Source organism: Pholis gunnellus (genome assembly GCF_910591455.1).
Source record: "Pholis gunnellus genome assembly, chromosome: 10".
Classification (NCBI taxonomy): Eukaryota; Metazoa; Chordata; class Actinopteri; order Perciformes; family Pholidae; genus Pholis; species Pholis gunnellus.
In genome coordinates, this window is record NC_136537.1 from 23488712 (window position 1) to 23632890 (window position 144179).

A 144179-nucleotide genomic window follows, 5' to 3' on the forward strand; every position below is an offset into this window, starting at 1 on the left:
CGAGCATTGGACCCATAAAATATCAAAATTTCCCGCAGTCCCGATATGCTCGCCAAATATGGGGAGGTTGGGGACATGTCAGATACCCTTAAACAGTTTTTCATCATAGGGTATAATAATAATTCCTACAGATACAATAGGGACCTCGCGGACCCGACGTTGTCAGTGCTCGGGCCCTAAATAGTGTTCTCATTCAGCAGGTGAAGTAGTTTGACAGAAAATAACAAAACCAAAAGTTGGAAAGGGAAATCTGCATCACAAAAAGTATATTTCAAAGGATGAGGCTGGTGTTATTCGATAGTTTTGTTATTGTCATCAAATCCAAAGAAAACACCCAAAACTGTCTGTTTATCGGTACAGTACTTTTTGACTTCTCTCCCTTTTTTGAGGCAATCAGCCCAAAAAACGCTTTTTTAGATCAAAACTAACGAAGAACACACTCTTGATTGGTTTTGACAGTAAAACAAATACAGAATACTTTTATCTCAAACTGGCTGCTGAGATCACATCCTTCTTTTTTTACAAAGAGTGATCACGAAGGAAAAGGGGACCATGAAATGACATCACCTGTCATTTGTTCAGCTCAGTCGGCTCACATGTCGTCCTCCTCCTCCTCCTCCTCCTCCTCCTCCTCCCCCTCCCTCAACAACTGGAAATGTTCCAGATTTGTCCCTGTATGTTCCTGGATAGCGGCAGCTGATTCCAGCAGCATCTATTGTAATCCTTCCTTACATCCTTTTTAGTCGTGTAACCAGCTCCGCTCCCTGCTGACAGACACACATGTAAACAAAGCCTGAAAAACAAAAGCACTCTGTCCCCAATGCTCCCCTACTCTTCCTACGCCATTGTGTAACTCGGCTTCCTCAGTGAATTTGGACCCCAGACGTACTGTAGCCACAAAGCACACTCAAGTCATTTTTAACTTATAATATGTTTATTTTCGTAGACATGGCGGTTATATTGGCAACGGCACACAAACACCTTCACATTCCGTACAGTAAGTTAAAATAGCTTCATAGATACAAAAAGTGAGAATGACACGAGGAGAGGGGGGGGGGGGGGGGGGGTGTATGAGGAAGAGGTGGTAGGGTCAGTTTGTCCAGGAGAAACCAGGGCCAGCACAGAGCGTCTCAGTCCAACACTGATCCCAGCTCAGCCGGAAGACCCTCCGCCTGCCTCCACAGTCTGTTGCGTAGCTCGAACCATTTCTGCAGGACACAAATAAACAAAGAGAAGCAATTACAATCACGCCCATGGGAGGTATAAGAGAATGTGTCAGAGGAGATTTTGTTCAGAAACAAACTGCTTCGGAGCCTGAAATACGAGAGCGATGAGGTCACCGGTCCGGCTGACAGAATGTACAGTCATGACACAAATATTATATAATACTGAGAAGTTACACAGGTGGAGTTCTTGTATGGAAAAAAAACAACAATTTGAACAAAAACACTCTCTCAAAATTCATTGCTGTACTCTTCTCACCCTCAGGGCCATTAACAAGCTAATATTTAATGATCTAAACATGTAATGTATATTCATAGAATTGGCACGTTAACAAGCTAATATAAAGCCTATAATGATCTAAACTTGGGAAGTTAACATGCTAATGTTTAGCATATTCATACAGTTGTCACGTTAACATGCTAATGTTTAGCATATTCATACAGTTGTCACGTTAACATGCTAATGTTTAGCATATTAATGTCCCTATAGTTGTCACATTAACATGCTAATGTTTAGCATATTCATACAGTTGTCACGTTAACATGCTAATGTTTAGCATATTAATGTCCCTATAGTTGGCAAGTTAACATGCCAATGTTTAGCATATTCATGTGCTTACAGTTGTCACGTTAACATGCTAATGTTTAGCATATTAATGTGTACCTATAGTTGTCACGTTAACATGCTAATGTTTAGCATATTCATGTGCTTATAGTTGTTACATTGACATGCTAATGATTAGCATGTAACAATAGGCTATGTTGCAAAAATTAGTGTTTTTTGTAGAACATGCCTACAATACAAAGCGCACATGAGAGTGGAGCCTATTACAAAAAGATTCACAGAAAGTTTTGTGATAAGGTTGAATAGATTAAAAGGGTTAAGGATGGTCTGAGAAGACTGTCAATATAATTTAAGACCATGGACATGTTTTTATAACTGTCACCATAGTGATATCATCAAAACCCCAAATATGAAATCTCTGAATAAAAGAGTCATTGTGTTCCATTCTGACTTCCATTATCTTCGTAATCACATCACAGTCACATTTCTCGGTGCGTGTAAGTGAGGTCACTGACTCAAACAGACACGGCAGTGACCCTGAGGTTAAGTTGTTTCAGGGAAACCACAAAAAAAGAGGATGTTTCCATCCAATTTCAACAGACTGCTCCACTGAAACTCTGACCAGATGATGACTGCGCTGAGTGCCTCGACACACACACACACACACACACCCACCCTGTGACCCGGCACATTGCTGTGTTGCGGTTCGTGTTGTCAAGGGAATCACAACAATGCTGACATCATCTGGACAACGCCATAGGGCAAAAGAGGGAGGGATTCGGTGCGGCGGCCTTAAGACACGAGACCGTGGCTTGCTTCGTGAGACATGCGCTGAGCAGGAGGGACGGTTTTCACATTTCTTTACTGAAAACACATGAGATTCCCATTTGGAGTCGTCTGGATTTGCACTCAAGACTAAATCACTTTGAGAACTGCTATCTGAACTTTGCTTTTCATCCGTGTCTCGGGATTTCATATTAATATAGCTCAGTTTTATGATGCAGGGTATACATTTTGGACGGAAAGTTAGCGATGAACCTTTAAAAATGCCATTTTCTCGACCAGGTTTTGAATGGAAGTCAGTTGCTTTGTACTTTGTTTTGTTTGTGGTGCAAAAGATCATTGAATGTCTTGTAAAAAACATTAAAAACACACACGCCACTTCAGAACAAAAATAAGATTTATAATGCTAATCCCATATGGTGCTTGTGAAATTTTTTCCAATTCACAAGCACTGGTTTACATAACGGCTTCTTTGAAAACTTGACTCTACCTTTACTGACTGCAGCACTGAACACAAACATAAAAACGGTCTATGAAAGGCGCTCAAACACGCCGCACAGAGCCCGAGGCACCTTGTAAACATTGTTAATGTGAAACAGGGAGTGGTAGCCGGGGTGTGCTTCCTCAGCTAAACCTTCTCCAATGAAAGCTTTGTTAACACTCGACAGGGGGGAGAAAAAGAAAGCTAGAAAAAAAAAAAACCAACACATCAGCTGGAAATGAAGTCAGGTCTTTTGATGAGAGGCCAGGCCTTTACCTCACCCTGAACCAGGCTCCCCCTGTCAGGTTGGCCCGGCGCCTCCCACCTTTGTGTATGGTGAATGGAAACGGTCACCAACACTGGAAGAGGAATTAGGACGCAGCTTAGTGCCGTTTTAGTTTATCTGACATTTTTCGTTGAAGCTCTGCAGGCAGTAAAAGCTGAATTATTAACCTCAGTGGAGGGAGACAAATAATGAAACACCTCTGCTGCTCTAGTAATGAAGATGGGGCTTAGTTAGTCGTTAGCCGGATCAAGTTACCATCTTTTATTGCGCAAAATTCTTTCTTCTTCATTCCACCTCTTTTCAAGGGTCCAACGTCCAACATATATGCAACTATTGTTGAGGAAACTGGCCATTAATCTTCACACAGCTACCAGGATGAAGATCCCCTCTTGGTTTGGTTAACTCCAACTTCTGAAGCCTCATTAGCTAGTTAGCTTCAGCGCAGTCATTTTCAGACAGTAGCCACGTTTCCATTCATTTGTTAAGCTATTTTTAAGCAAACTTTTGAAATGTTGCATAAAAAGATACGCGAATAAGGCACTGCGTTTTCATCAACTGGTCTGGAGCGAATAAACTCGGCTACAGCGCAGTTTGGTTTAGAAGTTGGTGCTAAAGGCTACGTATGGCTGCAACCCGCCTGTAAACAGAGTGGAAAAAGAAGTAGAGGTTCGGAACTGCAAACAAAAAATCTAATTTTTAAGCTTTTTCCGACGCTATACTTCAAAATGTGCATACAAATATGTGAACGCAAAGCTACCAGTAACCCTTTCAACATCCATATGAGCAGCATATGAAGAAAGATTAGAGAAAATCGGACTCTATCCTTTCACTCAAGTCACGAACAATGTTACACACGGATATCAGTTTACATGTCATAAGGAATAGTCAAATGACATCATACTACTGAGTTGCATTATGGGAACAGAGGAATCCAGGGTTTTGGGACTTTGATTTATACTAGGGATTAAAGGTCACGGTATTGCAACTTCTGCTACGTCTATTTCCACCTTTTTGTATTTTATCCATCTCTCTCGTTAACCTTTCTTATGGAAATGCACTACTAATTCATGGAGTACCCCCTTAAGCACTGAGGCTAAAACATGCTTATTTGGGCTGCACATAGATGAATGTGCACTTGGGTTGGAGACGTTTGCATGTTTTCTTTCATAGTTGTACAACTTGAATAATGCTGTGCAACAAGGGTTATGAAAGAGTTGGACCAACAGCTTGTTTGTTTAGGTTTTACAGTCGTTCGTCTTCACATCTGATTTAACAGACGTGATATAAATTGACGAATTTTAAGGCTTCAAGTACACAAGTGTAGACAGGGTGTAAAAGAGGCTACACCTATAATACAAAACACGTCATCTGATGCTGCTGCAGACCTTTTGTGTGCCCGTGTTAACCTCAGCCCCGAGGAATCCAGAGGAGCTGGTTTGCCGTATCCAAATGGAAAAAAAAAAACATTCACACACGCACAGGTGTGACACACACGGGTGATTGACTTGGTGAAGTGTTTGTACTGTATGAGCTAATTATGAACAAAGGGCACGAGATCTAAACCTGTCCGTCAGCCTCAAGAGCACAAACATGAGCAGAAATTTGCCTACGAGATGAACCCGATGCGACGACAACTCAAATGACAGAATTTACATGAAGGTATTTTTCACCTCCTGCTGAATACAGCTAAGCAACAGTCGTGTTGTTTACCTGCCAAACTCCTAAAAGAGAGAAATACCAACTGACCGTTTTCATTAAAAATAAAACGAGACATTCACCATTTAGGCTGTTCCTCAAAAACCTCCTTTTGGATGGCGGCATGACATTCTCAGAGTGCTTTTAAGACGATGTCTCTACCAGAGGAATGCTTCTGAAGGTGCCTTCAGAACTTATCGGCGCTACTGAAGCTTCACATCTGGCTCCTGATGTGACAGACTTTACAGTAAGACATTCCTCAGATAGAGGCATGGTGGGAGTGTTTACATGTGGGAGAGAGAGCGCGTGGGAGAGATTAAATGCCTTAGTAATAATGTGAGGTTTCATTTAATTGTCTTCAATTAATGAAAAATGTTCTTAAATGGACTTTTTGTGCTTCACGATCGCTGTCTGGTAGCTGTTTCCTGCTGGAGTGGATGATGTGTTCATTTATAAACTGTACTTGGGCTCTAGGATAATTGTTTATTAATGTTATATCAACAAAAAGTGTAACTGAGAAAATAATTGAATATAAAATGAAAATAATTGTTATTTGCAGGCCTAATATGGTCTAATTTGGGAATCTCCATGTCCTACAACGAACAACTATAAATAAAACTGATTCTCAAAGCCTGATGTGATGTTGAATGTTGTTACTTGTTGTTTTTTAAGCTTGCATTCTTTCAAAGAAACTGTTTGGAGTCTCAGCAATCTCCTTCCTCTAATGAAGATGTGGTTGAAAGAACATTGAGTTCAGAAAATAGTTTAGAATGTCCCTCACAATGCCCTAAAGCCCAAAGAGACGTCTTCAAATTGTTTGTTTTGTGCGACCAATCGACCGAAACGCAAAGATATTAAGTTTACCATCACATAAGACAAAGAAGTGCAATAAATCCTCAAATTTCAGGAGGCAGAAACCAGTGAATGAGTGCAAGAAACACTTAAACATGTGTTATTTTAGTTATTTTCTCCACTCAATAAAATCAAATTCACCACATCCAACCAAAGGGACGTCACAGTGCTGTCCTCACTGATTGACAGCCGCCTCTTTAAACTTTAAGTCGCCCTGAACAGATGAATCCGTGTCTGTGAGAATGGGCAACAGTTGCTCTCTGAGCAGAAACAGCAGCAGGAAACTGGACTCTGTGACGTGACATCATCGGGGAAAAACAACCAGGAGCTGCTCCGGTGACGACCAGCGGGGCGCTGCTGCCTCTGTGGTCAGTGTTTACACTCGAATGAGGATTATTTCATCAGACCGTGACATTTCAACACAGATATATCAACAAGGATCACACTGATACTGTCCACACAGCTGCTGTCAGTGGAGCAGCTCGTCACATGTTTGAAGTCTTGTTTTGCTTCTTTTTTTTTTAAAACCTTTTCCTGCAGACAAATACACACAGGATGTACATATTGTACATGTTGTGTCTTTAGCAGTGCGTTACTTCCTCAGAGGTCACCTGACTGAGACACTGATAGTGATGCTGACACTCACAGCTTGTAAACTCTCTTGACACTAAGTTGTGACACCATAAAGTCAAGTCGCACGTTGTTGCGTCTGCGCTCATGATTCCAGTAAAACCTCCCAAAACTGCAGAGGCGCAAAGTACTATTACTCAAATACTGTTGTTCAGTACAGATTTCAACATTATACCTGTGCTCCACTATTTTTCATATGGTTACTTTGCTGATTACTGTCATAAAATGTTATTTCTGCTTTAGATTAAACTACCAAATGTATTTTCATTTGTTATTTTAAATGTGTTGCTCACTTAAGTGCACATATATCTATATGGTAATAAATTATATTATCAGAAATAATTTTAAAACTCTTACTTTTAAGCATCAGAAGTCAGTCTCCATGTAATATAACAACGATCTATTTAACTAGTCTGTTCAATTATCTGATTATTTCTTGAAATCATGCAGACTATTTGCTCAGGACAACCATTAAGCAACATAATAAACACATTCCAGTCCAAAAACCTACTTTTAAACACTGTAAAAAACATATATCCACACATTTTCTGTAAGAAGAGAGAGAGAGAGAGAGAGAGAGAGAGAGAGAGAGAGAGAGAGAGAGAGAGAGAGAGAGAGAGAGAGAGAGAGAGAGAGAGAGCATTGACATGTTACTCACTAGTGTTTCCTCCTCTGACAGTCCGCACTCCGCAGCGATCAACATGAGCGTCATCCCTTCCGGATACCGGGTGACTTTCTTGAAACTGTCCTCCAGCACTTTGATCTGTTCCTCCGACAGATTCATACACTCCATCGCCTTAGAAGACATATTCCTGTTTCCCTTCCTCCTTCAATTAAACGCTTCAGCTTTCAGCCCTGGTCGGAGCTCCGGGAGCGAGATGTGCGCACAGCTGGACGCGCAGAGCAGAAGGCACGGTGGCGCGGAGATGGAGAGGCTTGGAGCGGCGGTGGCTCTCTGGCAGCTCGGCGGGAGTGTGTGCGGATGAAGTGGAGGCAGTGTGTGAGTGTGAGTGTGTGTGTGTGTGTATGTGTGGAGGTTTTACTACTGTCAACAGCGGTACGTCATGGGGCCGGTCCCACCGGCAGGGCCCTCCCCCAAACAGCTCAGTGACAGCGCTTAAAGGGATATTATGGGAATATGAAGTATAGGACGATAGCAGATATAACTGCACATCAAAGTTATCAGGAACAAATTAATTTAACTGGTCTGCTGTGTTATCAGAAGGAAATATAAAGTAAAAAAAATGGGAATGCAAACCAGCTACTGATACACTGTTATAGTATAAATAACAATAAAAATGACAGCTACACACTGTATATACGACTATAGGACGATTGGAATTTTAACAATATTTTAAATTATGAGCACAACACTAATAAACTATAACAGCTTACAATCTTACTCAAACTATGTAGAGGAATATTAATACATGTTATATATAATAGGATAAATATACCACAATTCAGACTTAACGTTTCATAAGTCACGTAATAACTTGCTGTTATTAAAAACAAAATACATTGTTTATGTCACAACAGGATTGTCACGGTGACTTTCTTTCATCTTAACCTCGGTGTTCATGAATGTTAACCGCTCGTTACTGAACATGTTGACTGACTCAAGGATACGACGGGAGGCATCTGTTCCACTTCAAAGATAAGACACTCCTTTTTTTAAATCATAAACCTCCTCACTCTCCCTCACACTCCCCTATAATGCCTCTCTCACTAGTGAATGTTATTATGCTGCACTGTAACAACAAGTGAATTATTTACAGGACTCACTCTGATCAGACTGGTGAGTCTGCTGCAAAGGAAACATCCTGAGCAAGCATGTTGGATTTCATGTGGTAGAAACAGTAAATACGGACCTGACACACACACACACACACACACACACACACACACACACACACACACACACACACACACACACACACACACACACACACACACACACACACACACACACACACACACAGTTCCCTTTGATGCTATCTTTGGCTTCTGATTAGACCCGTAATTATGTGGTACTCTCACTGAAAGCTCGACTCAAGTGATTGCAAAGCTCGCTGGGTGATTTTCTCTTGCTTGGATTGTTTATGTTAACTAATATCTCGCCTACACAAACCTCACCGGTGATTACAGGCAGCAAGCTAGGACCAGTCGGACCATATTCAGCTTGTTTATATTAATCCTTTAATGCAGTAATATTCTACTGTATTTGACTTCGGGCATGTTTAACATGCTTGAGACTGTTTGTTTATGATGCAGAGGGTTTTATTTCCTTTGGGAAAAGTGATCTTATTCAATGCTGTGTTCTGTTTCAACAGGATTATAGTGTTTTTTATTTGTATTAAAAAACATAATCTAAGCCAATTTGAGGTAATGAGCCCAAAATGCAAAGTTTGATGGGTTTAGGGAGACGGATGTTTGTATCTGATATTATTCCTACATCCCTGAGGAATTGTAGTAATGATACCATGAAAGAAAATGAAGCGTGAAGATATTTCACAACTGGACACCAAAGAAGAAGATGTGACCCAGAAGTCTAAATGAACCTTTGACAACCAACCGCTCTGCTCACAGGACACCAGCACCGAAAGACCAACACTCTATGAAAAGCATGCAAATGTGCATGAATATGATTAAAGGCATCAATACATTTGACTAAACAAACAACATAGCATATAAATAGTCCAGATACAACGACAAATATGTCTCTCTATACTTTAAAGCCGGCTGACCGTCCAACAGCGCAATAAATTAATTCAAACTTTACATCCAAATAAAAAAATAGTCCATTACAACATGTCCGATTGCACCAACACAAACCAGAGCAAAGCAGTTCATATACTTCTTGCTGGTTTGATTTCCAAGGAAACACAAAACAGTTGGAGGAAGAAGCTCCACAAGTCTGAGCTCAGAAAGAAAGAAATACTTTCGACTAAACTCTAACCAGCTGATGCTTTGGGAAACCACAGCGTGTCCCAGTGTTAGGCAGGTCGGGGGGGAACTTACCCACAGCTTTATAAAGTGTCGTCTCACTCTACACAGACATGTGGAAAGTGTCCTTCACACGCAGAGGACGGTTATTACTGCCCGACGACAGCTGATAACAAGCTGTCAGTTTTATGACGGGCAAACATAATAAACAGGTCTGTGGGATTCGGTGGAAAACAAACTTGCAGTAATGCGGCTGCTGTCACAGCTGACTGGCTGCTGCCGATCGTCCAGGTCGTATTCTAATGATAAGAAGAGTAAATCCCATCTGGTTGATCCAAAGTTCACATGCAGGCCGGGCCTGATCGCAACCGTGACTTTGACTCTCGTCCACTGTTTGGAGATAAAATCATGTATTGACGTGTGCAGTGGGCCTCACAGAGCGATCGATACCTACGAGACGGTATTCAAATGTTTGTATAAATAATAGACGGTATGACGTGAGAGAGACGTGCATGTTGGAGAAGCAAAGAGTCAGATCTAATATAAAGAATATTATATTTCAGTCAAAGGGGTGAATTTATGGAACAGAACTGAACTATAATGATAATTTAATGAGAGAATATTAAAATATGATCAGAATGGCATAGTATGGTACAGATATTATAGAAAAAATAATACTAAAAATATTACATTTAGTTATATAACAGGTATTTACACTAGGTAGTATACACTGTCTGTATTTACTGTTGTATTGTTTGCAGGGAGTATTATTTATTTCTTGCCTAATTGTGTAATTACTTACAAACCAAATCAAAATGTTAAATTGAATCTGTCGATATTAATCTTTTATTAGTTGGACAAAGTTAAACGGGCTATTAAATAAATGTGATGTACCAATAAAGATAGAACATTTAAACCAAGTCATTGTAACTAAATAAAAAAGGATACATTTACTATAAATGTCATTAAAGTCACCGATTTGATTAAACTACTTATAATGAAAACATCATACAAAGTCAAAGAACTTTCACATTTTCTTCACTAAATTGTGCGTCACACAGACAGTTTATATTCTGAAACAATCTGCGTCTGATTGAAGTTTTGTGTCCAAAAAAACCTGAATTTTTTACATAAATAAACCGAGATAATGTGCCGACTGCTGACACGGTGAACGGGTCGGTAGTTTGTGTTCTCCTGTGGGTGTGTGTGGGATAACAGGACTTATAAAGAGCCTGAAATAAGCACCACGATAACAGTGAGAGTCCAACACCAGAGTAAAAATATCACAGGGCACGACCCTTTATCTCCAGCCAGGGCAGCAAACAGAAGAAATCATTTGTGAGCCGATGTTTCTCTGTACCGACGGTCAGCAGCTTCGTTATGACCGGAACGTCAGAGGAACGTCTTCTGCAGAGACGTACGTAAAGACATTTGTGCAGAGAAAGGTGTTATGGGTAAAAATAGGTCGAGAGGATGCAACAAACCTACTTAATTAGGTTTCAGGAAAATATGATCCGGGTTAGAATAAACCTTTTCTCCCTCTTCAATAACACCTTTCCTCATCTCATTATAATCCCGTTTGTTTACGTTTAAACCCCAACATTCTTCAGGTTTGCTTCAAAGACGCAGTGGTTTGTTTTCACCGTCACAGGGGGGGGGGGGGGGATTTTCATTTCCTGAATTCTTTTACATGTTTTCTTTACATTGTGGTTTGCTCAGCATGACACTGCTTCCTAGTGTACGTTGTATCTTCCAAGAAACGACGGAGGCCGATCAGCTACGTACCGGACTACACCGAGCACATGTTTGAATGAGGATGTGACTCTCCACTTTACAATAAACAACAACAACACAAGAAGTGATGCGATGAGAATACCACAAAATGTCAACTGACTTCAACACTAGTGTAAATATATTGGGGGAAAAATACTTTCCCTCCCAACACTGCTGTAGAAGAAACTGTCCATGTGTCCTAAACAACTTTTAAATATTTAAATCATTATTCATCTGCAGGACAGTTTGCTCGTTGCATCTGCTGCTATCCGTCTGACTTCATTCACAAACTGTCCAGATAAATGTGAAACGCTCTGCACTGTATCTAGAACATACGGTCTGTGGGTCGAGTCCGCTTTGTTCTCGTTATCTGTATCTTTCTTTACTTTGTCAACAACTTGTTCTCGCTGAATCTCATTCCATCAGCTTTCCTCCGTTTGAGACAGAATCTACATGTGGTTGAATCTTGATTGGATGCTATTCTCCCACAATGCAATGCGATAAAGAAAGCTCGGAGCTGCTCACGGCTGGGAAACATTCACATAAAATGTATATTTATTGTGAATTTGGGACACATTGCCTCTGAAATAATTTATATTCCTGGTGCTCTATTAGTTTCCTTGTTTGATTCTTGTTACCTGATTAACTTTAACTGTTCACCGTGTGTCTTGCTGATGTTTAATTGTTTGGAATGAAGTAAAAAAATGTAAAAAATAATAAAGGAAATGTGTCTGGACTTGAGTGGTCCTTTCATTTTTATCTAATTATAATTTAATGAATGAGATTGAAAGGGGCTCATAATAACCTACCACACTAACTTTTGTATATTGTTTTGGGAGAAATTGTTATTAAATACATTTTGTGACGAGCAACTTGATATCGTCTGGAAATTATAGATTTATTAAATTATTATTAAATCTCATACTTTGTTCTACGAAGAGATATTTTGAACCATAAATGTAAAAATGACCTAAATATGTGACTTTTATCAGGTTCTCAATATGTTCAAGTGTGGCTCTGGAGAGCAACATTAGCTTAGCATAACTTTATCTAAAAAACAAAACGTCCAGCTCTCTCTGAGTCATGAGCAGCCGTCTGTTCCCCTCAGGATGCGATTTCTGTTGGGAAGAGAAAAAAAAAACATTCCCGAGGTAATCTCACTCGTGACAAAGTCTGAATCCCGACGATCCCGTGTGGCTCTGGGATCATCTCCTCTCCGTCTGTAGGGGAGACGGATCATTGCATCACACAGGCACGTAGTGAATGTTGTCTTTGCACCTAATTACAGGTACGAGTGTCAAAGTCCCGTCACCGACGCTCCTGTGACTCCTCACAGTCAGACCCGGGACTCCCGACACAGACGCTCAGTCACACGCACAGCTGTCGATGTCTGAGTCAGAGGCTGAGGTCATGATATCAGTGCACTGGTTTAACTCCACACAGGTCAGTACAGCCTACCCGTGGATGTTCCTGCAAGGAAAAAACAAGCATCTTTGACTGTTCTCAAAGTACTTCTGGTCTATATGGAAAATAACATTATTCTATTGTATATTTGTTTGAATTGTTGTATGAATATGATTTTTGGGGACAAATTTAAACAGTCGTGGACATTGATATTTTCCCATCTGGGGTTAAAGGTTATTCAGTTATTAATTCCAAAGATCACTGGATTGGGAATGTATAACGTCACAAACTCATAAATGGATTGCTCTAAAGAAACAGGGCTACAGAAGCCAGGAGAGGATGTTTAACCACGCTGAAGAAACGGAGGAGGGGAATCCAACACAAACACTGGGTTTTGTGTTCAGAAGAGGAGCCACGAGACAGTAAATCCACGGAGAATCCGATGTGTGCGGTAGGTTGCCATTAATAAATCTCCGGGTCCTGTGGGGAAACAAGGGAAAACAGATCCGCGGTCGTCCGTCTCCTCACCGTTTAACCCTCGTAATTCACCGAGACTTGTTTTCATTAAAGTCAGAGCCGACGCCCGGAAGAGAGAGTTCCTTATGGGCTGAGGGGTTCGCGTTCGGCACATGGCCCTTACACAAGTCTCCTCCACTCCCTCGTCAAACAAAAACATCTGGGAGTGAAGACTCTAATTAGCATTGACCCGGGAGAGGCGGAAACCAGGCTGCAGCCTCAAGGCCTTCACACGAAGCGGACGTGAAGAATAAACGACACGAAAATACATAAAAACTTGTCTGTAAATATTACATGTGTAGGGCTTTCATGGTGAAAAGTGAGAATGAAAGTTGCTCTTTCCCAAAGTAAGTTTATGGGAAAATGTATTTTTGGGCCCAATGGCGTCACGTGATGGATCCGGAAAATGTAGTTTCACCGTTCGGCCTCTGTGTAACATTGGCTTCAGAGCCCGGAGCTCTTCCTGGGTTCTTGGTTCGGACCACGGAGCCTCCGAAGTGTCGATTCTCAAATATAAGCACAACTCAACGTGATTGTCAAATGTCAAAACGTGAAGAACACTTTAGGACAGTCGCTCCTCAAAAGACGTGGTTAGTGTGCAGAATAAAAAGGGAGAGTTTGAGAGAGTACAATAAATCCGGTCCGTCTTCACATCCAAACGGGTTTGTACCACCACGTGTGGACAGATGTTCAGCATGGTTCTCCTCATTGGGATGGGAACTCTTCAGCATGGCAGTAGAGGAGCCACACGTTGAACACATATAGGATCGTGGATGGCGACAGAGAGGGATTTCCATCAGGATATATTTTCTGCTCTGTTCCTCAAACCTTCACAGAGGAAGTGCTCAAGACAGTTTTGAAACGGGCCAGAAAGAGGAAGCCGAGAGTCGACGGCAGGAAATGACTTCCCGAGTCGGTCCGGGGGATCCAACCAATACAGAGGAAGCACAACGCTTCAAAAAGGAGCAGCATAAAGACAGGATCTCTTACGTAACTGGTCATTTATACGATCCACGTCAAACACAGGGGGCCCTCAGAAGGTAACCGACTCCTCCTGGGGAAGGGTTTGGAGTCTGAAACCCCACCGGTGCTGCTGGCCAAGCACAACAGATTGAAGAAGTGCCACCTTTTTATGTAGGCGTGTTCAACTGAACTCCAAAAACAAAGCAGTTAAACCAGCGTTTCGTCCTTTTAGGCAGCATTGAACAGCACCAAATCCTATTTGCACATTTGTTTTACTCAAAATGTGCTTTGACGAAAGTACAAAATGTTTTTGAACAATGAAAGGTAGAATAACTATCGTTTGAACCCGACACACTACTTGCTTTTTCAAAAGGCCGAATGAGACCAAGGACGGTAGAATTGCAGGTTTTATTGGAGCAACATTTAATTACACATTTAATATTTCAAAGAACGTCCAGATTAAGTCAGATCAATTTAAAATATACAACTTTTTTCTCAGTTTTCAGCCGTTTGTCCTCACTAAACTAGCATTTCCTCGCCGAAAAACCCCCAAATCAGAGCGGTCTGAGGAATAGAAAAGCCTTAAAACGCTAGCTGTGCAAATTAGTGTTTGAAGGGAAAAAGGTGCTTTTGCAAAATAATGACATAAAGCAGCCCAGTGAGGGCCGGAGCTGTGAGGCAGAACACCACGAGACAACCTTTGGTCTCTGAAGTCGTTCTGCATGTGGTTCAAGTTGAGGATTCGGGGCCCGTCGTGAAAATGCTCATCGGGAGGCGGAGAGGGTTTCAGCCTGCAGAGGCTCTGGCGTGTGGCCGTGTCGAGCTGCAGGAAAAGCTGAACAAACAACAGTGTTTGTTCGTCATGAAGCGGCGATAAAAGAGACTCGATGAGAGAATTAATGAGGCTTTGACAGACAGACAACCACGTTTCTGTCTGAGCTCACGTCGACTTCTGGAGCACAAATCCTGTTTGAACCACAGGTAGAAACCTCTGAGAGACTACATCTTTAAAAAAGGATGCGGGTCTCCTTCATGAAGCCACATTTCTGAACCACAGGGATGAAAACAAGGCCCATGAGCTCCTTATCTGGCCCCCAGACGCAAATGTTTTCCCTCAGCAACTACAAAAAGACGTTCTCTCTCTATTTTGACTGCAGCCCCGCGACTATCTGACGTGCATCCGGTGCAAGAATTCCCCATTGTCCATTGTCACAAGAAACCGCTTTACAGTGAGGCCAAGAGGAGACTCCCACAGCGGATCACTGGCCGATAACCTCGCAGAGCACGAGACGGAGCCGAGTACGAGTCCAGCCATCTCGTTTGGATTCCAGAAAGGGAGAGAGGAAGAAGGGGGAGTTCTCTCGTAACGGCTGTTTCAGATCAGAAATGTACACACTGTGTGCAGGAGTCAAGCTGGAAAATGAACTAACTTGTACAAAAAAACAATTGAAAAAGGCTCGTGTAAAGATGTTTGGCCAGTCTTTCTATGATGCTCTGAGGAAGAGAGCGTGCCAGTCTGCCGCAGAGCTCACTTCAGGCTTCCAGTGTGTTGGTTATTATTTTATTCCATGCAAATAAAGCACAGATGGAAATTATTTTTCCTCCAACTCTTTAGTCCCGGTTGATGCATGATTTAGGAATTCCTGACACAGTTCAAGAACGCTTTGATGTTTGCAACTATTCGTACACTTTGTTCAAGAAATATTATTCGTTCAGATAGTTCTTGTGTCCAAAGTTCAGGACCTAATCTGTATTTAATGCTAGAATAGAAAGGCCATTTACACTTTTAATCAAAGCTCTTGAAGTTCTTTTTTGTTAATTTCACATACAATGAAAACAGTCCATCAGTGGCACATTCGTGCCTTTGTTTTTATTCATTACCTTCTCCCAGGAGGTCGTGCTTTCAGTTCGGTTTGTTTGTTTGTGAGCAGGATTACGAGACAACTACAGATCTGATTTTTTTTAAATGTATTGAAAGTGTAGCACGAGCAGAGAAAGAACCGGTTACATTTTGCTTCAGAGCCGAATGACCCGGCAGACACACATTTTATTTTTCGTATGGAAACGGTCTTGGCGGAGGTCGGCGCTCTCAAAGTGTCCTTCTAGGTATTTGTATTATTATCCATTTATTCAAAGACGGGGATAGTTTCTTACATTAAATGAAAGACAAAAACATTTAATAAATCATTATGTGAGAGATAAAACATAAAAACTTGAAATCCATCCTTAAGTGTGTGTAAAGCTGCTCTGATGTTTCCACTTTAATATGATCAGTGTAAATGCCCATGAGATCCCCTCTATGATTGCTTTAATGCTCTCACTGATATTAATACTGAATGATCCATCGTGTGCTCTGCTTGCAGAATGAACTCTTATCATTTGGTATTCATCTATTTTTGTAACATTTGTCTTATTGTGCCGATAGTCTTTATTTTTCGTTCTCATTGTGGCTTTTACTCTTTCACTCTTTGGCTGCTCGTCATTTTTAATCATTACGAACCGGATTCATAGCCGAGTGAAGTGCTTGAGGTCAAATATAATGTATACATGTAATATAACGGGGAAACTGTGACTTCATGATCATTCATTTATCAAAGAGGGTCTGTAGCAAGAAGGAAAGTTGGACCAGGAGGGGCGCTAGAAGAGGTGGGTGAGGGGTGAGGGGGGGGGGGGGGGGGGGGGGTGTTTGGACACATTGGAAGTGGGTGTGTGAAGGGTTGGACCGGTCCCCACTGGAGTTTAAAGATATCTGGCAGAGCGGCACCCACTTGTTGTTTGTTGTGTGTGTGAGAGAGGGAGCGCCGGTTCAACGTGTTGTTGACGGCTGACGGGTTTGAAAAGCAGAGAAAAAACCTCCGAGCTTGATTTGTTTCAGTCTGAGAGACTGTGACGAACATCTGGCATCGCCAGCCAGAGTATTTTTAGATTTGCAAATCATGAAAGGAATGTAAAATATTGCTGCTTTGAAGTGCTTGAGATGACTTTTCAAAAAACGCCCTTTTCCAGCTGGATGTGACCCTTTTGTTTTTTTCCTTTCTGTTTTTCTGTTTTTCAAAAATGAAAAACTGAGAATGTGAAACTTTTTTTTGCCGAGCTGGCACCGAAAGAACGACCGGATCAAATATTTTAAAAAGGCCAATGTGCAGCTGTTCCCATGAGAGCAGCAGCAGTCGGACCATGTGGGAGCCAGGTCTGTTTGCAAATGGAGCAGAGAGCAGTTTGTGTGTGTTTACTACAGCCGATTAGCTCCAGAGTATTTTACGGCTCCTTCTTAAGCCGCTCCACTCCAGTAAAGAAAACAAACTCGGTGCTCAGACAGAGGTCCTCTGCAGGTCTGTGAAGTCTGAGAACTACTGGAGGTTTATTATGTCCTGCTGCAGAAAAAACACAGGACGAGTGTGGAACAGCATGGGAAAGACTTTCTAATTAAGTTAATTAACCGTACGACAGTGTTTTTCAATGCATACTTTACAGTCTAATGGGTGGAACTGATGTTTCAGAGACGTTCCCACTCGGTCTAGAACCAAAACATTGGAGGAAATCCAAAATAAGTTGTTGGCATGAAATCAAATATCAACTATCTGCAGCGTTAATCAGGAATATCTTTAGATAAAAAGGTCTGTAGCGTAGAGCTCGAGTCTCAAATGTTTGCTGACTGAACAACAAGACGTACGGTCGTTCAGGCTGCTGAAATACACAGAAAAGAGCGCTGCTGCTGTCAATGTACTGGACAGATCGCAGCTTACTCGGTTTGGACTGAAGTTGAAGTGATTCTACTGTAGATGTACAATGTTTTTCCTCACGTGAGATCAATTCCGACAGGTTTTGCTTCTTCAACTGGCCTGAAATGTAAACAGAGAAAAGCTGAGCACATTCAAATATTAACTACATTTTGGAAAGTGAGGATAAACGGTTAACTTCATAAAAATAGGAATAAAGCAGAAAAGATGCACGATCACTTCTGTAAACATATTTCTATAAGATGATTTTCAATGGGACCTCAATGAACGGGTCCTCGGCGGAGGCATTGAAACAGATTTGGTGTTATTGTGGCTGCATGAATGTAATTTATGGCGCGGTTAGAACGCTGCTGGACCGCAGCGTTAAAACCTCCCTTTGTGTGCAGAGCTTCAGTTATCGGACTGAAGGGAAAACGTTTGTTTTATTTAAAGCTAAACGCCAACAAATATGGGTGACGCAGCATGATTTCGTTAGATAAAAGCATGGTGTGAATTTTGGAATTGATTATTTAGTTGTTGTAAATCTTTGGACCACACGAGTCCGCAGCCACAATTAGAATCTAAATTCTACAAATAGAATAACACTAATATTAGTGAAGCCTGTTCGTTATCCGACACCGTGCAGAGAGAACACGATGAATAAACATAAACAAACGTAAGGCATAAATAGCTGAGCTGCATTTGATTGTTAATGTGAAAGGAATGAAGTCGCTACAGCCCTAATTACAGTTTGTTTACATCACTAATATATCTTCATAGATAGAAGAAGCCGGTCTGTATTTCCAGTTATTCTGATAAGTCAAACTCTTTAAATACCTGTGCTTTATGTAGTCAAATGTCCTCCCTGGTCTCTAGAACATGTGCGGAGGAGTCATGAGATCCACTGAGATGTAACGTGGAGGGAGTGACGGATGATGTAAACGTGGTTAATCATAACGGCCATTAGTCAAAGTCCTGAAAAGTCACATGATGCCCGAGAACCACCAACCCTTCAAAAGATAAAAGGCCACAGAAAGGTTTGCGCATGGAGATAAACACATAAATCACTGGTTATTTCTAATGTCACTGAAGGCAACATGACATGAAACAAGCTCTCTGTTTTTGTTTTTTATTTAATAAGCTGGTTCATAAATTATCGCACATAAAAGATTCTTTTTCAATAGTTACAAAGTGGATAGCAACTTCAGTTAGCGCCTGGGGGGAAAAATAAAACAAAACGTAAAGTAGTTGACAGTATACGGAGAGTTTGATCTGGACCACACGGCGGAGGAGAGCGGAGGAGAGCCAATAGGAGGGGTTCAAACATCCAGCCACTGTCGCATCATATTCCCGCTACGCGGACACACGGTGGTCGTCTGCGCTCAGACTATAGCAGCGAACAAAACGGTGACATGCGTTTCGTATTTCATGCCGGAAAAACAACAGAAGGAACGCTCGTTCCTGTTCTCCAGTGTATTACAAAACAAAATTAAACTGAGGGAGGTGAGGAGGGGAATAAATTATAAAAGAATAACAAATAAAAACAAAAAAAGACAGCACTAGCTACATGTGAGGCTCACGAAAACAAATCGAACTAAAGACGTGTTGAGGCGGCATCTTCTTGGCTCGACTTTCCCCTTTTATCCTCAGGAGCGAAGCGTTTGACGAGAAGCTAAACGGGGGGGGGGGGGGGCCCAAATCCTCCATTTATTTATTCTTTTCTACATCTATCACCCTCCTCCCCTTTCCAACGGTCACATCCCGACTGACCGGTGAACGGGGGGCGGATCTGTTAAATGAGACTGTTGGGGAGGACCGGGAGCTAACCCGCCTCGCTAAAACTGGTCTGAAGGAGCGATGGGTGTTCCATCGTTTCTAACGCTAGTTTTTTTGCCCTCTACGAGGCCGGAATCCCAAAATCTTTGCTCTGGTTTTGAGGATTCTAGCGGCCACAGTTTCTTCTCTGCGTGTGACGGGAGCCGAACTAGGACATCTGCTGCTGAATGTGCTCCAGGAATTCACTGTAGGAGAAAGCCGACTCGGACCGATCCTCGATCATATGCTGGAAGAAAGTAGCTTTAGACGAAGCATCGTCCCTGAGGGAGACAGAGGAGAGACGGGGGGGGGGTTAGAGGGACATGTGGCACTTTGTTTGTAACTTTCTATATTTTGACACTTTTAATAAAATGTTGATTTAAATCAGGAGGAAAAGCACAAACTGACCAGAAATTTAAAGCCAATACTTTCTGCTCCATTCATTTTTCAAGCGACTGTGCCAAATATTCACCGTTTCCATCGCTGCTAATGTGAAGATTCGATGCTTTTCTTTGTGATTTATGACGGTAAACTGAACATCTTTGGGGTTTTTTAGACCGTTTGTCGGATAAAACGAGACATCTGAACACAGAACTTGGGCTGCAGGAAATAATAAAAGGGCTTTTGTCACTTTTTTCTTTCATTTTATTGGCAAAATAACTAGACAATCCGTGGATTTAAATGATAAAATCCTAAAAAGAGCTTTAAAAACACCACAAAACTGATAATAAGGCCTTTTAGGTTCACACTCAAGGCTTCTACATATTACTGTTATTTTATTCATTACTGTTATTGGAGGCAAACTTCTTGTTTCCGTTAGAATGTAACTATCTCATGAAATCTCATCCAGCTCATCACATGTATTTCTCATCTGTCAGAGTGATGCAAACATCCTCCGTCTTGTTGCACTGACATCAGCCCTCACAACAACAACAACAACAACAACAACAACAACAACATGTGGTGCCACAGAGGAGCGAGAGAGGAAACTCCCTCTGGAAGACCTGACCACCGCTGTCAATCAATGACCTCACTGCTCACTATGTTCGTTTGTTTGACCTCAGAGCGATGGCTGCCGGGAGGATGATTCCAGCTAAACACAACTGGTCACACCCAGTTTCTGTCGAGAGCAAACTGCTGGAAATGTTTCAGAACGCTGACAACGACGACGTCGTCCACGCCGCCGTCAGCTGTTTCTCTCTGACAGATCGACTCAGGGACTCGCTGAAGTCCGGCTGAAACTGCTTCATGGTTTCATGCAGATTCATCGGTCGGGGATTCATGCTGGCAAAGCACATGAACTATAAACTGCAACGTCTCCAGTTCGATTCCAGCAAAGAGCCTCAAGATAAAAACTCCTGTTGACTATTTGTGATGAATAGTTGAACTAAAATAGAACAGAAATAAGGAAACATGTGAGAGTTCCCCAGAGCAAGAAAGTACCGTCTTTAAAATAGCTTGTTTTGTTTGACAAATCGTCCCAACTCAAATATTCAATTTGCACTCATTTAAAAAGAGAGAAAAGATGAAATGACTTTAACCAATAATTGATTTTCTTGTATTTATTGACTAATCATTTCAGCACCAGTCTCCAGCCTAACGAATGATTGATGCTGGACGCATCCGTGAGGGGTCTCATGTTCGAGCACATTTGAGATTTTCTAACTAGTTGAACGCAGAAGGGCTGAAACGACGCTGTAGACGCCGGTTGTTCGCTACATTGCCCCCTACGGCTGTGGAGAATACCAGCTTACCGCCGGGAGAAACCTTCATCGGGGTGGAACAGATCCAAAGCCAGCTCATGTCACAGGCTTAAAGCCTTACTGCCCAAGAGACGCCAGCACAGGAGGATCATGACCTCTGACCTCAATATATATTTAGTGTAAAACATTTTGAGTGGAGCGAAGAACAACGCGAGGATTGTTCGGCTGCTTCAGAGCTCTAAAAACAAACAACCTGAAGGTGCTTCATATTTCCTCATCTCAGCCCTTCACTCAGAAGACACAACTTTTAAAACGGTCGTCCTTTCAGCTGAATATCTTCTATATTACCACAAACCACTTTGTGATCTGAGGCCGGACACTCCAAATGTTTGGCAGCTGGTACCGTTGGTGGGAAGAGGAAGTGAGACTCATTTTTTTTGCTTTTGCGGTAATTTAAAACGTAAAAATAAAGTAAACAAAAAGAAGAAGAAAAGGCCTCTCAGACTGTCTGAAAATCCAGCATCTGGATGTGAGAAGATGTGCGAGCAGAAGTCAGATGTTGATCCAGATGTGCGGCGGCGCTTACTTGAGGACGTGTATCGTGGAGCCGAACGCTCGGTTGTCCTGCAGCCAGTCGAGGAACGCTCGCACTCTCTCAGACAGAGTCGTCTCCAGCTCAGGAATGTGACTCTGGGATCCAGAGAGAGAGAGAGAGAGAGAAAAAGAGGCGGAACACAAAAACATCAGCTGCATTGTTTTCGCGGCTGCGCGTCTCAGATTAGAAACAGATAACTCACGCGGTCGTCTCGGCTACACAACAGGGGCGAACAGGAATATGCCTGTGGTTTAACACGCGGGGCTCGTGGATGGCCAAACAAATACAACAAGCAGCATAAACAAGTGCTGAGGGTTGCCGTTTGGTTCTGGATGTCACCATCGCGCCCACGGCGCGGTGATGACAGAGCTTTCTAGTTAGCTGCACGGTTAAAACTAAAAAGCTACGACAGCAAATGTGTTGTGCTGCACGAGTTGTTTTCTTTTCAACAACACGGAGAGAAACGTTGTTATTGTGGAGCAAATCTGTGACTCATGTTCAGGGGAAATGTGTGCAACGCTGCGTTGCATCACTCGTGCAGAAACTGGGCGGCGGCGTGCAAAACAATCCCACCGTTTCTCTCATCATAGTTATTCTTTGACATGTTCGGAGGCGGGGGGAAATCTCCTGGGTATAAAATAAAAGCATCATCTGTAACCCACGCTTTGAAATGACGGCTGCCTGTACACAGTTTAAGAGTCTCACTGACCATGTTGGCGGGTATTGAAGCGAAGCTCGGGCAGCCCAGAGCATCTCGGATGAACAGGTCGTCGCAGCTTTTGCCGATCCACAAATAAAACACCTGCGGACAGAAACAGAGAATCAGTGAAGAGCGTCTCATCGTCCTGACACACACACACACACAGATTAAATCCCCTGAAAAAGTTAAATGTTAAACACGGAAGGAAATACACGCAGGACGAATCGCTCACAGTAAGACGTTGACTGTGAATTAATTAATAAGCCTTTGAGAAGCTGAGAATACGACTGGATGAATGAGACTTGGATTATACAACACAAGTTGCATGAGAGTTTGTAAACGGATGTTTTATAATAGCTTAGCTGTCGTTAAACGTGGCCTCCATTTACTTAAATCCATCAGGATGTGACGGCATGAGAGGATTGAAGGTACCACGCGGAGAGTAACTGATATACAAACGGTCGTTTTGTGGTTTCCCTTCAACATGAAGTGATGTTTTTTATGCACCAATGTTCAAATGATTAAGTTTAGTCTCTGCATGTATCTTTTTGTCAGGGTTTAAATCAGATGATATAGCGCTGCTGCTGCTGCTGTTAACTTTTCACGATGACATAATAAAACGTCCATAAAGGGCCGAGCCATCACTTAACCTTTAAGGCCAAAATAACATCGCACTTGTCTTTTATTTTCCCTGAAATGATTCCAGAGGTTTACAACTATCTAGACTTCTGAAAGGAAACGAGACAAGTCGACAAGAGGAGCAATAACAACAGTGAGGAGAAATAAACATCTTGAAGAGCTTCAGAGAGCGTTAATGAATAAATACTGAAGGCTCACGTTGCCACAGTCCATGAGGAAAGCTCCGTCTCTGCTCACTCGGTCAGCAGACAGGTGGAGCAGATGAGGCTGAGGAACCACGGTGTCGTTCAGACGGAGCGCCCCCTGCAGGCGAGACGCACACAGTGCAATGGATTAGTTAGAGGACACTCAAAAGTTCACACTCACAGCTCCAAAAGGCACTAAGATATAATAATTTAAGTACATCTGTAAGTAAGTTTTAAATGTATCTAAATAATAAGGAATCCCCACTAATTATTTCAGGGCTTCACTCCCACACGTTGGATCGCTAAAGTGACTCGTCAGCTCTGGTCCGAGTCCTACCTGGTCAGACATGTTGTCCAGCCGGTACAGGTCAGGATGAAACATCCGCATCAGCTGCTGCAGCGGCTGCGTCTTGAACTCGCACATGGCGAAGACCCGCTCGTCCAGCCGCGTGCTGGTGCCCGTCCGCAAGGCTTTCTGGAAAGAAATGCATATCTTTTTAAGTGAGCGTGTTAATCCTCGTTTCATTTATTTAGATTTTTCCCATTTCCTGTTTTCAAGCCCGATGTGGCTTCATAGTCACTTCATAGTCTGAAGCTGCCTCAGTTACTGATACTGCAGGTTATAATCTGCTAAAGACAGAGTTTTGATGAGACTGCTTAAAGGGATAGTTCAGATGTTTAGAAGTGGGGTTGCACGAGGCACTCAGTCGGTGTATTAACTACATTAAAAAAGGACTCTACTGCTGTAGACGTATTTCAGACACATTAGTTTGAGTGTACGCTGTATTTAGAATATTTACCGACAGCCCTTTTTTCCGACGTGGAACAGAAGACGTTGTCTTCATCTATGCTCTCTGCAAAGTCACAAGACTCCTTTGACAAAAACAGTAATTGTAGCTCACAGAATACAGGAGTTTCTGGTCTAGTGCTGCCTCGAACGGTTAGTGTTTTTGTGTCATTTTGTGACTTTGGACTAAACCTTTAAAACACTAAAGACAGAAGGTTAAATTACTGTTTTTGTCAAAGGAGAATGTGGCTTTGAAGAGAGCACAAACGAACACAAAGGCTTCTGTTCCCCTTCGTAAAGGGCTGTCGGACGAAAGGTAAAGTGTTGAAAGTATTCTAAATATAGAGTTCACTTCAACGGATTCCTTTAGTTGTCTTAAATACGTCCAAAGCACTCTATTGCTGGTTCTCCAAACTCCATCTACAGTAGCAATACACCGACTACGGAGGAGCACCTCATACTACCACACTTCAAAACATCACTACTATCCTTTTAAGAACCTACAAATACCATCTGAATATCTTTACATTGTAATGAAGGTGGATTTAACGGTGACAGTGAACGGTGGTTAAACAGTGGGAACTGTGTTTACGATGTTCAGAGTGTACACTGTAGTCAGACCTTTAGGAGTGTTGGTCTCAGATGATGCAGAGTGTGAGAATGAGTCTGTAAGTGGACACACCCTGGATGTATGAATGAACAAGTCCTGGGTGGATGAATACAGTCATTGAACATATTGGAAGACCGTATGACTGTAAACTGTGTGTGTGTGTGTGTCTCTAGAAGGAGGGTAGTGATGATGTAAAAGCAGGTCATACTTTAGGATGTGTAACCCTGACGTGGAGGTGGATGATTGGGTGTTAACGTGGAATGCGTGACAGTTTCACATGTGCGTCTACAGCCTGTAATAAACCAATGGCGACGAGCGTTTTATTGTGCAGACAGACGCACCTGTTTGAGCAGAGAGAGGATGTAAATGGGGAAGAGGCGCATGGAGGCCGGGAGGACGAAGCCGGTCTGCTGCAGGTTGGACACGTTGCTCTTGTAGGCGTTCACCAGATCCACCACCGCATTCGTCAGAGCGTCGCGAGCGTCTGACAGGCTGGACGTTATCGACCGGTCGATGGCTGAAACGCACGAGTGAGACACGTTAGTGCAGTTCTGATGCCTGCAGCTCATGTTGAGGACATGTTCTTAAGCAAAGACAAATGTTCTACTCTACTGATTCTCTATCGTTTCCATTTCTCCCTGTAATGTTTGTTAACACATTGAGATGTCTTGAGAGGTCAGGAGCTTTGGAGGAGAGGGTGCAGGAAATGAAGACAGTAAAACGTTGTTTTTCAACATAAATGTATAAATCGTGTTTTCCATCTTCTCAGAACTTAACTTAATTGTTCTGTCTGTCTTCTTGGTAACATAACTTAAGCTCTGTTCCTCTGTGTACACCTCAGTGCTTTCAATTATGCCAACTAATGCTTCCTTGCGTCCTCTCTCCTCATCCTCAGTGGGAGGAGCTAAGACACGAGGAAGAGGCACGAGTGAGGGAAGCAAGGAGACAACTTGAAAAATGAAAAGCACTCATTGTCTGTTTGCTACATACGGCACGATATCAGCTGATATGGTTCAGCCGGGCAGCAACCACCGTACTGCCCTGCTGACTGTGGGTTTTGTAGTCTTTTACTGGATGATTTGTAGTCCTATGCGACAGACTCACCCATGTCGGCGAGCAGACACGTGATGGCCTGAACGTCAGCTCCGGCGTACACGTCGCTCAGCTGGTTGACCACCGGCAGACACAGAGTATGGACCCGGATTCTCCTTTTTCCTACAGCGACAGACGGATGAATCATCAGATACAGAAATAATATTTGTATTTATCATCATCAACAGCACAACAAGCTGCTGCTGCTGGAGCAGGTGAAGCTTTAAAAGGTCTTACTAAAAAGTATTGAGTCAGTATTTAGTAGTAAACAGTGACCCACACAGAGCTCACACATAAGTCCCAATAAATGACTGTGATGACTTTTCAGGCACAGCTCGGGATTTTCACTATTCACCACGGCACTACATACAGGAACATTTCCGTCTGGCGCCTTTTCACACATGGTAATGCCAGAATAGACGGGGCAGGGGGCGGTCCAGATGGCGGTAATGCAACACTTACTGATGCCAACCGTCATAAAACCCAACAGAAGAAGAAGAAGATGAAGATGGGATGTAAGTGTGCACTCGGTCGCTGCTGTATCTGCATTCATTTCTCACATTTAACCAAATTTCAATCAAATTGGTTCAGAATTAAGAACGTTTTTGTAGATAAGTCTGCATCAATCGATGCACACATTGTATTTGTTTACTAGCAGATCTTGACAGCTACAATTCGGCACAAACGTGGCAGCAACGTTTCTATATCGATGAGGCGATTCTCTTATTGTTTTTCAGGAACATGGCGGGCGAGGAGCTGTTTTTGTCCAGTGTCAATGTTCTTCTAATGTATTTAATATTCAACAAGTCATCAGCGGAGTCTTTTGATTGGTTCTCTCGCTCCACGTGAAAGCGTCTTTTGGCATTTTCCCTGAAATGCTATGACGTCTTGGAGGTGGGAAATTTGGCGGTACAGATTCCCTTGAATATCGATCTCTCGTCCCATTCACACATCAGCCCATGCAGGAAATACTCCCCAACAGTTCAGGGATAGACTGCATGCGTGAATGTGTGGGTGTGTGTGTGTGTGTGAGAGAGAGTTTGTGCACCTTTACTGGAGGTGTAGAGCAGAGCAGCCTGGAAGCAGGCCAGAGACGAGTCTGCCAGAGAGTCTTCGATCGACATCTGGACAGCGAAGGCAGAGTCCGGGTTCACGTTGGCCAGGGACAGCAGGTCGGTGGAGCGCACAAAGAAGTTACCGTGGAATGTGTGGATGGATAAACCTGAGGGCGGTGTGGAGAAAGACACTTGTAGAGAAGACACTTGAAAACAGAGCGTCTGCGTGCGTCTGACTCCGCGGAGCCGGTTTACCTTTAGTGCATCGTATTCTCATCACCGCCTCGAAGCCGATCTTCCTGCTGAGGTAGCGCTCCAGATCTTTCTGGAACTTCTCCAGCTTAGCCGGGTTGTGGATGTAATGGAAGGAGGGGTAGTAAAAGATGCTGCCTGCCGAATACTTGGAGATACACGCTGAAGAAGAGGAGAGGTGAAGTATTAACGTAATACTCATTGTGAGCGTGATAGAAACTAATAATCTGCGGTGAATCTGTCCCAGACAAACGGCCCCTTTGAGGCTAAAGAGGGGCGACATTAGAAGTTGAAATGTTGACGAGTGTTCTTACAGAGCGAAGCGAGGTCCGTGTACTGGGAGCTGAGCAGGAACAGATCCACCGCAATCTGTTGCCCCGAGCAGTCCAGGGCCAGTTTCTTATAGAAGTCCGTGGCTGGGCCGAGGTGCTGCACTCCCTGGAGAACAAAGACACGACCGATTACAACAAGAAACGCTCTCGTTCTGTCGCCTGCTCTGTAGAGGAAGAAATCACCACCAAAGCCTCCCGTTCTATCAGACACACTTTTGTCCACTGAATGATTTATTATATGTATTATATGGAGATTATATTTTAGGAAACTAACATAAAATCCCTTTTCCTGAGAAAGAAAGCACATCTGTTCTTAGTTCACTATTGCTGTAACTTCTTGGCAGTTCATTCAGATCAGACACAGATGATGACGATCAATAAATCACGACGGGAACACAGATTGTAGCTCAGCGTGATCCTCAATGAGCGATCCATCTCCAAACTGAGATGGTGACGCTGTGGCTGGTAATTAAAGTGAGTTGTGGCAGGAATATAAATTGAACACAGCAGCACTGAGAATGCCAGGAGGACGAGTATGAATCCACACAGTAAGGGGGGGGGGGGGGGGGGGTCGTCTTCTTGCTATATTTCATCGGTCACATAGTTTGGTTTAGGCTTCATAAATCACGGGGAACGCAGCGCCACCACTATTTAGAGGTCTCGTTTCATAAAAACACATCAACAGAATCTTAAACTTTAAGATCCGCACATGAAAAAAGAAAAGAGAAGTCCTCACAAACCCATAGCCGCCGTCTCTTTCGTACCTTAGTGCTCGAGCGCTGGTTGGGGTCTTCCCTCGACGTCAGCGACCCGGCCCCCAGCGTCGGCAGCTGGGTCTGAAACACGCTGACGCGGCCCCCGGTGGGCGACATGAGCTTGAAGGCGGCTTGCAACGCCGGGCCGAGCGCGCTGTGGGTCTCCTTGCTCTCGCTGAACATGCCCGGCAGAGACGTCAGCAGGTCCTTCACCAGCTGGAGGAAGAAGTACAATAGAGAGAGAGAGAGAGAGCGAGAGAGAGAGAGAGGAAATAATGAGACAACGGGAAGAGAAGACTGTTGTTGGAGCTATTTATGTGCACAAAAGAAGTGAAGTCTGAACCTCTTTGCTTTCCTTCAGGTTCACCATCAGACTGTCATGAGACGGTATGAAGATGTCTGAAAAAAACAAAACAGACAAGATTCATAGTGATTTTTTAATACGACATTAAGCATTACATTAACGCAAATCAGTTTTTTAACATTATTTCAAAGACTTGGAAAGCGTCTTGCTTCAAATTTGTAAATTCATCTTTTATATTAAATATATTTGGGCTAATGTAGGTACAAATATATTCCCGAGCCAGAGGAGAGGAGATAACATTTCAAGATCACAAAAATCAAGATTAAAGTCGTACATTTACGACAACAAAACTCAAATTCCCTGAGACTGTGAACACTTCAGGTGCTGTAAAAACACACCGTACATCTCTAAACTGATACAGTAGGAATGCTTGATTTCGAGCGTGCATGAAGTCGTAGATATCGTTAAATCAGAAGCATCGATCGTTATCAGGATGTATTGTTTCTCTCCAGCAACCAAAACATCAAAGAGTAAAGACATTCCCCTCACAATGTAGTGGTGCTTTCTCTGTCATTTATATTGGTAAATATAGTTTTTATTTAACCAACAATGGCCCTACTGTGCTAACATACATCCAAATTATCTTTAAAATGAAATCTAAGAAGAAAAAAAAAGACTTTCATACTAAAATAAAGATCAGATTTAAAAATGTGCATCACTGAAATGTTGACTCTCGTTACACTTGACTACTGGTCTTACAAACCTTGTTTATTCAATAATAAATAGTTATTTAATAATGCTGTATTTTAGACTAAACTATTAGAGGTTAAAAACAGAGCGTGCAGACGCACCGTCTATGTCCGACACCACCAGCATCTGCGGCTGGGACAGTCCCTCCTGGAGGTTGTAGAAGTGGATGGTGTTGTCGAAGGTGAGGAAGCCCACCCTGGTGCGAGTATCCCCCGGCAGCCTGAAGCACAGAACGTGCGGTTAACAATTCAAATGTCTCGTGTTTTACTGCTATCATTAAGCAAACTAAGGACACGAAGCGGCCACATTTATGTGCATTGTATCATCGACGGCACTCACTTGTCCAGGTTGTCCATAAGTGATTCACAGAAGTACTTAAGGTAACCTGCTTCCACGGCATTGTGAGACACGTCGAGAACAAACAGGTAGGCCGCTGGCTGAGGGGGCCGCAGCTGAACACACAAGAACCACACCATTAGCGGGGATGAGACGGGTTTATTGTTACACGTCTTATTTAGAGTTCGTCTCTTTTAAACGAAAGCAGAAACACCTCTGCCTCCAGATGTTGTCGCACAGAGACAAGACTGCCCTCTAGTGGACAAACAATCACATCACATGAACATTCACAACTAAAGAGCTGCAGGAAGCATCGGGAAAGAAGAGACGTCTCACAGAGTTTCCTCTACATGTAAGCAGCTTCATCTAACCTCTTTAGAAACTAACGTTATATCATTCCAGTGCACTTCACACCTCACACAGTAACGTGACAAATAAACAATATGTGGGAGCTCCATCTTGACACAAAGACGGTTGGTATTACACACGTTTTCTTCTTCCTGGAGGCGGGCCTTAGTATGCGCAAGGGCCAACGGATACCGACAGATTCCCTCAAAGAGATATTAAAGTTACACATTATTGGGATAAGATTTCCTAAAAGAAACGTCATAAATGTGCGTTTGGTGATTTATTATGTTGTGAATCTCTCTATTTCTGTGCACAAGTTTAGAGTTTAGACCTCAAGAGGTCTTCTGGTGCCGGCAGACACATCGATACCTCTCGGTTAAAGTATGTATTTGTTGGAAAAGGACCGTTGGCTCACCATGTAGTCTGAGGAGGCGATGAACTCCACGGTGGCGTTTTGGACCTCTGGTCTCTTATGGGGCTCGCCATACGACCGGCTGACCGGATTGTACATAAACTCATCTGGAACTGAAGGAGAAGAAAGAAAAGAGAGAGAGAGAGAGGAGGTTTGACACAGAACAATTACACGACTGGGCACAGTAACGACTTCCTCATGGCTGCACTCGTACCGTCATTGACCCGATAGCAGAGGTTGCACTTCCACCTGCGCTGGTCGAGGAAGGTGACAAACGGGTTGATGTAGGTGCGACAGGAGCGACAGCGCACGATCGTGTTGGACGTGATCACCGGCAGCTGCTGCAGAGCGAGAGAGGAGTAAATAAAGAGTGAATACTGGGAAAGTACACGCGTCTTGTGAGCTGAACATGTTACATTTTGTGCTTCTTTTCAACTGAAGCCTCAATCGTGACCTTTCCTAAACATTCCTCGACTGAAGAGGAGCTTTGTTTCTGTGGAATCTTTAGAACTGTCGTCTTTGTTTGCCTCTTCTGTTTCCATGAATGTCTTCTCAAGGACTTTTCCTTCTCATGTGGCAGCGTTTTCTCCTCCTCAGAACGGGCCATTTATTGCACACCGAGCAGAGTGAGGTCGTCTAGCACAGGTTATGAAGTGCTAGTAAGCAAAGCGCATTTTGTTTTGGAGCTAAAGCAAATAGCATATTCACAGACATTTCTACTTTTCATAAATAATCAGCGGTTGCAGGATTTAGAGGTGAACCAATGTCTGTTTTTATAATTCAAAACACAAATGATCACAGCGTGAAGGGAGTGTGAAACCTGCATCGTCTACTCTGAACGCAGCAGCAGCTGCTGTTGCAGAGTGTGAACGTTTACTTCAGCTGCTGCCAAAAGAGACGCAGAAGTCCACAGGAGACTGAGGATGCTCTCGGCCAGCTTCAGGGCTGTTAATCTGCTTTACTGTCTGAATGTAAATCGAGGCTAAAAGCACATTTTATCCAGCGAGTCTCTTGTAAATGGACTTAAAATACATTTGACACACTCACAACTTTTGCTGCTCGAGTGAACAACGTTTCCAGCCACAACTTGTGTCTCACGTCCCTGTTCTCCGTCACTTCATGCCCTCAGACAGCACATCGACTAACACCCCTATAAATACACTCACCTATCTTCCTGCACCTCCTCATCCTCCTCCTCCTCCTCCTCCTCCTGCCTGTCCCGCTGTCACCGCAGCTGCTCGTCTCAAAGGGCTACAACAGGCTACTAACCGCTCCAGTAGTCACAAGAGGTTGTTAGCAACCGACTTTAAGACCTAACTGAGCATTTGATGTTGAAAATCAGTTAATTATTATGTATTACATGTCGATTTATCTTTAGACGTTTAGTTTAAATTAACGGTGAAAAGTGAAAGTTTAGTAGAATGTGTGTAGATGACAAAAAATAAACAGTTGGACTGTAAACACAGGGTTGTGCGTTGTTCATGTTATATACATTTATAGGTTTTTACAGTTTTCTTAGTTAAATACCATTTAAGTAATAATGGAGGGCGAGTAGGAGTCCCTCCTTCAGGGTAAAATGCTTTTCTGCACAAAATAAAACTCCAGCTGTTTGTTTAGAAAACCGTGTAAACCATGTGGTGAACATCATACACGGGATACTCCGGTGTTTATTGAGTTGTTTGGGGGGCTCAGACATCAGATCATACCTGTAAGTCTCTGAAGGGGTGGAGGAGGAGGCCCAGAGGGAGCCTGGCCTTGTTGAGTAGAGCCTGGGTCTGAGGGATGCTGGTCAGGGTGCACCTGAAGGACCTGAAGAGAAAACACGTCAGATAACAAACACACAGATTAGATGATCACAGAGTGAGAGTCTCAGATATGAAATACCAATAGTTAGAGCCCCTTCACTTCACTTACTGAGGACAACAGTTGACCTTCTTGAGGTCGGGGCTGAGGTTGGGTTCCGGGGCTCCGAGGGGCCTCGGGGGCAGCAGGTTCCTCTCCTGCACCAGGTTGACCGGCCTCAGGGCCTCCACCTCCAGCTCCGGCACCCCGCTCAGCCCCCCCAGGGCCGCAGACAGCTGGGACATGTTTGGGAATGGCTGCAGAGGAGTGAGGGAGGGAGGGAGGGAGGGAGACATAACTCAGTTAAACTCCTGTGATTAATCAGGACTGGTGAGTCAATACAGCAAGGACACAACAGCTGGTGCAAGAAGCCTAAATTGTAGCCAAACTTTAATACGTGTCGAGGCAAGTGTACAAACTTTATCATCAGAAGCTAAAAGATAAAGCTGACTTTCCATCTCTTTGACTCAAACTTAAGTCCGGCCCATGAAGGCTGTGGAGGAAACAGATGTTCACAGAAGCAACGACAGACCTCTGAATCACTTAAACATCTAGGACCTGGTCTGAAACCAGTCTGGTAAACAGAAAACACTTCTCAGCATCTATTGGACATGTGTACCTGGGAGTACTGCTGGTAGCTGGGCTGGCCGTACGGGTCGTGAGACGGGGTCGAGTCGGGGAGGGCGGCCGGTCCCTGGTGGTAGGCCGGCTGCATGCCGGGGTAACCGTAGCCAGCGTAGGGAGCGGCCTGGTTGGTCATGTGGTCGGAGGGCGGCATGGAATCTGGACAAGAGAGAGTTCCTGTTGTAACAGGATTACGACATTTTGGAGATATATTGTGTGTGTGTGTCTATTATTCAGATGTGTGATACCTGCATAGCTGCCCCCTTCCAGGTTATCGTAGCTGTTGGGCACCGGAGAGGCACTGCCAGTGCTGGAGGAGGAAGTGTCACCACCTGAGAGAGAAAGAGTGGAACACAAGAGGGAATTAAAGACTGAAGCGCTTGAGACGACCGGAGGAGTAAAGAATTGAATTAATATAAGATAAACAAGGAGCTTTGGGAATAACACGACAGAAGAAAGAACTAAAAAAAAGGCAAAAGAGCAAAAACGAAAAAGAGTTGAAAGATAAAACGGTGAGACAACAACTTTAAGTCAATAACAACGAAGGCTGGAGGGTCAAAAAGAGAATAAGAATGAAACAAGAAGAGAGAGAGAGAGAGAAACGGAAACATTAAAGGGAATGAAAAGTAGTTATTTCTCAGTTTGGCCATGAAGCGTGCTGTGTTTGGACTCCTCAGGCCTCCGACTGATGAGTGAACGAGATGAAAAGATGCACTTAAGTCTGGAACGAGCGCCGCTGAGGACGGAATCACAAGGAGAGAGCGGAGGAAGAATACGGAGGACAGAAACATGACAATAGATTACAAAGATGATGAGATGGCGACAGAACGAACACTGTGTGACGATTCTCATCTTAAATACGTGTCGCTGCCTCGTCCACAGCAGATCACACAGTCCGATTGCAAAACACCCCAACTTTCCCTTCACAGGTGATACTGGACCTCATCTTAAACTGGAGTTATAAATGTTGGTGCGACAGAATAAAACTGAATCTACGTTTAGAGTAAAACTGACGTTTAAAATTCATTCTTTCTTCGTTTTAAGCTCGTTTTCAAGTTTGGGTGCAACCGGATTTTAAGCTAAAAATGTAATCCTTGTTGGTGCAACACAGCCTAAGTTGCCTGCAGTGGACTTTCCCAAAAAAGCTTAAAAACTAAATGCAGGTATTGTAGCGCAGAATGTTATCAGACACATGCTCAGTGCTCCTCTCTGGACAACATACCGGACCAGGAGAACTAAAGCAAGTTAGATTATCGTTAAAGACGGAGCAAAAACAAGCGAGACTTGTGTAACATAACTCATAAAACGTCACACTGACTGATGGTTGGAAGCGGACATTACTGCAGCGCTGGAGCAAACATCGTGTCCTCTCGTGTTTATAGTAAAACAGCAAGAAGTTCCTTTCATCCATACTTGGCTCTCCTTAAAGGAACAAGCTGCTCCTGCAGATTAAACAAACCCAAACAGAGGGCATCTATTCAAACAAAAGTTAGGACGATATAATGTTAATGTTTAACGAGGAACACGTTTGTTTAGTGAGTATTAAACATTAACAAGAAAACTCCACAGCGTACCGTAAATGTGTGACAGAGTTGTCACTCTTTACGCACTTTCCCTCAACTTGCTTCATAGTTTTTACTTTTAGTTATCGACTTCATACATTTCCCAGATTGCCGAAGAAAACGGAGGAAAGAGGGGAGCAGGAAACAGAGGAGCAGTGACTTATCAGTGCATGTTTAAAGCTCTGTGTATGTGTGTGTGTGTGTGTGTGTGTGTGTGTGTGTGTGTGTGTGTGTGTGTGTGTGTGTCTGCTGCACCCGATCACATAAAGACAAAAACAACAAGAGGAGTCTCGTGGCTGCGCTGCATTGTGGTCTGTTGTTGTTGTTGTTCTCCCGCTCATGTCCGAATAGGGTTTTCAAGAAGGATTACAAGAGTAGAATATTTGAATGAACCCATTAATCCATGTGGGCCTAAAGGAGACACGCCAGCTCTCTGGCACACGGCTCATTGGACGGGACGCGATCCAATTATCTCTGACTAAATCGGACCAGCAGACTGCTGGATTATCTGCTGTGGAGAAGGAGGAGGAGGAGGAGGAGGACAGCTTAGCCTTCCTCCTCCTCAAAGATTCTTCCGACGCCTCTTCCTGCTGCAGCGAGCCAGGTGTCACAAGAGTAACCATTCACACCGTGTTCCCTTCATAGTCGGTTCCTCACAAGTCTCACTAATAAAACGAGCAATTTCAAGAGGATAGCTTTGGCTTTAGGACACTTTTCTCTCTATTTTAATTAAATAATCATTAGATTCAGCCTTAAGTGATGCATTTGTGTACCAACAGTTTAATTAAAATGTATGTAACCTACCAGTGTCGTTTCTTCTTTGTTCTTGATTAACTTTTTATTCTACGTTTGTAAATCAAACATTTTACATATTCTAAACTTTGTATTATTTAGTGGTACCATTAACCTAATAATATGATCATATTATATTATTATTTTACACAACTCTGCTGTCCAAATACATGAAACAATAATTACCAAAGTAAATTATTGATTAAATGATTGTTTTCCACATTTGAAGAGTAATACATAATGTAACACAAGGTTATTATTTATATGTCATTTTGAATGCCATAAAGTGATCCGTATGGAAACGTATACTTGTTATTAATATCACAATTCTGAGGTATTATCGCGGCCTCCACATATCAACAGCTGGCATTTGGTTGCAGCTGAGAACCTGAGAGAGACCGGAGAGAATTAGAGATCACCGGAGGGGAAAACAAGCTTCTCCTTTTATTAGGAGGCGCAGTGAGAGCGAGCTGTGCAGCAGAGCTCTCTCAGGGGGAGAGGCTCCATTTAAACACGCGTTACACTCTGGATGATGACACAACTCCTGAGGGAGAGTCATCAGCAGGACACCGGAGTGGTTCTCACAACACACACGTGTGTGTGTGTGTGTGTGTGTGTGTGCATGAGACAGTTTGAGCTCAGCACAATACGCTGTTCAAGTCAAAAATACTCATTTCACACAGAAAACATGAGAGATTTAAGTTCAGTCTTATTGATTGTAAGCATACGAATGCAATTGTGATGTAAAGTAATTTTAAAGCGATGTTACATGTAGACATTAACGTAAACATTTATTTTTCCCTTAAATCTATTCAGGGGAGTTTATCTATTTAACCTTCTTTAAAAAACAGAAACTGTTGAGTTTTCAGATTTCTGACAGTCCTTGAACAGGTCACGAAACCAAATCTAAGCTTGAAATAGTGATATTTTATCAAAATCCTTTTAATACACATTTCACCCCAAATCACCAGTTTGCACGAACCAGATCCTGTAAAAAAACTTTAAGTTCATCTGAGAAGCCATGAAGGATTCGGGTCACGTGACCAAACCTCTGTTAGACTTCAGCTGAGCTGTGTTTACAGGAAGCAGACAGGAGAGGTGGTACAAATGTAAACGGTGCAACATGTACACAATGTGGAGTCTCGTTTCCAATAATGGAAACACTTCAGAAGAAATGTTATGCAAATAGATTTCATTGTTGTTTCCATTTCTTTTACAAAAGAAATCAAAGAAATTTAACTTTATCGTTTTCAGCTAAATTCAGTTTTTTTCTTCTCGTTTTTATGATTTCTGGTATTAGAACTGTGTTATACGGCATAAAAGATATATAGTAACAAGATTGTGAGGTGCAGGACGGGCTTCAGATGAAATGAGTAATTAGTCTTTCAAATGTCAGAAAAATAAAGAAACATGTTTATCACAATTTCCTCAAACCTTCAAATCGCTACCTGTTCTTCCCCAGCAACAGTCCAAAACCCGAACAATAAAACGCAAATTAAGAAAAGCAGCAAATTCTCATATTTCAGAAGCTGGTAATTGGAGGAGCGCTGCAGACAGACGATCACAAAGACTGCTGAGTGAGAGACAGCGAGACAATGAAGACGAGCAGAGACTACCAGAAGGCTTTTAAAGAGCAACCGAAGCGCTAACACACTTACCTCTCACCTTTCTGAGAAACTTAATTTCAGTTTCTCGGCGCGACAGAGAGCAGAGTACACACACAGATTCAAAAGATGATGTGGGTGTGAGGAGGGGGGAGCACCGGGTGAACTGTGGGGAGGCAGCAGGAATGAGAGCGGGGAGAAATATCAGCTGCACACTGATGAAGCGCGTTGGTACGTAGAGCGGAAGAGACAGAAGAGGAGAGAGCTAGCAGTCAAACGGAGACCAACGGTAAATAATGATGGGAGTAGTTTCAAACAAAGAGCATGGCAACGTTAAGAGAGAGATGCACCGATTGATCCGCCACTGATCATATATCCAATTTACACACATGTGCATGATGGGTTTATGACACACACACACACACACACACACACACACACACACACACACACACACACACACACACACACACACACACACACACACACACACACACACACACACACACACACACACACACACACACACACACCAAAAAAAGACTTGAAATAAGATTCTTCTTCACCTAAATTCAGTGCAAAATTGCAACCGGTGCATCTCTAGTTTAGCACACAGACGAGTGGGTTCATGGGGATGGAGAAAGTGGTGATGAATGGGTTTTGGGGGAGATAAAAAGCTAAAGCAGACCTGCTTCCTCATCCTCATCCTCCTCCTCCTCCTCCTCATCATCATCATCCTCAGAGCTGGATGACGAGGGGGCTGCGGCCGGGCCTGAGGTGGCGGCAGAGGCAGAGCTAGCTCCACTATTAGCAACATATCCATACTGCATGCCTGTTGGAAGGAGGAGGGGGGGGCAGGAGAGGCACATGAGAAAACTGTCAAGACTGGGTGACCGACGGCAGACAGGGTGGGGGGGGGCTTCATTCCACCTGGTGTGTGTTAAAGTGTGCGTTGAAGCAACGAACAAACTTCATCCGTTGACTGTTGAAAGTAGCTCGTGGTTTCCCCATCTTGTCATACAAACTGACTTTAAAAGGGACAGTTCACGCCAAAATTAAACACATTTTTCCTCTTTCTTCTAGTGGAATTCCTCCAATGCGAGTTGCAGAGTGATGGAGGTATCGGCCGTAGAGACGTCTCACTCTCACACAGAAGGAAGTGTGCATTCACGCACGGACGAGAGGCTCGTAGCTAAACGAGCTCACCTAGCGTCCCTCAGCTAGCTAACGTCACAGCTGCGCTTTGAGCACCACAAGCCGAGTGTCATATAGTCCCATCATATTGGAGAGAAGGCACCCAAAACTACATAGAACTACAGGTAAGAGGACAATATGTAGTTTGGATTTTGGGGTGCACTGTCCCTTTAAGACCAGTACGGATGATCTCTGCCTAAATGCACAGGAGTCACAGACCCTCCAGACAAATAGGACGAGATATTTAGGATTTTCTGGCGATGAAAGAAGGCGAACTTGTTTTGCAGCAAGCCGGGTTGCTATCAACTCTTTCTCCAAGTCTACATGAAACCAACAACATTTTACAGGCCACCTGAGAAGTCGATACAAAAAAGGTTAAAACATACATGCACACAGAATTATGTGTGAAGCAGACATTGATTATCTCTCGGTATGTCAAACGCATGATTCAGATGTGGGACTTTAACGAATTAGACTACTGAAACAAACCACACCACTTGATTGAGCATTATTAAGCCCTTGAAATACTAGTAACAACAAAGCGTGTTTTAACACGCGCCTATAAGAGAAGTGTGTCCCTTTGTTTGACTTGCTCTTGTGTAACTTGTTGTCGGAGGGAAATAAACCTGGCACAGAGTGAACTGATTTAGGCACACAGAGAGTGAACATTCTGGAGTAATGTTGTGGTGTTTGGGCCTTAAAGCTTCAAAGACAATAGGTCTTTGCAACCCAAATTATGATTAAATGCAGGTGCAGCAGCTGCAGGAGTCCTTTGGTCTTAACCTGCTTAGCCGACAGAGGAAAAAGTCTGAGTGACAAACAACATAAACCAGCAGCTGCTGAGTTCCAACCTGAAACCCTCACATTTGTATAAACACTCGCACCTGCACATTTGAAAGTGTGTGTGTGTGTGTCTGGAAATGTACCGCACGTAATCTGCAGCACGCACAGCTGTGAATATGTAAACCATTTACACACACACACACACACACACACACACACACACACACACACACACACACACTTGCACTGTAAAGAGCAGGATTTCAAACATTTATATTTAAAGGTTCGTGGAAGAGTTCGCACCAGAAAAGACTACATTTCAGCGCTGTCATTTTTCCTCCAATGACTTTTTGTTCAAACACCAAAGTAAAGCAGGTTAGAAACATTTTGGAAGTTTTCACGTCGACGCAAATTTCAACCAAAAATACCAACGACAAGGACACCTTCTGAAACTGAAGCACTGGTGAGGAGTTCCTTCTGCAAGCAGTGAAACGAAAAACAGGAAACAGTTTCATGTTGAGCTCAACTAGAAACGTTTTTGGCGCCAACATTTCAACAGATCTTACAAAAGACTTCAATCTCATTCAAAGTATTCTTTCAAACTTTGTTTATACAGAAACATACGTACATGAAGTACACTAAGAACATACAAGAGGAAACTTTCCTTGGGTCTAAACATTGCTGCCGTTGTGTCAATAACAAAAGTTAAATGTAAATGCTCATTACCTTGGTGGTGGCCCGGCGAGGAATGGACTGAAGTGGAGGGTGTTCCTGAGGCCGGCTGGTCTGCGGCGGCACCACCGCCGTGAATGACCCCGCCGTAGGAGTCGTAGCTCAGAGCAGCCGGGTGGCTTTGGTCATAGTGTTGGTGGCCTGTGGTTCGAAGGAAGGTGCACACAAAGATGAAACGGTTGGACATTTGAAACAGGAGAATGGCGGTCTGCGTAAACAAAGCGCAAACTCCTGAATAAAGAACTACAAACAGCAGTTAAAGTACTACCAGGCCTCCTCTATTTAAGTGAGAAAACGTATAAGTCACTTTAGTTCTGCAGCTAATTTAAAAAGCTATATTAAGCGACACATACACCTGGATATACAGCTAGTATGCATGCTTCTGCAACACCAAGTGCGTTAAACTCTTCTCTTTCCAGCCACACACACTCACACACACCTGTGCTTCCTTGACCATTGACTGTCGGCGCCAGCTGACTGGGAGGAGCCACGCTGTACCCAGGCTGCACTGCTGCTGTGGAGGCTGGCCGGGTGGTGCTGTACTGATGTAGGGGTGCACCCATCTGGGTGGGCATGACTCCATGCGCGGGGGTGCTCTGGGAGGAACTCAGGGTGCCAAACTGGCTACTTCCTGGCGCAGACGGGTACGAAACGATTGGGTAGACGGGAGCTCCGGGGGCGACAGCTGGTGCAGGCACCAAACTGGGCTGCTGCTGCTGCTGCTGCTGGTGGTGGTGGTGAGATTGCTGTGCTGGGGGAGCGTGGTATGACTGCGGTCCATAGTAGGATCCTGGAGGGGCATACGGTGGTGGATGCTGCTGCACTGGCTGTTGGTTGTAGTGGGCAGTTGATGGAGGTGGTGCTGAAGAGGGGAGGGTGGCATATGGCTGAGAAGGAGGAGCAGAGCTTGGAGAAGCACTGTATGGGGCGGCTGCTACATGATGCTGAGAGAGGTGCTGCTGCTGCTGCTGCTGCTGATGGTGGTTGCTCCGGTAGTAGTTAGCACTGTGGGCACTGTTCGTGATGGGTGCTTTGTTGGGAACAGGACTGGGGTAGTTCTGTTGTTGAGGTGGGGCTCCATAGCAGCCTGTAGGTGGATGCATGGATTGGTATGTCTGTGCTGGACCTGAAGAGAGGGAGAGGGTTGTCATGTACACTTAGTTTAGTGTACATATACTACATGTACAGTAGTATATTCTCCTTACACCAAAGCTCTCAAATACAAGTACTGAACAGAGGTTATCATTAGCTGCAAACAGCTAGCTTCATTAGCAGCTGTTACTCCAGTGCACAGAGGGTTAATAGCCGGTTATCCCTGACAGCCACCATCAATAAAAACCAAATTATATCAGTGTGCTTTTAATCGACTGGTTGTTCACCAGAGCCACAATACAAAGCGTAAATAATGATATATGTATATTTATAACACTTATAATAGCTATCGTTGTACGTTAGCTTCACAAGCTAAAACACTAGCTGTGTCTATGGGGGTTTCAGGTTAGCTCTTAAACTAGCTAACGTTAACATTAGCTGAAAATCCTCAATTTCATCAGACTTTACACGTCATCTTGATTTTACATTTAATGTGATTAATATGATTACACCAGAGAACAGTTGTAACAAAAAAATAAATAATAACAGCAGCAGTGCCAGACAAAACTATCTGACATCCCAAGAGGGTTATTAGCATGCTAACGCTAAGCTAGCTGGCTAATCGCCTTCAAACCGGCCTGCGGTACCATTCTGGTATGCGCGCGCAGCTCCTCCGTTCGGTGTCGATGAGTTCTGGCTGTAGCTGACGGAGCTGTGCAGGTTTGTGAAACCCGGCGCAGAAGAAGACATCGCTCGGTCCTCCCGTCCTCCTTTATGCCCACAGATACACGGGTGTCCCAAAAAGCTGGCTTCTTCACACACAACACACCCCCCCTCCCCCTGGAATGATGCGGCAGAGAGGTTGCTGCTGGTCGGTGAAGACCCGGGCAGACTCTGGCCAGCTCCGCTAGGCTGAGAGCTGAAGCTTCCAGTCGGGATGTGGAGGATCTTTAGCGAACCCGATGGTCCATGGTCCCTTCACTCCCTCTGGTGGACGTTCTGTGCAACTACGTATAATATATATATATTTATCAATTGTATTATTTCAGAATGATAAAATAATAAAATATTTAAATATTATTTTATTTTGTTTGTATTATATAAATAATAATATTATTTATATTTATTTTAATATTTAAATATGAATAAAAAAATAATCATTTGTATTTGATAAATCTAAATTTAATTTATTTGTAATTTGTACAATGCACGTATTGTATATAGCCGTATGTATTGTAAAATATGCATTGTATATAAGTACAAATAAGACATAAAATAATTTTTTGATGTCTTATTTGTTTTATGTATTTAATTGTAAACAGTTATTTGTATCTTTCCTACCTCTGGACCTTTTTCTGTTCCCTGTTATATGTGAATTTCCCTCTCTAGAAAATTAACATTTAATTATTTTATATATATACAGAATATTGTATATCCCTGGCTGAGGTTCTTTCACTCCCTCTTGTGGATGTTCTATGCAACTACGTATAATATATTCTACTTATCAATTGTTTTATTTCATTAAAAATACTTTCTGTAATTTGGTTTTGATAAATCTATTAAATCTTATTTATAAATTGCACAACGCACATATTATATACAGCCTCATGTGTTGTAAAATAAGACGGTTTTTTTGCCTTATTTGTATTTAAACTAATAAATAAACAGATCTTTCCTACCTCTGGACCTTTTTCTACATTTCTGTTATATGTGAATATTAAAATGTAACCCTGACATTAATGGCCTGTCTTTGCATGGTTTCTACACACTGGTTTATACTGCTACACAGAGAGGTGAAATGTCTCAGAATAATGTGTCTTCCTGAGTAAGACACACAGATGTGTTTGCTGCTTGTGGTTCCAAAGACACCTGCAGTCTCAGTAACCTACTTTGACCCGAGACTGTGTGGTTTAGAGCACACAAGAAAGTTTTGGAAGAAAGTGTTTTTGATACGTTAGTACGATAGTTTGATTACTTACTTATTTGAAAATGTCAGTGAAACCATTAGGTTAGCTCTTAGTTGGTTAATCGACTAATCGGTCATCTTGGTCTAAGTCGACTAAGATTGATTTTGAATGAGCACATCTCTTGTTAACACAAGATTCAAACTGGTGCTTTTGTGAGATTCTTTGTAGAGAAATTCAGTTTTACAGATCCGTCAATTAAATCAACTAAATAATTAGTCGTCAAGATGGTACGAGTGTAAGTCGACTAAGAATGTCCTAGAAATCATGAACATTTCTTTTAAATAAAATAAGCATGTAATTAACATAAGATCATAAGATAAAATCCCATTTTTACACAAACAAGCGCACAAACACTTATAAGTTCATATCTCCTGGAACGGAGCTTTTCATGACTGATGAGACATTCCAGTCTTTAAAAAGTCATGTCATTAAACTCATCGACTCTACAGATGCATTCTGACATTTTCTTCAATTAAAGATGAATAAAAGGTTTTATCATCAAATATCAGACTCACGGATGACTGTCTTCAGAATAAAACTCCTTAGAAACAGTAAATCTGACTTAAATCCCAACATTCATAGAAAAATTCATAACTTTTAAAATACACTGGGCACCTTCCATTAATTCTAGTTTTACATCGGGATTAACTTTCCTTGGACAAGCAGCATTGACGTCCAATCGTAACGTCTCTGTCCGCTACACATCCTGAGGGATTCTGGGACGTCCGTCGGTGCACTCGCACTCCTCTCTGTGGCGCGGAGCCTGTCCTTTGGTTTGGCAGGTGGGACAGCAGGCGGTGTGTCCGTCCCGTCTGCAGGCGGGACACGACAGAACCAGCTGGCAGCAGAACGCGGTGGAGCAGAGCCGGTACTGGTCCCAGGGACGGCCGCAGTACCGGCAGTCTGAACAGAGACAGCGAGGTATGAAACATTTTCTTTATATTATTCATTATGCTGATGAAGGCCTTTGTGCACAAACTAACCGGAGATGACGTCGTCGTTGGAGGAGATGGCGTAGCGTTCATCAAACACAAAAAGTTTCCCTCGATAGAAACCCTCCGGGAACCGCTCCAGATACTTGTGGATTCCACCCTTCAGCTGGTAAACCTCTTTGCACACGTCCTACAAGTAGAGAAATAACAATCCCAATGTAGATTACGAATATTAAACATTTCAAATACAGCCGAGTTGCTGCAGGACAAGCCCGTCCCATAAGCTGCTTCCCATTTAAAACAAAGAGTCCAGGTGCTATTCCTGTAGTTCACATCCAGAACCAGCGGTCTTACTTTGGAGCGGAGGTACGCCGAGCCGCGCTCGCAGCGGATCCCTCCGGTGCAGTACATCAAGACCTTCTTATCCCTGAACAGGTCCAGGTTCCGGTCCACGTAGTCCGGGAAGTAGCTGAACTTACGGATGCTCGGGGCCAGACACTGAGTGAACTGCCCCTGGAGGAAGAAAATAATCACGGTTCAGAATATGACAGTTATTACAACCCGGCTTTAGTCCCGTTTGATTGTGATAACTGAGTGGAAACTGTCCTTTTTCCTCCCATTCTTATTGGGATGTCAAAGTTAACACTGAATCTCGTAGGAAATCAGCATTTATATGAACAGTCAACCAAAAATGTCTCATTTATTTCTACTGTAACATGTTAAATAAAGTATTAGTTTCACGTACGCAGTAAAGATAAAAGAACAAATAGGTTTAAATTAAACAAAGAATCAGATTTTGATGGCTAACATAGCCTCTAGTAGAACCTGTCCACGTTTTTGGAGACTAACTGATAGATTACTTACAATTTTACTCTCGTAAAAATTGCGGCAGTCCAGGAGGACGGTGTCACTGCACGAATCCCCTTCAGCCAACAGAGCCTGCACTTCTCCATGAAACTCCTCCGGCTCCAAATGAACTCCTGAGAGGAGACACCGACTCGTAACTCACACGGTGAACACAAAATCAGCTGTTAACAAACTTCCTACAGAAGGTAACAACACAAAAACACCGGTACAATTCTACCACTGTACATATATAGAGAATACAAGAAGTAATAGACGTATAGGCACACAAACTTTACCTGCCAGCTGGTAGGAAATAACATCAGGGTCCATTCCCATCGGGACGATTTCCTTATAGACTCCAACCTTCATGTCTTTAAAACACTCTGCGCCGCCGTCACTTGTCTGAGAACACACACACACACACACACACACACACACACACACACACACACACACACACACACACACACACACACACACACACACACACACACACACACACACACACACACACACACACATTATATTTTACACACAATGTAAAATGATTATTTGATGTTTTTCTAATTATTTCTCCGAAAATATAGGTTTAAAACCCAGCTGTGGTCACTCAGAGGACCACAAACAGTTCATATTCATGCAGAAACATTATGTATATATATATAATAAACAAAAGGCTTATTGGTATATTCTTATGGAGGCGCTGTGTTGTCTGGTAATTAAAAAAATAAATAGTATGAAACAACCACATGGTGAAGCCTATTACTGTATAATCCTGATTGAATGAAATACTTAGTAGTATTTTCTCATTTAATTAAGAAGTGAATACACTATACACTGACTATGTTTACGTGCATTATTTAACTACACTGGGTGAATGAATGAATCATCCGACATGAGGTTATTTTATTATATTTTCTGACCTTAAAATCCTCCTCCTCCATCCTGAAGAGCGGGTGTGAACGCATCGCGCGGATGTAAAGGTCAGTGGCCGCGTTGGTTCCACCGACTGTTCCATTGATGCCTTCGGTCGCCAGCCTCACCTGGAGGACACGATCGTGATATAGTTTGAGCTAAATTCAGTGACATTAAATTAAATCTTTCCTGCAGTCTCCCCCCCTTTGGATGCAGGATAAGAGCACGTGTTCACCTTGCCAGTTAAGTGGAGCTTCTCACACAAAGCTTTCTGCCAGGCACTGATGAGATGTGGATCCTCCACCAGACAGTAGCGATAATAGAGGAGAACCTTGCCCGGACCCCTGAAGAGAAGAGATTGAGAGACATCAGTATCTATTTAAAAATGCAGATTTATACGATTTTAAGATGGGTTTTCACTTTAAATCAACACAAGGACATGGATAGCATGACGGGAGCATCAACATTAGACCAGTACTTCTGAAGTTGCTCCTCAGAGATGGGACCAGTTTCAGGAATCCAGGCAGAGAAGTCCACCGGCTCGGCCTCGCGCTCGTCCGGCTGCTGCGTCTCAGCTTCTTCCTCCAGCTGGCTTAACAAACGCTCATATGCGGCCTGTGTGAGCAGCCGTATTTCAGCATCATGAGTCCTGGCCGTGTGTTTGTGGATGGCAGAGTGTTCCTTGAAGGTCTGGCCACAGCAGCGCCAACATGGGCTTCCTTCCTCCTGACCGTCGGCCCTCTGGGACGCCACAAACGCAGCAAATGACTGTGGAGACGGGGAAAAAGGGGAATAAACGACCCAGATTGTTTACTTTAAATCATTTTAGTAGGATTAAGGACATACAATTATATATAGTAATCACAGGGGGAAAATATCAAAGATTTGGGAAACACCTGAAAACTTCATTTTGAGTAGAATAATTTATTTTTGTTATTAATTATTCCAGTAATCACCTTACAACCGCTTAGATTCCTGATTCCCAAAATGGGAACCATTGAGCTTAGACATAAACTACAGGCCATTATGTTTTGTAATATAGCCCAATCGGAAACTAGGAGTTTTCATTCATATTGCAATGTGGTAAAGTTACATGAAGTTAAACAAAGTAAAAGTCAGATGTGTTATGGTTTCTGTTGTCACTCACCTTCCTCCTACAGAAGCTGTAGCACCGTCTTTGAGAGGCAGACAGTTGTTTCTCCTGTTTAAGTCCGTTACATGTCGAAGTGTCAAGTTCCCAGTCCATGAACTCTGAGCAAGGTGTATCACCTGCTGCCATGTTTTTAAAAATATTTAAAAATAATACTATCAACTAAGTTAGCTAGGATCAGTCTTCAGCTGTGAGAAGCTACTTCCGCTTTGCAGCATTAACTTGTAGAGGTAATGCATCACCAAAACATTGACCTAATCTTGACAAATATTACATATTTAGTCATAAACATGACAAAATCCTCATTATACACATCAAACTATAACCAAACGTGCAGCAGAAAAACCAAGCAGTAAACATCGGACGGAAAAGAACGGTGCACTTTCCGGTTGCCCCGGATGTGCCTCACTTGAATGCGACCGCTATTATTTTTCGGCACAACTAGCAGCGGCCAACGCTGAATGATCTAGAAGCTCGTCCAGCCGACTTATTGTTTTGTTTCATATCGTTTTCCTCGTATAATTTTCTTACGTCTATAGCGAAGCGGAGCGCCAGAAAAATGTCCCGAAGACGACACAGCGACAGCGAAAATGAGGGTCAGTGGACGTTACATGTGTATAAGTAGCTAATTCAGACGTTAGGCTAACGAGTGGTGGCTAGCTAACGTTAGCGTGTTTTTTTTGGTAGCGTTTATCTAAACGCTTGGTGCACTCACGCTAATGCTGATAGATGCATTAATTAATTGACGAGGTTTTAGTCTTGTCATCGTTATCTTAAATGTGGTAAACGATTAATATCCGTTGATATTTGGTTTCGCAATCGCGGCTTGCGCGTAATACCGCTATCTGCTAATAAACGGTGTGGTTAACGTGGGGGCGGCAACCAAGCGGTGTCAGTGATACAAGTACACGAGAGCAGTTTTTATACCACGCGCTGATGCTATGTCCTATCCTCCACACGGACACAGGGTTGATTAAAAGTGTACTTATTGACGGTTAATGACTCTTACATGATGGGAAATCCCATGAATTGCCAAAAGGCATTCATGTATTACATATATTATATGAATAACAACAACAAAATCCCAGTTAAATCAGTTTGACAGCTGCCATAGTGTCCTATGATATGTGGTATGTATCTAGCTAAAGGGCATCGTCATCAGACTGACTGTCTCGGCTATTCAATTTGAATGAATACTCCAGAAATTGAGTGTTACACTTCAATAAATCTGGAGGACTCAAAAGACAGACTTTAAAAACTAAACAATAGTCAAAATCAATGCAATAGAGACTGAGATATCTAGACTTTTAGTCCCACATGTTTCTTGTTAATTGATGACCCATTGTCTCAGCTCTTCATATGTAAATGTGGTAAAGAAGCCCTGTAAGGAGAGCCCATTTTAAACATCTGTATATCATAGTACACATCATGTGTTACTTCTGTTTTAGGGTGGATATCCCCGTCGAGGGTGCCTTGAGTTACTCTCTCAGCTAATGTTTCTCATTCCACTGTTTCTTTTACCGTTACAGGAAGTCAGCCACATAAACGGAGGAGAACGTCGGAGCCCATTGAAATTGAAGACCGCCTGGAGTCACTGATATGTCGAGTGGGGGAGAAGGTAGAGAGTCAACTCTGGCAATGTAGTTGTTTTTCAATCTACTGAGCCGGACATCGACCGTGTTCTGCTCTGTGGTCCATCTAAAACAATGTAAACTGCTTCATGTGTTCTGCTCAGAGTACATCGTCCCTGGAGAGCAACTTGGAGGGCCTGGCGGGCGTGTTGGAGGCCGACCTTCCAAACTACAAAAACAAAATCCTGCGTATTCTATGTTCGGTGTAAGTTCACAGCACTGCTCCCCGTCTCACTGTTGAAAGAATCTGTGTTTTCACTGAGTTATCTTCACTGCGTTGTCTTCTGTTGACAGCGCCCGCATCCTGCCCGAGAAGCTGACCGTGTACACAACGTTAGTGGGACTCCTGAACGCCCGGAACTACAACTTTGGGGGCGAGTTTGTGGAGGCGATGATCAGACAACTGAAGGAGACGCTGAAGAACAACTTGTACAATGAAGCCGTTTACTTGGTAACACTTGACTGTTTAAGATGCACCTGAACTGATTCTCACTTCTTATTTGTGTTTTTTTAACACCGTGTCTTCTTTTCGTAGGTGCGTTTCCTGTCCGACTTGGTCAACTGCCATGTGATTGCTGCACCGTCAATGGTGGCCATGTTCGAAAACTTTGTCAGTGTTACTCAAGAGGAAGATGTTCCTCAGGTACGTGGGAGAGCTGGAGAGAACTGCACTTCAGTAATCACGGAATTCATTAACTTTAAACGTGGATGAACATTATCGACACATAATTATTGCGCGCGTGTGATTTCGTAAGCGGCCATGTTTGCGTCCTCAGGTCCGGTCCGACTGGTTCGTGTACGTGGTGCTGTCCTGTCTGCCGTGGGTCGGTAAGGAGCTCTACGAGAAGAAGGACGTCGAGATGGACCGACTGCTCAGCCAGATCGAAGGCTACCTCAAGTAAGACGCCTCGGCTCTTGTCTCTTATTCGCCCCTTTTTTTCATTTGTCGTGTCAGTCAGCTGTTTCCTAACGTCACACTCCTGTGTCATTTGTAGGGGGCGAGTAAAGACCCACCTCCCCATGCTGCAGGTGTGGACAGCAGAGAAGCCCCACCCACAAGAGGAGGTGAGAGAATTCTCCCCTTAATTATTACTCGTATTAATAATAATAAACATCGTGGTTGTTGTCTTTGCTTGCAGTGTGTGTCCGTCTCTTAGGACACTTAGTTAAATATTTGTCTCCGTGTCCCTCCTGCAGTACCTGGACTGCCTTTGGGCCCAGATCCAGAAGCTAAAGAAGGACCGCTGGCAGGAGCGCCACGTCCTCCGGCCGTACATCGCCTTCGACAGCGTGCTGTGTGAGGCGCTGCAGCACAACCTGCCCCCCTTCACCCCGCCGGGCCACATGCCCGACGCCCAGTACCCCATGCCCCGGGTCGTCTTCCGCATGTTCGACTACACCGACGCCCCCGAGGTACAGCACCGCCCCGGCTTTGAAAAAGCTAAATGTCACTGATTTCCCCCCTCTGTGTGACTACTGTATCATCTAATACATTACATTGTGCTCTTTCTGCTCAGGGTCCCGTTATGCCCGGCAGCCATTCTGTGGAGAGATTTGTCATCGAAGAAAACCTGCACTGTATCATCAACACTCACTGGAAAGAGAGGAAAAGCTGGTGGGTAACGAGCTTCACCGTCGTCTTGTCGAGTCAGATGTTTCAACGTTTCTGATTTTTACTTTTGACTTTTCAGCGCTGCCCAGTTACTAAGCTATCCGGGGAAAAATAAGATCCCGCTCAACTATCACATCGTGGAGGTACGCACTCAGTTTGTTTCAACCAGCTACATGCTGAGGAATAAGATGAAACGGCTGATTATAAAATATTTATCTGTTTTGTTTTCAGGTGATCTTTGGAGAACTCCTCCAGCTGCCGACTCCGCCCCACATCGACGTCATGTACACCACGCTGCTCATTGAGCTGTGCAAACTGCAGCCGGGATCACTGCCACAAGTTGTATCCTTGAGTCTTTGTGTCACTGCGGTTTGTCTTCAAGACGCTTTACAACCGGAGCTCTGCAGAGTTTGGTGTCTGAGTTTAGTGTTGTTTAGTTTAGTATTTATGTATCAATGTGTGTGAATACTCACAGTTAGAGGTTAAACATGATATTATCATTGAGCCAAATGTGTTTCCTACTTGTTCCTACATGATGACATGTTTAAGCGTGTTAATCAAAAGAGGCATTTCTTTAACACCCGCCTGTTAGTTGGCCCAAGCCACAGAGATGCTCTACATGAGACTGGACACCATGAACACCAGCTGCATAGACCGGTAACCAAACAGCACATTTACCTTCACTGGTAGAGAGAGGAACTGTTACTGGAGTAGAGCCGTCTGTGATTTAACTCTCTGTTTCTCTTTCTTCATTTCCAGACTAATCAACTGGTTTTCTCATCATTTGAGCAACTTCCAGTTCCGGTGGAGCTGGGACGACTGGTGAGTGGTGCTGTGGTGGACAGAGGGAGCTTTCACAGCAGCTGGTTATTGATATTAACTGACCGTATGATCACGTGTGCTCTATAAAGGTCTGACTGCTTGACCGTGGATCTAGAGAAGCCCAAGCCCAAGTTTGTCAAAGAGGTTCTGGAGAAGAGTATGAGGTATGAACGTGTTGGTCACTCCTCTTCCTCTCTCATTAACTTGAAGTCCATTTAGAAGCGTTTTCTGTGTCACTCGTGTTTTTCCATCATTTGTTCCATGAACATGTTTCCCTTCGATCCTTTTGATCCGGAAAGCTTCTCGTTGATCTAAAGTCGTCTCCGTGTCTCTGCAGACTTTCATACCACCAGCGGATAGTGGACATCGTCCCTGCAACCTTCGCAGCGCTCATCCCAGCTGAACCCATCTTTACTTACAAATACGAAGAGGAGAGCGCCTGTAAGAACACTTTCACATTCTTTAAATGCCAGAGTTTTCATGTCACGAGCACCGTTTAGGACGTTAGTTTGTTCCCTCTGTAAGCCTCGAACGGTTCCACGGGTCTCTCTCTGTAACGAGCATGAAGACCCGATCAAATGTCTCTCCTGCCTCACAGCTTCGTTACCCGGTTACCCAGCATCCATCACTGTCGGAAACGCCATAAAGAACCGAGCATCCAACGAGGAGATCCTGACCATCCTGAAAGAAGTGCCCAACCCCAACCAAGAAGATGACGACGGTCAGTTTCCTATTTTATACTTTTCTGCGTTTTTGTGTTTCTTTGAGAGAATAAAACTCTTTTGTCTCTTTTCAGATGAGGGCGAGAGCTTCAACCCGCTGAAGATCGACGTGTTCCTGCAGACTCTGCTCCACCTGGCAGCCAAATCCTTCAGCCACTCCTTCAGCGCCCTCGGCAAGTAAGTCTACCGCCGTGTACTTTGACTTCATGACTTTTTGTTGTTTTAGTAGTTTTCACATTTGTTCGGAGAGATAACTTCTTTCTCTGTGTACTCAACCGCTAAACTGGACTCGGATCATTTTTAGTTGTACTAACCGTGAGGATCACCGGGTTTTGTACTGAATGAGTCGCGTCCGGCTTTCCTCACCGTCCTCTTGACTCCTCCAGGTTCCACGAGATCTTGAAGGTGCTGACGGAGCGCGACGAGGGGAAGCTGCACATCCTCAAGGTGGTTTATGAAGTGTGGAGGAATCACCCGCAGGTACAGACACAGAACTAACGCAGCGACAGGGAGTCGCTACGTGGATACAAACGTTTTAATGGAGGGTGGAGTTAACAGTTTGGTAAACGTAACGCGTGTCTTCGCTTTCCTCACAGATGATCGCGGTGTTGGTGGACAAAATGATCCGGACGCAGATCGTGGACTGTGCTGCTGTGGCCAACTGGCTCTTCTCTCAGGATATGGCTCACGAGTTCACCAGGTGAGGCGTGAACACGGGGAGAGAATGAAGGTTTCATCCTGAACATCTCCTCCACTCAGCCAGGACTGTTTTCTCTCTGCCTGCCTCTAAAATATAAACTCTCTTCTCCTCCTCTAGACTTTTTGTTTGGGAGATTCTGCACTCGACCATCCGAAAGATGAACAAACACGTCCAGAAGATCCAGCAGGAGTTGGAGGAGGCCAAGGACAAACTGGAGAAACAGCAGAATAAGAAGGTAACGTCATCCACCACTTCAACATGAACCATTTGGAATGAGTTAAAGTAGGAGGGCTCAGTGTTTGTGTGTTTTGTGGAGCAGCAGCGGGACAGCGGGGACGACGAGGACATGGACAAGAACAGCGACAAGAACAGCGACAAGAACAGCGAGGACGAGGAGGGTCAGCTGGAGGAGCAGATCGAGAAGCTGCAGGAGAAGGTGGAGTCGGCTCAGAGCGAACAGAAGAACCTCTTCCTCGTCATCTTCCAGGTACACACGTCCCTCCACTACTGTCACCAAAGCTCACCTCATCCAGTGACACGCTGCCGTGGTTCTGAGCCCACGTGTGAATATTTCCACCGCTACATGTATGTTTTTCCTCCCTCAGCGGTTCATCATGCTGCTGACGGAGCACCTGGTCCGCTGTGAGACGGGCAGCGTGGACATCAGCACGCCCTGGTACAAGAACTGCATCGAGCGGCTGCAGCAGGTCTTTCTCATGGTAAGACACACACACACACACGCACGCTGCAGTAACACAATGTGTGTCTCCCCTCGATGACGCTGATGCATCTCCTCGTTCCGCAGCACCATGTGACCATCCAGCAGTACATGGGAACCCTGGAGAACCTGCTGTTCACCGCAGAGCTCGACCACCACATCCTGGCCGTGTACCAGCAGTTCTGTGCCCTCCAGCTCTGAGAGACACACACACACACACACACACACACTCTGGCACGTGTAATTGGATGAAATGTGTACTTGTGTTCACACAGTACCTGTGCTAACCCTACACATTAGAAACTACCAGCTCTTGCATCAAGAATATCCTCATTTGTTTGTTTTTTCTTTGTGCCATTCACAACAACTGAGGACTTTCAAAGTAGGAACTCAAACTGTCATTATTTTTTGCTGTAGTGTTTCCCTTTTTATGTTTTGCTCTGGTTTTCAATTATGTTTCATTTTTACATCCTGCTCGTATTCTTATGAATGGGTCTTTTTAAAAGTGTCTGAGTCCAGACGTAGCTGGAGGAGGAGGAGGAGGATGATGGGAGGAGGAAGAGGAGGAGCTTCAGGTCGACTGGTTGATTCTGAACCTGGAGAGAGCCTGGCTACTTTTTTTTATATTTGTTTTATGTGGAATTGGGAAATAATTAAAAACTCTCCAGAGTCTTTATCCGCCTGCTTGTTTGCGTCACGTCATTTTCTCCCGACTCTAACCTCTTTGGAAAATAAATGTTATTGTTGGTTTCTACTAGCAGAACATTCAGTATAATGATAAACATCTACTCCAGGAATCAGCACTGTATGTATTCTCTTTATTGCACGAAATCCACCACCATCTGTAAGGCTTCCACATCCTTATAACCTGATTCTCAGTGTCTGCAGTCCTCAAAGTAGAAGCAGGTTCTACTCATTTAAGTCAATAAGTAGTTAAATGCTTTTCTTCTAAAAAACAATGGTATTCTGTTTTGGTTTATGTGCTCATTAAAACAGTCTGGTTTCAGTTTGCAGACGTCCGTCAGAGATCAATAAATGCAGCTTTAAAGCGATCCTGCAGACTAACCTGTAAAGTGACTACATTGTATTGAATGTACTCGTAGTATGTCAGTAAACAGTACCTTTCATCGTGGTTTTATGTGACAATACATCGAGTTGTTCCAGGAGTCTGGTGATCCAGAACATCAGCGGTAAACAGTCCGCCGTTCTTCTCTGCACCTGAACGCCTCACCGCTACAACACCGGCTGTGTTCAGTGGAAGAAAACTAAACACGGGAGCAGACGGGGAGTCAACAGTTCCCTGGTATAGAGGGAACCCTTTCAAGGAAATGTCCCCGAACCCTTGAGAACGGTGACACATGTGGTCCATTTAGTCTGTTTTATATCCTCTATCATTTTCCTTTAAGGAAAACAGGGTTTAGGTTATTAATCCAGAGCCGTAGAGCTGCATCAGGTCTGGGTTTGTCTTCATTTTCTCTACAATCAAAGCTCGGTTTTGTTTTAACAAACAAACATCTCACAGACATGATCAGTGTATGAATATTAACTATTTTCCAGCTAACTGGAATATTTACAGAACAAAGTGGCTAAAAAGCAACCGTTTCCACAGAAACCTTCCTCTCAAGAAACTCTTCTTTTGTGTAAAAAGTATAAAGTATTTCAATAAAATCTGCTGAGTGTATTGATGCACCTTTCTATAATATTCATTTACAATAACAGCAACAGAATTAATGCAGAACCTGTTTCTATATCTCAATGTACATAAAGAGTTTGGCCCCAGTGTCGCACGAAATACAAACGTCTTGATTAATTAAAAACTAAAACTTCCTTTTCTACTTCGTACCACAGAAAACAAACTGCAGGCGTGATAACACCCATAATTCCCTCTGTCTCTCTGTCTGTCTCTCGCTCTCTGTCTCTCTCTCGTCATCTCGGAGCGTTGTCGGAGGTCGTCGACACCTTTCTCTGTTTGGTCCCGTACACCGCCTGCTCCTCGGCCTCCAGCCGTCTGTACCGTGTGTGGAAGAAGATCACGAAGCAGCAGCTGAAGAAGGTGCACAGCCCGGCCATCACCATCATCGGCACTGAGGAGAGAGACGTCCAGAATAAAAAATACAACTTCAGGTCAACGTCTCCAATAAGCCGTCTGATAGAGACGTTAATGTCCAGGAGGACGGGATGATGAAGCGTCACATAACAGGAACACAGAGGAACTCCATTAGTGGGAACGTGGTTTTATTTAAAAATATATATATATATTGTTCTTATTGTAGCTATTAATAAGTTACACGTAACACACTGTATAAGAGGGCTGCCTGGTGGAAATATTAAATATAAAAGAATGAATATGATTTATACATTTCACAATGTGGCTCTTGTTTTTTAAACCTTTGCACTGCTCACGTTCAACAGTTCTGTGACGCTTTAAATCTGAACAAATCGAAAAGACTTATACTGCCACACTATTTATTATGCCAGGAAAATATTCAGTATGTCCCAATCCTAGTATGTCAAAAGTACCAGGATGTTCTACATCTGGTGGCATTTTGTAGTATGCAAGCTACCTACCCCTCCAGCTGAGGACCGCGTCCCCACAGGTGGACAGAGGAGAGTCAGCGAGCCGCGTAGTTAAAGCCTGAAGGAGGACGATGTAGATAACAGACTGGACCTGTCTGGAGAAGATCACATCCAAACAGCCGAGATTAATACGTAAAGAATTATTACACATGGAGGTACACAGAGGAGGTCCAGGAGACTACCAGTGTGTGGAAACTGGATTTTAGAAATACCATCAAGGTTTTTACTGTGGTCCATAATCAACAGCTACTCAACTGTAAACTGTTGAGTGTCTTTGAGCAGAAACACATTAACATCTGTGTAGAAATGTGTTTTAATGACACACAATCTGTACACTGTACACTGAGAGTACACAGAGAGTAGTAGGCCTACCCCGACATGAAGATGAGTCCGGCTGACGTGGCTTCTCCGACGGGATACGAACACTCCACCGACAGCTCCATGGCCACCGGGAATATGGAGAACCCGAAAAAGCCGAAAAGAGAGCAGACGACGGCCACGGCGACTTTCTGCTCCTGCATCAGACACACCTGAGAGGAGGAAAACAACCAGTCAGCGAAGTGGAAGGAGGAGCGGCTCCTTTAAATGAAACTGGACACACAGACAGGCTGTGCAGCTTTAGACTCTTCCTGTCCAGCGTTCTCACCACTGAGAAGGCGATGCACGCGAGAGCGGTGAAGCTCATGTTGACCTTCGTGGCTTCGATGAACTTCTTGGTCTTGTCGACGTAGACGCCGAGAAGAGCGGCGCCCACGATGCCAAACACGATGAAGAGGGCGCCACAAACGCCAGCGAAGGTCTGCAGCAACGACACGTTACAGGTTCATGATTAAAGTCTGCATCCAGCATGTAAAAGACCAGGGGTTGTTTCCTTGTACATGTCAATACATGTATTTATGCATTTATAAAGTAAAATAATCCATTTATTTAGTCTTTCTTCTCAATTTTCCCATTTAAATGCAATTTAATGACACAGAATTCATCACCGTGTGATGCTTTTAGACTGTAAATCCTCTAACGTGTATTATTAAATATGCAGCCTGTGTCTTTTACTGCTCATTTGATACCAATTGGTCCAATTAGCACCTAATTGTTCCCCATGGAAGTCACTGTGACGTCCCGTCCTCCCGGTGCTCTTACGTTGGTGTATCCCTGCACACACAGGATCTGCTCCAGCAGCGTGGAGAAGCAGGTGAAGACAGCGATGCCCGAACCGAAGCACAGCAGCAGCACGAGGTAGGCTTTGTTCGTCAGCAACTGAGGAGGAGACACATACAAGTGTTGTTCAGCAGTTCTCCCCTCTATTAGACTGATGAGAGTAAAGAGGCGGGAGGGAGGAATGAGTATGACACGTAACAAAGGCCAGAATCAAACCTGTGAGGCTGCACTGTAGTCGTTTCTCAGTCAAAGAAAACTATTTTAGTTTAGTCTTAGTCATCAGATAATATTCAACATCTTAGTCCATCTAGTCGAGACAAACGATCACCACGTTTCTTTCTGCCAGCCCTTGTTGACATTGTTAACTTTAACTTAGTTACTACGAGGAACTTCTTTGCAGTTCTATCGGTCCCTGTGGACTAAAGTGGTGGTCTTTCAGAGCACCAGAGTCCCTTCAGAAAACCTCTCATTCTACTGGAGCAGGGTCTGACAGTCTGACCCTCTTAGTCCTAGTTCTGGTTCTGCTGTTGCCTCCCTTCCCTCCAGCAGGTCCAGCAATACGTCCTGGGTCTCCAGCAGCGAGGCGTCAGTGTTGGCTCCCAGAGAGGAGAAGCTCTGCTCCTGGAGGAGGAGGAGGAGGAGGAGACGCTGCTGCTGCCGGGAGCTGAGCTCTCCTCCTCCCCTCCGCAGCTCGTACTGCAGGTCCAAGGATGTAGAGAAGCCGGATCTGGGTCTGTCCACGGTGGACCGGTCTCTGCTGGAGGATCTGGGTCTGTCCACGGTGGACCGGTCTCTGCTCGAGTCTCAGCTGAAGAAGTTTCTGGTGAACCTGCATGACGTCATCCGAGTTCACCAGAATCCAACACGGTGGCTCCGATGACGAGCTTTAAGAATAACTCTATAGAAACAGACCATCTTCTCTCTGATGGTCTGGTTTCCTCATACAGGTCATAAAGAGGATCAGGACTGAACTGGGACCGTTTCATAACCCGTTAATGTAGACTCAGTCGGCTTTTCCCGAACCAGTACATTTATTACGTCTGGTTGAGGTTATGACGGAACAGGTAAGCGGGTCTGTGAAGAGTGATGGATGCGCTTTGACTCCTCACCAGTTTGATCCCCTGTAGGAACGGCTCGGAGCCGGAGGACTCGGCGCTGGCTGACGGTGGCGTAGGGGGGGTGCTGCTCCGTATCCCCAGCGTTGCTAGGAAACAGATGATGCATGCGGGGACCGCGTAGACGAGCAGCTAGAGGAGGGATGAAACACACACACACACACACACACAGACAGAATGTGATGATAAATGGAGGTTAGCACCTGGAATCAAAGAGCATTTATCATCATTAGCATGTGAGCTGCCACAGAGCCACACAGTTCAGCTGCTGCAGTTTTCTGTATTAGCAGCTGCAATCCCACAATGCACTCTGGGAATCCTCTGATTCTAGGTCTACTGATGTCTCTTTTTTTTCCGAACAGTTTTGCCTCAAAGGCGTAAGATTCAATCCAGGGGCATTTCACTTGCCTATTTGCACATCAATTAAACATGTAGCAACATTAGCATTCATGTGGAGCGGTGATCAACCAATGAAGTCAAACATTCACTCTGGTTGAACAATGTCAGATTAAACCAAAACAATAAATGAACATATATATATATATATATATATATATATATATATATATATCAGCCAGCTACTGATCAGCATCAGTGCACTCACACCTGAGCAGACTCTCTGCTGGTTCAGCTCACCAGGTCTGGGATCCGTGCAGGTGTGTCAGTGATCACAGGAGAGAGGATGCTAGCGAGCAGGATGCCCAGAGGATTGGCTGAGGAGGGAGAAGAGAAGAGGAACGGAGTCATTCTGGCTTCTGTCTGTCAACAATCAATGCTGGTCTCGGGTCTTATCTTGAAGTATTGGAATATGAAAACTGTATGATCGTTCTCATATTGTTCTTATCTTAAAAGTATAACGATGACAAGTAAAACTAATTGTTTAACATGAGAGTTAGCTGACGTGCACAGATGGAAGTGCTTCTTTCTCTACAGCACGGGCTGAAACTGAATCAGTTCCTGCTAATTATTTGTTGATCAGAGCACAACAACTGTGCTAAAATGTAAAAATGATTTAAGTTGTAATATTTTATAGAGAGGTTAGCTTCTTTTCTGTATCGGAGCTGAATAATTTCTTTTTGACAAAAGCCTGATGTCTTTGTGTCTTTGTGTCCTTGGCTGTACTTCTGAGATTTAGACCAATTTTACACACATTTCACAAGCCGCTGTCAGAATTCCACCAGCCAAACATATTGTTTCATAAAAGGAACGTCTGATCACAAACATGCTACAAAAAAAGTAAACGAACAGAGTTTATATTTCACCATCTTCAGTCACTTTACACGTTTAAACTAGATATTTAAGACAGCCAAAGCACTTTAAGAAGAAACCGTTTACTTCCAACTGAAAGATGCCAGACGATCAGAATTCGTCTCTGGGGCATAAAGAGTTCACGAGAAGCTAAAGAAATAAAGCTCTCGATATGTAACGTTAGTGTGGCTGATGTGTTGCTTGCATTGATAACCGCTGTGAAGCCGTTTCCCCCTCAGCAGCGATAAGTCACTCACACATGGAGGCGATCATGTTGGCGGTGGCGCGCTGGTGGTCAGGGAACCAGAGAGCGGCCATCTTGGTGGGGGTGAAGATGATGAGGGGCTGAGCCAGGGCCCCGAGCGTCTGACCCAACATCACCAGCAGGTACATGACTTCAGGGCCCGTGGAAAAGGAGGCCCCGACGAAGCGCAGCAGGGCCCCGAACATGTTCAGCCAGGCTCCCAGAATCAGCTGCAGGGTCCAGACGGAACAAAGATTCAGGAAACACTCCACAAACCTTTTAATGAGGTTATACTTTCTGTGGATGGGACTCTTGTCTTCAGTCTGGTCATGTTGCTCCCTCATGTTTTCTACAGTTATTACATTTATAAATAATAAAATGTTTGTGGGTAACATGTTGGTATATTCATTCTGCAGCGACACAGCGGTGCACCGCGGTGAACTGCAGCGCAGCGCCGCCGTGAGACCAAGATCAAGGTCAGTGTGTGTGGTTAGTTCACTTGTCTGTGATAACAGCAGGACAGCAGAGTGTCTGTTGTCTAAACTGCTGAAGTCAAGTGAAGATAACGTCGTCTGTAGCCCGCCAGTTAAAAGACAGGCTCTGTAGTGACCGACACGCTAACGTGATGACTGATTTGGTGTCCTCACTGTTCTCTGTGAAGTTAGCTGGAAGTGATGAGATGAAGCCTCGGGCCGTTTAAAGAGCAAAAAAACGGGTCACATGGTAAATTAGGAGGCTATTTGGCCCGATGTGCTTGGATTCATTTGGCATGCGGGTAACACACGAGTCATCATTTTGTTTTATTGAAACCTCAAATCCTGGCATTTGCTCCTGGTGTTCTTCACCAATAAATAACGGGAGTAACAGGCAAAGCAGCTTTAAAACGACGCATTTTCTTTTTAAATGAGTTCTGTGCTGGAGGGTTTCTTTCCTCCTCACTTCTAAAATCATGTGCCACTTGGTTCCAGCTTTGTGTTGTCACCACGGTGGCTCCTACTGGAACATCTAACGAAACTACAAGGACCAGCAGAGTACCAATAGCTCTCCTGTAGCCCACAACGCAGATAACACCAGAGTGAGGTTCATACCGTGGTCCGCAGCCCGAGGGTGTCCAGCATCCACGTGGTCCCGAAGCTGAGCGGTATGGCCACCACCATGTAGACCAGAGACAACCAGTTCACCTTCTCCAGAGAGGCCTTCAGGAACTTGGCCGACTGGTCCGCTACCGGAGCAAAGGTCAGCCATAACTGGGGGAGACACGAAGAGATATGAGATGATTTTCTATGACGGGAGGGCGGCTTTAGAGATGAAATCCTTTTACATTCTGTCTGAATACACAGATGTCACATCGTCAGTATCCTACGGAAAGCTTAATCTAGAAGCTCCTTATTATAGGAATTCAAATTATATTTTGTTATTGGTGCTTAATATTTATATATAAAAAGGCAAAGAAACAATAAGACACCTCAAAGAAATATATAAACAAATTGTATGATGAGAGAAGGTTTCAAGCAGATGTCACTGATGACAGAGGCTGCTTCAAATACAAATAGTCAGTTAAACATTCTGACTACATATTGTATCTGTTATAAATCATTTATTACAGTGATGTTCTACTGGAACCAATCAGGATAGACGCCTGAATTATACCATTCTGTAAATCTGCAGTTTGGTTTTTGCCACAGATGTTAATTAATGACATAAAATGTATTTATTTTGAAGGTCATCTCAGCAGCAAATGCATTCAATGAGTATATCAACTGTTTTACTGATTCATGTTATATTCTTTTAAAAGTACGCCGTAGATAACAGACGAAATCTGCAGTCTTTTATTCTTTTTTACTTTTTTTCCCCACTTTAAGATTGTTGCTATGTGATGATGTATAAGAAGTTACAATCATCGAAATATATGAACCCCAGTTCATCTGGTTTTATCTGCTTAGTGGTCACTCTGTTGTTCCTCAGTGACCAGGCGTGTGTTGTCATGTGACCCGGACACAAAGAGGAAACGCTCTGACCCTCTCCGCTCATGTGAGACTCTCATGTGACTCCCCTGAACACAGCGCTCTGCCTCTGGAGAAGGAACAGGGAACAGGACGTTTCAACTAACTGAGCACACAAACTCAACAAGTCTAACTGGAAAACATTTAGGATATTAGATACTTCCATGCCCTTAAGTAACAGTATCACTGTCTAGTGTCTGTGGTAACCGTATCTCCGAAATGTTCTGTAAACAACCTTGTGTGTTTACTGGGTGAGGAGAAACCAGTTCACCAGCTACACGTCTGCAGGACAGAAACTTCTCCGTCAGTGTTTGCTTTACTGGGCGTCTAGATTTAGCTTTTTCAACATGTGTGCACAAGAATGTCAAAAAGATTGAGCAGTGGTAATTCCTCATTTTATCCAAAATAATGTAATCCTACCTAAGACTGAGACTCTTAACAGGAAGAAGAACACAGGAATGTGACCGGTGCTTATAGGTATTTAAAGACACGCAGCCTGTAGGTTATAGTGTAGATAGCTACGATGATACACAGAGCGACAGAATGAATCCGACTGTAGACTGAACGCTGAGCGTGAGCTGGTCAGCTGAAGTGAACACACAAAGCCCGTCCTGTGTCCTACAGAGGAGACGCTGTCACACATGCCTCCTTCTCTAGTTCACAGGTTGTTGGTCTGCTCTCAGTTTCATATCGTACTGAAACTACAACGCTTGATGCAGATGCTGCAGACATCTAAACAGTTCAAACGGTTCACAAGCACAGGAAGAAAACTCACCAGTTACTACACTTCAAATGAACAAAACGCACAAATGTCGATTGAGAAAAGCACTTAAAATGTACTTGAAATTACACATATAATTCTATAATAGTGCTAGGCTGATAAATTGGTTATTATTATGATCAGTATTTTCGTTAGAGTGGTGAATCTTAAAGCCATTTGATGCAAATAAGTTGATATAGACAATAGTGTGTAACGCTAAACAATAAAAAGGTTACAAAAAGATATTTTAGAGTCAGGAGTTCACTTATTGCCAGACAACAAAAGAAGTTCATTCATATGGAAGGTGTGGCTGAGTATCATCGGTACAAAACAGGTTTCAGTGTCAAGTGTAAAACACTTTCAATTCCTCACAATGAGTAATGTAAAACTACAAAAAGACAAGAACAATTGTCTCACGCAAAGTAACCACACAATAACTGTGTAAAACTTGCAAAAATATGATTAAAATCAGAAAATGTCCGATCAAAAGGTAATCAAAACAGACTAATAATGTGACATTCAACAGCAGCTTTTAGTGTTCGACGGTGTAATTAAAACTGTGGCTTAATCCGCATTTCTCAACCTCGAGAGTTTTATCTTTATTTCTTTAAAATATAACATTTGTCTTCCCACACGACCAAGACGCTGTCTGCGGGTGAACACAAACGTACATGGTTCTCAAAATTCATCCTACATCAGATTGAGGAGGGCCCGCCCTGAACCCTCAGTCCGCTAATGTCGCACTGATTGATGTCCGAACCGGCTCATCAGCTGTTATTTGCCACCTCATGAAGGAGTCTCCGCCAGCTGAGCCTCCTTTGTGAGGGGCAACACACCGGCCCCGTGGAAACAAAAGCTCCCACAGAGAGAGAGAGAGGACGAGTCCCACGGGAGCTGGAGAAAGGTGACGGGAGGGCTCACTTTTCATGAGTGAGCCCTCCAGGCACACTCTGCTATTCAATGACTACACCCCCGGGGATTCATATCAGATCCACCAAAACAGGAGGAGGCCCCGCACGTCATCTACCCGCACCGATCACATTCAAACACATCTGCCACAGATTTCCTCATTTGTTCTGTGAGTGCAGGCTGAGGAAACAGATTCCATCCATCTGTAGAGAATAGTATCTTCATCTCTGAGAGAAGGACGCTGTCAATTAAACTAGTTAATTTAAATTGCAGCTGCTGGCTCCTTGTGTGTAAAACCTGTTTGTGCATGAAGAGTTCTTAAAGTGGAGATATTATCATTCTTAACTTTAATTAAAAAGGTCACAAGGGTTTGAATTTGTAGTTTTTTTTTATTCTGCATGAACCAGTCAGGTGTGACTCATTTATATAAATATTAATGAAAAATACTGCACTTAAGTACAAATCTGAGGTACTTTACTCAAATATTTCTAATATATGCTTCGTTTGACTTAAACTCCACAACACTTTTTAAGCCAATATTGTACTTTTTTACAGCACTATACCGTAATTATAAATCTGTTACTTTACAGATTTAGTTTACGAATACAAATTATAAATAAAAAAATAAATCATGATGCTTTATTATGGATGAAGCAATCCCTTCAGCTGCAACATTAGTAATGCATATACATGAATACATAACTAATTATAATCTAGTCATAATAATATATATTATTCTGAAATTAGCCATTCTGCATAATAAGTGAAATATATTTTAATACTAATACTTATTCATTCATCAACAATTTCTTTTTGTTTTGTTATTGAAGTTGTTTTATTGTTTCAAATGCACAGTATTTGTACACTGTGGTACTAATATTTTATAGTATTTCCTCCACCTCTGTCTTGGCAGAAACTGTGTTCCATACTATGAACTTCTAGTTTTCAAAAAGATTGTATGAAATGAAGTCAAGGCTCTTCTGATTCAACGCGTTTTCGACCATAACGTTTAGTTCTTTCTGAAGAACACAAGCTGCAATTCAGCTCAGTTAATTTACCGTAATTACACTAAGTCATTTACCGTAAAATAACGTTGTACCCACAACAACAACAACAACAACTCACCGTGGCGTTGGAGCAGTTCAACAGACACAGGACGAGCAGAACGAACCACCTCCTCTTGTACACTTTGAAGAACAGAAGCTTCTTCAGCTCAGTGTTTGGTGTCCTCGGAACATCGGAGGAGACCGAGGACACCGAGGCACAAACGGTCTGGATCTCGGCAACATCCTCCTCCATTAGTAGTTACAATGTTTTTAGTTAGTAAATCCTTTAAAATACGAGCTGTACGTCCATTGTGTTGTGTTGTGTTGTGTTGTGATGGGTTATAATGTAATAGTATCTGATAAATGGACGCCGGGAAAGCAGTTTAACGGCCCGGAAGAAGTCGCTTTATGATTCAGGAAGACAGTCGAGAGTGTTGTACTGTACCAAAGATCAAAGATCTTCTATAAACAGGATGAACACCTCCGTCGTTAAAACAACGATTAACGTCTAGCGCTATAACAGTTGAATTCCATGAATGTGGATTTTGGGGACATCATATGACTTGTACAAAAAGTCAAGGATGACACTATAAAGTCAGACTTTGTGTTCCTTGGTGGAAGAAGTTATTAAAAAAAAAAAGGTATTCAGCTACTTAGCCAAGGGGACACATCATGCTTATTTTCAGGTTCATGTTTGTAATTTAGGTTTCTGCTAGAGCATGATTACATGCGTTAATGTTCAAAAAACAACAGTATCTTTCTCATATTATCCGTCTGAATGTACCCGTATCACCCGTCTGTCTGAAACGCTCTGTTTTAGCACCTGTCTCTTTAAGTCCCCCTCCCGAAAAAGTCCGGTCCGCTCTGATTGGCTTGCGAGAAAAATATTGGTGCACTTTTGCACAAGGAGAGTTTAAAAGAAGCATCGTTTTTGCCATTTGTGTTTTACTATCAAACATGTGAGATGACTCAGGGTTCATAAATGTACTGCCAGTTACAAATATGCACTCTTGTTTTGCATTATTAAAAAAAATGAGTGAAGTTGTGTCCTCCTACTGGGGATTGTCCTTTCTTGTCACCGGTAAAATGAAAGGAGTGAGAGATCTTCACCTCTTCAACTTCTCTGAGTGCACCGAGCGTAACGTGACCCTCTCTTTAACCCTTTGTGATTCTTCAGTGTTACGTTTAACAAGTTCACTTTAAAAGAAAGTGAAACTAAGTGAAACCGGCCCAGTTGAATCATGAGTCCAGCTAAGGTGTTCCTATTAAACTGGTCTAATGTCTCTGATTTTGTCTTTTGTGTATTAAAAACCATAGACATGATAACATATTGATGAGAAAAAAAGACAATGCCACGATAACTTCAATATATATAATAATAATACATGTTATTGTTGGAATAATACTTTGAAAATGTGAAATAATTCAATTCATAACCTGATGGATTCAGCATTAAAACAATAACAAAATGCTCATGTGTTAGTCGGAGCACTGAAAATGATAAATAACAAAAGGTGAACCATTTATTTATAACATCTGGGCCAAAAAGTCCAAACATTCTGGTAAGAAAAAGCCAACTTTTTTGGGGGGAGAAATGCTTGATTTATCAAGTTGACCTCAGAGTTCTCCATTTTGTAAAATCAATTACAGTCAATACTGTTTATCATGTATTTCAAACTCAAACTCTTGTTGTCGCCCAAGAGGGTTAATATAGTGCATTCAGAAAGTTTTCACATGTTGTTATAATGTTGCAGCCTTATGCTTAAACAGTTTAATATTCCCTCTCATTGATCAAAACCTCAAAATGACAAAGCAGAAAAAAGTATTTGAATTTTTGGCAAATTTATTAAAAAGAGAAAACTGAAATATCACATTAACGTTATTCAGGTTCTTATTACAGCCTCCAGCCTTCTTAGCTGTGACGCTACAAGCTTTGCAGTCTGCACACTTTCTACCTTGCTTTCATCACACCAAAGGATCTTATTTCTCACAGTCGGAGAGTCTTTTAAATGCTTTCATGCGAACTGCAAACAGGATTTCATGTGTGTTTAAGCTCCACGAGGAGCTGGTTGTTCCAAACGTCATCCTTTAAAGAAGTATGGAGGCCACCATGTCATGTGAACTTTCCAACCTGAGCTAAACTTGTGATATTTCAGCTTTTTCTTTTTCATAAATGTGCACACAAAAGAATTTTAGCACAAGTAAGAAGAACATTATTTATATAGCACCTTTCTAAACACGTGTTACAAAGTGCTTTACGTCAACATCAGCACAGAAAAGAGAAAACACAAATAATAAGCTCATACAATAGTATTTTACCGTCCTAGTTTTAAGTCGCTGTAATCTTAACTAAAGGTAGCTCGTACTGTGGCCTCTTCTTACGAAGCTCAGCGGCTCCTGGAAATGACTCACTTGATTGAGTTAAAGTAACCACAGCCCCCGGAAGGTTTCAATTGAGTTACTCTACATCCTGCACCAAGAATAAGAGGAGATTCTGTGTTGTGGTGAAGAGCTATACATACACAGATGAAGAATAACAAAAGCATGGCTGCAGCGTGAGGCTGAATCCTCCGTCAGAGATTTAAAAGCCTCCGAGTGTCAGCAGATGTTGCCCTGTGGTCGTGCTAAAAACAGATTTTGGATAAATGGCTACTTTTTGTTTCGACATCATTATTTCCAGTTAGGAGCCAGATTTCATGACAATGGTTTGACTGCATGCATCCCACCCACACCGTTACATAACTCTAATCACACCGAATCTTTACCCAGCACCAAACCAGCCCTGATCTTAACCTCAGCAGCCATCTTCAACCTCATACCCAAACGTAATCACCTCAAGGCTTGTGCTTTAACATCCCATTTAATGACAATTCTGTCCTCACGAACACCAAGAACGTGGAGCTCACTGAACCCGTCCTTGAATCACTGCGTTGGCTTGTGAGCACTAAACGGTCTTGGAGCCTAAATGATCTCTGATTTACTGAAGAATCTGGAGCAGGTGTGTACTGAGAGTTTTTCAGGATCAAAACCAAGCAATTATGGTATTTCTTCCCATAAAAACATTATTTGTTAGTTTGTGTTTATAGCTTCTCCCACTGCTGAGTTTAGAACGCTTCTGAAAGAATGAAAGGTACGTTTGTAATGTTTAGTTTTATGATTCTAAATCAACTATTTCAATGATTTTCACAGAAAAAGTGTTATTTTGATATTGAGTTACATGATGGCAACTTGTGTTAATGTTCAAATCCATGTCTCACATCTACAAACTGTATATTTTGGATACACTTGCACCTTTCTTGATCGTTTATAATTGCACTCTTTCCTACCGCTGCACAACAACTTCCCTCAGGATGAATAAAGTTCTATCTTCTACAGTCTTTATTTTCCACAATTTCATAAATGTGACAACAGCAAATTAAAAAAGGGTCAAAGGTATCAGCATAATGGACGAAACACAGAATACAATCATGTTGATATTACTGTGGAGATGCTTCTGTCGCACTTAAATAGTTTAAAGAATATTATCGACAGTTGGGGGACAATATAACAGCAATATCTGACAATCCAACACAATCTTTTCTAAGTTCATTTCGTCACTTTCTGTCTCTCTCACACACACACACACCTGTCCCCACCTTCCTCGTCTGCTCTGCAGTTGCCTCACCTGCATCTCGTTCCCTCATCACCCTCTCAGTTCATATAACGGCTCATTAGAGATTTGAACTTATCCAGAACCTGACCCGGCTCTACTCCCGTCACCTGGAAGCCTTTAGGAAAAGCCACATTTAATATACCAGCAGGTCTGTAACGTGGATAACACCTGTATGTATGAATGTTTTTTTCTTCTTCTTTTAATTACATATCATTTATATAACTGGTACCTTTTTGCACTTTAATGTGTTTGCTGGGTTCTCCAGGAGGAGCTGGCAAATGTTTGAAGGCGTCTGGAATACCTTTCTAAGTCAGCTGACTGGACCTGGATAACTGGACGAAGATGGATGGATGGACCTGAACACTGCTTTTACTTACAAACTTTATATTTAGTTTTCTATTTTCATTGTATTCCACAGTTTGGTGGGTTACTTTACTATGTATACACATTTAGCACATGAATAAATATGGGTGAATGCAGTTTTTTTTATTAGAGTTGACGTCTCACTGCAAGGTCCTTCAGACATTTATGTCCTGGAGCTTTTGATCATAACACGTGATCTTCCTCGTCAGATGGACGGAGTCTGCTTCGTTGACATGGAGTTCATAATTTTTTGTTTTGAGCTTTTTAAAGTTGAGGTTCAAGTTTCATTTTTGGCATTGAAAACAAACTGTTATCGTGGTTCAGAATGAAATATATCAGGTTACATTTAAAAAGCTTTTTCATGTGTTCATTACCAGCATCTCATCGGCAGTGAGTTTATTAATGTCTAAAACTTTTCTTTTGTTGTCACATATTTTAAATGGATGTATTTGTGCAGACAGTTTCCGGGACATTAAAGCTCTATTTGTGTGTGTCTCTGTCAATGAAAACAACCGTCGACTGGGAGCTTATTTCCTTAAAATTAATAATGAATGACACACTCAGCGGATCAATTTTAAAAATGAGTTGCACTCATCCCCCCTCACCCCCCCTCCTCCTCACACGCTGTCTGTGCCGTGCGCATGCGCAGCTCCAGGATTGTGCTGTTTCGGCCTGTTCCGCGGCCGCTCGGTCATTTTCGCCTCTTTGTTGTACTGCTAGTGGATTTAACTCGGATTCAACCCCAGTATCCAGCGGACCGTGCTGCTCCCAACCAGGTTAGTTCGTCTAACTCTGGACCTCCTCATGTTGCTCCTCGTGTTCCGTCTCCGGTGGGGTCTATCGCCGGTTTACGGTCCCGGTTCTTGCACCCCCCCCTTCCTCCCCTCCACCACCACCACCTCCTCATTTTTCGCATGTCTCTTTCCGCTTGGTGCTACGGGGCATGCTATACGTGCTGTTTTGTGTGTGTGTGTGTGTGGGGTGGTGTATGGCGGCGCCGGGCCCCGCAGTTGCATGCATAACATGGAGTTTTTTTTTTTGTAAGGGGGTAAACGTGCATATTTAACGGTTTAATGTAAATGCTAACCACCGGGATGCACACACGGTTAGCCGGCCCCGGAGAGGACAGGAGGCTCCGGCTGCCTGTCTCGCTGCCTGTCTCGTCATGTTTTTAAATGCTGTTGTTCCTCTCAAGCTCAAACACCCAATTCTTCTTTATCAGTGAGCCGGAGTGCTCGTGAAAAACTAAAATCCTGGTCCACCATTAGGCTAACCTCCTCCAGCCGTCCAAAGTTCAGTGTGTGTGTGTGTGTGTGTGTGGAGGATCTACATGAGGTTTAGATTAAATCAAGACAGAAAGTTGGTGCATTTTCTTCTTCTTCTTCTTCTTCTTCTTCTGGGGTGGATGTCGCCCCTCCACAGTGCTGCTGCAGCGAGGAGCCCTGTGTGACATTGTGTGTGTGTGTGTGTGTGTGTGTGAGAGGGGGGGACAGTCTGTGCCTTTTTGATTAGTTGTGTGCATCTTTAACAGGACCAGGACCAGGCTTCACCTTCTGGGGTTTCCTTAACTTTGACTCCCTGTGCAGACACAGGAAGCTGTGCCGGGTGGTCAGCAGGGTCACAACAAGAGATGGAGGAGTCTAAACTGGGCTGGATGTGGTTGTCTGTGTGTAGAAAGCTTAGTCTCAGCCACATCTGTGCCGATATCTCCCTCAGCTAGTCACTAACGCCCGGAGTCCTGTTTCACTTTGACTCCTGACGGATGTTTCAAAACTTTCTCTGTGCAACACGTGAGCGTGTGAGCACTGGATGTTTGTGACGTCCCATCTAGTTGTCACATGTGTGATGTATGAAAACATGTTGTTTCCAGCTGTTGAACTTTTTAAAATGAACAACATGTTTGCATGCTCAGTGAGATGTTGGACTTGGAGGGAGGAGGAAAATTTGTTCTCATTCTGGTGCAGCCGCCGACTTTTCTCTTTCATAGAACTTCTTGAAAATTCATGTTGAAATATTCGTCCAGCGCTTTCTCTCTTTGAGTCTAAAATCTTTGACTTTTCAACCAAACGCAGGCCGAACTTGTAGCGTAGACGTCTTAATACATCTGTTGATCTGCAGCTCGTCAGCCTGCGTGCTCTGTAAAAATGACTTTCTTTTTCCGGCGTGAGGGAAAACGACCACGTCGGCGCTGAGTTGACGCTCGGCAGACTTTCTGTGTGTTGACATTAAAGCTACCCGAGGCTACGCCGATCTGGGAACTGAACCTCCACAACCGGACTAACAGGGTGGGCTGCTTCGAAGCGCTTCGCTCACATTTTACCTGCTAATTAATTCAAATGTTGTGATATTGAAAGAGCCCACGGTGTGCGAGTGTTTCTCTCTCCCTGCTTTTGAGAGCTTTAAATCCTTTTAACACTCTGCTACTAAACGTAGTGCAAGAGCCGAGCCGCTCTCTGATGCCTTCATGCCGTCGCAGAGGAAAGAGATCCGGCCTCCCCTGGATGTGGGCTTCCACTCACTCTTTTGATTTCCCATAGAGCGCCAATCAGAAGTTAAAGGATGGCCCCCTCTCTGCCTCAGCCGTGCTTTTCTAATGGAAAACCCAAAAGAGCTGAGGCCGAAGGACCTCGCTGCCCTGAGTGACGGCTCTTGAATGTTACCTGGCCCGTGCCCGAGAGATACCATATGATACGGCTGTTGCGTAAGACGTTCACGTCAGGTTTCTGCTGACTTTGCAGGAAGAACCCCAAATGACCTCTGACCTAAAGTCGAGTAATGGCTCATGAGTGTTTCTTTTCTATAGCAGGATTTCTACTGCATAATGAACACAAATGACATTGATTTTGACCCCAAACGCGCGTCCTCGCTCCGTTTTAAACAATCCTAATGGTCCCACTGGGCAGTCAGATAAAGCTGCCTCCCCCTCCAGGACTGTCGAGCAGAGTATGACCTCTTAAGGGCTGCTTGATAATGAAAGAAGAGTGATTTTAAACTACAGAACATGCAGGAAATGATCCCAGACAGCTTCCTAAATGAGCTACTGAGTAACTGTGGAGAATGTCTCTCTGCAGATTAAATCCTCAGCACCGGTCTCACTTTCTCCTCAAACATTTGACGAGGAATGATATTCGGACAGTCCGGAAAGCTTTATGTCGCTGGAAAACCCGTTTACGCCTCGGGATCCGACAGAACATGGCAGCGAGGTTTAAAAAACCTCCACGGGGTTTATTATCAATCTGCTGCTCAGCCGTTTATGATTCTGTAATTTAACCACTCGTGTAAAGCTATCACAGCTGCACTCATCCTATCCTCCGGCAGTGTGACGTGTCCGTCATTGACACCACGCTTTGTCAGATCAAAAGTTGAGCCAGGTTCAACTTGTGTGCCGTCACACAGAGAGGTCTCATTGAAGTGAACGAGGAGGCTTCATGTCGCGCAGCAGCGCTGCTGTCGGTCTGAACACACGTCGCTTTAAACCAGCAAAGTTTATCAGTTAGTTTTGAAAGCGAGAGATCATTTAAATTTGTGGAACGTTTGAGGGGATAGAATAGAGTCCAAAGTGACCAATCAGATGGCAAGTTCAGAGCGCTTTCCCCCTTTTTTAATAAGTCTTTAGTGAAAGGATGCACAATCCTGAGAGCTAAATACCACGGGGGGAGAACATGCCTCATTTAAAGGAGAATAAAAAGAAGCTTGGAGTGCTGTTGTGGCTGACTGGCTGACTGGTTAGCGGTTAGCTCGCCAGGTACAGTAGTTGGCTTACTCGCCGTGCAAGTTGTCAAAGACGCGTGGATCAGTCGTGCTGGACGGCTTCCTGATAGGACGAGGCTGTAAGACATGCAACTAATGAGTAGAAGGACACTCGGAGAGCGGAGATGTTTCCATCAGGGCCGCCCTCTCTCAGTCGGTCAGTCAGGTTTTTTATTACAACTACAACGAGCACAACTCGGGTAAAGGTTTAAAGAGATTCTTTTTGTGTGATTCTGTGAGGAGAAACTCAGTTTTACAGATCTGTCGATTAAAATAACTTAGCGATTAGTCGACAAAGATTTCTTGTAGTTTCCATGAGTCAAAAACAATGTCTGCATCCGCCTTGTGATGAGCATCCGGTCCAAAATGTTACGGGTTCTTCTGTGGCCGATGCTACACCCTTCCACCAAATTTGATAAAATTCGGGTGAGTAGTTTTCCTGTAATCCTGCTGACAAACGGACTAAAAGACAAAAACTGAAGCGTAAACATAACCTCCATGGCGGAGTAAAAAAAAAAAAGCAGATTTTACAGAGTGAGTCTCGACATGTTTTCATTCTCTTTAAATTCTCTTGAGCACTACTTAGATCGGCGAACCGCTCTTAACTGACCAACGAATAAAACCTGAAGTAGCTTCAAGAAGTCAAGAAAACCTCTGAATCCAGAAGTGATGAGTCACTATTTAAACGAGAGCACATAGAAATCCCTCACTGAAGAAAATGACAAAGATTCTTCTCTGTAGTCAGAGCACATAGAATCATAAGAATACACATTAAACCAGTGCAGAATGTAAAGAATACACATTAAATCAGTGCAGAATATTAATAATACACATTAAACCAGTGCAGAATTATAAGAATACACATTAAATCGGTGCAGAATATTAATAATACACATTAAATCAGTGCAGAATATTAATAATATACATTAAACCAGTGCAGAATTATAAGAATACACATTAAATCGGTGCAGAATATTAATAATACACATTAAATCAGTGCAGAATATTAATAATATACATTAAACCAGTGCAGAATTATAAGAATACACATTAAATCGGTGCAGAATATTAATAATACACATTAAATCAGTGCAGAATATTAATAATACACAGTAAATCGGAATAAAAGCAGAATGTATCCTCGGGTCAGGTGGGGCCACGCTGACTCATCATCCAGATGAGATTCACGGCCTCCTGCTTCCACCGATCGGATCTGTTTTATGTCAACAATCTGGAGTAACTGCTCGTCAACAGGTTTATGAGGATTTAAACGGTCTGACTGGCTTTTATGTTGACATTAGAAACACCCGACAGACACAGACAACACTAAACAGTCCCTGTTCCTCTTCCCTGACGTCCTGTCCGCTTTATTCCGGAGGTTCTTATTTTTCATTCAGGGAGAACGAGGTTTTTATTAAACGTCAGAGTCTGTCTCCGTGATCGAGGTACCTTTTTGAATCCAGTTAGTTGTGCAGCGGCGGGCTGCTAAGCAGGAGCCGGTGTACACGGAGGCTGAAAGCTGCTCTGGGAGGGTTTCTCTTTGGGCTTTTTAAGGTGATGTAACCCCCCCGGCAGCCATACTGGAGGCTTTCTAAATTTCATCGTGTCTTATCTCAACAGTACAAGTTCCACATGTTGATTATCTGCACTGGACTCGACTGGTAATTGATCATTCCAGCTCTGCCTCATGATTGATTTCCTTTCAAGTTTAAACCTGCACTTGATTTATTGGCTTGTTGCGTATAAATCTAGTTTGCGGCTTGTTCTGGTCGCTAAAAACATTAAACTGCAGCTGCTCGTTCGTGTCAGGTTTGGAGAGGTTGGTAGATACCTTCTAGCCTCCAACCCAACATCTAATAGGATGCTGTTGAATGCATTAAATGTGTTTACAACAGTGTTTTTCTGTCATTTTTTGTTTTATTTACCCACAGCATGTTTTCCCACCAGCACCGGCTCTGAGAGCCAGGAAGTTTGTGGAAATATTTCACTCAGTATTGCCTCAACGTCTCTTCATGCCTCCAGGGGGAAAAAAACAATCACTTGTTATTCCACAAGTTGTTTTAACAAAGCTGACTATTGTGCATCAAATATATTTATTTAAACACCAACGACTAGAGTCCTGCTGCCCACTCACTCGGCTTAAATGATTGGTGTTGTGGATGGAGAGGAAGCTCAGGCGTCTATGATTCATAAAAATGGAATTTGAGATTTTGTTAGGAGATGTTTTGTCACAACCGCCATTGTTTGGCTATGATTTCACAATCTCACCTGCTCTCCTGCCGTGTTCTGGGCGTGAGAGGCTCTCCTGAAAGAACCAGGCAATTTCACAGGTCAACTTTTATTTAGCGGCCTGTCGGCTGTTTGATTAAAAAAAAAGAAAAATGCTTAAAAGGGTCAGCGAAAGGTCTTTGTTTCACACCAACATCTCCCGAAAGTCTGCAACACGGAGACGCACAAGTGACAGCAATGTTCAGCGTCTCCGTCAGGTTTAACGAGCCCAGAAAGCCGTTTGTAAATGAACGTCGGTCGGCCAAATGAGGAATTAATTACTGGCTCGCCTCGTGCTCGGCTCGTACCGTAAATGAGTAATAACTGTCATCGCTCTGGGCCCGGAGCCCAACAGTTTGTGGTTTAAAACTGGAAAAGCGAGACGGTTCACCCAACAAAACCCCACGTGACGGCTCGCTGCTCGTTGCGTCCTCCGTGTTGCAGCAGGTTTCCTCTCCACCGCGGGGCCGAATGTGTTCAATGTGTTCACTCTGAGGAACGATCGGCATTTGTTTAAAATGTAATAAGTTTAAAAATGACGCAAACAGACATCGATAACAGATGAGAGTACAGCAGTCATTCAGTGGAGGGGGGGTGTAATAGATTACTTGATCAGTCGGAAGATGAGCTGCCAATCGATCATCATTCAAGTCATTTATCAGGAAAGAAGAGCAAACACTTGCTGGTTTATTTGACATGTGTGTGTTCTATAGTTGTATAATTAAATAGGTTTTATTGTGGACAAAAGAAGCACATTGAAGAGATTCTTTTGCCTTCAGGAACTTGTGATTTTATTTCATAGACTGAATGAATAAATAAGTTAATGGTGAGAACTACCGACGGATAAATCAGTGGTGACATCGAGTGTTTTTTGTCTGCGTCGTCTGCCTCCCGCCTCCGTGACCTTTTTGAAGTGACCTCCACTGAATCCTCTGTGGCCCCTCGGGGTCTCTGGTGTCGTTATCATGGAGGTCAACAGGCCAAGAGCCTCAGAAGAGGACTACTTTCACCTGAGGGGACTTTTCTCTTAACGGTGTGTGTTTAGCATCAGTGACAGGTGTAAGCCTTAGAGTTCTTAGAAATGGATGATACAATATGTGAGTAAAGATCAATATTACTGTATGAGGACCAGTTATGATCTGCAGTGTTTTCATATTTCAGCTATTATCTCCTGCTAAGGAAAGCTTCTGGTTTATTCTTCTCTGGTGCACAGGAAATGTGTTGTTTGTTTTAAATAGAAGAAGAATTGTTCCATTGCTTTACGGCATAAACTGAGAATGAATTAGTTTGATCCAGTTCCAGATTTATTCCAGTTCTTTGTTCCACTAATAAAGCTATTCGTCATTGTTTGCTGTATTTTGGATCCACTGGGTTGGATTTTGGTGGGAAGTCGAACTAATTGCTTCGCGGCACAAAACGGCAATGAATGTACTTCACAACTGAAATGATCCATCAATTAGTCCAATAGTCTGTCAACCGCTAATTAAACGTCAGTTATTGTCATCGTCAATTGATTGTAAGATAATTATGAGCTGCAGTCTGCTTCTTTCTGTAATCACATCTTAATGATAGTTATTTAAATATCTTTGGGTTTTGGACGGTCAGCAATACAAGTAATCTCAAGATGTCATTCTGAAAATTATTAAAAGAATAAAAGATCAATCAAGTAAATCATCACATTAATAGATAGTGAAAGTATTCCGTTCATACTACAGTGTTTGTTGTTACTGCATCGCTGTCACCAGTAGAGGAAATGAAGGGCAGCGTCCTCCCTAAAAACAGGAAGTAAAGGCCGTAAGGGAAATGTGTTTTGAAAGACATGAAATACAGCATGTAGAGGCTCAAAGTTTTAATAGGTGGTACTGGAGAAACCAGCAACAGTGAGCCAGATTTAAAAAATCATCCAACCGAAAAACCCAGCCCATTGTTGCCAAGAAAATCCCCCAAATTATCATTATTAACGTGAACAAATCATAATGAATCTGAGACCTCCCTGCTCTGCTGCTGTCCATGCGGCTTTAAGCAAAGCACTGAACTCCCAGTCTCACCGGGCGAGACGTATAGGTGTCTGTGGTGGGACTGGGTGTAACCGTAAAGCAGAAGGATGCACGCTCGGCACACCTTCCCTGAGTAAATACAGGGTTTGAATGGTGCACCGCTGAGGCATTGTCGGGGTAAGTGGCAGGTGGAGGACTCAACACTCAGCTCACCAAAGAAGGGACATTTCAGACAGGGAGCTCTCTCACAGGCCCGGGGAAGTTCTTGTTGCTTGTTGCTACAGTATAAAGTCTATCTAAACTCTTTTATGTGATAAAAGGTTTTTCTCCACCAGTCAAACGCTTGTTTCAGCCCTCATTATGCTGTTGTGAGCGCTGAGCCTCAGGACGCTGTCACAGAGAGAGAGCACCATGTAGAAGTCAGACTTTAATTTAAGTGTGTTTGTGAGGCTGTGATAAAAGCACCCAGCAGCGTCGAGGCAACGCGTTAACACTGTCTGAGTAAATGCAGCCGCAGTCACTATAACACAATCTTTATTCAGGTGTTACTGCTCAACAGTGGTCCTGAAGCTGGTGTATGTGCAGATGAACTTATATTCGTGGTCCATGTCCAGCTGGTGATAATCAAACTTCACGCATCGGCACCTGATCGGGTTTGTTGTCTCTACTTTTGAGCCGCGACCAGCAGCTCTTATGTCTCGATCTGTCGGTCGGTCAGTCCACAAAAATGTCTCCGCTCTTTGGCGGCCATAGTTTCCCTCCTATATTTATACGTAAAATAATGTGCCCTAATTCGTAGGTAGCCCAAGAAAGCTTTTCGTCATGCACGTAATCATGAACGAGGAAGTATAACGACCGACCGAAAAGCGATCTTTGTGTTATTTTTGAACCCAAACAACGATCTGTTCCAAAACTTGGGGTGGTTTTGTTGCATAAATCTAGCGGAGGTTTTATTTTGAAGTTTATTTCGGAAAAGACAGAAACGAGCAGGAAAACGCACGTAAAATGAAGAGTAACTTTGTCAACCGTTGTATAATGAGCACATGGCAAAGCCTAGTTTTGTCTGAATTAAACACTTGACAAATGAATAGTGCTGATTTTCTTACTTTACTAAGAACTTAAGTGCAAAATGAACCGTTTCAAGTGAAACTAATACAAAGAAGAAATTATATTTCCAGCTATACACTGACTTTCTTAACATGCACACACATACAGATAGAATAGTTGTATGTAACTACAGAGTATTGAGTTAGTATATGCTTGTTATTAGTTTAGATGAAACGTAACGATATTTATTGATACTTTCCCAACATTGTCATGTGCTGCTCTGATCGGTTGCTAACAGCAGACGTTCGATGTGATTGATCCGTTGAAAAACCTCCCGACTCATTTCATATTTATCCTTTGATTTGTGATGTAGCGCCTCTGCTTGTTCCCCCCCCGAGCCTTGACAAGCCTAATACTGCTTTATAAAAATGTGATAACTCCTCTGATGTTGGCAATGAAGGCCCAGACTGCAAAGATTAAACAACCATGAGGTGCTGCACTGCCTCGCTCCTTCTCTTTGGATGCTGCTTCCATGTCGGGCTCATCTCCTCGCTGCTACGACGTCAAGAGTGTCTTGTTTTTGTCTGATGAAATCAGAAATGTGTGTTTAGAAACGGCTCACGGCGAGGTCCCGAAGCTTCCTGACACCGAGGGCTTTTATCCGATGTCCAAAGCGAGCCACAGCTATAAGTTTAATATCTTAATTTTCCTGCATTACAAGCAAAATCAAACTAAAAAATCTAAGCTTTTAGATTTATAAATGCATTTTAACAAATATGTTAAATATGGTTGTATATTATTTACACTGCAGCATTTCAATTAAACACAAACTGAATTCCGCAGAGTTACAAAACATCTGTGGTTGTACTATTTGTTCAACTTTGTAAATCGTCCATATCTTTATCTGGCACCATATTTCACCAAACAAGAGGGTCGAGCTGGGCGATCCGCAGAAAATCCATTTATTTTTGACCAAACCAAAATATTGGTTTGATTATTGGTGCGTTTACAAATTAAAATCATGATATTTCTGATTTAATAATCATCAGTAATGTGGATTTAAGTGAGTGAAAGCAGTTAATCGAACAGTCTGGTAACACCAGACTACGATACCCAAAATACAACAAGTCTTCATCATGACGTCGATATAATATTGATTTATTGCCCGGCTCTTTACAAGAACATAAAAAGAGACCAGTTGGGTCTGATGAGGTCCCAGCCCCCGCCAAAATAAAGCACCATTTGGGGACTGCTGGCGGTCCCCAGGATGATTATCCGGGATAGAGAAGAGCTGCTTAGCATCTTGACAACATGTAGCAAAGATTACTCCGCCGCACCCGGAGCCTGGCTTACTGCTGGGACTTGAAAAAGGGAGTACTTGACATTTGGGTGAGGAGACAACAGGCACATTCAGTCCTCTTGACAGCCTTTTATTTAATCCACTCGTCTCAGTCGGCTGTCTAGAGGTCGACGTTGTAGTTGACTCGGGCTCATTCGTGTTTCTCAAACAGCTTTTTAGTTACTGCTATCAACCCATCTGCCTCGCCGAGATAAACACTGAACTGTAACGCACAATAATTCTGCCTCACTGCATCGTAAATACTTTAGAAGTGCAGCGTAATCCGGCTGCCTTAATACCTGTGGTGCTGGGTGTTCTGTAGATTACACAGCCTTGCATTTTTGGGGAAAAAGAAGGTGTGGTTTCTTGACAGCTTCTTTACATTTTGTGACAGTTGAAGAACATTTTCAGTCGCGTTGCCAACAGAATTTCTATGAATACAATCATTTGACTTTCTTTGTTATCCCTTCACTCTGGGAGCAGCAGCCAAGCTGTGCTCATTACATTTATTCAATGACTTCAAAATTACTCTTTGTTGGTATCAGTACTGCCTATCGGATTGCATTAAAATGCCGAAATGAGTTGATGTACATCGTAAGTCTCAAACTTCTATATCAAAGGGCGGTTATGTTCAGAAGTTTGCAGAGAAGGCTGTCGCTGTAGTAGGTGTGGTTGATCAAGGCCCTGCTGGTAAGCTGGGACGTTAGGGACCAGGCCATCACTTGTAGAAAAAGATCCAGAATCATAATTCATATGAAAAAATGGCTTTTCTATCTGAAAAGTGAAGCCAAAGCTTCATGTCTTAAAGCTGCAATCTCTCTAATGACCAACTAACTCCTCTGACTGTATAGAAGTCTATGAGGTATCGCACTATTGAGCCAATCATTCTCACTGCAGGGGAAACTGCCCTAAACTGGTTCATGTAGAACGTGTCGATGTAGCCTAGCCCGTTAGCAGATTCATAGGAGCCGTTTCATTTGCTGTGGAAAGAAAATAACAACCCTCATCCCTGAGGATATGATGCATTCTCTGTTTCCACGATCAACTCCTGTTTGTGTGGAGTAAACTGAAGAGGAGGCATGTGCAGCGTTGCAAACTGAAAAGAAATGAAAGGGAAAAAAAAGCTGTAAAAAGTCAGTGCACACAACCTGCTCAGACAGAACATAGTGGTGCATTTAGCAGCTAAAGACACATATCTGCTTTGCAGGAGAAATGTCTGGCAGGATTGATTTGAAAATGAATGAAAGTGAAACAGTCATTTGAATAAGTCGATATAAGAAAACGACTCAATGCATTTCTCTTCTAGCAGATGGGGATAGAGAGAAGGGCACAACATGCTTCAAGTGATGTCTTCAGAGCCTCGTCTGAATCTTCCTGCTGTCGGTGTGTCGGACTGTTTACTCTTTGATATCTCCTCCTTATGTTACGTCTTCGTCTGTCTGCACAGTAGGACCACCTCATGCTCCACAACAGCGCCTGTGTTGAGTAACGTGAAGGATAAAAAAGCCCATTTGGCGATGCTAAAAGCATGTCGTTTAGTGGAAACCTACTGTATAGCTAATGTGTTTTTGCATTAGTGGCTCCGGTGGGACTACCCGACCCTGTTAGCGTATGGAGCCGGTATGAGAAAGAAACCAGGTAATCTTCCCAACGTCCCCTTTAGGATCAGCTTCCTTCATCCCCGCCCTAAAGCATACTCTGCTTCATGGTCTGTTTGACTCTAAATGGACCATAATTTACGAAATGAACATGCTGTATTGAAGAAGACTTGAAACTAGAGATTGAGACCATAAACTCATGTTTACAATGTTTACTTCTCTCTTGATTTATTATGTCATTTTCTCATAGACTTCTATACAATCAGAGGAGTCGCCCCCTGATGGACATTAGAGAGAATGCAGGTACAAGTCATTTCAGCACCAGCTTCACTTTTCAGACGTGGAGGTTGCCGCCTGGTTTCATCCAGAGATAAGCACGCTGACTTTGTTTATTTGACCGTCTAATCTCTCGCTGTATTGAATTAATGGAAAAAGATTTAAAAAGGTCCCGCATGTAAGTAAACGGGTCTCTTCTGCATAGTGATTGTTTAGCTTGCTCCACTCTCAGCAGAGGCCATCGGGTCCTGAGATCAATAACCGGATCATCCCGGCCTTCATGGATAGTTACTCAAGCAGAGTTGTTGGAAACAGAAGTGGCGACCTCGGATAAATGACATGAAACGGTAGTTTGAGCTTTTAAAAATTGTCAAAATGAGTCCGTGCACGTTATCCAACCGGGTTTCACAACTCTGCTCCTGACCCGAGGTTAATGGAGTCATTTCTGTTCTCATCAAAGTGGCTTAACTTTAATGTGAAAAGAACCAGTCAGGAGGAACACTGGTTGCAAAATATATTCACAGGTAACTTTAACTTTACCAAAGCGAGTAGCGGTGTGAATCCTTCGGTATCAATTGAAATCAGGATCTACTCCAGTCTGCTGTGCGCTTAAATAGGCGGTGGAGCAAATTCTGGCATGAAAATAAGTAAAGTTTATGGAGTTTATAACGAAGTCAAAAATAAAAATGCTGCCTGCTACATGAATATAATTGGTAGGCTTAGTCTAGCTGCTTTTTCAGATTAATTTGCCAATTTCCCAAATAAAAATTGCACACAAAATAACTGGTATTTTGTGTGATTTGTGGTAGACACTACTTTGTCTCGGTGTGTGTATTGCTGTAGCGATATCTAGGTTTTTAAAAGTTGTTTTTTGGAAGTTATGAATTGATTCAGAATCCTAGAAGATAAGAAACTAGATAGTTATATGGATTAAGTTTAACACTGTTTTTGTTCTTTTTTTAAATAACACTGGCTTTGAGCTTTGTCAGACATAAAATCCAGTGATAAGAAAGGTTCTTGTGTAACAGCTCAGGAAACCGCTTGAGCCCAAAAGCAGCATGTGTTTCAGACAGACAGGTTAGACAATAGTCCAAATGTACAACGGTTTAGAACCAGGTAGAGGTGAGATCTGGCAAACAAATCCAACAAGGGGCGAGTTAGAGGAAATCAAACCGGCAGAATAAAGGCTGGAAGGTCTTAATGCAGACTAAACCGAGCTGACATGAGCTGGTTTATGTGCTGAAGGACTAATCAGGGAAATGGGCAGCAGGTGAGGTGAGTGTGTGGGAGGGGAAAAGAGGGAGTGACTGGATCTGTAGTGATGAACACAGAGCAGGTAAAGGATGAGGATCTGAATGTTGACTGTAGCGCTCCATCGCTAGATAAACCTCTTTAAAGTGACCAGGTAAAGTAAAGAAGCTCCACTCTTCACATCCGTTCAGCTCTGAGCTCCAGTCCACGTTCATATTGAACTACGTTCACATATCTTGTGTTTACTGCCTTGCTCAGCGTTACCCGGTGTACGAATGTTCAGAAATGGTCACACACATTCATTTGTCTCTAAAATGTCAGAAAGAATGTCCATCATGACTTCCCAGAAGGTGACGTATTGGAATAGCTTGTCTTGTTTAATACCCAAAGATATTTCTCCTTCACGAACAGAGAACGAAGAAAAGCTGCAAATCCTCACATTTCAGAAGCTGTAACCAGAGAATATTTGATCAGTTTATCTTGAAAAATTGCGAAACGATCAGCCGATAATCCCACTTTTCTGTAAATTTAATTGCTCCAGCTTGAGTGACTTTAGATAAATATATTCTCCAGAAAGAATCAAACCTGTTAAACTTTACTTTAAACTTTAAAAATCACCGGAGGTTAGAGATGCACCAGACTCACTTTTTTTCAATCGTCCCAAAGTCGATGTAATCCGTTAAAAAATTCTAAATGTTCTCCTTTCTACTCTCTTATTGTCATCCATAGTGCTTATTTGCATAAAACCACACACTTAAAATGATTAGGACATAACATATTTGCTTTGATTAAAAAATATCTTGGTGTTAATAGTTTTAATTATATTTTATACGCTGCAGAGAGCTACTGTTAGTAGGTTAAACAGGTCTCTAATATCTATTTTGTATTAAAACATTTTCCAAAAATATCTGTATTGAGTCAAGTTTCTCGTAAAAAAAAATACAATTTACAAAATAACATTGAACACATCACAATACATTATGATTAACCCTTTGTACAAAACCCATTTTTACTGAGCAGAGCTAGAAAATACACTTTTTGTTTCCGTACATTGTCCGGTGAATTAAGAAAATGTCCATGAATGATGGATTCCAACCACTTCCTCTCTTTTTTCCCCACTGATTTTAAATCCTATAAATTGACCTCAGATCGCTCCGTGTTGACTGACTTTACCCAAAATGAAAGTTCTATATCTGGTGATCAAGACGTCTGGATGTTTACTTGTCTCGTCTCTGGGAGACCCAAAGAAGTACTCAGTGTACCGTCTCTTCTATGCTCACACGTGCTGCCAGTTCAGTATCATACAGTACGTGATTGTTAGGACCCGGCTGGTTGGAGGAAAAGGAAGTAACATAAAGCGTTGATGTTTAAAAGGTTGTAAGAACAATGGAGCTCTTTAATTTAATGAATTTGAGTTGAACAGAAGGTGCAACAGAGCTAAACGAGTGCCAGTTTTTAAATCAAAGAAACAATTACACCAAAAAGAGACACTGTAAAAAAAAATAGACTGTATATAAGAAGTGGACGTAGTCATTGTGACGTCACCCATTGGTTTGTGGACTGGCGCTTTGAAGTCTTGAGTTCGGCGATTTTGCCGTCACCATCTTGGAACTAAGGCCGTCGCCATGTTGTTTTTGAACATAAAGACCACAAAGCATCCCCTGCTTTATGGTCTGTTTGACCCTAAATGGACCATCATTTACTAAATGAACATCATGCTGTATTGAAGAAGACTTGAAACTAGAGATTGAGACCATAAACTCATGTTTACAACGTTTACTGAGGTAATAAATCAAGAGAGAAGTAGAGTCATTTTCTCATAGACTTCTATACAACCAGAGGAGTCGCCCCCTGGTGGTCAGTAGAGAGAATGCAGCTTTAAGACACTTCCGCATCGGCTTCACTCTACAGAACCGGAGGTTGCCGCCTATTTCTAACATCAACCTTCTAAAATGTATGCGTGAGATCAGTGTTATACAACCTGCCACTAACCTGATCCAGGATAAAGAACAAACGTTGATCAAAAAAGTTGCCACCTGCATGTATATGTAGAGCAGAAAACAGCCCGGAGTTTCAGTTTGTGGGGTCTGCTCTCGGCATCAGCTTCACCGACTTCACTCCTGGCCTCCACGAGCTGAACTCAAAAGCTCAATTATTCAAGTGTTGCTGCTTCTTGGCAGCTCGTTGGGCCTCCTGGCCGGCTGCAGTCTGCTTCTCTTTGGAAGGCGTCTATTGTCTGCACGACCCCCCCCCCCTCCGGGCACCCGATCCCGGCTGGAGGATTGAGGGCCATCAAACAGAATTAAGAGGAGACAATAACTGTGTGTGTGTGTGACGGCACGGCGAATGTGTGAATGCTTACAGTTCAGGCAAACTTTTGTGTGTTTTTCTTTTAGTTTTGTGTGTGTGTGTGTGGCCCAAGGGAGTGTGTGTGTGTGTGTTTTGAAGTGAAGCCAAAGCTCCCGCCACAAGAAGAGGCCTCTCCTCCTCCGTCTACTGATGCCGGCCTTCAGTGTCCGTCGCTCCAGCTGGCAGCCAATTTATACCGAGGCCAAACACTCCAATCCCCACAGGCGGCCAACAGGGGCTCTTTGTGATGCCAGAGAGTGTGTGTGTGTGTGTGTGTGTGTGTGTGTGTGTACTTATCAGCTACTGAGACAGTTGCTCAGCTCATGACTGACTGCAAATGTAGTTAATCTGCAGACGTAGCTGTATCCAGAGGACTTGTTTCTGCTTTGGTTCAGGCTGGACTTACATTATATTAGCAGGCTCACAGTCGTGTGGCACCGCCACCCGGAAGCGGTCGAGCTTCGACAAACCGTAGACTCTGATGTCAGAACTTTAAGTTCTGTAAACAACACAACAGCGTGAACGTGTTCAGAGAACAAATGTTGTGGCTGTATATCTTTACCTCTCAGATGAGTCATCAATGTGTATTTAACTACACGGTCCACAGTCTGATGAGAAAAAAGACGCAGACAAATTAGTCGTCTGATTTGTTTTGCAGTTCCTTTTTATTACGTATGAAATAAAAACCAATATCATGTTGTGTATTTCGGTTCCAAAAGTGAAGCAATCTGTGGTCGGCAGCTTTTTCTTCACAGTCACTGTCAAATCAGGTCTTTGCACTTAGCTTCAAATCACACGGAGAAAGTTGACATTCACAACAACCAAAAAGCCAGTGATGATAAATCTCTTGCTGAGTGTTTGGAGCCTCTTCATCGTAAAAGCTGATAGAGTACTCAAATGGGCTGTCAGTCCTGTTTACTAGAGTCCGTTTCCTGTTTCCTCATCTCCTTGTATTTGGTGGCTTAGGTTGCTGCTTTGTGTCCTTGTGAATGAAAACGGCTGTAAATAATCCGCCCGTCGTTGCTGCACTGAATTAGTTTCCTGTCCATCGTTTCACAGTTCATCTCGTACCTGTTTACATTTATTTATTTAGCGCTTCGGGAAGTGAAAGCTGGCCGGTAAACAGTTAGTTATGATGAGGTGTGAAACCCGGGCTCTGCAGACTGTAATTAGGAGCTGTGAAATGTCATGTGATGTAATCGGTTTACACTTCACAGGGATCAAAGAGGGCAACTCGCTCTCCTGAGGGGCAGCTCCACTTTGTTACATCAGGGCACCAACAAATCAAGCCTCAAAACGTTTCACATTTACGGCATTTAGCTGATCCTCTTATCTTGAGTGACTGAACACTTTCCCATTCAGCAGCATTACAGACAACCTTCATTATGGAGAGTAGATTGGAGCCACGGCTCGGCCATTTCTCCCCCGACCTCACCGTAATCGTGAAGAAGAAAACCAATTTTAATTCAAGTGGATTTCAAAAAGTATATTTTGACATAGGTTTGGTCAGGGCAAACTGTTTGCGGTGGATCGCTCCAGTGTTTTAGTGCCACACATGATATCAAACATTTCTCTGCTTAAAGATCTTTGTGATTGTTTTGGTTTCTACAGCTGGAGGGGAACAATCTCTTTTGATTATTATCCACGTGCATTTATTGACCAAACACAACACGGAAAACATGCACATGGCGTCTGTGGTTACTTAAAGCCGAGGTAAAGTACACCCCTCCTCCTGCTCCTCCCACCAGACCAAGTTGAAGTTCTCCCCGTCTCTAAAGATCTTTGCAGATGTTGACACGTTTTATTGTGTTTATTGTTTATTTAGATTCTCTTTTATAATAAGTCCATCTTCCTATTTTGGGTTGCTTTGTAGTGTAGGTTACATTACATTACATTACATTACAGTCATTTAGCAGATGCTTTTATCCAAAGCGACTTACAATAAGTGTATTCAACATCGGTAACTACTAGTCATCAGAAGTCATAAGTGCATATCCTTTGCTAAGCAAGCATCTAAGAGCATAAACCAGGGCAAACGTACAGTGCAACATACAATAAGTGCAACGAGCTAACACGATTACAATAAGTGCAACGAGCTAACACGATTACAATAAGTGCAATAAGCTAATACGAATAAAATAAGTGCTAAGTGGAAGGCTCAGGGTAGTACTTCTTGAAGAGGTGAGTTTTGTTGGTGTAGGCAGTTGTTGCCAATGCTGGAATAGCAACTTTTTCTGCACGATTTCCCGCCATTGAAACAGGCATGCACATCTGGATTTACAGAACAGCCAATAGGAACGCCCCGTCTCTAAAATGACCTGTGATTGGCCAAAGTCTCCAGTGAGTGGTTAGATCTTCTGAAAACAGAGCAAAGAGGAGGTGCAGAAGTCTAGGTTTCTATTAGACCACTTCAATAACAATATGCAGAACGGTTATTATGGATGTTTTGACCAATGACGCCAATCCTCAACCAATAGAGGATGAGGATGAGTCCCTCTCTTTAAGCCTGAACAGATGCCATCAAGGCTCACAGTACACGATGAAAAGATAGCTGTCGAAATCATCGCTAAACATGAATTAAGTTACGTTTCTGGTGTTTTTAAAATTGCTTTCTTGGAGCCTTTATTTTATTTCACCAAAGATATGAACACATGAGGACTTTAGACAGATGTGATGTTTGCGTTTGTCGTAGAACATGATTGATAAAAGCAGCGCGACGGCTCGGTTCCTCAGTGGGATTGTGGGAAACAGTTGCTGCCTGACAGGTTTCAGTGGGACGATGCCGTGATGATGAATCAATACAGTTACTGTTCACCACACTATTACAGCATGGCAGCTGCCTCCGCTGGTATCTGATGTTGTTACTGAATGCCCGAGACGTCTGGAGCTTTTAATAGTAATAAATATGCCTCTTAATGCAGACTAATTTAATTATATTCGGATATAATTGCTTTTAAAGCTGCACGTACGTTGATTAATTGTCCACTTTACATAATTGGCAAGAACTTTAATAATGAATTAATTGTTTTGAGCCATCATTAAAGCAAAAATGCCCCAAATTATCTCGTTCATTTCTCAGATATAGAATATTTGTTTATCTAGTCTCCTCCTGCTCATAAATTGAATATTCTTTGGGTTCAGGACTTAAATAGATTAATCTTTAATGATAATAATTGTCTATTTCTGTAAATGTTTAAACATAGTCACATTTTTCTGCTTGAATCAATAACATTTGATTTATTTAATGATCTCTTGGTCTCTTTGAGTTCATAGAAAAGCAGATTTCAGATAAACACAGTAATGAGTGTTCATTTCACATCTGACTCCCAGATCACAGATCTAATGATGTTTACAGATGTTGATCAGGAGGATGGGTTGACCACCTGCCAAGCAGAGCAGATAAACCACCCAGATGTGCAGCTATAACCCGGCTCCTTACTGCTGTTTTTGACCACAGTTGCATGAAAATAATGTGCAGTTCGGCCCCAACATGATTCAAGCCAACACAGACCGTAAATAAGCTCCTGGTAGCTGAGCAATTACATTATTTGAGGAACGGTTCCGACGGTGAACCGAGATAACGGTGTTTCCCCCACATGATGGTGAGAGTGAGTCTTGTGTTGCAGCGGAGGCTGTCTGTTTAATATACTGTCTGGCTTTCACATCACTGGTGTCCTCACATGACCTGAATGCAGCAGCCTCAGCTCAGCTCTGAACTCGACTGAACTCAGGTTGTTTTCATCCTTTATCCTTTATTTTATTTATATATATATATATCCAACATCAGTCCTGGACCTTGTTAATGCTCTTTGTGGCTGAATGGGAGCAAGTTCCTGCAGCTGGGTTCCAACATCTGGAAGAAAGCGTGAAAATAGTGGAGTCATGTTAAACTCTTTAGGTGTCGTCTTCTTCTTCGTTCCTCTCACGAGGTATTTTACCTTCCGTTGATTTGGCATCTGTCCTTTACAACATGTTGTGCTTTTCAAGCATCACTGCAGATGTTAACATCTGTCCACACACCCCTTCACATTGTGGGTGTAGTTTCATGTTGTTGGTGCAGACAGTTTCTGTCCACGCAAAGCAAACAAAAAGAGGAAACCCACGACCTCGACTCGACCCTCACCGGGGCGCAAATAAAACATTACATCACAGAGGCGTCATGTGACCATAACATCTGCGTGAAGCTCGTTAATAGGCTGCGTGCGTCCTCAGCCGACCCCCCCCCCCGACACACACACACACGCGCTGTGGACTAACTGGGCTGATTTCACGGTCTGATGAGCAGACGGAGGCAGACCTACTGCTGTAACCGGAGACTTGTGTGTTTTTGGAGGAGGATGAAACAGTTGTGGGTGTCCGTCCTGCGTTCCCTCTTCGGTCGGACTCCTACAAATTAAGCCATGAATCACACGAAGCGACGGCGGGACGGGTCACTGCTGACAGAAGTCCGTTGCCCTCCATGGAGGACAACCACACGTATTAAGGAACACTGTACAGCATTAAACGTGTGTGTTACGAGTGGTAATACATGACTCCTTCTTTGTTTGTTCTCCCTTGCCAAGCGTGTTCGTGGCTCAACAATTCAAACAGCGTGGGTGGTACAGTGAAGTATTCATTCCTTGGCATTTCTGTTGCGGTTCGACTCCCTGTAGGTAGCTTTCTTTGCTGTGATCGCTCAGGAACACCGAGCCAAGTTTAGAGATTTTAATTAAAGGAATAGTGCGAGAAGTTTGGAAATCCTTGCGAGGAAACAGCCGGCCCGGCTCTGTCCAAAGGTGACAAATTCCGCTGTCTATACCTCCAAAGTGCACACATTAACCCGACATATCTAGTACAAAAGTTCCTTGGCCTTGGTCAAAAACAGCCCAGCGCATAACCTTTTGTAAAACAGCAGATTGTATTGTATTCTCTGTATTTTAACATGTTCATTGGGGAGCTTTGGGTGTGCCGGTGGGAAGATTTTGCACAGAGCCAACTAGACCAGTCTCTATGCTAAGCTAAGCTAAGCTAAGTGGCTGCTGGAGGCTTCATGTTTAACTGACAGTGTTATCGATCATCTCATCTAACTCTACTCTAAAATCTATTAAATGAGCACATTTCCCCGAAATGTTGAACTATTAATTTAAAGCTGAACTGGTTTTAGTGTCTCGTAGATGTTCTTCACTCACCAGCCAAACAAACAAACAAACAAACAAACAATGGTAATCTATCGAGTGGCTGGCCAAATTTAAACATCCACTATTGTTGGACAAAAAAATGGATATTGCCACGCCCCGATTCTTACGATTTTTTAACATCAGTGAGATTTTCATAATGCATCTCCCTAACGTCTTTGCTTTCTGTCTCTGTCTCAGGCTCCAATGAGAGGCTCTCCATGATGAGGAGCTAACACTGTCGGCCGCACAACCGCAGGAAGAGACGTGGCCGCTGCACCATCCACAGTCGACGCATGGCGGTATTAGGGGTAAGAACACGGCGTCTGGTTCACTCTTTTCTCTTCGTCGGTGCCGGAAAAACCCAGAAACAAAAGCTGGATGAGTTACCCACACTTTCATGAACATGTGTCAAGACTGGGTTTAGTTTCTCTCTGGTGCTCACGGTTTGGCTGTTAGTAGAAGTCAACTTCAGTAAAGAATTTCCTCTTTTAGTGCATCCCAAATGTTGATGCTGTAGCGCACCAACATGTTGAATTATAATTGAGTTAACAGGTGACGAACAAAGGTTTAACGATTGCGTTTGGCTCGATAAATGCTGGTCTTGGAAGCTGAAACTACATTACTTCAAAGAAAATTAGGAATTATGTTCATTTTTTTAGTAATCAGATGATTGTTCTCTTAAATGACTGATTTCTTTGATCTACAAAATGTTAACAATTGCAATAAATATTCAGAAAATGGTGAAAAATTCCCATCGCAATGCAAGGTCTTAAAAATAAGAGACAAAAAAGAAGCAAAGCTTCACAATTGTGGAGCTAGAACTGGGGAATATCTGGTATTTCTGCTCGTAACAATTGATTATTCAAGTGGTTATTTATTGATCAGCTAATCGATTGACTAATATCTTCAGCTCTAACTCCGACATATTGGGTTTGTGAAATCCTTTTAAAAAGTCATGAGATGACAAAAACGCCCCATCAACATAAACGTTTTTAGTTTATTTCCGTTTTTTTAAATAGCTGACAGTTGGACTTTGGAGACATGTCCGTTCTTCTTGTGTCTTTATCTTCTTCACGTCTGTCTCAGCGCTCAGAGCGTACACATGTTTAGCAGTCAGAGAGGGTTTCAGAGCCGGCTGGAGCCTCTGAATGATGGATGTCAGCTGTCTGAGCGTCTAACTCTCCGGCCACAGCCAGCTATTATCTGTGTGAGCTGGCTGTAATTTCATATCTGATGATTTGGAGCTGCTGTTGTGCTCTGGCTGTGTGACGGGCTGAATGACATACAGAGCAGCAGCTGTACATTATAATGGCTTTAGATCCTATTGTTAAAGCGAGCTGGTGAGCTGAAAACAAACTGATTAGACGTATGGTGGAGACAGAAGCAGGAGGGAAAAACCTCTAATAAAATGAACGTCTTTAATGCTTCAGGAGTCGGACCACGAGTGGAGCCAGACAGCCGAGCGCTCTCTTCAGGGTGTCTCTGCTCTGTACTCGCACTCATACTGGAGGGCTGTCTAGTTTCATCCAAAGAGAACTTCTTTTAAAACTGCAGTTCAGACCTTCTCTTTGAGTTATTTTAAAAGTTATTCCTGCTCGTTGATGAACAGAAATTCCCCAATAAGCTGTCAGTTAGCTCGTTAACAGCAATTTGGTTTAGATTGTAAGCGTGACGATAAACTAACATAGAGGCCTTTCACTATATTATGTTATCGACTTATGGTACGATATATGGACATGACCTCGATAATCTTTAAGTTATCAACTTATAGTACGATAAATATGGACATGACCTCGATCATTTTTGTGTTATCGACTTATCGCACGATAAATATGGACATGACCTCGATCATTTTTGTGTTATCGACTTATCGTACGATAAATATGGACATGACCTCGATCATTTTTGCGTTATCGACTTATCGTACGATAAATATGGACATGACCTCGATCATTTTTACGTTATCGACTTATCGCACGATAAATATGGACATGACCTCGATCATTTTTACGTTAGACTTATCGTGCGATAAATATGGACATGACCTCGATCATTTTTGCGTTATCGACTTATCGTACGATAAATATGGACATGACCTCGATCATTTTTACGTTATCGACTTATCGCACGATAAATATGGACATGACCTCGATCATTTTTACGTTAGACTTATCGTGCGATAAATATGGACATGACCTCGATAATTCTTTTGGTATTGACTTATCGTACGATAAATATGGACATGACCTCGATCAGTTTTACGTTATCGACTTATCGCACGATAAATATGGACATGACCTCGATCATTTTTACGTTAGACTTATCGTGCGATAAATAAATAAAGTTGCTTAAAAAATAACAACATCCACCATAGCCGAGTATTAGTGCAGTCAGACTCCATTTCATGTCATAGAATGGACAATAAAGTTTTCCCATCATATATTTTTACACTATTCGACCGCAGCCCATATCTGCTGTTGGCGGCCATTAATGTATATTTCTGAGCTAACGGGCTAGTTGACCGTTGTACACATCAGCTCTGTGAGAACAGAGAGGACTCTTAGTGACCTGTTGATGATGTTACTCCCACAGTGAAACCACAGTCAGTCATTCAGTTACTCAACACACGTCTGTAGAGACATTCTTAAGTGTTCTAGTGAACTCATACCTAAGTGTGTCTCTGATGACTGAACCGCAGTGTTATAATCTCAACATAAAACAGGCCACTAGTGCTGCAACGGTCTCTTAAACGTTGTCTTCTAAAAGACACTCAACCAGGAGATGGAAACACAGGAGACACGAGGACTCTGTTGCAGGAAAGCAGCTAACTGGCTCTGTGGGTACAATAAGACCAGGCATAGAAAACAATGAAGCCCAGCCAGCTGACGGAAAAGGCTGCAGTAATATCCAACATATTGTAACGTGATGGGATTATGGGTATTTTACTGGCGGCATTGTACTCACAGTGGCAGTTTCAATGGTTTTAGTGATGAAGCACCTTGTGAAACTGGCTTATCTTTCCCTACATAGAGGCATTATTCTATGTATGAGCAGGAATTGTATTAATACGGTTGTATGATTGATTAACCTCCATGTAATTAAGATTTTATATTCTGTCCCCGGTGTGCATGGATTCCCTGTTTTGTTTACATCTACCAAATTGTGACACAGATGATTGTCCACAAAAAGATGTGACTCGCTTATCAATCACTGACGTACTCACTCACATGTTAAATGTAATGCGTCAAACAGACAAATGCACATTAAAGCAGCAGCTATAACAACAAAAAACATGGAAGCAGAAGTTAATTTTTGAATTTTGCAGGTGTTTAAAGATGTTTAGTTGGATATTGTCCGGACCATCAGTCACATTGTGTGCTCGCTTCTTATACAGAACAAAGAACAGAACGTAATTTTTATGATTATCCTGGTTGATGTTTTAAACCATCAATGATTCAAGATTTCTCTTCAGCCCACGAGCTGCAATCTGCTCTGTTTTCAGAAACGAATACAACTTCCTTTATCTGAGCATCTGTGATGTTATGCAATTTACACTTTAGCCATTTAGCTGTAATTGTAGAGCAGCAGACAGCGTTGCCCACAGACTAGGACAGATTAACAGCCGCAGGGAGTGAACCTAAAACCTTTTGGTGAAGGAACAGTCTGCAAATGAAACCGACTGAACCTGTGACCCTCGAGAGTTTCCCTCTAAAACAGTGTCAGAAAAGACACAATGTAGCGTGCACGTGTGAAATGTAATGAAATGTTTAGTGTTAACCAATATATAAGGGCAAAATTCAAAATTCAGAGCATTAATATAACGGCAAACAGCTATTTGTTATGTAAAGATATGCTGCTCCGTCAGCACTGTTTATGCTGTTAGCACCGTTAGCTGCTAACCGTCGCCATGTTGAGAGCCGTGTGGAGGCAATCCCTCAGTCATAGATGTGCTCTGAATTTCAAATTTACATCTTTAAATGTTCTTTTGTTTTATGTGTAAAAGGTGGTTTGATAATGTAGTTTAACATTTTCATTGAATGTGGAGGGAAATGTTTGAAATGGCACAAAAGAAATATTTTGTTTGTGCTTTTTTACATTTTAATTTCAGCCCCTAAACGACAACAGACATTTGGCAGTAAAATGTTACAGCTAGAAACCCACAACAGCATTCAACAGTTTCTTTCGAGTACTATTGTATAATTATTCTTTCTACGAGTCTTGTCAAATGGGAGCAAGAACCAAAGATACAAAATGAAGTTGGAGGATAATCAAAAAGTTTAGCTACAGACCACTTAGCTACTATCTCTAGTAAAGATCAACTTGCAGACAGCGTCCCAATAGTGAATCAAACTCTTTTAACCGTCAGGCTGTCTGCTTCATGTTCAGCAGGTCCAGGTTTATTTGAACTTTTACTTTAAGATTAAATTCTTAACTTTGTCTTGTTCTTCTTCCCCAGAACCCCGACATGCTGACGAGGAAGATACAGCTGTGTCACATCAACGCCCACATCACATGTCGTCTGTGTGATGGCTACCTGATCGACGCCACCACCGTCACAGAGTGCTTACACACCTGTAGGTCTACACACACTCACACACACTTCCTGTCTGCTTACACACCTGTAGGTCTACACACACTCACACACACTTCCTGTCTGCTTACACACCTGTAGGTCTACACACACTCACACACTTCCTGTCTGCTTACACACCTGTAGGTCTACACACACTCACACACACTTCCTGTCTGCTTACACACCTGTAGGTCTACACACACTCACATACTTCCTGTCTGCTTACACACCTGTAGGTCCACACAATGTCACACACTTCCTGTCTGCTTACACACCTGTAGGTCTACTCACACACTCACACACACTTCCTGTCTGCTTACACACCTGTAGGTCTACACACACTCACACACACTTCTGTCTGCTTACACACCTGTAGGTCTACACACACTCACACACACTTCCTGTCTGCTTACACACCTGTAGGTCTACACACACTCTCACACTTCCTGTCTGCTTACACACCTGTAGGTCTACACACACTCTCACACTTCCTGTCTGCTTACACACCTGTAGGTCTACACACACTCTCACACTTCCTGTCTGCTTACACACCTGTAGGTCTACACACACTCACACACACTTCTGTCTGCTTACACACCTGTAGGTCTACACACACTCACACACACTTCCTGTCTGCTTACACACCTGTAGGTCTACACACACTCACACACACTTCCTGTCTGCTTACACACCTGTAGGTCTACACACACTCTCACACTTCCTGTCTGCTTACACACCTGTAGGTCTACACACACTCTCACACTTCCTGTCTGCTTACACACCTGTAGGTCTACACTTCCTTCCTCTCTTCCCTTCTTCCTTCCCTTCTTCCTTTCTTCCCTTTCTTTCTTTTTCTTCCCTTCTTCCTTCCTCTCTAAACTGTTAAGTTGTAGAAAATGCATTTTCAAATGCAGCTGTTTATGTTTTTGGCATCTTCTCATCCCTCTTGTGAAAGAAGTTTAAGGTCAGCGCTTCCTCTTGAGATTCCTCAGTCATCTAGCCAGAAACGTCCTGTACAACCAGCGAGGCCTCGTGTATTTCTGGGTCGGGTCCGACCCTGAATCAGCGGTTTTGTAAGACCCGGGGGGGGGGGGGGGGTCAACTGAGTTACCAAGGTCTCCCTGATCCTCAGGTGCCCTTTAGTGCTCACATGAGATCTGAACCGAGCTGAAGTTCTCAGTTTGTTGTTGTGAAGTCAAACTACTGCGAATCAAACGTACGTAGGTCTGTGGGTTGTGAGCTGGAAGGCCTTCTCACCCCCCCGCCGCATCTGGAGCCGTTTAATGGAGCTCACACACATTCGTTCCTGGTGTGGTGCATTCGGGTTCGCTGAGAATAATCACAGTCACACTGGAGCCAATCAGCCGCTCTCCTGCTCGCTTCCCTTTGAAGCGAAACATTTCTGTTTTATTTTAAGGGAGGAAAAACCTGATCAAGCAGATCAATCGCCTTCACTCAGAGAGCTTATTCTGAAGACTTCATTACATGTTTCTAGATGCAGAAATCTCTCGGCTAATGTTTGCAGCATAAAGCACCTCTAATGCGCTTCAAACAAGACACAGAACTAAGCACTTATGAAGGAACAATACAGTGAGATAAACCCAGACGGTGTGATACCTCGTCTGTCCGACAGAGGGAGCTCTTCCACCACAGACGGGAGCTCTTCTGCTCACTCTTTGATTCTCCCTCCTGAAAGGGGGTCTCCACCATCACACCTGAGACAAAGAGATTCACATCACGTCACCGTTGCAGCTGTTCAGTCTGAGCTCCGCTGATGGATGGAGGTGGATTTGATGGAGGCTTTGTAGTGCTGGTTTCTCAAAATATGTCCCGTATTTATGCACGTGAAGGTTTCCGTAGGTGACAGGTCAAACATTTTATGTTTAAACATCATTTTAATATTTTATTATCAATCACAAGTCAGAATCTTGTCACAGTGGTGAAGGCAGAGTGTGTATTTTGTCAGCGTGGACATCTTTTTCTGCAGGATCGTCTTCGCTCACTCTCTAATTGCTTTGTTTCCAGTTTATCAGTCAGTTGGAGACAGGAAATTAATACATTACGGTAGAATCCCAAACATTCCCAGGTTCCAGCCTCTCAAATGTAAAGTTTTGACTAAATATCAGTTAATTAATAATCGAGCAGCACGTCGCTGCTACACCGACACCGCGCTGCTGGAGACCCAGGACGTATTGTGGGGCCCGCTGGAGGGGAAGGGAGGCACCGGAGAACCAGAACCAGGACTGAGGGCCAGACTGTCGGACCCTGCTGCAGTAAAATGAGAGACTTCAGTGCTCAGAGACGCTACCACACACACAGGGGCCAAATCAATACAAAATGAAAGTTCCTCGTGGTAACTTTCAACGCAATATGAAAACAACAAGCAATCAAACAGTGACTGAAGAGGAAATACAACATTTACAGTTTAATGTAAGTCAGCTGATGCAGTTATCATCATAGAGACAATAGATACCAATACAGGATTTTGAGGCCGGGACAGATCCCTGTAAACTACTTATCAAAGAAATGTGACCAAAATGAACTCGTCTGTGCTCTCTGGTGGACAAACTGAATACACAGCATCATTGTTGGCCAGTGGGTTTATTTATATCTATGTATCTTGGAGAATAACCATATCTCTCCTGTGTGTGTGTGTGTGTGTGTGTGTGTGTGTGTGTGTGTGTGTGTGTGTGTGTGTGTGTGTGTGTCCGTGTGTCCGTCCAGTCTGTAGAAGCTGTCTAGTGAAGTATCTGGAAGAAAACAACACATGCCCCACGTGTAGGATCGTTATTCATCAGAGCCATCCACTGCAGTACATCGGGTGAGTACACACACACACACTCTGAGTTGTTGTCTTTCACTTACATCCTCTTCCATTCTCCTTCTCCACTACAGTGCACTCCTCTCCTCTCCAGGTTTCTTTGTGCATTCCTCACTCACGAACATATAGCACACACACACACACGCATACACTGATGTGTGTGCTTCATCAGTGTGCAGGGAGCGGCTCTCGGCCTCTGGGGGCATCAGCAGTGCTCTGCCAGTAAACAATAAACTACCAAAGAACAAAGTGCTGCTCGGCCCTTTTCCATCTTATTTTCATTCTTTCGGCAGGAAAAAACACACAATGGTCAGTCTGCTGAGGGTGTAAGTGTGTGTGTGTGTGTGTGTGTATATATATATATATATATAATATATAAGTATAGATACATGAACATAAGACAGTTTGATGAATACAATAATGCTACTCCCGGCTCTGATGAATTAGACTAAATAGGCTGGTTTTAAATAGATCAATTACAATTTACAATTCTGTTTCCAAGATGAGCTTCTAGAAATATACGTACAGTACGCAGTGCAATAAATAATAAATGCATATTGTATTCATGAATAAAGGAACTATGATGTCTTTAAATGGATTGTCTCACTGATGAATGAGTGTGAACTTTTCATATTAATATCCTGAATAAGATGATTTAACTGACCGGCAGAACCAAAGATGGCGTCTTCTTTTTAATTCCACACATTCTTCTTCCTTCTCAAAACCTGGTGGCTACATTACCCACAATGCAATTCAACGGCGGACAGAGTGGGTGTTGTGCTCGTGGTGTAGCTGTAAACTGCCGACCTTGCACCTTTCAGACATTATAGAATATTATTTTTAACATGTGCAGTCGTACGTAAGACCTGTAAACACACTGTGATGTGTAAAGTCAGAGGAGTTTCCCTTTAATGCGGTCACTGTGCTCAGAGAACCTCAGTACGCAGGGCAGGGAAATATTTGAAGATGTTTGCTTCAAAAACATCAGAATTGCAAAATGTTCTTTGAAATAATCGACCACTTAAAATGAAAAAGAGTCTTTGTCTGTAATTTGCTCACAAACATACTTCAGGCTGTGAACATCTGAGACTGTAAACGATGAATCTGGTGAACATTTAGGAAGTGAAGTCGGCGTCGTCTTGTTTTGTTGGGTTCTCTCTGCCAGACTGCGTCCTCCTCTCTGAGGGATGTTGCTGTCGTTCGCTCCGCTCATGCATTCACGTCTGATTAATGCGTCGCACTAACTTCACGTGCGCCCGCAAATTCGCTCATTACCGTCCAAACTGAGCCGTCTGCGGACTCATTGTTGTGCAGGAAAATGCTTCATTTCGAACACATTAGCTCTTCGCACAGCTGTTTGTTTTGGGTTTTTTTTTTGGCCTCGTTTGTTTGTAGAAAATTGGATTTGATGAGAAACATCACAAGTGATTTGAAGCCAAAGACAAATAAAAGCCATCTGCTCATCAAGACCACTGATCAAAGTTGATGTTTGAGATTGAACTTGAAATCACACTCAGAGAATTAGCTCCGCACTAATCCAGCCTCTTGTTCTGTCAAGTGTGGATTTCCCTGATGCGTTTAATCCGTTTTATTATTTCACATGCGACAATAAAACCACAAACAGCTGTTCTTTAGTGGTGGGAAGGAAATGATGTACTTTAAAATATGTATATAGTATACAAGTTAAAGTCACCACTAAATGACTGCTAATTTTACAGAATATACAACTTAAGATGTTACTTTAGATAAAATTGGCATTTGAGCCAGTTCTTCGTCAATTCTTTATTTCTTTATTATGTTTTTGCTGCAGAGAAGCACCAAGCCTGGATGAATACATTAAAAAATGTGCAACATTCTTGTTTTATAAATCACAGTTTTCAGTGACCCACTTTGAAAGATGCAAGCTTTATTTAACCTGCTGAAAGTCTCATTGAGGTTAAAAATCAGCTTATTAATGTTATTATAAGAAGTAAAACACAGACAGCATGTAGCATAGAGGCCAATCAAACCAAAGGATGCCTATATACCTACAGGAAGAACCCACACATCAAAACCCAGAAGAATGGCGTTCATCCCTGCAGTGGAGTTCCACTGACTTCTAAAGGCGTCTCTTAATTTAACAGCTCGTATCTGTGCCACATGTGTACACAGCAGACCTCAGAGAACAAACTACCGGCTCTGTCCAGCGGGGGTCAGTGTTTCGCTGCCTTTTTGCAAAGAGCCTCAGCGCCGGCAGATACAGGTGGACAGCGGGGGGGAGACAAACGAGTATTTCTCTCCTCCATAACACTGAGACAAACCTGAGGCGTCGTGTCCGTTAGCTGGTTGTCAAAACGCACCAGCACGGCGATGTCGAGCCCCCACGCTGTGCACCTGCGTCACCTGCACTGCCCGAAAGGGAAAGGCTGTTTAACACTGACTGACAAAACATATGCTGCACACCGGCCTCACCGGAGAGCAGGTGTCATTTGAATTTTTCGGGTCCAACACATTTGACATTTCTTAGTAAATGTCAGGTTGAGATTTGGTGCTTCTCATCAGAAAACAGGGTTTTCAGTTAGAATCAGTTCAATATCCTGTTAACCATCTAGAGGCCCATTTAAAAGCACAGGGATGTGGTAACAATGGTATAACTTCTCATCATCAATTCTCATGAACTAATACGGTAACAAACCCATTTTGTTGTTCTTTCCAGCCATGACAGAACAATGCAAGACATCGTCTACAAGTTGGTACCGGGACTTCAAGAGGGTAAGTGCACAAGAGATCCACTTAGTAACCTTAAAGCTTCTTTCTCTCCAGTTGTTCCCTTCTGTCTGCCAGTTGCTGTTCCTCTTTTTTCCTTTCTGTGCTGTTGTCTGGTTTTCTATCTTCTACTATTTTGGCCGGCAGGTTTTGCTTAAAGCGTCAGAAATCAGAGCTTCTCTGTGGAGCCATCACGAGTAACGTGACTCTTTTTAAGCTAGCTAGCAACCAATGCTGACCTCTGTTATAGCCTACTTACTAGTTTCAGCAGCACAGCATGTGTTTATTTATTCTGATTTGGGAAAGCAAGCATCTCCATGTTGGATGAAACTCTTCTTAATTTTAGTTTAAACTTTACTCATTTTAAACCTGGTTTGAATGAATCCTTATTGGTGCAACCCAGCCAAATTATTCACAAATTGTCTTAGCATTCATTTTATTAATATCATTTTGTTGTCATTATCGTGCTCAGATGACCTCACGAAGCACGTTTCATGTCCTCTCTGATTTCTCTCCCTCGTACAGCGGAGATAAAGAAGCAGCGGGAGTTCTATCAGAAGTTGGGGATGGAGGTGCCTGGAGACATTAAAGGAGAGCATTGCAACATGAAGACTCTTCTAGATCAACGTAATGGTACGCCCCCCCCCCCCACCCCACCCCCAGCTGGTTCAATCCGGTTGAATATGCAAATTGTTTTCGTGAGGCCAGCCGCCGTGTGAAGGAAGCTGGATTTATTTATTTCTCCCTGTTCAACATGACCTTCAGGTAGTACATAAGAGACATGGGGGCCACAGCATGACAGGAGGTGTTGTTTACCGTGTGTGTGTGTGTGTGTGTGTGTGTGTGGAAGGTCCTCCAAATACTGGGAGTCAAACAAACCAACAAAGAAAAGAAAGTCTTCGGTGGCTCTACAACACAGTTCAACACACGTGTTTGTGTACTCACCGTTGAGTTGTTGGTTTTTCTGTATTTTCGATGAAGTGTGGGCTCATCAAAGCTTCTGTACGCTTGAAGGTTTTGATTTATTAATCGGACTTCACAGATTTCAAACTTCTGTCGATCATTTGTAAAGTCTTCAAGGAGCCGGTTTCCTCTAATCCGCTTAATCCTCTGGAGTCTTTTAAGATTTTTGGTTTGATTCGTACAAAGACTGAACCAGCGGCTGGACATTTAACACAAACACCACATCGTTACGGGTCTCTGTTGTGTTATCGAGTTAAACAACAGCTGGTGTCTGAGCGTATGAGCAGGATGTGAGGTCCTCGGGCTGCAGAACGAACGTGTTCACGACTCGACACGATTACAGCCGGTGGAAGAGCGGAATATTGTGCAGATGTGCTACATTAAACCACGAGTAACAGCAGAAGCCATTAAGCTGTAGAAAAGAAGGCAATTTGGTGAGCGAGTCCCCGGCCTGCTTGTTGTGCACGACGGCTTTTCCGTACCAGGGCCCGGCGTGGATGTGTGGCCAGAGGGCCTTCACGCCGGCAGGCCTAATCGCTCGCTTAATCCCCCCTCTCAGATTTTCTGTAATTAAGGCTCAAATTGAAGTGGAACTGCTCTCGCTTGAAGACCACTTTAGCTACAACACACACACACACACACACACACACACACACACACACACACACACACACACACACACACACACACACACACACACACACACGTGTGTTCGTACACAAACATGTTTTAAGGGTCGTTTGCCCAGACGCCGACAGAAATAGAAACCCACGGACTCCTGGATTGCATCTCACCATCGTTTCCATTCAGTGCGCCAAAACAGAAACAGTAATGACGTCTCCAGCTTTGGGGAGTGAGTATTTTTACATTTGACACGAGAAAAAATGCAGAAAATCAAATGTGGTTTTGTTTCATGTGGAGGCTCATTAACCAGGAAGTTTTCTCTCCTGGATCAACCAAGAGTTTGGTGCATTTTAAGCTTTTTCAGTTTTCTGAATTCGTTTTCTGAATTGTGAGAAAATAAAGCGGGTCTCTGGGGTTGTCATCCACCTCCCAGCTCTGCACACAGGAAGCTAAATGACAGAAGCTAAATGAATACCTACACCATGAATACGGAGTATATTAATGAAGGAATAACATAATAAAACCAGAAGTGATCGTGTGGATAATACAGTAAGAAGGGTTCATCTGATGAAATCCTGCATTGCGAGCGACCTTTCTTCAAAATGAGACTCCCGTGATTGAAGGTGCTGCTGCGTTGTGACGCGCCACCCACTCACGCATCACCGCATCGCCTTGCTTTCATCACGATAGATGGACCAAAGTAGCAGCAGTGTAAGTTGGCTCATATTAGTCCAGACAGTGACTCCAGTCCTTTGGAGACAAGTCTGAAAACACCCCCGAGAGATTAAGACTGAAACCCTGAGGGTTCTTCACTTTAGAACAATCTCCCTGAAGAGTTGCAGAGAACCTGCTGCCCTTACAAGCTGGATGAATAATCTATAAAACCGTTTTTTTTGACCTGACAGTCCAACTCTAAGAACTCTATGAACAAGCACATAATCCTGGTATCGGCAGCGTTCTTGTTTTCGTTTGTAGTCAGAGTAGAATCGACCAAAAGAGGCGGAACACAGTGGCTGAAATATATACATCAACTCAAATCCCATCGGCTGTCGTCTTGACAAAGATTGAGCTCTTTATGATCTTTTTAATATAACGTACCTGCATTTATATGCAGATCTGTGGACAGAGATTACATGTAGACGTTGTCTCTCAACTCCCAAGTCCATTCTGCGTCCCATTCCCCAAAGCCACGCCTGTTCGGTCCTCTCACATGGGTCCTCGAGCACCTTGTGTTAACCGGTCCAAGACGCGAGCCGAGGGTGCATCAACCGCAGACTCATTCAAGATGTTTAGCATCCTAAGTGCCTGGATCTGTTGGGGAGCTGCAGAGCCGGTGAGAGCGCGAGACACAGAATGAAGGGAACCCCGCCGGAGGGGTCGCCTCGCCTCGCCTGTAGCCAACACGGACCACAGTTGTTGTTGTTGTTGTCGCCACCAAAGGTGTCGGATGTTAACATGTTTAAACTCAACACACAGCACAGTGACTGATCTACATAGGGGTGATAGTAAAGATGACGTACGCTCTCAGATCTTGTAGTCGGACCAAAAGCATCCTTCATTTAATTCAATACCTACTTCAATGAGTTTGTATGTCCAGCCTCCCCACGAGGGCTTTAAAGTCCATTCTGAGAAGATGAGTGCTCCTCATTAGCTCTTATTTAAGAACGGCAAACTAAAGTTAACACGCGGCGAAGCAGAGATCACACGGCGCTAACTACCGGCGACAACGGGCGCTCTGTTGGCGTTGCCCCCTTGCCAGCCGAGCTGAACCGCATTACACTTTAATTAAAGTCTCATTTATCCAGATTCCCCCAGAAGTAGAAAGTTTCTCTCGGGGTCCTCTCTTAACGAGCCGAGGTAAATAAATCGCTAACCACTTCCTAGAGAAGTCACCAGAGCTGGTCAGAGAAACGGCCTTGCTTCTAGCTGAGGTAGAATGCATTCTCTGCTTTTATTCAACAGGAAATTGAAAAAGTTGAATTATTAAAATGATATTTAAACAGCAAAGACGCCACACATGGGTGTAAGCTTTATTCACTTTGCTTTTCATACACAGCGAGTTTTCCTCCCAGAAAAACAGAAACTCGGCTTCCACCAGCACACAGCAGACTCTGGTTTAAATGAATTAAATGCAAGAAAATGGACGTGATGAGTCTGCTGAGAGCGCTTTCTAATCTTATTACTACCATATGAACTTTAGGGGAGTAAGAAAATATCCATGCACGTGAGTGTTTGCGATATTATGTTTTGTTTTACTGTACAGAATTAAGATCTGCGGCGGGCAGTTTGTAAATCTCCAGACACGAGCAATCATCCCCATTACCTGGAACACAAACGGGGTCTCCGCCCGTGTTTTGGAGTCGCTGAGAGACTCCGGGGTTGTCTGAAGGTGAGCCGCGACAATGAGAGCGAGCCCCTCTTGATAAGCAATCAGTGAGTGTGTGGAGTCAGGAGACATCCGAGCGGCCCGGACCTCTCTCCCCGGTAATACTCGGTGGAATTGGTGACAGTTAGCCCGAATGGAAGACGGTCACAGAGGGCTGAACGCAATCCCATCTGCAGCCTGAGCTGAAGTAAACTGTCCACACACACACACACACACACACACACACACACCATGTTATTACAGCCACTGAATCCAGGACGAACACACCGTCTTTGTTTTTAAGAGTTTACAGAAAAGCAATATCTATCTGTGCAGCCATTGTTGTCGCCGCGCCGCAATTTAGACTTTGATAACTGAGTTTCATATCTAAAAAGGTCAAAGCTACTACAATTTTACAGCCAACAAGAAGAATCCATAAAAGATATATAAACACACACATGTGGTGGACAGCTGCTCCACAGGGCTTTTACACGTTGGTTAGGTGTCTTCTACGGTGTTTATGTGCGCACAAGAAACCAGATTACAGCAGGAGGTGAGACAGCACGGTGCTGTGGAAACTCAAATATTAGACTTGTTTGATTTTAGTCTTGGATGAGCCTCGAGACACATGCGCTGGTAAATTGAGAGATTTTGGTCTTTTTTAATTAAGTTTTCTTTCAGACCAGTGGAAAGAAAACATCCAAAATACACATCTGGGTGTTTATTTTACTACTTTGTCTATTTGCGTTTGTAGATTTCTCCTTTAATTCATCACAAGTTACCATCTAATGCCTCATTTGCGTATTTAAACAGAACATTTCAGAAAACTTAATACAAAAAGTAATTGTCTTAATGAGAGTAATAACTGGGTTTCATTAATTCGTTAATTGTTTAACCCTGTTCACCTGTAGTGTCAACATCTCTTTGAAAGCTGTTTTCTTCTCGTGGCGCACCGATTCCTTCAGGTTTCATCCGAGCCCAAAGCTCCGTGTGGTGTGTTTATTAATACGTTACCTTGAACACATGAAGCGTGAGAAACATGTGTTCACCAGAGGTTGCTGCTCTCTCCAACGTCCTCCCGTGTCTGCCTCCCATTTTCTTGGAAAAGAAAAATGCAAAACCAGACGGACTTAATGACTGAAGGACAGTCGGTATTTATTCTTTCCTGGTTAGAAGTCGCCCCGTGTTAGAGACGTGCCCAGACAGCAGATAAGTCGTATGAAGGATGCTCCGACACCCCTCGGACACGTAAATGTAATTACCTTATAGATGGAGCTCTACAGGAGGCGCTGTTTACGCTCCAGCAGGCGCAGGCTGTTTAAATACTGCAGAGAGAGACAAACATGTACCCGACATGTCTTGTATTCAACAGCACCACAGACGTCTATTAAGCTCGGGCCTCTTGAGTTCAGTTAAGGAACGTAATGAGCGATCGAGCAGCTGCATTACGTGTCCTTGAACTGTGTGCAGGTCTGTTACTGTGCTCCAGTCCAGGTGGCAAATATGAAATTGTTATTAAAGATTTACAACATGGCGGCTCAACGCTCTTCTTCACTTTGGTTTTCTTGCGCAGGCGACGCAAAGTCGGAGGAGACGGCCAATAAGGAGGCAGGAGAGGAGAAACCGGAGGAGGAAAACGACTATCACCGTAGCGACGAGCAGGTAAGGCCTTTTTTTTTTTACTGACACAATTGTGCTCTGCGTTTCCTCTCTCCAGGGGCTTGGTTTAGCCTAAAAGAGAATAAAGAAAATCACTGTCCCCTCAGGAACAGCTCAAAGTGTCCAACTACTTCCGACCAAATGAAATATGTCCCTTTTGAATTTTACACTGTTCTCAAACCGACATGAGTCAACAGAGATCTGACAGAGCAGCTACGAAAATCACAGCTCTAAAAAAACAAGCGACTCGATGCTGAAGTGTCTTAAACTTGCATTCTCTCTACTGACCACCAGGGGGCGACTCCTCTGGTTGTATAGAAGTCTATGAGAAAATGACTCTACTTCTCTCTTGATTTATTACCTCAGTAAACATTGTAAACATGAGTTTATGGTCTCAATCTCTAGTTTCAAGTCTTCTTCAATACAGCATGATGTTCATTTAGTAAATGATGGTACATTTAGAGTCAAACAGACCATAAAGCAGGGGATGCTTTAGGGCGGGGCTACACAGTGATTGACAGGTCGCTGCTGCTATCAGAGCTGTATACGGCGTCTCTCCGTCACTCCTCCTTATTCCAAACATGGCAACCTCTGTTCATTGGTTGCAAAAAAACAACAGGGCGATGGTCGTATTCCAAGAAGGCGACGGCAAAATCGCCGAACTCGAGGCTTCAAACCTGCAGTTCACGAACCAACGGAAGACGTCACGACGACTACGGACACTTCTTATTTACAGTCTATGGAAAAAAAAACGCAAATATAGCGAGGCGAAACGCCAGAGGAGGGGCCAACTTTGAATGTTGCGTTTACAAACTGCAACCAACAAATCCTACTCATGTCGTTAAAGTTTCCCAAAATTAGAATGAAAAAACCAAACTGCTGACAGCGAGGTCTGAGGATTGAGAGCACATGAACGTGCTCGGATAGATGCCACTAGAGGTAGGAGTTCATTTCATGTATTTAAGGAAATTGGTTTATTGTTAAAGGGCTGGTTCGCCTAAATTACGAGGACACTTGGGAGGCAGTACTCATTGGTTTTGCGTTTTAGCAGAGATTAGAAGAAGCAAATTGGATAAAATAATTGTGGGTTACAAAGCAGTCTGTCAGGAACAAAAGCACAGAGGAACACAAATACTGTTGCTGATAATTGTGGGTACAGTTGCCTTTAAAAGCCTGCACATCAATTATTGCCTTTTATAAAAGTGGCCCCCATGTGAGTTACCAGTTTTAAAATTACTGGAGTCTTCCGTCTGCGTCGCTGCGTCTCTTTGTATCGATCCGTCTAGAGACGGACACCACGGAACGCGTTCTAAAATGGAAAACAGGCTTTTCCTGATTTCATTTGTATTCTGGCTCATTACCGAGCTCTGCAAACGGGACTTAATAATGCAGCAAGAGCGGAGTTATCGTTGTGTTGGACAGAAGGTATCAGAAACTCAAAGCGTCATGTTGCACAGACTGCTTTTACATAATTTTAGTCATCATTTTGAAGAAAACAAAAACCCAGCAGGGAGATTTCTTTTAAAAACGAGCCATTCGTCTCCGATCAACCGGCTCTTTACTGACGTGTTGGGGAAGGCGGGCCGCCCCGGTGAGGGCAGAGATCTCGCCCTTTGGAAAATTCAGCAGCGGTGCAGAATGCGTTCAGAATAGCTAATACGGCTGTCTGTGTGAGCTGAATGCAGTCATGTCAAATGTCACCGAGACGGGGGAGGAGGAGGAGGAGGAGGGGGGGTGGAAAGAGCCGAGGAATACAAGATGACTGATGAAAATGAGAGATTTGCAGGACTGAAGGGAGAGAAAGACACAATGCACTGCAGGGTGATATGGTGGGATACAAAAAACAAGATAGGGATGAATGTCGGAGGGATGGAGTGGGTTTGTGGTGAACATTGAGACGGTGAGGGTTCGACAGTAAGAAAGGAAATGAGAGGCAGATGAAGAGAACTGTGACTGAAGATGAGACCGTATGCCGGAGATGGAACAGAAAGGCATATAAAAAGGAGGAGACACCCTCCATAAACTGCATTGAAACGGATAATAGCATTACGGTGATTCAGGGTTGTGGCAAAAAAAATTGCAGGCTAAAAAAAAAAAGTGCCACGATGAAATGCAGCGCCATCAGGGGAAGAGTGGTGTTCTTCTATAATCACCCTCAGCACCATCTAGACGGAGGATAAGAAGGATTGCTGCTGTGATAAACTCAGAGTAGTAAATTACCCTTTAATATATATATATATAGAATAAAAGGTTTGTGAAGGTGCTGTTGGTTTACACGACCTCCAGGGAGCCGGTGGAAGACTACCTTTAGGTTATACATCGATTATTTCCTCTGCAGAACGCCCACATGTCACCGTTTACTCTCCAAACTAATGCTGCAGGTTATTTTCAGAACAAAGGAGTTGTGTTTGGAAGAATCTGAGACATCTGTGACAACTTCCTCACTCACAACACTTCAAACTTGGTCTGTGGCCCAACGCTTCGAACGTGTAATGGCCGGCGGGTCCCTTTCTGCTTCAGAACGTGTCGGATATAACGATACAAATACATCGAGACAATGTAAATGTGTTGCTGTATCGTAACGCCAACATTTAAATACATACATCCTGATGGAGGCTTTTATCCTAACCGCCTTCTCCTAGAAACAAGTTACCACTTTTGTGTTGACTTTTAACAACTTTCATTCAGCCGGTAATGGTAACCAGACAATGGAGGACGGATGACTTAAGGCTGGAAAAGGTCCTTCGAAGCCCTTTTTATTTTTTCAGAATGCAGCAACCAGCCCAGATAGTCGAGGGCCGAGAACGTTATAATAAACTTTATTAGCAAAGCAGAGTTGTGAGAAGATTGAAAAACACAAAACAAGAAGGTTCCAGAGGAATGAAAGCATCGGCTGCAAGCAGGAAGAATGAGGAGGATCACGATTTCACCGCAGATGTAAGAACCAGCAGGTGAACCTGCAGCACGTGGCCGACTTCCAGAACGCTTCCCCGCTGTCTTCTGGGCGACCTTTAGGAGTGTAACCTTGGGGCGCGAGGCAGTGCTAATGAGAAAACTAATGAAAGCAGTGACACACCAAAAAAAAACTGAAAAGGATCATAACAAAATCTAAATAATTAGAGAACCCTACTTTGTCCTCACAGCATGGGGTAGTGGAGCTTCAGTGATCAGGCAGCAACCTCCAGTTCTGAAAAATGTAAACCAATGCTTCATGTGTTAAAGCTGCATTCTCTCTAATGTCCACCAGGGGGCGACTCCTCTGGTTGTATAGAAGTCTATGAGAAAATGACTCTACTTCTCTCTTGATTTATTACCTCAGTAAACATTGTAAACATGAGTTTATGGTCTCAATCTCTAGTTTCAAGTCTTCTTCAATACAGCATGATGTTCATTTAGTAAATTATGGTCCATTTAGAGTCAAACAGACCATAAAGCAGGGGATGCTTTAGGGCGGGGCTACTGTGATTGACAGGTCGTTACCAGAGACATATACTGCGTCTCTCTACGTCACTATTACGCGTCAAAATTTGGTCACTTCTGTTCTCTGGCTGCAAAAAAACAAGATCAAAACCAACGGGTGATGTCACGGCGACTGCGTCCACTTCTCACATACAGTCTCTGGTTCTGATGAGTTATGAAAACCTTATATCCATGTGGAGAGAAGAGATTGTGTAAATGTAATAGAACTACAGCTATTTTGGGCTTGAAGAGTCTGCTTTGGGGAAATATTCTAAATTATTAATCAAGCCTTGAATTAAAAAAATGTCGATGTCGACAGTCTGAGGCAACGCTTTCTCTGTACAACGCCAAAAAAGGCACATATGATGCTTTGTTGATAGGCCTCACTGTTGCATCAGTCACATGTGTGAGTGTGCATCCAGCTGCAGCAGCAGCAGGACTCTCTGGCTCCATTACATCGCCACTAATGCGCGGTGATGTAATGAAAACCCGCCGCGGAGTCTCCAGATCACCGCCGAGGCTTTTATTTCACATTACCAGCCTCCCTCGATGGCTGGCTGTATATCACGGTGCCGCTCTTTGCTTATGGAACGGCGGCCCGGTGTTTAATAGAGGTTTCAGAGTTGGAGCAGAAACCAGAATTGTTGGTTTTTCATGTCGCAATAGAGCGAGAGAGAGAGAGAGAGAGAGAGAGACGGAGAGCTTCTGTCTCTTTGATGTGTGGGGGCAGCAGATCACCGGCTGTAATGCATTCTGACTCCTGCAACCATCTCCTGCCAAAACCACCTACCGTGTCTCCTCGGGGGAAAGACAACAACAAGAGAACGGGCCAGTGGTCGTGGCGCTCGGTCGCGTGGAAAGAGAAACGCAAAACAGACAATGCTGGTTCTGTGGGAACCTGCGGTACAATCAGCACGACGAATAAACCAGCTATTTATTTACACCTTTATAACCCGTCAGTCTGCTTTCACCACAGATTAGAGCTCATACGTAACAGCAGACTGCTGTGTTTTAAGGATCTGCTTATGTTTAGTTCTGGTCTTTGTATTTTCCTGTTGCAATGTTGCTGCAGCTGACAGGAAGTGAACATCTATAGGTATTGATATAGTCTTTAGACTACAATGAACACCGTCTCCATCTTGTATTTGGTGCAGACCGTTTCCCACAGAAGGTTGCTCAGCGTCGGCTCTCTGCTTTGTGTTTTCCTCCCCAACAGGTCAGCATCTGCTTGGAGTGCAACAGCAGCAAGCTCCGAGGCCTGAAGCGCAAGTGGATCCGCTGTTCAGCACAAGCCACGGTCCTCCACCTCAAGAAGTTCATCGCCAAAAAGCTTAACCTGACATCATTTAATGAGGTACGGAGAACAATGGGGAACTAGAAAACCACTGCCAGATGTGTGACATGATAGAAGTAGTTTTAGTTTAAGATTCACAGGATTAAGAATCTTAATTCAAGAGAAAATGTTTGTATTTTTGCCCTCGTCGTCGTAGAATTATACTCCAACTAAATGACAGTTCAGTGCATGTTAATAACCTTCATGTTAACCAAGTAGTTCCACTGCCTCAGTTCATCCGTCATTCAATCGCCTGAGCTGAACCACGGCATGCTTTTTGTCCAAAGATGGATTTGTAACAAACTGGAACAAATCTTTGCGTTTAGTTTTTAACTTGTTTGGAAGCACCAAGTTTAGTTCATCACAAGCAATTACATAAATGAGTTCTACTTTCCCGCACTGAGTCACACGAGGCTCCTTTGTGTTTGTTATATTTAGCAGGAAACGAGCTCTGATGATATCTAGATGTGGTGATTTTTCTATTTATTGTCTCTTAACACAGCGGCGGGGGGGCGGAGGGGGCGGTAATTTTGACGGATGGATTTTTAGAACGCCGTGAATAATCATCTCAAGACGCCTCCGTGTCTTCTGTTTTTTTGTATGTTTTGCTGGCTGTCACAGAGATGAGTGGGTGGGCTCCATCATATCGTCGGCCTCCGTTGCACAGCCATTGTTGTCTTATCTATCGACTATCGGAAAAGGACTTGTTCGCACAGATCCGGTGTTCAGAGCGTTACGACACAGACAAACAAGAGCGCCGTTCACTCACTCCACCGCTATGTCGACCTGTCGACGCATCTAAATGTTCCCCGACAGGAAGTGAAAAGCGTCACACGCTCGTGTGCTTGACAGGAGAAACGCCGTGGATGTATAAAGAGAGAGACGGTGAAGCTGAAGGGGGATTTGTTTGGGTGTCGAGTTCAACAATCTTTTCTCCAGAAACCTCTGGGTTATTTTTAGCATCCTCCTAATCAGAGATGGACGGTTTCCACCGTTCTGCCTGTGCAGAACGAGGCAGGCTGCTGTAGATCCAGTCACAGCCAGCAGGTGGCGCTGCTGTCTCCCCCCTCTCTCTCTCTCTCTCTCTCTGCCTGTCTCTCAAGTATTGATTGGCAGATGCCGATGCGAGGCTCCCCTCAGCAGAATATCAATGCTGACCTCGCAGGGAGAGCGGTGGATTTGGAGGAGCCGCTTTGTGTTCAAGTATTGAACTCGTGTGTTCTCTCAGAGAACCCCCGCCGCTGCACAGGAGCCACGCTCCACGTCCACATGAGCCCCCCCCCCCCCGTCCGAGAAACCGCCCCGTTATCACTGCGACTGAGAAATAGGAGCAGAGCGGGCAGCGTACAGGAGGCGGAAGTTTTTTGAATATCTGCCTCAGGTGTCCAGCCAGTGATTGTCTTAGTCGTAGTCGTGTTGTTCAGTTTAAAACACTCAGCTGTTCAATTATTCGCTTTTTTTTTGTTGTTGTTTTTTTTTTCACAGCTGGACATTTTATGCAACGAGGAAATCTTGGGAAAGGACCACACGTTGAAATTTGTTGTTGTGACAAGATGGAGATTTAAGGTAAGACATCTAGAGACGTGAATACTTTTGGTTTATTTAATGCGGCGATAGTTCTGTGAAACATATGTTGCTGTATGAAGGCATCTCAGCTGTGTCTGAGTTTATCAAACTAAGACAATTTAGAAAAATGTTGGAATGTGAAAGCCTCCTTGAGGCTCATTGGGAGCATCTCTCTTACTGGAGCTGCTTCCAGACTGCTGCAGCTCGTGTGGTCTCACAAAAACAGCTCATGCTGAGGTTGTGCTTTTGTCTCCTCCCCTCCAGAAATCCCCCCTCCTGCTCCATTACAGACCTAAGATGGATCTGCTGTAGCTAAAACGGACACAACGGTTGTTGTTTTTTTTGTTGTTGTTGTTGTTTTTTGTTTTTTTTGGGCCCAGTGGCCGCGGACTGATGCCGAAAACCTTTTTTATTTATGCAAAGACGATCAACCAACACCAAGCAAAACGCCCGACGGTAAAAGTCAACACGAGCCAGCAACGTCGGGATCTAAAAAAGAGGGATGGGGGTGGGGGACAACTACGAGAGCAACTGGCAACCTCCAGCACAGATACCGCAACACTGGTGTGTTTTTAGGAACTAAAACAACCTCTTTTTTGTGTTTCTTTTTTTTGTCCGCTACATCCTAGATATGTGAACAAAACGAAAATGAAAAAAAAAAGAAGACTAATGGAGAGAAAGCATATATTTATACTTTTGTACAGAAGAGACACATGGAACCAAGACACTACTGGTGCTCTGTTTACACCCAAACAAGATGTCGGGAATCACGTGACCGTCTTTTTTTTTTGAGCTTCATGCAGATTTTCATCCTCCTGAGACAATGACAGCGAGCGGAGGAGGAGGAGGAACCGTTTTCTTTTATATATACTTGTTTTTTCCCCCCGTTTTCTCCCAACAATACACTCGACACGTCTCGGGAGCACAGAAAGTATATGGAAGAAGTTATATAACAGGCATCACTTTTAAGCTGTTTATCAAGTAAATCGTCTTTTTTTTCTTTCTTTTTTTTAATTTGTCATTTTGTTGGCTTTGTCTAATTTGCTATTGGGTTCTTTGATGATTGTCAATTGTGAATAGGCTGAAAATTTTGTGTAGTAATTTATGTTCTATATACCAATATTGTACATAAAATGTCATTACAGACAGAGAGAGAGAGAGAGAGAGAGAGAGACTGAAGAGAGTAAGAGAGACTTTAGACTGTTAAAAAAAAAGAAAAGAGTGGATCCCAGAAGTACTATCTATATGTTGGGCGATAAATTAGGATTTTTTAAAGACAGACTCAAAGTATATAGAAGCATCTTTATGTTGTCTGAGAAAGACACAAAACAAATATATCAAATCCTCAGCCACGTGTGTGTCTGTGGGGTCTGAGTATATGTCACTTTGCTCTCACAGCATCACAAGACTTTAAAGCCCCCCCCCTCCCCCCATGCTCATCATCTCACCTGCCTTTTTTTGTTTTTTCGGGAGACCATTATCAACTAACTGTCTTAACACAAAACGCTCATGTTCTAAAAAAATGCCTGCAAACACCTAAAAATGCAATATTTGTGCAGAGAGCGTGTTCATTTTGATAGATCTGCTTCTTAATATCCATCCTCAAAACACCGATGCACCCACATGTTCCCCCTGCTCCACCTTCACACCGTGCATTTCACTCTCATAAGCTGCAATAGAAATAATTTCCTTGTTTGTTTTTTTGCAACTTGTGAAACACACGACCGTCTCAAAAGACGACGTGGAGATGCAACAGAGTACAAACATCTGCGGCCCGTCTGGTGTAAAGTGTGAACGTGTCCTCGCCCGCTGGAAGTGAATCCACGTGTTTTAAGTTGAGAGCAGAGAGCCGGACCTCCTCGGGTCTGAAGCATCACCGACGGTCTGACACCGGTCCACGTCGCTGACGTCTCATCGTGGTGTTTTCCAAGTTCCTTCTCACTGCCGGTCGGAGGCGCAGACGTGCAAAGTGTTTAAGAGAACTTCTGAAAGTCAAGTGGATATTTTTTTTTTTTTGTCACAAAATCTGTACAAAACTTGGATTGTTTTTTTTATTTCGCGGGATAGCCAGTGTTCAATATTATTGACTTCACAAGACACAAATTTCCGAGTATTTTTTGAGAACTCGCAAATTCAGGTTTTCGCACAGGGAGTGTTTTTTTGAGCATTTTTGATAACGAAATTCTGAATTAAATGACTACTGTTTTGGGTCATTTGGTGCTTATAAATGTATGTTTCTAAAATGTTCTGTCAAAACGACAACATGTCTTTTACTCGCAACATTCAAAGCGGACTGCTGAACTGTCTTTAACGTCGACCACAACTGGATCCCCTGAAACGCCGCGTCAGACCTCAAGTATTACCTCACTGACTGTCACTCACCCTCTGCATTGTACCTGCCACTGCAAGCTGTCTCATGTTGTGTTCACATGCAGGGCTCCTGTGCATCACGAGGCCCCCAAAAAGTCTGGGAAAATATATTCATTTGACAACTTTCTTTCAATTTGGATAACAAGTCTGAAATTATATGACACACAGACGTCTATGAAAACCTTTTTCGTTCACAGAATTGTGATATTTGCAGTTTTATATCGTGAGCTTCCGGCAAAGTCGGTTATCTCATCGTTTGAATTTTGAGAACTGGATACATTATGGGATGTGTAGATGTACAGGAGCCCTGCCTCATCAGGACCTACGTTTGTGTTAAACGGACGTTTTTATAGCCGACAGGTCTGTACCGAAACCAGCTCAACCAAAACTCCTCCTGCTGTCTCTCAGTTCTCTTCTCACGGTAACCTTTTGTGTTTCACCCTCAATCCAGCGACCTCTGAGAAGTGTTCATTGTTTTTGGTTTTCATTTTTTGGTCCCTAAAAAAAAGGTGGAAAGTGTGGGTTTAAGATGATGATCTCGGTGAAAAAGGTGATTTGAAAACTATAATTTGCAGCAGAAACATTCTGCATTTTTAATCCCGTTTTTCTCTTCTCATTTATTTCTGAAAACATTCTGATTGCAGCAGCTAACATCGTCTTCATGAGAAGAACATCTGAAATGTATGTTTTTTTACCCAGGTAAATGTAGCTTTTCTGGGGATCTAATAGTAAGAATGGAGTAACATAGTCTTTTGTTTTACCCGGTTTTGCACTCAGGAAGGAGATGTCACTCAACCTAAACACTGATTAAAAACCAGAAACAATGAGCCTCATCAGCTTGTCAGTTCATGGAAGAGTATTGTGTTGGAACTTGTTGAAAATAATAATAATAATGTCTTTGTAAGTGCAGACTTTGTGTTTTAAAGACTTTTTAACGCAGGTTATCTCACAGAAATAAGACCAACGTTAAGTTAAACACGCTCTCAGTCGTCTGGTTTTTGTGTGACCCTGGTGTTATTTTGCCATTTCAAACATCTGGAACTTCAGTTGTAGATCTTCTCTTCAGAGTCCTCGTCACGTCGGCGTTTTGTCACCTCGTAGTTCTGAAATCTCTTAAAACTGTACAGAAGCTTTTTTCCTCAGGTGGTTAAGCTGCAAAGCGCCCGACACAAAAGGTGCTGCTGTAACGACGACTACCAACACAAACGGATGTCATCAACACACACACACACACACACACACACACACACACACACACACACACACACACACACACACACACACACGCGCTTCTGTATTATGCAGGACGACTGGCATTTAAACAAAGGTTACATCCGTCCTTTTTCTTTTCACCCATTTTGCTTAAGTGGTGGCGTTCACACTGCTGCACCTCGACGTGTGAAACGTGTTCTAGTCCTTTTCCTTAAATCACAGATGAATAATAACACGTCACCTACACGGTGAAAGTGACGAATCGGTTGCAAAAGACAAAATTTACAAAAATATTTCAATCAAATTCTGCAGAACTCATCTGCAGAACTCGTCCTCCACCAACAGAACGAAAGTAAAACATAACGATCTCTTCGCAGCAGCCTGCAGGTGCTTTTTCTTGTGCTTTAATACATTTGCCACAAAGAGACAAAAAAGGATCTGAACATGAAACGCCGCAGTGTGAACAAAGCCTTCCACTTGTGTGATTAGATGTCTTTGGGCAGGACGGGGGTCTTTGCCACAGTGACGGTTAGAAGTAGTCTGTCTCTGGCGCCGGTGCTTCCTTTGGTGCTAACGACTCCTTCGTTCAAACTTCAGACTTCTTCAACAAAAGATTCAGTCAGAGACAGAGAAGCACTGTGTTGCAAAGTTCTCCGTCACCTTTTCTTTTTCTGTTTGCACTGAACGTGTCGGTGCTCGAGTCGTTGCTGTCTTCGCTGTGCAGATACAGAAGGTGTTTGGCTTCTTTCATGTGTTGGGTTTTGGTTTACACACTTGTTCTGGAAAGCAAACGGGGGGGATTTTAATAAGTCTGATGCTGTGAAAAAATAAAAAAGAGACCTGGTGAGGAATCTGGTGTGTGTGAGCTGCAATTTCCTGCCTGTAAGAGAGGCTCGCTGTTATTAAAGGCGGCTCTGGTGAGACGTTTGAGGGGAGACACTTCAGCCCAAAAACACAAGAGTTCATGCGCCGGTCAATTTAGAGATTTTGGTATATTTTACTTCCATAACATGTCTTTTTCCAGGCTAGTGGAAATGAAAAAAAATACACATTATAGTGTTTATTTTACTACTTTGTCTTTTTGTGTCTGTAGATTTCTTCTAAATTCACCAAAAGTAACCATTACGTAATGCCTCATTTGCATATTTAAACAGAACATTTCAGAAAACTTTTAATACAAAAAATAATTGTCTTAATGTAATTAATCCACTGGGGAAGTTTCATGGTGATATCTATGAGTTAATTTTTTGACCCTATTCACCTGTAGAGTCTCTAAATGTCTGTAATTGAACTAAACGTCTCTTTAAAGGACGTTTTCTCTAAATGTTTCTCAGACTCTGATCCAGAAATCTCCACTTCAGCAGCTCTTACACACACCAAACTTTACACGTTCATTCCTCTCTATGTGCTGAAGGTTCACACATCATTCATAACCTCATTTATACTACATTTATTAATAAAAAAATGGAGGAAATGGATTTTTAACAGCTACATTATGTTCTGATAAAAGAGAAACATTTGACTCGAATATGTCAAAATGAAATATGAATTTTTAACCTGGCTTCACCCAATGTTCAAATCAGCACATATTTAATATAATGCCTCATATGCGTATATAAGCATAACATCTCAGAAAACTTGCAATACAAAAAATAATTGTCTTAAAGTTGTTTAAAACCTGTAGTGTCTCCCCTTAATATCCCCAGAGTGAGCGTACAAATAAAAATTGGCACCGTCATTGAGACGTCAGCGGCGCTACGCTCGACAGCCGAGCTAAGAGGCTTACAGGAGGCCCCGCCCTGCCTCGCTGCAGAGGTCGGTATCGTGGGAGGGAGGCCGTGATCCATCAGAGCGGCAACACTTTGCACCGCGAACACCTCGTCAGCCCTGCTTTTGTTTATCTCCTGCTCGGATCCGCGTGAGGCCGTCGTAGTTCAGACGATGCACTCTCCTCCGTACACAGCCGTCCCTACAAGTTGTGCTCTAAAGCCTCATTTCAAAGAAATCATTCCCGGCAACTTTAAGAAAATGGTCCTCCTCTGTTCACTCCACTGTAATAAGTGTCCGCTCCGGGAGCGTGATAGCTTTCTTTGTTGCCCAGCTTCGAACGCTCGCTTATTTCAGAGTTCTCTGCAAAGCTCGGTCATCTCACGGGCAGGCGTGTGTGTCTGTGTGTCTGTGTGTGTGTGTGTGTGGCAGAGAAGGAGACCTCGAGGGTCACTCAGACTAAACGTGGTCTAAAACTCACTCGCACACAAATTGTCTGGCCGCCGCTGCAGCCGACGCCTGCTCGCCTCTGAAACGCGCCAAGCTCAAGTGCACACTGAGTCACGCCGCCGGGTTTGAAGAGCAAACGGGTGAAAGACGGATCGTTCACTCGAGGATTGGGACCGCTGCGTTCAGAGGTCGTGGGATTCGTTAAAGTCCTCTTTCAGAGACGCACTGGTTCTAAAACGTCTCGTTCGTGTACTAGATTGAGATTTTCAGTACGTTTGTTGGGAAATCGGTCAACAGTTACTAAACCTCGCCCGCATGAGCCATATAGCAGATGCCATCAATAAATCTCTTTTCTTTTATTATTGTTATTTATTTATGCTGAAAAGTGACTTTTGCAGTCCGTTTGAGTTTTGCTCTCATTTTTGCTCAAATTTGTATTTCTATCTTTTTTCTTTTTTTGGAACTTGTACCGAACTCATGAAATAACTTAAATTATGAACTGAATTCCCTTTTTGTATGATTCCAGATGTGTTTTGTCTACGCAATGCTCCGTCTGCGTATTACTAACACAGAGGCGTCTTCTTTTTGTTTTAGGGTCAAGCGCAAAAAAACAAAGTAAAAAAAAAAAAACAAGATTTAAAAAGTGAAATCTGGCAATGTGGTTCTTGTATTTGCAAGGAAGATGACGTGCAATATACGGTTCTCCGCCGGTTCCAGCATAGAACATTTCGTGTTTCACTGTTTTTCCAGTCAGTTCCTCAGGTCACTAAATGCCTTCTGGTCCTGAGGGTGACCAGGAACTCTCAGAACATACACTAATGCACCCGAAATACAAAACGACTGGATTTTATTTTAGTCTCGTCTCTCTCTCTCTCTCTCTCTCTCTCTCTCTCTCTCTCTCTCTCTTTTCTTTCCTCCCTCCTTTTTTATGTTATTTTCTCCCAATGACAATTTTCTAATTTTTTTTTTATTTTCAGGTTGACACAGGCACTTATTCAGGTGTCCTTTTCCTCGCCTCCTTTTGTATTATTCTTATTTATTGCACATGTAATGAACTGGTTTCCATTGCCACACTGAATTCAAGGAGTTTGGGTCTATAGAACTGGGCTGGAATTTCTTACGTACAAAACTACAGGAGCTTTTGTCAAAACCTAAGTGTGTATTTCATCAATAAATGCCTTTAAAAGTGTTCCCGGTGCTGCGGTGACTCATTTATTTGAACGTGTGCGGCAACACATATTTAACAATAAAAGTCCTGTTATCATATAGATATAATAGAGCCGTTCATAAAGCTGCTGTAGTTCTTCTTCACATTCAGACAGTTTAACAGTACGACACAAACATCCCAGGTGTACAACATTCTCCTTATTAACGTATCATGTAATTAGAAGTATACAAAACAGATGTTATTCAATGGAGAAACAAACATTTAAATGTGTGCTAAGCTGCTCTCAAACAGCATCATGTATTTAGTTATGTGACAGTATCACGCATCTGAGGTTTGGAACTCGCTGAAGTCGGTTTTGCTTTGGCGGGATTCACCACAGCTTTAGATGTCAAACAGTTACTCCGAGCAGATTAAAATAATGGATTATTTTTCAAACACGATTTCACACATAACTGGTGTCGAGCGTGACGGTCGAGGCTGCTTCACAGTCATCAGGGGTTTTTTTATACTCTGAGCTGCAGCTGATAGATTTCCCCCGGCATCGATGTACGGGGGAACGGACACAGTAATAATACTTGATAATTCATTTGAAATGATAAATACACAACTTCATTTTTTGCCTCAATGGGCCCTCCCGGGGTGCAGGAACGGAGGTTTCATTCGCTGCTCGCAGCTTGAGGAGAAACGACTCTCGGAAGACGACGTGTCGTTTGTTTTCTCTGGACCGTTAGACGGCAGCTCTTTCAGTCGGTGTCCGTGGGCGGAGAGCTCAGATGTGTGAAATGAGAAGAGGTGGAAACCGTATTATCGACTCATTAACCAAGTCCATGGTGTGGAGACTGTGGCCGTCTCTTTCTTTATTTCCACTGGCGTTTTACTGCACGGTGTTACGACACCAGCAGGGGCAGCGAGGGGCAGTTAATCCGGACGAGACACTAAAAAAGGTGTTTTGATGATGTAAAGCTGTGGTTTCCGATCTTTTTAGCTTATGACATCATCAAAACAATGCAACATCTGCTTCTGACCCTTCACGATGGGTTTCTCATATTGTTTTGAATACGTTTTAAAAGCTTGAAGATGCAAAATCGTCATTATTTTACCAGGCGGCAACTTCCGGTTGTCTTAAACCTGCATCCTCTCTACTGACCACCAGGGGGCGACTCCTCTGGTTGTATAGAAGTCTATGAGAAAATGACTCTACTTCTCTCTTGATTTATTACCTCAGTAAACATTGTAAACATGAGTTTATGGTCTCAATCTCTAGTTTCAAGTCTTCTTCAATACAGCATGATGTTCATTTAGTAAATGATGGTCCATTTAGAGTCAAACAGACCATAAAGCAGGGGATGCTTTAGGGGCGGGGCTTACTGTGATTGACAGGTCGTTACTACGGCGTCATTCCTCCTTAAATATGGTGACTTCCATTCACTGGTTGCAAAAAAACAAGATGGCTTGTCGGAAACTTGAGGATTCAAAACGGTGGTCTGCAAACAACCACGACGACTACGTTCACTTCTTATATAGTCTGTGGAATTTAGACCACGCGATACATTGTTGTAGTTTAATCCCGAAAATAATGAAAATTTGGGCTGCACAAGGACTTAGTACAAATGTTATAATACAAGCTACACATCAAACACATGTCTGAAAAAGTGTATTTAATTTATAAAATACAGGACTTTCACTCGTGGCATTAAGGATCTCTCAAACTTCTTCCACCACTGCACTAGTTAGAGTTTTCTCTTGGGGCCAGCAGGTGCTGAAGTTGCCTGTGCAAATCCATATCCATATTTCGTGTGATCCTAATTGGTACCGCTGTCCTTAAACTTCCCCTTTCCACACCATCTGAACACGCTGACAGCTGTGGGTTTGCAGCAGATCCGGGGGACGTCTGAGCCGACACCGTGCATGAACAAGAGCTCCCTCGTACCGGGGCGGCCCCGGTGGATGCGGTTCGATGCCAGCAGGAGGTAAGTGGAAGGATCAGCAAGTGTCCCGCCTGTTTTTCCCCCAATTCTCTTGATTTGTCCAGACAGCCCTGAGCGGAGTGACAGCGAGAGCAGCAGCCCTTTGCTGCATGAGCTCCTCGGTGCTGCTGGTTTTGACAGCAGCCTCCCCGTCCGTCTCTCCTCTCTCGCCCGGACTGGAAAAATCAAAGCCCGCCATCTGCAGTTAATCACGGCCACGGTGAAGCAGTCTGGTACCGAACCCCGTCGGTGTGTCAGCGCCTTGAAGTCACAGTTAGTTTGAACACGACAGAGAGTAGAATATGACGGCGCGGTTGTGAGATGTTGGATCAGCCACAAAACATAACCTTTAGAGTTTGAAGACATTACGCCTCAAAAGGTAATAAAAGAAAACAAATTTACAGGAGTTTTACTATCCTGTCTTTTATAAGTTCAATTTTTTTTTCTTATTTATTTATTTTCATGGATTTGGGAAATATAGTTGCTCTTTGGTTGTTACTGCAGAGAGTCCGGCCGAGAGAAGTCAATAATTCATCAACCAAGACACAGAGCCAACGCAACAAACATCTTCCAGCTCAGGAAGGAAGACACTTTAGGATGCCACAAAACTAAAATGTTATCTTATATCATGCGTTTATTCTAATTATCTCTATTTATTAGCTTTCTAAAAGACCGAGACAGTCGGCATCAGTTATGGCGGGGCAGCTTGTTTCTAATGGAACTACCCGGTCTGGATGCTTGGACACCGAGGACGAACCGCAGAGTTGGCGAACAACTAACCTCAGTTAAGTTTGGCTAAAGTTTTGCACAGCATCAGGGACGAGAACATGTCTTTTTACAACGTGCTGTTGCATTTGATATTTCTGAAAAGTAACAGCTCACTAGAGCTCTGCAGCACTGCAGCTGTTAGAAAGTCTGTTGTACACACAATCTCACAGTTTTATTGCTGCTTAATTCTGCAGTAACCTTTCTCAATTATGATGTAATTTAGATGTAATAAAAATGCAACATCTACTGAACTTTGCAGTGTATAATCAGAACCCCCCCAAAAAACAGCAGCAGGCTGAGCTCCTTTGGTACTTGGACACCCAGTAATGTGAAGAAGTCTTCTGTAGAAGCTGGAACTCACATCCTGTGACTCATAAGTGAGTCATAAGTGTGTTTCAAAGGACGAGGAGCTGAGAGTCAAAACTTACCACCAGATACTCTCAGAAGTGTGAAGAAATGTTGTGAAATGATTGTTTTGTTGCTAAACCTAACCAGCGTGGTTACGGTTAGAAAAAAAAGATCGTGGTAGGTGTTCAAATATGAATGTAAAAATGGAATTAGTATTAATAAATAAACAGCGTCACCAAAACATGACACATCGTTACATAACACCGCGACGAAACAAATGTCAACTGCTTGTTTACTTTTTGGTTACAGGTCACAGTCGCAGAAACGTACAACGGCAAAAACGATTTCTGCGACTGAGCTGGAACTCAACCTTTGTTTTTAAAATCCATTTATTTGAGAAAAATGTGCAGATTACTTTTTTTTTTTTTTTACATCAACTGTGAACGTCAAACGACAAGGAAGAGAAACGGCACCTTTCCATGAAAGGAGACGATCGGCTTGTGCCTCAGAAAATCAACTATTCTTATTTCAGAACGCTGTGTGTGTGTGTGTGTGTGTGTGTGTGTGTGTGTGTGTGTGTGTGTGTGTGTGTGTGTGTGTGATGGTGATTTAAGAACTTTGCAGACTGTGATCCATGTTAGCCGGATTTAAGACCACAGATGGTGTCAACAGTCATGAACTGGGAGTAATGACACTCAGAGGAGCATCTCCCAAAGCCCTGTTATTAACTGTCCCCATGGCAACGGCTGTCAACCACACACACACACACACACACACACACACACAGCATGGAGGGCACATTCATGGCTGTTGCAATTAGCAGCGTCACAGAGTCGCTCACTAGAGGTAAACTGTAGTGTGACCCGTGTAAACATTGCTACCTCCCCAGACACTGATGCAGGGTGTCGTCGCAGCACACGAGGGTGCTGGTGGAGAGACTGGAGAGGGCGTGGAGTTAAAAAGTAGAACAATAAGGCCAAGCAGAGCGGGGGGGGGGGGGGGGGGGGGAGAAAGGGCCGTCACACTCTTCAAAGCTGACCCGGTTACCCGTGAAAAGTGGAGGCTTTAGACCAACCGCAGGACGTTTGTGGTGAAGAAGGTTCGACGGAGCAAATGTTCCCTTTTTAAACCTGCAGCTTCTTTAGTTGCATTTCGAAATTTCGAAATTTAAATGGATGGAAAAACCAAAAGTTTCTGTCTCATATTACAAAGTTACAAAGACATGATTGACAAACTATGTATCGATCTAAATGCATCTATTCGTCAATGACAATACAGGTAAATATTGAACCATTTAACGTTTTAAAAAAGCTAAAAAATAATATATTTAGGGTGTCTAGCTGAAGATAATCCCTTGTTAGGCAGTAACAGCGGCTGTTAATGAGATCCAGTGAATTAGTCTGTGGTTCCTGTGACTGTCAGGATGTCAGGAGCATGAACTCAAAGCATCCCTTCAGAAACATGTCTGTGACATTTAACACCATACATCCAGGTCTTTCTGCCTTCTGTGTTATAAAGTATCAGTACTATGTTACCTCTAACTATGTAGAGTATGTAGGAAAGTGTAGTTGGTTTTATTATGAGCTTTAAATTCATAAACACTCCCTATGAACCAGTGAAATGAATCCTGGCTGATGAAGCGTCTGGTGAACGGGGGACATTTCTCATCTCAGTTCTGGGATTTCTCTAGAAACTCAGTTGAGACTGGAACTGAAATTGTGAATTCTCTTTGGTGTAAATGTTCTCCGGGCTTGCCGCAGCACAAACTGGAAGAACTTCTCTAAAATCAGTCAAAGTTTTTCTTATATCTTTGGGCATTGGGGACTACTGGTTTTCATGTATATTTCATTATATTTTAGGGGAACTTTATAGTATCTGATATACGTTTCACTTTCCCCACGCAGATTCATCCTGCGAGTCTCAGACAACCTTCGGGTCACAAGCTCGCACACACAGAAATGGATATTCTTATTTCACTGTTGGGTTTACAGCAAACAAATGTATTGTCCCACATTTCAACTTCTTCCTTTAAAGCTTTCTGTACCTCGTAGATTGGCTCCCTTTCCCCCAAAATCCTTGATGAATAGCAGCAGGTTACCCTGGTTTCTAAGTCTTACAGTAGTAGTTTTATCTGGGACAGACATGTTTACTCAGCTCAGAGGTTTGTACAAGAAGCCTTCCTTCCAATATGACGGATAATATTCTTCCTAAGCTTGTTGTCACTGGTCTTGTTGTCCGCTGTCCTTTCAGTGCGTCCTGCACAGTTCAAGATATCCGGCATCGTTCCTCCCTCCTCTTCCTCACAGGAAGCAACTTTCTGCAGCTCTTCAAAAACGTGATAATCCTGCAACTGAAGAAACTTTTTGAACTATGTGACTCAGCAGAGCTTTCTTTTTTGTAAACATTTTTAAAAGAATCCCTCAAAACCATTTTACTAGGTATTAAATTAGAATGTTTAAACTAGATGTAGATATCAGTCCAATCAGTACAAAGAGCTGTCAAACACGACATCACATTTACATTTAAGTTATGTTTTCTGTTGTTGAGAATCAGTTCACAGAGATGAAACTATGGATTATTCATATTGATGGTTTTTGAATCATTGTAGTGATTTGATTCATTGTAGTGAAATATGTTCATCACTTCCAATAATATTAATAATCATAGCATTAGGTAATGTGTTACAGAAATCTTTTTGTCATATTTGTTGAAATGATCATCGTCTCTTCAGCAATCAATTCATCAAATTATTAGATTTTCTTTTCACTTTTAATTTGAAAGGAATCAATACCAAGATGAGACTTGTGAGCAGCAATAACAAGACTGAAGGATATATGAAACCAGACATGTACACTCAACACCAGTCATTTCCTGGTAAGTACAGACATCTTCACATTCTTCCAGTATTTTCTTGGGAGGAGAGAGATTCTCCGCTTCCCACCGTAGAACACAGTCCCTACGTTTCGGCTCCATAATCCTCCCTCAGGCGTCTTCCTCGGGTTATTTATGTGAAGTGGAAGACGTCGATGCAAAGCATCAGCGTCTCTCCTTCCTCTATCGACTGTGTGATGTCATCAACTCTCAACAATCAATCCGCTCCTCACTGACCTCATCTGATCTGCTCGTTGAAACCAATTAGACTCCAGCTTCTAGAAGTCTCCTGCTCAGGGGTCCATGAACCATCGGGACCAAGATTATTTATTTGACAGACAGACTGATTGACCAACATGCTTGGGTTGTTTCTCCAACCACAGTTTACAAAGTATCCCAACTAAGTTGTTGTTCCTATAAAAAATAAAATAAAAAAACGCTTCTTTCTCCTGATTTCTGAGGAGCAGCGATACATCAACATCTCAGAAGATGACTGTGCCCTGTCAGCTGGGACTCCGCTGTCATTTTGACAGCTTTCAATCATTTTGTATTCCTGCAGACTGTTGTAATGTCAGTCTGAGGAGTGATGACAGACATGTAGATGATGTGCAGATATTTAAAACTGTAAACCAACTCGTCATGATCCTGAGATTACCTTAAGTTTCCCACATTGTGTATCTGCTTGCTTCACTTCAGCCGTAATTCAATTTATATTGAATGAAGACACTTTTTTATGTTTGTATCCTCCCGTTGCATGGACAGAAATAATAAAAAAAGAGACATTTGTTCTTTTTTTGCCATTTATTGTCATAATAGGGCTTAAAAACATTCATGTTTCCATCAGGACGAATTTTAATGACTTTGGTGACTTTTGACTTTTCAAAGGTCAAAGTTTAGTTTTCTGTTCAAATATTATACATTTATTATATTTTTAAAAAGGACCTTACACAATTTTACTCATAAATGTTACCATCTGATATATTGTTCCAGTGTTCTTCAAGCTAATTTCAACCTGCAGTCCCTTAATGTCAGAAACTCAAAAATACAAGAGCTCGACAGAACCTCCAATCAGATCTGAGCGTGCAGACGTGACACGTGAAAAGACCGGTGTAACCGCGGCCAGAGAGCGAGGAAGCAGAGGAAGCAGAGAGCGAGGAAGGAAGCAGAGAGCGAGGAAGCAGAGAGCGAGGAAGGAAGCAGAGAGCGAGGAAGCAGAGAGCGAGCCTTGAATTGAAGTCGCCACATAACGTTCGCTACAGTAGCTGTGTGGGTGGTCAGAGTTATTATGTCAGCTGATGTTACTTGCAGCTCTTTTATCAAAAAATTAAAATATATTACCTGACTTAACGTAACATGACTGTTCGTAAAAAAGTCACTCACATTTCTTGCTGTTTCCATACTGAAGCCAGCAACACGTGTCAATTTCTGCTCATTACATGGATGTGGTCTTTTTAAAATCAGGAAACTACTCAGTTAGGTTTAGGAAAAGTTTGTGAAATACTTGGTTAGGTTTACGCAACAAAACTACTTAGTTAGGTTTAGTAGAAGATCGTTGTTTGGGTTAAAATAACCACAAAAGTGCCGTTACTGAAGTACGCGAGTTACAAATAAATCAACGTGGACATTATTTTTGGTCGGTATAGCTACGGATGCTGGATGAGACCAGCGTGTGCTACAGCACAACATAATCAGGAGGCAGCTGTGAGGAGAATGACGGTGCTGAAGTTAAACAGTGTTTCAAATAAAGAATGAACTGATATACATACAAAAAAAGAAATCATTGTAAACTTCCTCTTCAGGTCTATTTTCTCTCTCTCTGCTCCGGCCGCCGTGGCACAACCGAGTCAAGATTTTGATCAAATAGGTTCTTATGAAAACAGTGGAAGCAATTTTCTCCGCACCGCAATCCAGAGAGCGAGACGCACAAACAGTGTTGGAGTTGAAGTGGAGCAGAAAAGAAGGGAAACGTTGCTCTCGCTGTGATTCGGAGCACGCACGCCAACTGCAGGGAAATACTCCCTCCTCTTCAGCGGCGAGTAGAACAAGAGCCCGTAAAACAGGCAGGAGCGTTTATCCACTTCCTCAAGGGCCCCCGCTCAGCTCGACTCGTCCAATTCACCCGAGGCTCCGTGTTAAGCTGCTTTTTAAATCACCCGGGTGCAGAGAAAAGTGAGGCAGCATGGCCTTCTGGGATTTCCCAAAAAAAAAAAACTAAAATAAGTCAGAGCTCCTCAGAGAGCAGAACGTGTGGTCCTGTTGGGTTTAATATGTAGAGCAAGCAGGGTTAAGGGTTCCTTCCCCCAGAGGCACTGCACACCGACCGGACATAAACACTGAGCTTCATTCCAATACTACTGTGTTTGTTCCGCTAGATGAGAGACACAAAAGGTTGCCGGTTCAATACTCCCATTGAGCTGTAAATCAGGTGGAGAGAGAGTGAATGAGTAATGACAAGCTTCCCGTTTGTTCCAGTGGCGAGTACAGAGAATCACGGCCGACATATCTCTCCTCAACCCGGTCTCCTACATAGTGACGTTCCCATTAAACTACAACTTCATTCTCAATTGCGTTTAGCAGGAAACACATTTTCTCCCAGATTACAGCAGCAGTTTTTTAAGGTAACGCAACAAAAGTTACGGATAATCGGATAATCACAAGGGCAGCCAGAGTTCAGCTACTGTTCTTTATGCCGAAACCAAGTTTCTGGAAATAACTTCCTGATCCAATGTTTCAGAACGAGTCCTTATTTAAGGTGGAACTTGATCAGAGCGTGTTGCAAATGAGGCCTCAGGTCTGAATGTTCAATATAAATGTGTAAAACAGGAGCGTCTGACTGTTTCTTGTGTAACAGTTTCATCAGAGTGAGAAACCCAGAGAGAGAGAGAGAGATGGATGTTCCACAGCTTTATTCTCACATGGAGGCGTTTAAACGCAACTCTGGAGACAAACTCTGAAACGCTCCGTGCAATGTGACAGACTGAATGAGAACAGAAAGAGACGGAGAGAATCTGGTGCCGCCTCTACTCTTGAGTGTAAAAATGAATAAAGGGTGAACAGATCTATCTGAGGCACTTTAATAGGCGACCACAGGTGGAACCTATGAGAGCAATCAACACAAGTGAAACCACCTGTACTGATTCACACCGAGTCAAAACCAGAGAGAACTACGTTAATCTGCTGTCTTTAAAGGACACAATGAATTCAAAGCTACATCTTAACTGACAACACAGATGTTTATTATGACAGCTCAGACTGATTCATGAACTTACAGGAAGCTTCAGTGCTTTCTTTTATTTTCCCCCCAGACGTTCTCGGTTTTTGCTCCATGAAATATGAAAACTGCAATGTTTTGCTCAAGTTTAGACATTTCACACATGCTTGCCTGAATTTGTGGGGCAGTACACTGTAACCAGTGTCTGTCTGCCACCGCTCAACAGTGTCGTCTGCATCCTTGTTTTCACTTTGTGTATTTAATAAAGCAAACATTTTAAAACTTAGGCAACAATTACATGAATACAGTCTGTGGCACAACTGTGTATTTCAACGATTCCGCTTACTTTCATATAATTTCCTAAATTAATTTGGTACAAATTATAAGCAAAATAGAGACAATTGGTACAATTAACTGATTGCTTTTGAGCTTGCATGATCGCGAGTCTTCTATGTACATGTAGAAGGGAATGTGATAATAATATTCAATCAGATTCATCATATATGAAGAACAAAGTTGTTGATAATAAATGCATGATGAATAAATATTTATTTGAGTTTAAAGATGCAAGGAAGGCAGCCAGCAAAACCCCCCCATGCAGCATAAATAACTGAACACCCTGCCATACACACACAGTGCAGGGCAGAAAGTTCTCAGCTCCTCCAGCAGCATCCTCTCTCCTCGTCTCCTCGAGGACACGAGGGATTGGAAGATCCTCTTTGATGGTGGATGGGGAATGATTTCTGGGTCCAGGAGGACAGAGGACATGAGGAAGCATAAGTTTGAGTATTGAAAAGCATCCATTGTTTCTCCCCCTACATACACTGGGTCTTCCTCATTTACAGATGTTGTGTCTCCAAGAGTTCTTGATCCTCCGGCTTGTGACCCAGAAATCGATCTCGGTGCTCCCTCTTGAAGGACATCCCAACTCCAATCTCGAGGAGCAAGAAAATGAAAAGCCAAATGTATTCAATATGGTTTTTATGGCTCTGTTCTGACCATGGTCTTGCTTAAACTGGCCGACACAAGAAGATTAGAAGAAATGAGTGTTAATTTGACCGGCTCGCAGAGTTTCAGTTGTTTGGTTAATTTGTTAATATTCTTGTCCTGCTGTTAGCAGTAAATAAAACTGATGAAGGTACATTTTGATTGTATGGACCCAGTAGTGGAGGTGAAATGTGGCCTCCTATTTGTTTGGAGCAGGTGGCCAGAAGTTACACAATTTACCTTTAAATACGAGCATTTCTTTCACTTCTTTAAAATGTAACAAAACAAACTAAACAACGGCCGCCTCACAACCTCGTCTCTTATTTCCCTATAAGTACAAATCACATACCGTGGTTCTTTTCATAAAACGTATAAGTAAATAAAAGTTTTTAATATGAATACTTTTGAGGTTTACTTCATGTTACTTTGATTTTGACATGTTTAAAAATGTAACAGGACAAAACACATTTGGCAGTTAATGAAACAACTTTAAATCTAGGATTAAATATTATGAAGTAGCCCCGTCTTCTCTTAATCTGTCCATGGCTCCTGCCAGTTGCCTGCTGCTACCACTGTAAGTTTCAGGTGGTGGTCAATAACTCGTCTTCTTTGACTGTACTGATGGCTGTTAAAAGAAGACTGACCTTTGACCAATTAGCTGACGTGTTCCCTGAAGTCCGGATTGTTTCCTCGGGGCCTCGACGGGCTTTCAGTGCGTCGTGCGTTGGAGTGTTGTATTTGGCGTTTACATGCTAATGTTATCTCAACCCTCACAAACAGAGTTCACGGCAGAGTGCTTAGCTCCATTTCCACAGCGAGTGCTATCTTTGCCTCATCGCCCCGCGGGTGCTCCAGCCTCTGGGGAGCTTTTTTTACATTTTCTCTCCGTGCAGGAATGCAGCTCCTCTTTTCATAAATAGACTCGAGATGAATGCAGGGAGCTGGATCGGAGCATGGAGTGCCAACACGAGGGAAGGAAATGGATTGTAATTGGCACTTACTCAGCGGAGAGAAAGGCGGTCTTGTTGGCGTCATTCGAGAGCCATTCATTTGCACCTGTGGCCTTTCATAGGCGAGATTACTTTTGTTTGGCGTTATTCAGGGGAAGACAGTGAATTTACATCCATTCATACACTCTTGGATAGAATTAGACATGGCAGATCACGTGTTTAGACCGGGGTACAGAGGCAGTCGTCATGTCACATCAGCCCACGATTGCTTTCATTGCACCTGTGCTTTTCCTGCTTTGACATGTCAAAATGTCTGCAGTGATATACTTATCTACCATTGGCTGTTGCTAGCTCCATTTGTGGCATACAGATCATATAGATCTATCGTGTTGCTTCTCCTCCAGCAGAGTGAGGTGATATAAAAGGGGATAGTATGAAAAGGTCAGAACTGTAACGACAGTCCTCATGAAATTGGTGGTGCTAGGAACTTGGTGAGAGTGATTTTTGTTAGTAAACTACTTAAGCTAGCGAGCTACCTGCTAACACGACGCGTTCTCTTTCCACCTCGTCACGTACACAGACTGTATACAATATGGACGTAGAGTCAGTGACGTCTCCCAAAGGTATGAAGGGGTTTAGGGTTATGAATGTGATGAATGTGGCTTTGTATGTGATGAGAAGAATCTTGAACTGGCTTCTTTGCTGTGTGGGGAGCCAGTGGAGGTTTTGAAGGACCGGGGTGATGATGTGGTCTCTGGTGCGGGAGTGGGAGAGGGAGAGCAGACGGGCAGCAGAGTTCTGGATGTATTGTAGTTTGTTGATGATTTTGGTGGATGAGCCGTACAGGATGCTGTTGCTATAGCGCAGTCGAGAGGTGATGAAGGCGTGTGGGTGAGTGTTTCAGAGGCTGTGGAGGAGACGAGCGATGTTTTTGAGATGAAAGTAGGTGAGATGTGATTGACGTGGGGTTTAAAAGGAGAGGTTCTACGTTCCCAGTAGTCGTAGAATGGTACAGGCTATCTCTGCGGCTCTAATTGCAAACGAATGAAGGGAGCTGGACATTTAAAATACAGTTTGAATGGTAAATATCCGTTCAGCCACTGTGGAGATATCAATGTGTAAAGTATCAATGTGAGGCACACAGTGAGGAAAGCATCTTTTTAAAATGTTTTTGTCCATCATAACTCGAGATTTTAATGACGTGCTCCGTTTCTCTGTTTTTCGCAGTTATCACACATGCAGATGAGTGTTTTGCGGCCTTAAAGCGCACACGGTGACTCATTTGACCTCTCAGCCTCTGCATCGAAACGACACAGACAGGAAATGGGTTGTGAGCAGAGAAAGCATCTCGTTCTGGATGCTTCAAAAGGAACTAGCGTCTCTGTTGTTATCAATGGAATGACATTCATTAGCACCTGTGGGTATTCACACCCGCTTCAAACACAGACTCATCACTGCATATCATTAATTTCACGAGCTGTACTGCATGTTTGCACATATACAGTAATAAACAAAGTACTTACAAACCAAAATGATTTGAATGAATGAATGATTGATGAATGAATGAGAAATAAGGCACCCACACACTGTAAATAGAGTTTTTAATGTTGCTTAAAGGCAAGCAGGTGGAGGTTTATGCATCAACTTGTCACTTGGATTTAAAGAAACGTCAAAAGATGGATGAAAGTCAAAGGAAAATTCCATTAAAACGTCCACTTTGATTTATTTGAATAATAGAAAAGCGCCTCCACCGAGACTCTTGATGCAGATACGTTTTCAGATGTGTGGCCCGCTGATGTGAATGTCATTCATTGTATGAATATCCCTCTGAAGCTGAGCCACTCAAACTCCTACTTTTGAACTTTGAATTGCGCTCTGAAAGAATCATCAACTAACGACGGACTTGGAGCTTTTAGCCGAGAACCGACTCCCTTGACATCCTGAGATGTTTACCGCACGCCCTGCAGCAAATAAACTGCAGATGACACAGCAAGTTGAAGCTCCCGGTGTATTGAAGCCTTTCAGAGTTATCATTGCAAAGACAGAATAAAGCTTGTTTACTCTGGCTCCTCGGGCGCCCGAACGTGGAGTTGCATAGCAACCGCTCGGAATAGAAAATGAGTTGACCTCTGCATCGCGAGCATCAGCACCGACTCCCACCATTCCATCGGTAATGTACGTTGTTGTTGTTGTTGTTGGGAAAACACTGAAAGTCACTTGGTGGGATGATGCACATTATGAGTTTGTATAGATTGTAGTTAAAAGATGATTAACCGTCGTTGATCCTGTTGGACAAAGAAATGTCAATGAAGCAGTAGAAGCTAAAACACAAGTATAAAAAATATGCTTTTGAAACACATCAAATCATTTCTGCAGTAAGGTGCGGATATGTAAACAAGTTGATTATGTAGTTTACTGCACTACAGCCTGCGACACCTCGACTCTCCATCACCCCCAGACATCCTCTGCTCCAAACTCACCCAGCCAACTTCCCACATCACAGACAGTAGAGGCTGGGAAAAGATCCAGCACCCAGACCATCAGCACTGGCGGCCCCCCCCCCAGGGATGTACGCTCACAACAGAGACTACAACGGACAGAGAAATACATTGGTGCCAGCCTGCCCTCACTCCAGGACTCATACACCTCCAGAGCCAGGAAACATCACTGCAGACCTGTCACACACACACACACAGGACACAACCTGTTTCAGCTTCAGCGCTACTTCCGTCCAAAGGAAGTCACACCATCCGGTTGAAAGCTCAACCAAAACTGACACAAATCGAGCAGTAAAGCTACTGTGAGGGATCTACGGAGCTGGAAAATCCATTTGTGTTTACTTTTTGGGCTTAGTTTAGTTTAGTCAGTGAAGCTTTCTGCTGAATTACGGCGACTTCATCATCGCAGCGCACACAGGTTTTTGTTGCTTAGTAACAGCAGGCGCGTCAGGAGCCCAACCTCCCAACAACCTTGGATCAAAGAGCCACAGCTCTCGTTTTCCACACGTTTTTAGATGCAACATGCGAACTGCGTGATGCTGAAGTGCTGAAAAACAACTGAGAGCCATTTCTTTATAAATTAACCTAAAGAAACTCAAGATCATAGGGTCCACTTTCCAGTTTCCCCCCCCAGAGCTTTCAATCCCATCTTCCCGTCTTCATCAGCTGACAGAGTGTCAGCCGTCGTTGATGTTGAGTTTAGTGAACTTGGCTCCATCTCCATGACCCCTGAGCTGCTCATCTGGCTGAAGGATCCAGAAAAAAAAGCTTGTGAGCAGACCTGAAGTAAACACCGTCACATCTGAGGTAAATAATGAAAAAAGGTCTGTAGAAATGTGCCTCTTGTTGTTGCTATAGCAACAAAATGTTCCACTGAAACCAAATGCTGGTAATGTAGTTTGAGCTGGGACACTCAAAACGTGGTATTAATAAGCATTTATAAATACTTCATTTGCAAAGATAGATAGAGGATACAGAAGAAGAAAGTCAAAGCAGCAGCCTCGTTCTCTTCAACCACGGCTACAACCTTAAACTTCTACGAGCTTTTACAAACGAGTGGTTCACACATAGAAGCAGAACGGACGGTGAGCGGTTTTCCGTGAACATTTAGTACAAAAGAAAAAGGCGATTGTTGTTAGACGTTAATTAAGGCGACAACCCGCGTCAGTGGAGCCGTAAAGTCACAGCTCTAGAGGCGGATGGCTGGCTAGTTAGCGAGCTAGCTTGTACTCCGGAGGGACCGTAGAATAGCTAGCTAGCTAGCTATGGCTAGAGTGTGTGTGAATGGAGCACTAAGTCGTTGGATTTTACCGTAATCTTGCCCGTAAGTTCATTACGTTTAAAACGGTTCACATAAAAATGACCGTCCTGCTTTGTTTCATCTCAATGAGCTGCAGTCACAATGTTGAGGGGAGCGATGACAGCAATGATGAAGGAGGAGAGCAGCAGAGAAATATCATACAGAAATGAAGAGGAGAAGAAACCTTCTTGAATAACAGCAGGACAACGAGAGCTTCGGTTTGTTCATGTGAACTCTTTCTTTTCGACCGAATGAGTTTGACCTGTGAGGTGGGAGAAAGCGAGACGAATGTGTCACTGTAATCATCTGATCCGTGTCTCCTCTCAGAACGGATCACTGCTCGGCTTCATCTGATGCAACACTTAGGTCCGGCTGAGACTGAGGTACACTTTAATACTCTTTAATAAGAGTCTGTTTGAGCACACGTTATCAGTTTAGAGTTCTGCAGTCCTATCAATACTATACGAAGTATATTATACTAAAAATGTAAGATGCTGCGAATTTCCCAGAGGCTATTTAAACTTTCCGAAATTGGCGCCATCCAGTGATGGTATAAAAAAAACAACAATGCACAAAGCTTTGCGACAAACACTCGGGCCCCAGTGCAACCTGCCTGCCTGCACTTCTATTGTCAAGCCCCTAGTGAGACATTTGATGGTTTATAGCCTTTCCTTAGATACCTATGGGTAAATTAGGCTTTTCATGCAGTGATGATGGATTTATATGATTTTTTTCGTCAATACGTCTTAATTTCAATCAATACGGCTGTCTACATGATCACACTTTACTCACCTTTATGCACGTAGATGCACCCTTCAAGGGTTTTTTTCTACGCTTCTACTCTTTCCTTCCAACGACCAGTACGTGTATTCACTTTAACGTTGTATTGAGGTGTGAGCTCTGCAGCTCTGAGGCTGAATGCATCCAGACACTCACGGAGGACTGAAGCTGCTGTCACTCTGTGGCTTCACCGACATATAGACACATTACATAACTGTACATAAACAATCCTGTGCCGGAGAAGTGGGAAGCTTATGGCTCTAAATCAAGGTAAACTAATTTAATTAAATACAAATAATTAAGGAAAGAAACGCAATTAGAGCGTAAACTGCTTCTCCACGTCTGATCCCTGAGGATAAAGGATCTGTAGGGATTTCTAAACTTTATACTTGATCCGTGATGAAGTAGGCTCTCTAGCAATATTTAGAGCTTAACAGCGACTCCTGTCGCTCTTTCATTACTCCTTCATAACTTTGTTGTGTGTCAAATCTTCTGACAACGTGCGGCTAAAAGGCCATTCCTCTTCCTAAATGACATCGTGCACGACTTTCTAGAACACGAAATGAAAGATGCACCAGTGGGTGACGACGAACGACCGCTTGAAGGCTCGTAAAATAACCTTCAAAGCAAGAGCTCGAAACTTTAATTGGAAATCAAGCTCTTTTGAACATCACTGAACAATCATCAGCAGGATTGCACTACACACACAGTGCATGCTGACATCATTTCCTGGTTATTAGCCGCCAGCAGTTCCATTAAATCACTTTGGCTGGTGCACAGCGAGTAGAAGATGAATAAGAGAGCCAGAAAGGTCATTTAATATAATATTTGTATTTGTTTTTAAATAATTCTCCTTGAGTGCCATTCAGCTCAGTCTAGCCATTATTTAACCACGTTTCTCTCTAATGTATTAATCTGTATTAAGCAACCAATAAGTATTCAGCGAGTGTCACGATGGTAAAAGAAATAGCTTGAGAGAAAACTAACAGAATACGAATACGAGAGGGAAATGTCACTTGATGGCTTTTTAAAAGATAATAACATCCCTTTATGACTCACATTTTGTATGAGTTGCCAGCCAGAGTAGAGCATATATATTTAATATAAAATCCCTTTCAGATCCTTCCTGTTTATCCATAACGGATCGCACAATATATCCCAATGAGTAGCAAATGACAGGAGCCTTGGGGAGCAATTATTTCATATGGAGGTTCTTCAGAAGTCGATAGCACATGTGGCGCGGCTCTAATAAGTCAATATCTTTGCGTCACCTCCCTTAAGTGCCTGTATGGCCTGAAAACGTCTCTGCAAGTGTCAATTTTTTTGATCAAAGCAGCTACCTAGATTTTAAATAAACCAGGTCACTCCTCACTTTATCTGTAATGTTCAGTTGTTTTTTTGCCACATTGGGAGGCCATCCCCCCCCCCCCCTCTCTCCCAGACACATGGTTGCATGATCCAAACACTTGCATCACATTGCTCACGTCTCCTGTGCATTCTCACATTTTCTCTGTGTGCGTCTTGTGTTGGAAATGTAAAACCCTGCATGATTATTTGCATAATCACGCATGTTAAGCCTTTGAAGTCCTGGTTGTCCCCCCTCCCACAGTAAATCTCTGCCTCCATGATAGTTATGTGTGCGCACATGTGATGTGATTGTAGCAAAGCTTCAAAAGAAGACACATTTTTTAACACAGATTTTCTAACATTAACATTTACGGCTGATACGGGGTAAAAATTCTGTTTTCTTACTGTTTTCACTGCTTACATCCACATCAGAGAGCAATAAAGTAGACTTCCTTGAGACACATAAGATACAGATTGTTGCAAAATGGGTGTTTCTTAGTCTCGTACTAAGCATTGAGTAAATGCAATATAGTGCTTTACTTTTGCAGTGTAGGTGGAAATTAGGCCTTGATGCATAAACAGGAATGTTTTATCACTTTGTGCAAAAGTGGCCACCCGGTCACCTCTTAAAGGTGCAACATGTAAGATCAGTTTAAAACATTCACACATGAACCAACATTATCACCAGAATGTGTAGAGGTTACAGTGTTGACGTTATGTCAAAGACGTCCATGTGTTGCAGATATCTTCTGAGTTTAGCATGCTAACCAGCTAGCCCCGAGGTAGCCCCGACCCGTCCTGTAATACCGCTTGTTCCTCTAGAGGCAATAGTGAGTCAGTGTAGCGTCCAGTCTACAGGTACAGGGACTGTGTACATTTTAATAGTTTATTTATTGGATTAAATCCAAAGTGGTAGAAACGAGAAAAATTATAATATATATTTAATATAATAATAATAATAATATATATTTGTATAAAAAATGCACCACCAGAATGCACTGGTGTTACTACTACTATTGTTCTTGTGTAGCATCAATGGGCTACAACCACACTTCATTGTGCAACACTGTGTTGCACAATGGAAATAAATTATCCTTATATGCTGGAATTATTAGGTTTCTTATTAGCATGTCATTAAAATCAAAATTTATTTAATTTATAATGTAATAATTTGCTTCAAATGTTGGCAAAGCTGGAACAAGTAAAATGTAACTTTCTAAAGTATAGCGGCGTATTAGACTTTGGTGTCTTTGATGTCTGATAAATATGACACATCGTATTTGACATGCGAGCTATATCGTCTTTATCTTTCAGTCCAAATCACATTTTCCCCCTCAGGACAGTCAATTTATCATCAATATAACAAAGCACATCCCACTCAGTGTGTGCGTGCTGATGTGGATTCATGGTTCAGCGAGAGCTAAAGTAGGATGTTACTGGTAGAGCATACAGCTCTCTGCAGGGTCTCTCAGGATGGAGGAATGTGCCGTGCATGCATCAGGATGATTTGTCATGAGCTGAGCAGGGTGTGGGGGCGGATTATGTCTTTGAGGATCTGTATGCAAGAGATGTGAGAGGAGAATATAGAGTGGGTTTGTTCTGGAGGGAAAAACTTGTGAAATGAAATTGTTGTGCAAAATCTTTTTTGCACGTTTAAGGAAATCTCTGAAGAGGCTTTCATTTGGATTCAGAAAACAGCTGAATAAAATACACATTTAATGGAAAGAACCCATTGTGTGGAATGAAAGAAGCGTCTCTCAGTGGATGTCACTTTGATTGAGTGGCAGAGAATGTGCCTTCATCACCTGTCAGACGGATACTTCGGGGCAGAATTTGGAACTATATTTAGCTAAAAAAGGTGACAGACCAGAATGAAGGAGTTGTGGAAATGAACCGTCACAAAAAACGAACACCTTGACCCGTCTGACAGGTGGTAGATTTAAAATGGTAATTTCACACACAGCCCTACGAGAAGAGAAGGTTATGTACTATAAATAACCGCGACTATCTGATATATTAATGTATTTTATATGTCTGGGGGACCGACCGGCCTCGAGCTGAGCAATCGTATCTTTATTCAGAGAACCATGGTCATAAATAAATAATGCAAACGTTATTTACAATCTAATCAATCAAACGCATTTTAACGCAGGATTGTTGTGACATCATCAGCTTTAGCTGTATGTGTACCTAATAAACTGGCTACTGAATATACATGCTTCTCTCTAGCGAGAGAGAGAGAGAGAGAACATTGAGTCAAGGGGAAGTGTCTTCCCAGTCTGTTACTTCCCTCTAAAGTAGTACTAAAAAATAAATCAGTTCTTGAAATAAGATATAAGCAAGTGAAGTAAATAATGAAAGCGTTTAAGTTTTTAACAACGACACTGTATCGTGCATTTTATATGATATCGGACAAAACGTCTGAGTGAAGGAGAAGCATTTTGCTGAAGTCACTGAGGCATATTTTGACCCATATTCAGTATCTTTCAATGTTTCTGCCAACATTTTAAAAGGGTGATATATCAATCCATCCCTGTTATGTAAACCCACCTTTCACCTGTGATTTCTCTCACAGTGAGAAAGCCCACACGGTCCGTCGCTGATAGACAACTAAGTCAGAATGAGGAGCAACAACTCTACTCTTATTGGTGGTGGCGTCCGATCGATCTGGAATAAGGCTGGATAATTGCACTTTCCTTTCATGTTGGGTCTGTTTGGATTCCGAGACCAAGGAGGATTACTCCGCCTCCAGCAGACACCCACGCTTGGAAGGCTCCCTCGCTGTGATAAAAAAAAAACTTGGACAGAAAAAAGGGAGGTGGGAGGATTTAGGACTTTATTACTAGTGCCAGATCTAATTAAAAACGTCTTTATTGTATCTGTATCTCGTCCAAAAGGGTTTCAATACCTGGACATTTGGTGATGACTCATTTTGGTCTGTGGGCGTACAAGAAAATGTAATATAAAGATAATAAGCCACGGCCATTTTTAGAGATTCTGTTGTGAAATGTTTGAGAATGAAACGTGGGAGTTTATAAATGACCACATGTTTCTGGGACTCTTCTTGGAGGTCTACAGTTGTCAACACATCATTTTAAATGGTCAATAAAAGGGAATACTGAACTACAATAACCCCACCAGTGCCCGAGCCACTCTACAGAATAAATATATTACTGTATGCATAAGTCAACTGCCTGCAGGTCTGAAGGGAGAGGGTCAGCTGCACACTGCTTCAGGAACTAGAAGATAACAAGGGAAGGTTAAAGAGCTGCTTTGCCTTCAAGATGAGGCGAATCACAAATAATCGAAACAAAACGGTCTGAGAAAAGATCTAAGAGGGCAAAACAGCAGCAGGTATCCTGCAGGGCTTCAGTATATAAATCAATCCCCAGCAAACTGCAGGAGCCCCGGCCACAACACGAGCTCGCTCACAATAAAACCTGTACTTTGTGCTCCTCTCAGAATAAAACCTGTACTTTGTGCTCCTCTCAGAATAAAACCTGTACTTTGTGCTCCTCTCAGAATGAGTTTGACCTGATGAAAGTCTGCCGTCTCATGCCGTTGCGGATGAAAATCCATATCACACTAATATTGCTGCCGCAACAGGAAATTGGCTGACAAAAATAGTGTAAACAAAAAAAGTCATAACTTTAGTGTCAATAACTAGCCTGAAATCCTGGGCCTACAAATCTCTGCTTGCAATCATAGAGGAGCTTCATGGTAGCTTTTTGAGAATATCAAAACAATAACAAAATGTTACATTTTTGTCATATTACTAGAATTCTGGTGATTGAGATCCCAGTGCTTTCTGGGTAATCTGGCCCCATTTCACAGGAATAATACCTGCGAGATCCCAGGATTATTCCCCATGTGTGGTTGTGTGTGTGGGCTCACCTGTGCATTCACATCCTGAACAATTAACACGGACTGTCATAGATGCTCTATGTCCCACTTTTAAATGCCATTATTAGAACTTGCAGAATTATTCAAGTTTCATAACAAATTGTGCTTCAAGTTAAGACAAAGAACTTTAATTTTCAAAGCAAAGGTGAGTCCCTTTAGAAAACCTCTAATATAACTGCAGCAGGGTCTGACAGTCTGCCCAGCTCAATCCTGGTTCTGTTTCTCCCGTACCTCCAGCGGGTCCAGCAAGCAAAGCCGGATCTGGGTCTGTCCTCAGTGGACCGGTCTCTATATAGAGGATCAGGACTAAACTGAGACTGTTTCATAACCAGTTCCTCTCAGTAACTTTAATCATCTGTGATTTTTACCGACTTTTCCAGCTGAATCACTCCTTGAAACTCGTGGGTTCACCGCGATGCTGCAGGTTTTCTGCCGTCCCTCCACATCTGACCACCAGCGTCATGTGGCAAAGTCTCTCCTCCTCGAGTCCTTGCCGATCAGTCGAGTGTCTCTTCAAGGAGCTCAATCCTGCTCGGGAAGGCCAGATGGCGCGATCAGCTGGCAGCTCGGCAGGCAGGGGGCTTGTCCTTGCTCGGATCCCTTTTGTCGTCTCATGCCTGCTTGGATCTCCATCAACCTGTGCCAGGCCGGCCGGATCAAAGAGAATATTTACACGACGCTTTTTCTGTGTTGGGTCTGGTTTTTAAAAAAAAAGAATCAGGAGGTTTCTGCTTCTCGATTGAACAGTGGGAGAGCTGGAGACGAACCTCCCACTGCTGGTTACCTTGCTAACAGACAGAGCCGCTGACGTAGGAGGCTTGATCTTGGCGTCGTCTCTTGCTTCGCATCGAGGCCCCTGTTGAGAGACGACGGCCTCCTCACACGATAAATAGGTTATTGAGCTACTTAGACGTTTCTTGACGCATGGGCCCCTGTGGCTTCTCTCGGGCTGTTAATATTCAGTATGTCAGTGCGTAGAACCCACTCTGTCATTTTTCTAAGCGCATATATTTGTTTATTTAACCTTTACCTCGCCAGGATAATCCCATTGAGATGTTAAACCTCGTTCACAGGGGGGGGTCCTCGTCAAGATGGCAGCGGAAATGTTTCACAGAAGCACCACATAAAAACACAAACTTAATGTAGAAAAGGTGCGTCTGCAGCCACCACTGCTGTTTTGTGTGATAGAATGAACACAGTTCACTATTAGCTAACCTCCCTCCCCCCACCTGTGGGGATTGAACCGGTGACTCTAGCATCACAAGCCCCCTTCTATTACCACTCCTGCAATTAACACATTCTAGATCCAGAACATTTGTAATGTAGGTGCTGATTATTAATTAAAACTGGTTTAGATAAACAATTATTTGTAACGATTGAGATCGGTCATTAGAGGAATGAGGACAGGTTAAATGGAGTGTGTGTGTGAGTATCGACGTGTCCACATTAACCCACTTCCTGTTCCAGCAACACGTCTTCCCTCCGTCGCTCTCGACAGCCTCACAGGTACACGAGCCACGAACATGACGGCATCAACATCGCGGACGTGAAAAATATTCAGTGATTAGAACATTCCACATTTAAATATCCAGGCTTAAAATATGCAAAGATATGTATTGGCGTGATTCTCACCTGCAGGTTGAGTGTTGAGCTCTGAGTAATCACTGGAACGGAGTCTAATCTTATGACAAAGGAGAGAAATTCCCCTCTGAGCCCAGAAAAGAGATGTTGAACACAGTAGAGCAGCTGCTTAACATCTCCAGAGTCTGACTGGTGATCACAAAATCATGTAGAACAATGTGCATTATGCTTTAATTTGTTGTTGTTTTTCACTCATTCAAACTCTTTATAAGAAGACAAGAAATATAAACGACACTGTGGACTTAATTCCGTGTACTATATAAGGAAACGTGTCACAATCATTGATTGCACAGCAATAACACAAGCTATAAAGGAAATTCTATATAAAACTATATGTGGGAGTATTGTGACTGTAGGAAACACAAACATACCACGTGTAACATCATCTACAAGTGATGGAAATGATTTATTAAACTCATGGCTCTCTATTTGAGGGAGAGGTTTGATCTTCTTTCACCGCTACGGAGTCAAAGATGTGTAGATGTTGGCAGTAGTGATGCTTCACCTGCTTCAGTTTTATACAATAAAAGGCGTGTGCGCTTCTGACAACCTATCGTTGCCATTGTACATTTCTGCAAACCACAGATACATGTGTGTGTTTTAAAAGCTATAATTACACAAACAGCTCAATCTAGCAACACTGGAAACAGCGATGAACACTTTTTATTGCTTCTAACAATGATTTGTGTGTCACACTGACTCCAAAAGTTGTTTCATGTTCAGTCTGAACACGTCTTAAGAGACGCACTGCAGCGCTGATAGAGCAGATTACTGAAAGACATGAAGTGAAATACATTTTACAGATGTATTATAATACTATTTTACCGACTTCAAACTTACAATCACAGTAGATGATTGACCTCAGCCGAGTGGATATAAGTTTATTATTTTCAATGTAAACCCATCGCTCTCTGTGCTATCGAAGACTTTTTCACAGAGGATTAAAATGTCAAAAGGCAGATTGTCTTATTCAGGAATGAACTCGTCACACCCTCAGAGAATCTTCTTTTATTTGATGAAGAACACGCCCTCCGCCGTCTCTCAGACTTCAGACCGGAGCTGTGGCCGAGATAATGACTTTTTGTGATGTGAACAGATGACGGCGGGCTCTTTCTTCCTCCTCACCTCTGGAGAACATTAGTCCGGTCACAGCTCTTGTCCTGAAGCTGAAGGCCGGGCTGTAATGAGCGCCGGCCACCGGTGACGACGTTATCACCCGGCTCCAGGGGAGGTGGCCCGAGGAGTAAAAACATCCAGGTCTGTGCTCCTCCTGCCCTCCTTGATCCCCACCGATGACTAATTAGGCCCCACAGGTAAAGGAATTAGGAGGCGTCTTAGGAGGAAGCAGGCAGTGGTGGGTAAAACCTGAGGACATCCATCTAGCTGTCCCCTGTCTGACCTTTACCAGTTGTTGTTTTGAGTTACCCACCATCTATGGCAGCTAATTTGTCGGTAAATGGGAGAGTCGTGTATTTTTCACATGTGGCGTGCTTCCCTCTCGTTATCGATGCTCTTGCGATCCCTAATTAGCTTGCAGAAGGTCAGCTCACCTCTGTGGTGTGAAACAATGCAGGGATACACTTCATTGGTTCTGCCTTCACCCACCCACGCACACTTACATAAGCATAGGAATATATACATGAACACAAAACACACTGAATGACACTGAATGCAAAATAAATAAACCTAAAATATTACTGAAGAACGCAAATTCGTCTAACTTTAACAATGAATCATAGCTTCAGCTGTAATGTGATTCACCTGCATCGCTTTTACAATTCCATATTTTTAAATTTCTGATATAATAATCCACTAGAGAGAGAAATATTTTATTAATATCGGTTAAACAATGCTGGGATGAATCGGCTGGGCGCAGTAACACTGTGTCCTGGAGAAACTCCTTAATGGCAGACCAGAGCAAAGTCCTCGCTGCCGTCTTCCCCCACAGGTGTGTTTCCTGTCAAAGACGAAAGTGGCTCACCGGAGAGGATGAGACACAAGTCCTCGTCGCTCTGGGCCTTCTTCACAACTGACAACCTCTTAATTGCATCAAGATTTCTGCATTTCAGGGAGACATTTTGAACAGAAAACACTTTGATTTCACAACCACTTCAGCCAGTAACATCCTCATATTTGAATACATTTTTAGGAACTGGAGGAGCAGGAGTCTCACACCTCATGGGACACAGGGTTATTGTTGCTATACTTTATGTCCTGGACTTATGGGGCAGCTGTGTATGGCAGCAGTTGAACCACAGAGGAGAGAAACACAGGGCTTGTTAAACATTTTTTGTTTCACTTCTTCACCGACTAGCAGGAAGAAAGGCGAATTAAATTAGAAGCGCTTATTCTCCTCTCTCCCATTTGTAAGGACCAGAAATGCGTTTTCTTTTACTTTAATGAGTAATACTTGGATGGAGCGCAGAGAGCAGGGTGATGAATGGTGCTATATATCAGAGGCACCACCTTATCGTGTGCGTGGGTTTGTGTAGAAAACATTATGGGCCCGTTTATGACTTTGGTCTGTGAGTGCATTACCGCATGATGGTGAAAGGATGTAATCTGTCATGTTAGCTGCAGAAATGAACGAAGGAATAATCACCACAACAGAGCTGTAATAGTCTTTATCCTGAGGATGTGTGTATGTATATACACACAATATGTTGTGTATTTATATATGCATGAACAACATGTATGCTACGGATGTAACCAAATCCAAATACGTCATTAGGGAAAGTGCAAATAATGTGATGGAAACAGATATTTCTTCAACCTGAAGTTGCTCTTTATTATCGTTGAGTTTTAGCTACATGTGTTTATTTCCTTCATGTAAAGAATCCAGCTGCAATACTGAAAAAAACAAACGTTTTAACTTGTATTTCGGTAAATACTCATCTGTTCTTCACACATCAGTACCTAACCAAACCTAAATCACTGTACGGTAGACTATATGGGAAGTTAAATATTAAATTAGAGTCCTTTGAGCTGCACTGAGGCCAACGGCAGCAGAACAGATTAACCGAGAAGCTTCCACATGTGAATATGTGGGTCTGAGGGAAAATATAGTGTAAGATAGAACATAATAAAACGATAAAAATGAACCTGCATGTCAAAGAAACCTTTATAAATCCCACGTACGAAACAAAGAACATGTACCAGACCGTGCCGCTTTTCGGCGAAGTGCGATCAGCGACTCATTTGTCGGCAGCGAGCTTCCAACAAAGAGATCCTCGGGGAGTGAGCGGAGCACGATAATGGTGTTTTTCTAAGACAGGGACTCGCATGTGGCATCCACTTTCCAGGCAATTATGACAAAACGTGATGTATTTCCCACAATTGTAATAATATGTAAAGGACTGATGTCACCACATGTACCCAGTATAATCCCTAAATCCTCTTAATGTTTTCCCTTTGACGGGAAGAATAACAAGGAGGCCTTTACTGGGAGTATTTCAAATTCATATGAAACCATTAGGTACTGCTGGAGACTGTGAATTAACATTTACAGTACTAATTAAATCCATGCTTGTTTTAAATTATCTGCTGCTACCAGAATCTAAGCTTTTATTCAGTCTGGATTTTAGGTCGGACCAGAAAAAAAAAATCCCATTTTGAGTGACAACAATTAACAGAATATGAATTATATCTTTGAATACACTAATTCAAGCTAGTTATAGTCTT

At 42.9% G+C, this 144179-nt stretch overlaps 6 protein-coding genes across 8 annotated transcripts; 2 read left to right on the top strand and 4 right to left on the bottom strand.

Annotated features, from left to right (window-relative positions):
• Positions 1-921: 921 nt before the first annotated feature.
• hopx (HOP homeobox) lies at positions 922-7541 on the bottom strand. Its single transcript, XM_079167184.1, has 2 exons — positions 7174-7541; positions 922-1208 (listed from the first exon to the last, which is right to left on the bottom strand). The coding sequence occupies exons 1-2, from the start codon at positions 7321-7323 to the stop codon at positions 1131-1133; spliced, it is 228 nt and encodes a 75-aa protein (XP_079023310.1). The 5' UTR covers positions 7324-7541; the 3' UTR covers positions 922-1130.
• An 11432-nt stretch (positions 7542-18973) lies between these two features.
• sec24b (SEC24 homolog B, COPII coat complex component) lies at positions 18974-41577 on the bottom strand. Of its 2 annotated transcripts, XM_079167605.1 has the most exons (24): positions 41379-41577; positions 40079-40765; positions 39634-39780; positions 37619-37762; positions 33221-33304; positions 32968-33131; positions 32421-32605; positions 32213-32315; positions 30721-30847; positions 30510-30619; positions 29750-29862; positions 29512-29630; positions 28700-28755; positions 28366-28572; positions 27584-27707; positions 27273-27431; positions 27011-27184; positions 25975-26085; positions 25212-25387; positions 23811-23948; positions 23487-23591; positions 22659-22751; positions 21941-22044; positions 18974-19932 (listed from the first exon to the last, which is right to left on the bottom strand). In XM_079167605.1, exons 1-24 carry the CDS (start codon positions 41479-41481, stop codon positions 19821-19823), a joined length of 3645 nt encoding a protein of 1214 aa, XP_079023731.1. In that variant the 5' UTR covers positions 41482-41577; the 3' UTR covers positions 18974-19820. The 2 variants fall into 2 exon arrangements, with proteins under 2 accessions (XP_079023731.1, XP_079023732.1); XM_079167606.1 differs by lacking the exon at positions 37619-37762.
• A 1355-nt stretch (positions 41578-42932) lies between these two features.
• On the bottom strand, positions 42933-46855 carry tstd2 (thiosulfate sulfurtransferase like domain containing 2). The gene is made up of 9 exons (XM_079167092.1): positions 46539-46855; positions 45870-46159; positions 45627-45735; positions 45400-45519; positions 44773-44878; positions 44495-44610; positions 43985-44143; positions 43682-43820; positions 42933-43601 (listed from the first exon to the last, which is right to left on the bottom strand). Exons 1-9 carry the CDS (start codon positions 46668-46670, stop codon positions 43396-43398), a joined length of 1377 nt encoding a protein of 458 aa, XP_079023218.1. The 5' UTR covers positions 46671-46855; the 3' UTR covers positions 42933-43395.
• A 126-nt stretch (positions 46856-46981) lies between these two features.
• Positions 46982-53360, top strand: ncbp1 (nuclear cap binding protein subunit 1). The gene is made up of 23 exons (XM_079167450.1): positions 46982-47137; positions 48071-48159; positions 48277-48377; positions 48467-48623; positions 48708-48815; positions 48949-49070; positions 49168-49237; positions 49370-49585; positions 49690-49787; positions 49864-49927; positions 50016-50126; positions 50377-50441; positions 50544-50606; positions 50696-50770; positions 50944-51047; positions 51205-51327; positions 51403-51505; positions 51715-51808; positions 51925-52028; positions 52146-52263; positions 52348-52515; positions 52634-52747; positions 52834-53360. The coding sequence occupies exons 1-23, from the start codon at positions 47101-47103 to the stop codon at positions 52945-52947; spliced, it is 2418 nt and encodes an 805-aa protein (XP_079023576.1). The 5' UTR covers positions 46982-47100; the 3' UTR covers positions 52948-53360.
• A 183-nt stretch (positions 53361-53543) lies between these two features.
• slc49a3 (solute carrier family 49 member 3) lies at positions 53544-64192 on the bottom strand. Its single transcript, XM_079167157.1, has 10 exons — positions 63886-64192; positions 60177-60335; positions 59102-59318; positions 58233-58309; positions 57591-57728; positions 56464-56580; positions 55970-56122; positions 55696-55853; positions 55315-55418; positions 53544-54830 (listed from the first exon to the last, which is right to left on the bottom strand). The coding sequence occupies exons 1-10, from the start codon at positions 64057-64059 to the stop codon at positions 54673-54675; spliced, it is 1455 nt and encodes a 484-aa protein (XP_079023283.1). The 5' UTR covers positions 64060-64192; the 3' UTR covers positions 53544-54672.
• Positions 64193-68490: 4298 nt separating this feature from the next.
• pcgf3 (polycomb group ring finger 3) lies at positions 68491-115376 on the top strand. Of its 2 annotated transcripts, none has more exons than XM_079167243.1 (10): positions 68491-68597; positions 89051-89160; positions 93309-93426; positions 96150-96246; positions 98942-98997; positions 99517-99624; positions 104517-104605; positions 109278-109415; positions 110880-110960; positions 111225-115376. In XM_079167243.1, exons 2-10 carry the CDS (start codon positions 89146-89148, stop codon positions 111270-111272), a joined length of 750 nt encoding a protein of 249 aa, XP_079023369.1. In that variant the 5' UTR covers positions 68491-68597; positions 89051-89145; the 3' UTR covers positions 111273-115376. The 2 variants fall into 2 exon arrangements, with proteins under 2 accessions (XP_079023369.1, XP_079023370.1); XM_079167244.1 differs by lacking the exon at positions 68491-68597 and adding an exon at positions 73031-73125.
• Positions 115377-144179: the final 28803 nt, after the last annotated feature.

Bases quoted from the DNA above. Each gene is read 5' to 3' on its own strand.
- hopx (XM_079167184.1), bottom strand. From the start codon at position 7,323: ATGTCTTCTAAGGCGATGGAGTGTATGAATCTGTCGGAGGAACAGATC. The intron at 1,209-7,173 runs GTGAGTAACATG...TGTGTCCTGCAG, and splicing joins TGTCAGAGGAGGAAACACTA to AAATGGTTCGAGCTACGCAA.
- sec24b (XM_079167605.1), bottom strand. From the start codon at position 41,481: ATGTCTTCTTCTGCGCCGGGTTTCACAAACCTGCACAGCTCCGTCAGC. The intron at 33,305-37,618 runs GTCTGCTTTAGC...TTTCTCTCTCAG, and splicing joins GGATGAGGATGAGGAAGCAG to GTGGTGACACTTCCTCCTCC. The intron at 25,388-25,974 runs GTGAGTCTGTCG...CGTGCGTTTCAG, and splicing joins GTGTCTGCTCGCCGACATGG to CCATCGACCGGTCGATAACG.
- tstd2 (XM_079167092.1), bottom strand. From the start codon at position 46,670: ATGGCAGCAGGTGATACACCTTGCTCAGAGTTCATGGACTGGGAACTT. The intron at 46,160-46,538 runs GTGAGTGACAAC...CCGTCTCCACAG, and splicing joins ACAGCTTCTGTAGGAGGAAG to TCATTTGCTGCGTTTGTGGC. The intron at 45,520-45,626 runs GTGAACACGTGC...CGTGTCCTCCAG, and splicing joins AGCTCCACTTAACTGGCAAG to GTGAGGCTGGCGACCGAAGG.
- ncbp1 (XM_079167450.1), top strand. From the start codon at position 47,101: ATGTCCCGAAGACGACACAGCGACAGCGAAAATGAGG. The intron at 48,160-48,276 runs GTAGAGAGTCAA...TGTTCTGCTCAG, and splicing joins TATGTCGAGTGGGGGAGAAG to AGTACATCGTCCCTGGAGAG. The intron at 49,586-49,689 runs GTACAGCACCGC...CTTTCTGCTCAG, and splicing joins ACTACACCGACGCCCCCGAG to GGTCCCGTTATGCCCGGCAG.
- slc49a3 (XM_079167157.1), bottom strand. From the start codon at position 64,059: ATGGAGGAGGATGTTGCCGAGATCCAGACCGTTTGTGCCTCGGTGTCC. The intron at 60,336-63,885 runs GTGAGTTGTTGT...TGTCTCCCCCAG, and splicing joins TGAACTGCTCCAACGCCACG to TTATGGCTGACCTTTGCTCC. The intron at 59,319-60,176 runs GTATGAACCTCA...TGGACCCTGCAG, and splicing joins CCCTCGGGCTGCGGACCACG to CTGATTCTGGGAGCCTGGCT.
- pcgf3 (XM_079167243.1), top strand. The intron at 93,427-96,149 runs GTAGGTCTACAC...GTGTCCGTCCAG, and splicing joins CACAGAGTGCTTACACACCT to TCTGTAGAAGCTGTCTAGTG. The intron at 99,625-104,516 runs GTACGCCCCCCC...TTTCTTGCGCAG, and splicing joins TCTTCTAGATCAACGTAATG to GCGACGCAAAGTCGGAGGAG.